The 121,896-nt window shown below is 43.2% G+C and overlaps 5 protein-coding genes across 8 annotated transcripts; 2 read left to right on the forward strand and 3 right to left on the reverse strand.

The window, feature by feature from the left end:
* The first annotated feature begins 7,230 nt into the window (after window positions 1–7,230).
* On the forward strand, window positions 7,231–10,545 carry NFKBIA (NFKB inhibitor alpha). Its single transcript, XM_069950373.1, has 6 exons — window positions 7,231–7,741; window positions 8,599–8,707; window positions 8,830–9,037; window positions 9,139–9,227; window positions 9,352–9,612; window positions 9,950–10,545. The coding sequence occupies exons 1-6, from the start codon at window positions 7,497–7,499 to the stop codon at window positions 9,995–9,997; spliced, it is 960 nt and encodes a 319-aa protein (XP_069806474.1). The 5' UTR covers window positions 7,231–7,496; the 3' UTR covers window positions 9,998–10,545.
* Window positions 10,546–22,090: 11,545 nt separating this feature from the next.
* On the reverse strand, window positions 22,091–33,298 carry PSMA6 (proteasome 20S subunit alpha 6). Its single transcript, XM_069949327.1, has 7 exons — window positions 33,161–33,298; window positions 26,232–26,326; window positions 26,028–26,109; window positions 25,358–25,513; window positions 25,047–25,225; window positions 23,949–24,043; window positions 22,091–22,243 (listed from the first exon to the last, which is right to left on the reverse strand). Exons 1-7 carry the CDS (start codon window positions 33,234–33,236, stop codon window positions 22,186–22,188), a joined length of 741 nt encoding a protein of 246 aa, XP_069805428.1. The 5' UTR covers window positions 33,237–33,298; the 3' UTR covers window positions 22,091–22,185.
* Window positions 33,299–43,397: 10,099 nt separating this feature from the next.
* PRORP (protein only RNase P catalytic subunit) lies at window positions 43,398–99,468 on the reverse strand. 2 transcript variants are annotated; one of them, XM_069949955.1, is made up of 8 exons: window positions 98,382–99,468; window positions 97,664–97,708; window positions 96,370–96,417; window positions 86,076–86,208; window positions 64,936–65,043; window positions 46,951–47,099; window positions 44,737–44,929; window positions 43,398–43,611 (listed from the first exon to the last, which is right to left on the reverse strand). In XM_069949955.1, exons 1-8 carry the CDS (start codon window positions 99,344–99,346, stop codon window positions 43,480–43,482), a joined length of 1,773 nt encoding a protein of 590 aa, XP_069806056.1. In that variant the 5' UTR covers window positions 99,347–99,468; the 3' UTR covers window positions 43,398–43,479. The 2 variants fall into 2 exon arrangements, with proteins under 2 accessions (XP_069806056.1, XP_069806057.1); XM_069949956.1 differs by lacking the exon at window positions 97,664–97,708.
* A 217-nt stretch (window positions 99,469–99,685) lies between these two features.
* PPP2R3C (protein phosphatase 2 regulatory subunit B''gamma) lies at window positions 99,686–112,220 on the forward strand. 2 transcript variants are annotated; one of them, XM_069949217.1, is made up of 14 exons: window positions 99,686–99,858; window positions 101,782–101,850; window positions 102,142–102,263; window positions 102,980–103,084; window positions 104,088–104,200; window positions 104,318–104,415; window positions 105,815–105,885; window positions 106,664–106,796; window positions 107,190–107,245; window positions 107,372–107,447; window positions 107,684–107,820; window positions 109,098–109,235; window positions 110,220–110,279; window positions 110,480–112,220. In XM_069949217.1, the coding sequence occupies exons 2-14, from the start codon at window positions 101,802–101,804 to the stop codon at window positions 110,666–110,668; spliced, it is 1,347 nt and encodes a 448-aa protein (XP_069805318.1). In that variant the 5' UTR covers window positions 99,686–99,858; window positions 101,782–101,801; the 3' UTR covers window positions 110,669–112,220. The 2 variants fall into 2 exon arrangements, with proteins under 2 accessions (XP_069805318.1, XP_069805321.1); XM_069949220.1 differs by having other exon boundaries at window positions 101,785–101,850.
* A 2,229-nt stretch (window positions 112,221–114,449) lies between these two features.
* Window positions 114,450–121,665, reverse strand: FAM177A1 (family with sequence similarity 177 member A1). 2 transcript variants are annotated; one of them, XM_069951158.1, is made up of 5 exons: window positions 121,313–121,665; window positions 119,670–119,846; window positions 118,579–118,654; window positions 116,237–116,334; window positions 114,450–115,191 (listed from the first exon to the last, which is right to left on the reverse strand). In XM_069951158.1, the coding sequence occupies exons 1-5, from the start codon at window positions 121,325–121,327 to the stop codon at window positions 114,988–114,990; spliced, it is 570 nt and encodes a 189-aa protein (XP_069807259.1). In that variant the 5' UTR covers window positions 121,328–121,665; the 3' UTR covers window positions 114,450–114,987. The 2 variants fall into 2 exon arrangements, with proteins under 2 accessions (XP_069807259.1, XP_069807260.1); XM_069951159.1 differs by having other exon boundaries at window positions 118,579–118,645; window positions 121,313–121,660.
* Between the last annotated feature and the right edge of the window lie 231 nt (window positions 121,666–121,896).

A 121,896-nucleotide genomic window follows, 5' to 3' on the forward strand; every position in this document is an offset into this window, starting at 1 on the left:
TCTGGGGGCATTATTAGTTCATAGGGGGCACCTCTGGGGGCATTATTAGTATATGGGGGCACCTCTGGGGGCATTATTAGCTCATGGGGGGCACCTCTGGGGGGCATTATTAGTATATGGGGGCACCTCTGGGGGCATTATTAGTTCATGGGGGCACCTCTGGGGGCATTATTAGTTCATGGGGGCACCTCTGGGGGCATTATTAGTATATGGGGGCACCTCTGGGGGCATTATTAGTATATGGGGGCACCTCTGGGGGCATTATTAGTATATGGGGGAACCTCTGGGGGCATTATTAGTATATGGGGGCACCTCTGGGGGCATTATTAGTATATGGGGGCACCTCTGGGGGCATTATTAGTTCCTAGGGGGCACCTCTGGGGGCATTATTAGTTCATGGGGGCACCTCTGGGGGCATTATTAGCTCATGTGGGCAACTCTGGGGGCATTATTAGTATATGTGGGCACCTCTGGGGGCATTATTAGTTCATGGAGGCACCTCTGGGGGCATTATTAGTTCATGGAGGCACCTCTGGGGGCATTATTAGTATATGGGGGCACCTTTTGGGGCATTATTAGCTCATGGGGGCACCTCTGGGGGCATTATTAGTATATGGGGGCACCTCTGGGGGCATTATAAGCTCATGAGGGCACCTCTGGAGGCATTATTAGCTCATGGGGCACCTCTGGAGGCATTATTAGTTCATGGGGGGCACCTCTGGGGCATTATTAGTTCATAGGGGAACCTCTGGGGGCTTTATTAGCTCATGGGGGCATTATTAGTTCATGGGGGCACCTCTGGGGGCATTATTAGCTCATGGGGGAACCTCTGGGGCCATTATTAGCTCATGGGGGCACCTCTGGGGGCATTATTAGTTTATGGGGGAACCTCTGGGGGCATTATTAGTTCATGGGGGGCACCTCTGGGGGCATTAGTTTATGGGGGAACCTCTGGGGGCATTATTAGTTCATGGGGGCACCTCTGGGGGCATTATTAGCTCATGGGGGCACAGCAGGGGATCCTACATACAGGGGGCATCCCACATTCCTACTCGCTTTACTGCACATAACACCAAACAGCGCAGTTATTTTGGGAGCCTACAGGAGGGAGAAAGGAAAGGAAGTTGCTAGAAATGTGCGGAGCCTAAATTGTTTGTCTTGCAGGTTCTGAAGAGATGAAACGTATCTGGAAAGAATCATCATGGAGGACTGGACTGGATGGAGAGGAAAAGGGAAAGTGACGCCTCAGATCAAAGAAGACGTCACCTGTGAGTCACTGTATGACGGTTTTCTTATTTTGTAGAACATTATTTAGTAGGGTGCCCCGAGGTAATTTTTTTTTCCAAGGGGTGCCCCGAGGTGGAAAAGGTTGGGAAGCACTGCCTTAGACAGACTCTTGTAGTAAAAGGTAGTAGTAGAAGGAACTTGTTTGCAAGGGTAGTGTAGTGGACTGATATAGGCTCTTGTCTAATTAATAGAAGTAGCCTGGAAAGTTTATAACCTTGTACAACTTCTTGTACTCACATTGAGATATGTTCTGGATATCTGACCACCTTTTGCCTATGCAGTATCGGTACCACCCTGTGTTGTAGTACGAGTCCTAGGCCTTTGTCTCTAGATTGAGCTAACTAGTGAAGGTTCTCCCACGTAGTCGATCGTAGTGTCCGTACAGTAGTTCAGCTTAGCGCACTTTTGCTTTACTGGGGATCAGTCTCTCTTCCTCTCCTTAGTGGGTGACTATCCTGACTGGAAAAATCCATGGCACAGACAAAGGTTGTCCTGTTTCTCTGGTGCACATAACTCCTGTTGTCGCTCTAGGAAACAGGTGCTGTCTCTTCCATGTCTGGAACTAGACAACAACTGAACTAAAGCAGGAAACCCCTACCTTCCCTATAGGTAGTGACTAAATCCCATACCGCAAAGGGACCTTGCTGGGGGCGGGCACAAGGCTCCCAGGCAAGCCCCGCCACGGCCAGATTTAATTGGCTGCTCCACTCCGGGCTTCCTAGCAGTCAAAATCAGACCCTGCCAGACCCCTGACCCTAATCAGAACGTTTAGTACTAGGGTTAGGGGTGGGGGTCAGATTAGTATTACGTCCCGCTGATTTCTTATGTCTAACCCTCTCCACAGCCCCAACCCTAACCCTCCTGATTAACACCAACCCGGAGGGTTAGGGTTGTTGTGTGGGCAGGGGATAGTTAAATGTTTGTAGTAACCCTAAGCCGACCCCAACCCTAAACCTAAACGTTGGGATTAGGGTCGGGGTTCGGCAGGGTCTGATTTTGACTGCTAGGAAGCCCGGAGTGGAGCAGCCAATGAAATCTGGCCGGGGCGGGGCTTGCCTGGGAGCTGTGTGCCCACCCCCATCAAGGTCCCTTTGCTATATGGGATTTAGTCACTACCTTTCCCTATATCTAGGAGACAGGAAGTGTAGGTGAGAGAGTGCAGTGGTGTACAGAGTGTAGACACAGACAGATAGATAATAATACTTACCTAAACCTTTACACATATCCTGCAGCTGTGCACAGGGGGAATGAGACACCTAGTGGCTGGAGTGGAAATCACAGCTTGGTGTGACACGAGTTATTTTACCTAGGTGGTCTAATAACTTAGGGAACATCCTGTGGTGGGAAGCTACAATTGTCTCTGAGAGAAAATTCCTTTAATTACATGGTTTCCATTAAATAATAGAGGCAAACCTGCAGTTTACATAAAAAACATCTGTTTTATATATTTTTTTCCTAGAAAATGCAGAAACAGCTCATCCGTTATTTATTTTACAGCCATACAAACAACATTGGCACTTTCTTAGCAGGTTTTTGCCACACTTCTTCTGCATAAATGCTTCATAACATAAAAATTCTCAGTAAAGACCTGATTTATTAAAAAAACAAGAAAAACACTTAGAAGCATTTAGAAAAAAAAGCTCCAATTATGCTCTGTATAGTTTGCATAAAATGGCCAAAAAATGCTAAAATAGCTTTAGAAATGTTCTGTAAAACAGAGATGCATAAAATGCAACAATAAAAAACAGGCTTAAAATTTGAGACTTAATTTGCCTATAAAACAAATGTATTTTCCATCCTCGTAATGCATTGTGTGTTCCTCAACCATTAACTTTCCAGCTGTGGCAGAACTACAACCCCCAGCAAACCTTGACAGGTTGTCTGAAGCAATGATGAGAAGACAAGCGTGGGGTTAATGATAAGCAGAAAGGGATCTGCTGCACATCCTGTACGTGTAAACGCACCTAGAAAAGGTTTTATCAACCTTCTTAGCAACAAGACTGCAAAAGATAGGAAGTGAGTATAGCCCTGTGCTTTGTGTGGTAAAATGGGTATTTTTAACCTCAGCAATTCTATATACGTCCAGCAGGGAGTTTTATTTGGGGATGTTACACCCGGGGATCTCCAGCTATCGCAAATCTGCCAAAAGTCTGGGTTATCTCCGGGATTTTTCACAGTGGATTAGTTATATTCACATTCCCATGAATCATTAGACACCTAGTAACTCAGCTCATTAGATATTCATGTAGCAATGCATTTATATGGTTGGATTGTGTTTCCTATGAAAAACCTAAATAATGGGTGGTCTGCACAAGTCTGCAGGAAGGACATTCAAGTGTGAACAAAAACTCATAGCAATCAATGCCTGGCACGTCGCTTGCTCTATGCATCTATAGGATTTCACTTATAGGATTTTTCCTTCCAACAAAACGTTGTCCTTCAGTCCAGCAACTGCGAATGTCTTATAAGCTGCACGAATACTGCAGCCTAGTGCATTCTTAAAGGGGTAGTCTGGAGAGAAGAAATTGTTTTCCAATCAACTATTGCCAGAAAATTATACAGATTTGTAAATGACGTTATTTTAAAATCTCAAACCTTCCAATACTTACCAGCTGCTGTATGTCATGCAGGAAGCCACCTCTGTCAATGTCAGGAACGGTCCAGAGCAGTAGCAAATCCCTCCTTTGCTCTGTACAGTTCCTGACAGGGACAGAGGTGGCAGCAGAGAGCAGTGTGTCAGACTGGAAAGAATACACCACTTCCTGCAGGACATACAGCAGCTGATAAGTACTGGAAGACTTGAGATTTTTAAATAGAAGTAATTTACAAATCTGTATAACCTTTTGACACAAGTTGATTTAAAAACTATTTTGATTTAGGTTTTGAAAGTTATAATGTCAGGTACACAGAGACATGCCAAAAGTTTTGATCGGTCCGGGTCTGAGTGCTGAGTGCTGAGTGCAGCTGTTTAAAAAAAAGTTTTTTTTTTAAAAGTCGGGCCCATTAGAAGTCAGACTTTTTTTTTTTTTAAATGCAGAGTGGAGGCGCTGCAGCACATCTTCTCCCTGCTCTATCTCCTGATCGTTACAATCACATGGACGATGGGTAACCCTCTCTTCCTCAGGTGCATCAATTGACTTTGATTTCTATAGCAGTGATCCCCAAACCATAGTTGTTGCAAAACTACTACTCCCAGCATGCTTAACCACCCATAGACTGTGGGCAGAGGCAATGGATTGCATGTGACTACAAACAGAACCTGTGTAGACTGATCTGCAGTCTGTAACCAAAGAGACCCACCGGTCTGCAGAGAAAATATGTAAGCTCACTAGTCCTGAAATCCTTGGCCTCAAAGAAAAATCCCCAGCTATAAATAGTGACTGTCAAGAGATCTAAATAAACAGCGCCCCTAGTGGTCACCCTGTCACAACAATTATACCTGATGTGATGAGGCTACAATCTGAGGCACCTGTATCTACTGCAAGCTGTTATATATGTGGGTACATGGATAAGACTCTTTTCATATCAAATTTTTGCCAGTCCAACACAGGATGAGGTTTTTTATTTGCAGGATCATGATCAAGGCACAATCCCTATACTTTGGATAGATTTTTTTGTTGTTTTTTTTCTGGATTCAGATGAACAGAGAGGTTTACAGTTTTTAGCTGGACAGTAGAAATGAGCAAATTTACAGTAATAAGAAGGAAAGCGCTTCGTTATCTCGGCAATCCGCTTATCAGCCTGCTGCCTTGTAAGTCACTGCCGCTCCTCCCCCTCTCCCCGAAGTCAGGGAGTTCCCCCATCGATACCTTTGATGAACATCACGCACATTTGCATGCATTTTAAACTAGGAACCTTTGTAGCAGTTAAAGGGGTACTCCAGCTATTTTTTTTTTCTTTCAAATCAACTGGTGTCAGAAAGTTTGTAAAATTGATTTGTAAACTACTTCTATTTGAAAATCTCAAGTCTTCCAGTACCTATCAGCTGCTGTAAGCCCTGAAGGAAGTATGTATTCTATTGTACGTATTCTTTCCAGTCTAACACAGTGCTCTCTGCTGCCACCTCTGTCCATGACAGGAATTGTCTAAAGCAGGAAAGGTTTTCTATGGGGGTTTGCTGCTGCTCTGGACAGTTCTTGACATGGACAGAGGTGGCAGCTGAGAGCGAGGTGGCAGCTGAGAGCAATGTGTCAGACTGGAAAGAAAACACCACTTCCTGCAGGACATACAGCAGCTGATAAGTACCGTAAGACTTGAGATTTTTTTTTTATAGAATTGATTTAAAATCTGTATAATTTTCTGACACTTGTTCATCAGCAGCCACGCAATGTTATCAGCAACATTGTGCAGATATTGGTTCAGAAATGTGGATATGGCTTTGGTTGCATCCACAAGATATTCTGAACTCAAATGTGGAAACCCGGCAAAATAGGCCCAGAGATCAGACAACACAAGCTGATCGCAGAGTCTGGACAGGTTGAAAAATCGTTATTCCTTAGCTGCACGCAATGTGTAATGGGGTAATCCAGTGATTATTCATGTGGCCCTGGCTCAGGGTTGGTATTAGGGTGCATGGCGCCCTGTGCAAAACTTTTTTCAGCAACCCCTCTAGGGCCTCTGCTGAGACCCTTTAACGGTGACATACAACTCCTACAAATCCTACAGCCTCCCACCCCTCCAGACGACATCCAACACCCAAGCACCTGACCCCCTCCACCCAAACAACTCCCCGATACTCCCCCAAACCGCCAACCATACCAAAAAACTACCCAACCCCCCCTGCCGTACAAACAACTACCTGCCCCCCCTCAGCCATACAAACAACTACCTGCCCCCCCCCCAGCCATACAAACAACTACCGGCGACCCCCCCCCCCCCCCCCCCCAAGCCATACAATCAAATACTTGTCCCCCCCCCCAGCCATACATACAACTGTGGTTGTGCTGTAGGGTCCTCCTTAGGAACCAAGACACATGTACCGGATACCGGGGCATACATATGTGTGCAGAATGGTGGAGAAACTAATGGGTTATGGGGGCCCAAACACATTTTTTGCACAGAGAACCTCTGCAGTCTGTGTCTGCCCCTGGTAGCAGCTAAAGACAAATCTATGAATTATGACAATTTGATTTTGGGGCAAAATTTTGCTGAAGAAATGCTTGAGATTTGGTGCAGATTTTAGCTTTCCCATTGATTTCAATAAGGAAATTTTCAACATAAATTGACTAGCTGCAGAATTTAAAATCCATGTCGCAGGTTAATTATGTATCTGGAAAATTTCCACTGTGTTTAGACAAAAGGTCAGAAATCACATGTACTTTGCTGGTGATAATCTGCTGTAGATTTACTAATTTACAAATTTCCAGACTGGACCTTTGGAGCCACCATCATGATTAATTATCATGTCGGGAGCTCCGATACTGTTTGAAAGTTTGCACTAGTGTCTTCTGGATAAAGCCCAAGGTAGGTTAACTTTTTTTTTTTTTTTTGCATACAGTGCATGAATATGGTGTTAATGCATTTTATAGTTGCAGAATTATTCCTACTGGCTAAATATATAATGCAATAAAAGTATAAATTGTAAAAGCATAACCTTATTACCACTACAAGGAAAGATCTAATGTATAGTCCCCGGTATGTTGTAGATTCTGTGGGATTGTACTGGGCATTTATATAAGAACACATTGTTATGCGTTTGAGAAATAAAGAACATTCCACACAAAAGGGAATTTCTCTTCTCTGTGTAACCGGTCTGGAAGTTTTCTGGTTTTAAATTTTTGTCTTATTTTTCAAACCCCAGAACAGGATAAGTCTGGTTGAGTGTGTGCTACACTTGCAGTGTGAGTGCCTGGAATTTCCCAGCCCTGAGCACACAGTGCATAGATTACAGGAGGAAAGCGTATGCCCCGCCTACCAAAAATCCCCATATGTGCAATCATGTATTGAAAAAGCCCAGCACACAGAAACAGCTCTCACATCTCTCACACCGCTCAGCCAAACACTTGGGTGCTGGCTGAAGATCACACTTTTAGGGATTATTTTGTCCTACAAAACCAGACTAAGACATCCGACTTCTCACTACGCTTTGCAGGAGGAATAATTTAATCCTTTTTGGAACCAGGAAGCTTCTTTAAAAAAAAAAAAGGAATTTTTTAAAGATTTTCTTCAACTTTTTTAAATTGCTAATTCGCCAAGGAACCTTGTTCAAGATGAATACGAGACATATGGATTATTCTGGGAATATGATGATGGATGGTGATATCAGGATGGCTGGGAAAGACAAGCTGTTGCAGGCCAACGAAGATAGAACTGACAGCGGACTGGACTCCCTGAAAGAGGAGGACTATAATAATATGGTGAAAGACATGGAAAATCTCTCTATCCCTATAGAACAAAACAATCAGGACTCTGAAGTGGATGCATGGAAAATGCAGGCGAACGAAGACGGAGATACGTAAGTGATCATGAACTGCTTATGTGTATTTTTTTTTTATATATAGCTTTAACGTTTGCATTCCTTTTATGCCAAGTATTCTATCACGTCGGCAGTCATCAGAAATATACATAGATGCAGATATGTGCACATATTAGGTAATGGCGGTTACACAACTGACTAGAAGCTGCATCGGAAAGACAATATAATACCATAAATAGTGTATAATAATGCAATGCTCAGCACCGCTTCCTGCAAGGTTTAGTTCCTTTTCACATTTCAATGGTATAAAGATAAAAGTGTAATTTTGTAAATGAGGTGTTTATGTTACTAGCTGATCTTTTTGCTGTGCCAATGCATCAAAAAGGAAAGAAAAATGTTGTATAGCAACTACATAAGTGTTTTTTTTTATGGCGTTGATACATCTTGTCTGGGTTTTCCCTTCCTCTCTTTGTAAGCTTGAGAGGGGTGGAGGAGGGGAGGAAGGACATGGGGGAGGGTAGGCCAGGCCACCATGTTCTGCGATGTGACTTGCTGGCTGGGAGAGGTGGAGCTCTGTAGCTATTCGGAAAGTCCCTGGCTTATGGCCAGGAACACAACTGCATACATGAGAAAGCGGAAAACAACAGACATATCTAGAGAGACAACACATAGAAAAAAACCCAACTTACACAATCCTGGACTTACTGCAGGGGGAGGGGAAATAACTTAGAGTTGACACAGTATAATGACTACCTATATTACTAGCTGCTAAAGGAAGGTGATGAAATTGTGACACATTATTTCCTTTACGTTGTTTTTTAGTACTTCCTTTTAAGTTTAGTACTTCCTTTTAAGTATTACATTATTCTAAAAAAAATAATTTTTTTATTTTACAGACTTCTTCACTTAGCGATAATTCATGAAGAAAAAGAACTGGTAGCAGAGGCCATCAAGAGATCCTACCGAGATTCCTTCTACCTGAACCGACAGAATAACCTTCACCAGGTAAAAAGCCATTCTTCCTTTGAATAATATTTTGAGACTTTTTTTTTCAATTTTACAAAAAAACAAATGAAAACTAAAAACTGTACGGAGGGAATTTTAATAAAATTTTTATTTCTTTACAGACACCGCTTCATCTGGCCGTCATAACAGATCAGCCTGAAATTGCGGCAAAGCTCTTTGAAGCTGGTTGTGACCCAGAAATCAGAGACTATCGGGGAAACACAGCTCTACACATTGCCTGTGAAAAGGGGTCACTGCATGGGGTTGGAGTTCATGTCCAGAATTGTAAAACCCGGCTATCACCACTTCTACAGTACACAAACTATGATGGTAGGTATTGTAAAATCTGTTTTCATAGTTAAAACATGAAGAAAATGTTTTAAAAAATGTAAAATTGCAGAACACTCATGATGTTTTTTTGTTTCCTATAGGTCACACATGTCTACACTTGGCATCCAGTAATGGCTTCCTTGCTATTGTGGAGGACCTCATTAAACTGGGAGCAGATATTGATGCACAAGTGAGTTTCTCTCTCTTTGCATTAGCTAATCCTTTGCATTAGCCTTATAGTAATCGTCACTATAATGGAAGCTTTCACTGTTTGGTTTAGTAACTTAACATCCTTTTTTGACTTTTTTTTTAAGGAACCATGTAATGGCCGCACAGCTCTGCACATGGCTGTGGACAAACAGAATGTTGAGCTCATGCATTTGCTGCTGAAGTATGGAGCAGATGTGAATAGAGTCACCTACCAAGGGTACTCACCATGCCAGCTCACCTGGGGCAGAAGTAACCTCCAAATTCAACAGCACCTCCTAGCTGTGACAGAGAAGAGCCTGCAATATCTGCCGGAAAGTGAAGATGAAGATAGTTCAGAGTCAGAATCAGAACATTCAGATGATGAGGTAAATAGTATTACTTGTATAATTGTTAATTATATCATTGGACTGATATGCATAAAATATCACAGAGTAACAAGTTAAGTCCAAGGCTGTAGAAGCAGAATTTACAGATATTCTAAGTCCTATGAAGACTATAGAGAGGACCATGCCATACACTTTCTCCAGTGGGCTCCATTTTGGCAAAAGAGGCCAAAGAGCCTCCGGGCTATAAGGCACTTTACTTTTTTAACAAATTAGTTAGTGAAGGGGGGATAAGTATGAGGGTCCAAATCACATCTCTATATTGTCATATATTACATCACTTTTAATTTACTTAAAATTCTTCCTTTTTCCCCTACAGTATATGTATGATGACGTTTGCATATCTGCCTGCCCAAGGATGCTGTAGGCCTATGCAAGAGTGATCGACAAGACACAAATATATGGACAGAGTCTTGCCAAGTACAAGAGTTGACAGCACTCGGACCAAAGGCCGTACGTGGATGTGCCTCCATGACAGGGTTTGCGAGCCTGAGGTGCTTGTTCTGTTCTGAAGCATCAGATGTGCTACACGAGGTGGAGAAGAGCCTAAAACTGACACGTGGGCTCAGAATTCAAGAATCCGACCGTAAAAGAGGAGATGAGAGCACAAGAACCTGTCACCAGAATGACTACTTCCCATGACAAGCATCTTTATAGCTGAACTAGTGATGAGAAACAGATGATTGACAATATTTTAATATGTATGGGGTAGCTGGTAAATAAAACTAGTGGTGATGTCACAGTCGTGAACGGTTGTTATACTGCTAAGAAGACTCTTACACATAGATATTAGACCTCTTAAAAATCTTAAAGTGGTCAGAAGAATAAACTACAGATTGTATAAATTGTAAATAATGTATATGGTCTATTTTTATATATAAAAGTGATATATTTATTAAAAAAAAATCAAACTCAGATTGTACTTGTGAGCTCAATAATACATCCTCATGCTTGTTATAGAAGATTCAGAAAGATGCTTCCATGATCTATTCCCTGGACCAGAGCGTTCACACCTGTCCATTTCTCTACAAGGCTATGTTCCCACACAGTATTTTTGCTCAGGATTTTAGTCAGTATTTTTTTTTAACCAAAACAGGAACGGATTGAAAACACACAAAGGCTATGTTCTCACACTGGTGGATGGCCGTCATTTAATGACAATTAATTGCAGTTCTTTTATAACAACAGCCGTTGTTTTGAAATAATGGCCGCTATTTGCCATTAAATAGTGACCAGTGTGTGAACAAATATTAAAATAATGTGCAGAAATACTGTGTGGGAACATAGAACAAAACATAGCAAACTGAATATAAAAAATAAGTGCTGGCAGGTCCATAAAAGACAGACATAGTAGAGCCACACAGTCAATGGCTGATGTGAATTGACATTTCAAACTTCCAATTTAGGTGTGTTCAAAGGGAAAACATAACCTTCCTTGTGAACCTGGTCTTTAAAATTTTAAAAGGTCCAACTTCATTTAAAGGGGTTATCCAGCGCTACAAAAACATGGCCACTTTTCCCCCTACTGTTGTCTCCAGTTCAGGTGCAGTTTGCAATTAAGCTCCATTTACTTCAATGGAACTGAGTTTCAAAACCCCACCCAAACTGGAGACAACAGTAGGGGGAAAGTGGCCATGTTTTTGTAGCGCTGGATAACCCCTTTAAAGGGAATCTGTCACTAAGTTTATGCTGCCTTAAATGACGGCAGCATAAACTAGTGACAGAATTGCTGAACAGATCGGTGTATTACTTCCATCATTTTGTTCAGCTGTTCTCCTATTGTGCAGGAGAATAGGATTCTTGCCACACCCTTCCCCCCACCCTCCAGCTGCTGATTGACAGTTGACTGCCTATACACAGTATGGATAGATAACTACCAATCAGCAGCTAGTGGGCGGAGTTTTCTGCTTCTCATGAATATTGAGGAGTACTCGGCTCATGGTCCATGTTATTAGGGAGATTACAGGGGTCCAATGGCTACCCCCTACTATGTTCTCTTGAAACAAGGTCCAGCTCCTTTGTTTTGAATGGAGCAGGTTGTCACAGGCGCCACCACTCCATTTAGTGTCTGAGGGTGCAAGCATACTACGGAATCCAGGGGCGGATTACCCGCTGCGGATTCCGCCGCTCGCGTCCACGTGCATCTCCATCTGTGCCATACACTTCATCCTATGCACAGGCGGATTCCGCCATCCACCCAAAGAATTTACTTGCCAATCCTTTGGGTGGACGGCGGAATCCATCTTTGCATAAAATGAAGTCTATGGCATGGGTGGAGATGCGAGTAGGAGCGCACAGGGGCGAGCGGCGGAATCCGTGGGATGTTCTCTATGTTAATTCCTGAGTGTGAAAGCACCCTATGGAGCTGCTAGCACAACGCTTGTTACCTTTAGTAGCTCCCAAAAAGAATAAATGGCACCCAACTCCATGTAATTCTTGGAAATCGTGGCTGCGGACAACAATCAGACCCCCCACCTTTTGATCTCACACTTATCCCTAGGGGATAAGTTTAAGTTGGAATCTAAAAAAAATTAAACATGCAGTGTGCTGTCTACAAATGCTTACATCTTACATTTTGCATATAGTGACACAAACTGCAAACACTGCGCTTTTTAGTAACAGTACTTTATGATTTAGCCATTTTTTATAGTAATTTATCTGGTAACCAGGCTAAGTTTACATGGGAACAGTAGATAGAAGTTTCTCTAATAGGCTGGTTTTGCACTAAACCTGTTTGTCATTGCCGACCTGCAACTACAGACAGATGTTATGGTAGCTGTCTGCCGGCGCATTGACTGAAATGGGCAGATTACTAGATTTTTTTACGGATCTGTAGCTATTACAGATTTGTAAAAGAGTCCGTTGAAATCACTAGGTACTATACTGTCGGCAATTATGGATCTGTAAAAAGGAGCCTAAAGCCCCTATTACACGGGCGACTAGATGGAGCAAGCAAGCAAGCGCAGACCTGTCACCTGAGAGGATGATGGCAGAGGGATGATGAGCGTCCCTCCAGTGCCCTGTGTCCCTCAGTGTCATCATCCCCAAGCTTAGCTGCTGCACATTCAATATATACCTGTATAACACTTGTCTATGTGTTCTTTATGCTCTAAAATCATTTCAGCGGTGGACAGTGTCACATTAGGTGGGGCAGTTGGGCTCCATCTCCCGGGTGGGTAGAGAGCCTAACTGCTGTGAAGCCCCATCTAGGTACCACTGTCCACCTATAAAATGAAGTGATTTTAGAACAAAAAGGAGACACAGACAAGTGTTAGGTACATATTGAATGTGCAGCACCTAAGCTTGTGGATAGTGCAGAGAACCGCACCTACAGTAAGTAGGGGTGGGGTGACAATATCACTTTACAGAGGATGAGTAAGAGGTCGTGGGGGGTCTGACCTCTGTACCCCCTGGAGATCGACACCTGACTTCTTTGTTATGAATACGGCTACGGTAGCAACACGTAACCTGTGGCTCTATTCATTCCTATGGAGAGGTCAGAAAGAATAGAGTGCTGTACTTGGCTCTCTCCGGCATCTTCATAGAGAATGAATGGAGCAGTCGGAGAGAGCAGAGTACAGCCCTTAATTCTTTCTGGCGGCTCCATAGAATGAATAGAGCTGCGGGTCACATGCCATACGCGTGGCGGCATTCATAACAAAGAAGCCAGGGGCCAAAGTGGAGATCATCAGGGGGTACAGAGGTCATACCCCTGCGATCTTACTTGTCCTCTATACTGTGAATAGGGGACAAGTTAGTTTTGGGTGGACAACCTCTTTAAAGCGAATGTACCATCAGGTACATCGTTTTAAGTTTTTTACATGAATGGATTGCCGCCAAAGCGGGCATGCCAATGGCACAGTCCTTTTTTTGAACCGCCTCCCAGTTAACGTCTATCACTTTCAAACAATGGCCGTTATTTTGCCTTAACCCTTTCCCGCACAAGGACTTAACTGACGTCCTCGCACGGGTGCGGGCGTTCAGAGCGGGGCCGCGCTACGACCCCGCTCTGAACTGCCACGCTCCCGAGTGCCTCATGTAGCATGTAGTTTTTTATAACAAAATGACATTCTACTGTAACCATACAATTGCATACAGTATAGTTATATCGGACTACTCATGTACAGGGGAATTTCCTTAGAACTACCGCTGCCAGATTAGAAGAGGCAGTGTAAGAAGGCTGTACTGCGGAGCACTTAGGTGGCATACAGTCCTAGTGTCCGATATAAAGCCTACTTTCCTGTTATATTTAGCACATATATTGTTGCTTCCTCCAGAAAGTAGATTTTGGGTAAATCCCTTTTCTTTATTTCCTGTGGCCCTTAGATGGGGAAGTTCAGAGTACATTTAGACTTATGAAGCACAACAGTATACCTACACTCACCGGCCACTTTATTAGGTACTCCTGTCCAACTGCACGTTACCACTTAATTTCTAATCAGCTAATCACATGGCAGCAACTAAGTGCATTTAGGCATGTAGACATGGTCAAGACAATCTCCTGCAGTTCAAACCGAGCATCAGTATGGGGAAGAAAGGTGATTTGAGGGCCTTTGAACGTGGCATGGTTGTTGGTGCCAGAAGGGCTGGTCTGAGTATTTTAGAAACTGCTGATCTACTGGGATTTTCACGCACAACCATCGCTAGGGTTTACAGAGAATGGTCTGAAAAAGAAAAAACATCCAGTGAGCGGCTGGTGGTGGTGGTGTCATGGTGTGGGGAATATTTTCTTGCCACTCTTTGGGCCCCTTGGTACCAATTGAGCATCGTTGCAACGCCACAGCCTACCTGAGTATTGTTGCTGACCATGTCCATCCCTTTATGACCACAATGTACCCAACATCTGATGGCTACTTTCAGCAAGATAATGCGCCATGTCATAAAGCTAGAATCATCTCAGACTAGTTTCTTGAACATGACAATGAGTTCACTGTACTTCAATGGACTCCACAGTCACCAGATCTCAATCCAATAGAGCATTTTTGGGATGTGGTGGAACGGGAGATTCGCATCATGGATGTGCAGCCGACAATTCTGCGGCAACTGTGTGATGCAATCATGTCAATATGGACCAAAATCTCTGAGGAATGCTTCCAGCACCTTGTTGAATCTATGCCACGAAGAATTGAGGCAGTTCTGAAGGCAAAAGGGGGTCCAACCCGTTACTAGCATGGTGTACCTAATAAAGTGGCCGGTGAGTGTATTTGCACGTTAAATATAAAAAATGCCCACTTGATTCCAATAACTCCATTGAAGCTAAAGCCACCATTGTTTTTATTACCCTGGATTAATGTTTGATCAGACAGTGGCGCTAGCTTATGGTTTATATAAACTGATCAGCCATAATAGTATAACTACCTACCACACCAAGACAGCTGTAACCTGCTGATACCACAGAAATATAATAAATAGAATATAGAATACCCAACATTTTCTTTTTACCATTTGTGCTACAGTAGCTGCTCCATGGAGATGGGCAAGCCTCCACTTTCCCAGTGCATCAGTGTGTCTCAGTGCACCCAATTCTAAGATACTTACATTTCCTAATTTTTCTTCTTTCAACATAGGAACTTGAAGAACTGGTTGTTGGCTTGCCAGGTTCACACTATGTAAAAACAACGGACGTATTTCATAACAACGGCTGCAGTTGTGCAAACAATGGCCGTTATTTCACAAATAACGGCTGTTGTTTGCACAACTACGGCTGTTATGAAATACGGCCGTTGTTTTTACATAGTGTGAACCTGGCCTAAGGGGGTTACGTAAGAAAATGAAATGCATCTGTCTGGGCTCAGGCTAGGCTAAAAAATTTATAAAAGTATGGGGGGGGGGGGGGGGAAAGCAGCCTGTCACCCCGGCATGAGGGTGAAAGGTTTTCTTTAACTGCAAACCACACCTGACCTGGAGACAACAGTAGGGGGAAAAGTGGCCATGTTTTTGTAGCGCTGCATAACCCCTTTTAGAGATGCTTCTTGCTTTCATTTTGACATATAATAAGCAAGCCACCGCTACAATCAGTGATTGGTTGAGGGGGCGCTTCCTGGATGACAAAACCAAGGCAGGAAATGCTGGTTAGCAGGGACTGGGAACTGTGAGGTGGACATAGCAGTGGATCAGAGGAGTACACATACTTTTATCATTTTTTTAGCCTAGCCTGAGCCCAGACAGATGCATTTCATTTTCTTACGTAACCCCCTTAGTCCAGATTCACACTATGTAAAAACAACGGACGTATTTCGTGCAATCAGGTAAGTATAGGGGGCTCTAGCGGGGGGTTGGGAGCCTTTCACCTCGGCACGGAGGGTGACAGCTGCTCTTTAAAGAGGATGTACCACCAGGTACATCTTCTTTAAGCTGAACCCACGGATCGAACGGCGCTGTCACGGGGAATTCCCTCCCCTGTATGACGCGGCTCCATTCATTCTAAGGGAGCCGCGTCATACAGGGGAGGAAATTCCCTCCCACTGGGGGCGGGCCGGTCCGCCTCCAGTGCTTGAGCACCGGCCGGTTCAGATGCACAGTACGGTGCCGTGCACGGGAACCGGGCCGCAGTCCGAAAACGGACCGCGGCACCGGCTTCCCCATGACAGCGCCGTTACATCCTCTTTAAGCTCCATTTACTTCAATGGAACTGAGTTTCAAAACCCCACCCAGACTGGAGACAACAGTAGGGGGAAAGTGGCCACGTTTTTGTAGTGCTGGACAACCCCTTTAACCAGGACTGGGCACTCCGGAGCAGACACAGCTGGGGATGAGGTCAGGTGAGTATAAGTTGTTTTTTTTTATTTATTTATTTTTTAAGTTTTTAGTCTAGTCTGTGCCCAGACACATACATTTTATTTGCCTGGACAACACTTGTAAGCGCACAGAACCTGCAGAAAGAAAGCAATAAACAAAATGTTAAACTTTTCTTTTTTTTACAAGGCAACACGTTTATGTGCCCCCATACAATGATCTATCAGGTGCCTCAAATCCAAGATATTCTCCCAAGAAAGAAACCTTTAAAGGCGTTCCTGTCTTTTAGCATGTCTTACTATGAATGTTCTGGAGAATTCCCCAGCGTTAACTGAACACAGACCTAGTGCCCCAGCTTTCTGTTTTGTTATGCATGTGCTGGGGAATTTCCCTTCCATAGAAAACTTTATCCACATTGTTTTCGAGCACAGGATAACATAGGTGCAGTCCATGGGTGTGTCTGCCTGTGTCCCAGCACTTATACATTCCCAATCTTCAAGCGTGAATCACTATGACAGTAAGAAACCAGCAATTATCAGCTGCCTAGCACAGGACAAATAAGGATTTCAGTGTGGACACGTGAAGGAATACCTCACTGGCATTCCCCTACCACCAGCTTCACTTGGATTGGCAGGGTGACATTTGTTATTTGTCATAGGTCTACAAAATAGTCTCATAGTAACATAGATCTAGTGGTGTCGCATAAGCCCTTATGTCCCCGGGGGTCAACAGACTATTCATAGGCCACAAAATAACCATTAAAGGGAATGCCTCAAGTCCCAAGTCTTAAGGGTGGTCCCAGGTGGCTTCTGGATACCCAAACAGGGAGGATCTATCAGTCAAGACTAGAGCAGTTGCTGGGACCACCCTAATGACTTATGCTTCAGGCAGCATGAAATCGATGCCAGGTTTTCTTTAAATGGAGCATAACAACCTATCATGCTAGTTAAAGAATCAGGGCTAGAAATGACAACACAGTCCTTTTCAAATATCTGAAGACTCCTTTAGGTCCCGTTCACACTACAGAATCAGCGCAGAAATTCCGTGCGGTGACCTTGTCGTATATGTACATGAGGGCCCATACAGCCCCAGTACTTGAGCAGCTTAAAATGTAATGCCATACACTAAATTTTTAACACATTGCCTTTGACAGAAGTAGGAATAAGGGTACGTGCACACTACGGAATCCCAACAGGAAACCAGTTGCGGATTCTGCAGCTTGCACCCGCTCGCGGACCCACGCAATTCCGCCCATGCCATAGACTCCATTCTGTAAAAAATGAATAGGTTCACTCTTTGGACGGATGCCGGAATCCGCCCATGCATAGAATGGAGTCTATGGTGCAGGCAGAAATGCGGCCGACAGAGTCTCCGAGTGGGTGCGAGCTGCGGAATCCGCAATGGGTTTTCTGTCGGGACCCTAATAGTGTAAAACTTAATGGAAACTCCGAGATATAGAAAAGATATCCTTTGTGCGGACATGTCTCATAAACCTTTCTGCATTTGATCCCTGAACTATTACAGATTACTATTCCTATTATATGATGAGGTTTGGGGTGGGAAACTACCACTGAGGACCACATGAGAATGTTTCTGAGGGGCTGCTGGGCCTTGTGCTACAACCTCCACAAGCATCTGGATAGCAGCATTGATCAGCTATTCATATATACAGAGTTGGTTGCAATGAATTAAAGCAAACACCTGTAAAGTTCCTCTTATTGGCTGAATGAGCTCCGTCCCTGGTGCCAGGCCCCTGTAAAAGGACAGCGGTCAACCAACAAGAGAGAAAACCTTTGTTCACATCTTTTGTGCGGCCATTTAAGTTATTATTACTGGCCACACACTACTCTGTGTAAACAAATGATGTATGGTTGATAATGAATTTAGGTGGTCACATGAACAATCCTGCGATTCATTGGGCCTTGTGAAGGCTCAGCAAATGAGCCAAAATGAGAGTTATCTGCAGCCGATCATTATGACTAAAAGGGGTTATTCAGAATTAGAAAAACCACAGCTACTTTCTTTTAAGAACAGCACCGCCCCTGTCCTCAGGTTGTGTGTGGTATTACAATTGACCTCAATGGAACAGGGCTGCAAAAACCACACCAAAACTGAGGACCGGAGAGGTGCTGTTTCAGGTAGAAAGTGTCCATGTTTTTCTAAGCCTGGATAACCCCTTTAACAGATACTATAAAATAATAGCAGTGTACCATAAATGGAGTTTGAAGGAAGAAAGCAGTAAGGGCAGCATTAGAAGCTAGTATGGTTCAAGCATAGCATCATGCCCATCTCAATGCATTTTCTGCATGGAATACAGGCAAATATTCATTGACATAAGGCATACTCCATTTCACAAAATTAAAATGCTTACAGATTGAAAATTGACGTTTATGTAACATTGGGATTGTGGCTTTCAAGATGCAAAGTCTGAACCCTGCCAACGTGACCTTCACAATGCGAACTGGAATTCCCCGTTCTAGGTGCATTGTAGGGAGTGTCCCTTAGCTAATCCCTTGTACAAACACTTGACATACAAGTTCTGGAAAAGTGAGGGAAATAGAATTTACAGGGAGACTTTACCAGATGTTCTAGGGTATCTTAGCAAATAATATAGCCCCCTGAGAACAACAGGGCAGTAGCAAAGCTGCCGGCTATGAAGTACAGCAGGATCTTCTCACAGCAGCAAAGATACCATAAATATAGCTCCTTCCCCTGCATGCTGATGACCCATGACTTGTAATCATAATACCTACAGCAGCTGTCTAATAGATTTAAAAGACAACAAAATAATTGCTTTACATATTCCTATCCACACCAGACACTTTCTGAAAAGAACTGCACATCGGCATCAGTGCTGCACATGTGAAAGCATCCAAGGCCTTAGACCACATGGACGCAGTATGTAATTTGTAAAAGTGCTGTACATACACTCAACGGCCACTTTATTAGGTACACCTGTCCAACTGCATGTTACCACTTAATTTCTAATCAGCCAATCACATGGCGGCATGGCGTGCATTTAAGCATGTAGACATGGTCAAGACAATCTCCTGCAGTTCAAACCGAACATCAGTATGGGGAAGAAAGGTGATTTGAGTGCCTTTGAACGTGGCATGGTTGTTGGTGCCAGAAGGGCTGGTCTGAGTATTTCAGAAACTGCTGATCTACAGGGATTTTCACGCACAACCATCTCAAGGGTTTACAGAGAATGGTCCGAAAAAGAAAAAACATCCAGAGAACGGCAGTTCTGTGGGCGGAAATGCCTTGTTGATGCCAGAGGTCAGAGGAGAATGGGCAGACTGGTTCGAGCTGATAGAAAGCAACAGTGACTCAAATAGCCAACCGTTACAACCAAGGTAGGCAGAAGAGCATCTCTGAACGCACAGTACATCGAACTTTGAGGCAGATGGGCTACAGCAGCAGAAGACCACACCGGGTGCCACTCCTTTCAGCTAAGAACAGGAAACTGAGGCTACAATTTGCACAAGCTCATCGAAATTGGACAGTAGAAGATTGGAAAAATGTTGCCTGGTCTGATGAGTCTCGATTTCTGCTGCGACATTCGGATGGTAGGGTCAGAATTTGGCGTCAACAACATGAAAGCATGGATCCATCCTGTCTTGTATCAACGGTTCAGGCTGGTGGTGGTGGTGTCATGCTGTGGGGAATATTTTCTTGCCACTCTTTGGGCCCCTTGGTACCAATTGAGCATCGTTGCAACGTCACAGCCTATCTGAGTATTGTTGCTGACCATGTCCATCCCTTTATGACCACAATGTACCCAGCATCTGATGGCTACTTTCAGCAGGATAATGCGCTATGTCATAAAGCTAGAATCATCTCAGACTGGTTTCTTGAACATGACAATGAGTTCACTGTACTCAAATGGCCTCCACAGTCACCAGATCTCAATCCAATAGAGTATCTTTGGGATGTGGTGGAACGGGAGATTCGCATCATGGATGTGCAGCCGACAAATCTGCGGCAACTGTGTGATGCCATCATGTCAATATGGACCAAAATCTCTGAGGAATGCTTCCAGCACCTTGTTGAATCTATGCCACGAAGAATTGAGGCAGTTCTGAAGGCAAAAGGGGGTCCAACCCGTTACTAGCATGGTGTACCTAATAAAGTGGCCGGTGAGTGTAGGTGACACTTGAGAAAGAAGCTGTCCGGCTTTAAAACGCATTGTCTCTTATGCATTTTTATTGAATTTTTTTGTACATTTATAACTGATATGTATAATTTGTCTGGACCTGCTGCCGTTAACCCTGAGACTATGTGGATCCGTGGAGGATCCTTGCGAGTGGAGTCCGAACACGTTGTGGAGTGTTGTGCATCAAACTTTGCATAACCTATTCAGGTGAGAGTTTTCATATTGGGTAGGAACCCATTAACTTTCACCATATGATCTACACTATGGAGCGCTGCCCTTTTTTCAACCACAGGTCTGACCACCTCAATTAAAGGGGTCATTGGTAACACAGTGCAACTATTGGACCTTATGTGTGAGCGATGTTTCACCCTTATGCGATAATCAGGATCCGCCCCCCTCCATGTCTTGGAAGCCTTACTTCTGAAGTGGGAAGCACAAGGCTTCTACTTCTGGACAAGCCCTTTAGGGACGTGTTTTGTGTGTAGGTCATTAGATCCATAGCCAGGATATGCAACTAATAACATGGGTGCAGAAACATAGCTAAGGTATCATATGCAGCCGCATTAGCTCGATTGCAGAGTGGTGTGTGAGCCTGTGCAGACTCAGCTCTGACAACCAAGCTGCGCAGGACCTTGCTGGGCTGGGACCTACATGAATACTAATGAGGCACATCAGAGATAGGAGGAGAAATCGGTGTATTTGGGGGAGCTGGGCCTGCCTTCTGTGCACCAGACCTGCTAATTTACATATACAGAGAAACATATTGGGAACAGGACAGTGGATTTGCTTTATAGGGATTATCCAGCCTTATAAAATTGATGATGTGCACAGCTGTTACAAAGAGCCTGAGTACTCCTAAAGCCTCTATTAAACGGAGGGACGGAGAGGAGCAAACAAGTGATGTCGGCGCTTGCTTGCTCCTCGTTCCCCTGCTCGCTGCTGATGCTATTACACGCGTACAACTGCAACGATCAGCCAACATCATACATGTCGGCTGATTGTTGTCTTCTATTACACAAGACAATTATCGGCGGTAACGTCCGATATCGGCCGATAATCATTTTGTGTAATAGGGCCTTTAGTCATCTGTGTTCATATCTGTATACCCAGTGGTGCAAGGTAATGTAGCTTCTAGGGAATAGGGCGACAACTGCAGTGCCGTGCATTACTACTAAAAGTACAACTAAGTAGGTACAAGCACCGCCATGAACCCTTCAATCTGTTGACTGGCTGAATAACCCTTTTAAATCCAGATTTAAGAGCCAACAAGGCCATGAATTCCACACATTGCACTGCAATGGTTGAAACTTGCAGCATGTCTAGAAGATTCTTTATGGTTTGTGAAAAACAAAAAAGTCACAACAAATACACAATCTGTGAACATGGCCTCATGGGTAACTGTATCTAAATGTGGAATAGATAAAATCATGCACAAGGCCAGACAAAAACCAAAGTTCCTCGCATTTCTATAAAACGGATCTCAGTCCAATATTGATTTGATGCATAGACATCAACAATGTCACATTCCCAGCAGGACAAAGCCTGCTAGTAACAAAATAACATAGAAACGATATTCAAAAATCTCTTTATTCATACAGAGAAAATGATACATAGAACAACAGCAGGCAAAAGGTTTGTGGTCACTTGTCAGATCTGGCGATATGCTAGTCACGCTCTGCTAATGCTACCAGGTGAGTATCAATCTCTGCTTCTGTGAGAATTCTGGAAGACAGAAAGTATTACATGATTATAGACTGAATTTATGTATATGTGAAGCACAAGATATGACCAAGGCTTTAAGTATCACAATGTGAACCATGCACAAAAAATAGCCATAGCTACTTCCTATGAGGAATATTACTCTCATGTAACCCAATCTAGGCTGAAATGTAATACAGGCCCAGAGGAAGCATCAGGTGGCATGAGATGGCCACAGGCCAGAATGCAGTGTTGTCTTCTCCCTGTGTGGACCCGCTATGAAGATATGAACAGTTTTAACACATCGGTGAGTGCTGTGCATCTGTTCTGTTTTAGATATTACCATTTAACAGATATACTTGTTTAGGTTTTATTGTTTCAAACAAGAGATACACCAGCAATATTCTTCCATGACTTTTTAATACAGAGGCAGCTGGCAGTGAGTAGGGTAGAGAAGACGCTTCAATACCCACCTCATGAATAGAGCAGACACAAGAACGAGTCCAGAGGATTTCTTCTGGTTTGAACCTGAACAGTTAAACATTCTTCGCATTTGGTGCACGCATATATTTTAGGTGTCAGATTCGTTTTTACAGGCAAACCAGCATATGCCCAGCATCTTACAAACTAAGGCCAGTTTTGGACAGACTACTAACGCTAGCCTGACCCAGAGTTTGATGACCCGAACTGTAAGCATCCAAGGGTTCTAAGACAATTTTAGTTGGGGGTCACTGCACCCATGACTAGGCCAGGATTTGTCTATATTACAGTCATCTGACTCTGTCCTTACAGGGGTACTCTGGAGAGAAAAACAATATTTTTTATAGATTGCTTTAATAAAGTTATGGTTCTTTGTAAAATAACTTTATTTAATAAAAAAAATATATATTTTTATTTTATTTCTTTATGTACAGTCCTTCTGCTGCCAGCAATGTTTGTGTTAAGAACTGCAGGGTGCTAGTCCCCATATTTTTATATACAGTACACAGGGGGGGGGGGGGAAGAAGCTGCCTGAAATTATCCCGGTGTCCTCACTGAGGCTGATGGACACCGGGATTGTGTTGAGCTGCCTCTTTCCCTGGTGTACTAAATATAAAAATAAACAATACATGAAGGGAACAGCAACCTGCTCTGTTTAGCGATGTGCAGCAACACTAGAACATAGCTGGAGATCGGGAACTGCAGGGCTGCAGTTTCCAAAATAAACAGTGGTGGCAGCAGAGGGGTCGTCTTGTCCCTTGCTTCTCCGAGTTACAAAAAGAACATATAGAAATTTAAATAAATAAGATAAAATTTATATATATATATATATATATATATATATATATATATATATATATATATATTTTTTTTTTCCCTTTTTAATAAAAAAAATTGCTTTAATAAAGTTTTAACAGTCTCCAGAGTTCCCCTTTAATCATAATATGGACCAGGATCTGCAGCAGATTTGATGCCGCAGATTTGAAGCTGCAGATTCAAAGTCAATCAATTCTAAGCCATCAGATCTGCTGCGGATCTGCAGATCTGCTGCGGATCTCCTGCAGATTTGCTGCACATTCAAATCTGCGCCATCAAATCTTCTGCAGATCTGCTGCACATTCAAATCTGCGCCATCAAATCTGCTGCAGATCTGCGCCATCAAATCTGCTGCAGATCCTGTACCCGTGAACGCACCCTAAATCCTTGCAATCACATCTTTACAAGGACAGGTATCGTGGACTAAACAAACCTGAATTTTGGATCCTGCACGGTCACTACTCCGACCTCGAGCTCCGATGGTTTGAAATCAATTGACAAAACAGTGGAGAGACAAGAGATGGCAGTCTAAGGTTGAAGAAAACAAAGTGCAATGGTTAAGACAGACATGTGCAATGCACATAAGCTGATAGTTAGTTTACCTCTATTTAAAACAAGCTGATGGGAGGTGGGCTGAGCAACATTCATTTCTGGCCCATACAACAGGAGACCTTCTACCCCTTATGGCATCTATTTGCCATGTTAGGGCATATGGTATGAGATTATCTAATCAGATCTGGCTCCTTTCCACAGAAGGTCTGCTGTATAATCCTTGGAGTTCTGCCTTAGAGAGTGGGGGGATGTTCACATTGAGAAATAGGCGAGGAATTGAAGAGGAAGTTTTCCTGCTTGAAATTTCATCTTCTTCAGCTACGGCAAAACTGGTGCGGAATTCGAGCGGAAATTTAAGCCTAGATTACTTCTATGGGATATCGCTAGCCAAATCTGCCCAAAGAACTGACGTGTCAATTCTTTGGGCGGAAAGCAGATCCGCATGCAAATTTTGCTGTGTGACCAACGGAGTGGAAACCCCATTAAACACAATGGGACATTGCTCTGTACATATTTTACAGGCGGAATACAGGTAAAATTAAGCGCAGATTCAGCGCGAAATTCCTTACCTATTCCTCAGTGTGAACATACCCTTATTTCAAACTCAGACAATCATGGATGCAATATGGCAGCAAAAATCAGTAACTTCTCTTCTGACAGGGGACCCTATTCACAGGTGTGGGTACTTCACAGGGGTGATTAAATTACTGAATTGTAATACACTACCATCAGCTGCAGTAAATTCATATGGTCATGAGCAGGGCATGGCGTAAGTGCATCATCAGGGTAAGTAAACACAGGCACCAGAGTGGAACAGCTCAGACACTGGACCAGACAAGGATAGTATACTGGACTCTATTTTACATCCCTAGAAAGCTGCAGTTTGTTTCTCCTAAGCCTATATTGCACAGTAAATGTATGTGTGCTCCTAATGCCTATTGTGTGACAATCTTTTTTTATATTATATACCAACACCCACCTCAATGCTCTGCTCAAATGTCCAGTCAAATTTCTTCTTGACTTTCTTCTCTAAAAAGCTGGTCGCTTCAGTCTGTTTTACACCTGCTGTGGTAGCTTTAAAGCCACAATAATATCCCGCGGGATCACACTTATAAACCTGAGGCCCATTTTCTTCATCTACTCCAATTAGGATCATACCTGAATAAAAACAGAAAACACGTAAAGAAAAAAAAATACAAAAACACAAGAAAGGGCACAGCATCCTAGATTTATGGGTATAAAACATATTAGTGTCCTCACAATCGCACTGGTAATCCATGCAATACTTACAGCAGCCCAGTGGCCTCATTTCTGCATTCTGCGTGTACACCTGAGAAATGTCAGCAATTCTTTTGCAAAGCATATCGACTGGAATCTCATAACTGTACTTGTACTTCCAGTTGGCGGCTTCATATCGTGCTCTCTGCACCTGAGACCTGCTGTCCGCTAAGGGCAAAGGCAAAACAGAAATTAATAGGTAAAAAATTTACAGCGGTCATTAAATTTTTATTTTATTTTTTTTACACAGAAAATCTTTTCTTGTCCATTCTCTGACCTCAAACTTTCAGTAATTTTGCCAAATCATGACAGACTGTCTGGGGAGCAGAGCTGTACCCTGTCAGCAGGGGCTCTGTATAATACACTGACCACAGCAAGGACCTGCGGACTGCTTGGTAAAGCATTGTGTGTGCAGTGCATGCAGACATTTCTCAGGGAGATGCCTTCCTCTTACAGTCACACCACACGAGCAGCTGGCATATTAGGATAACCTGGATTTGTGGGAACATTGGTGGTGGAGGAGATTAATCTGGCTTACACTTGCTAACACGGCTTGTGCTTGGCTAGTAAACACGCTGAGGTAATCCTGCAAAACTTTACAGTCTAAAAATAATGCACTCTAACAACAGAAGTGCTATGGCATATGGTAATAGATACATCCAGAGAATATTCTATGTATTACCTGTCATTCCTGTCATCACACACCCAATGTTCTCTGTGATCTGGAATAAATGGGTCACCGTGTTGCTGTCCAGCAACTTGTCCTGTACATTTAGAAAAAGAATAGGAGTTATGTAGAAGCAGACACAGTAATACCAGGTGCCCCCCAGACTGAAACAATGAAGTCAGTCAGGTGTATTCTGTATTCTACATTCACATTACTTACAGGAACTTTCTTTTGTGTGACAATAACAGCACAGTCTTTGCCCCGCACTGCCACTGAGGTGAGGCCTCCTTGGTTGATGGCTTTGAAAGCATATTCTAGAGAAAATAGAAATTATTACTTTATAGGAGCTGGAGACAAGCAGGGCAGAAGCATGGCGGGTTATAGTTGGTGGAAATAAAAATTATTAAATGTTATTGACATTGAATATTTATTACATGCACAGCTTGTGGAGGATTTACTTTCACAGGTGATAAACTACTATGGTACAATGTTATTACTACTTTTTACACATGAAAGCTGCAGTTTACCCTATTAAAGGGGTTGTCCAGCGAAAATCTTTTTTTTTTTTTTTTTTTATCAACTGGTGTCAGAAAGTTATATAGATTTGTAATTTACTTCTATTAAAAAATCTCAAGTCTTCCCATACTTATTAGCTGCTGTATGTCCTGCAGGAAGTGTTTTATTTTCAGTCTGAGAAACCGCTCTCTGCTGACATCTCTGGTGGAGACCATAGAAAACCTCTCCTGCTCTGGACAGTTCCTGTCTCGGCCAGAGATGGCAGCAGAGAGCACTATTTTTTTATAGAAGTAAATTACAAATCTATATAACTTTCTGACACCAGTTGATTTGAAAGAAAAAGATTTTTGCTGGACAACCCCTTTAAGTTTACAGCTGGGAAATAATAACCGTTCAGAGATATATTGACTGTTGCTTGTGTTACTATGAGCAGTCTCCATGGCCTAACCATGCTACCATGGCCTGCAGCATCTCCGGACTTGTATCCCATCTGGGACATCATTGGGCAATTGCAGAGGGAGCTGCCAGCAGGGGATCTGGATGATTTCTACGTCAAAGTGCATTCAGCATGGCAGCCTATAAGAACCTCATCACTAACGTGTATCAGTCCTGTGATTTCCACAATTCTATGACTTTTCCTTCTTTGTGATGCAATTTCAAAGCTGAGGAGTGTATTCTGATAATACAAGAGCGGGGATCCATTTTACTACCATAGCAATTGTCTAATACATATGTAGACATGGTGGTCACCAACAGAGATCATAAGGAATAGGATGTGAGGAACAAACACTGGTTTGGAAAGTGTCAGTGGTTACCTTGTCACAACAGGGACATTCTGTACTTCCTGTACTGCCATAAAGTGCTGCTACCAGTTATCATTGGCATTTTACCGGGGAAATTTCCACAACCCTTGTAAAGCATCCACTTATAGTGCAGGTGATAAAACACAATGATATTTAAAGCGAACCTGTCAATGTATTGTGGGGCACTAAACCACCAGCATGTCTTTATGCAGCAAGGGTTAAGTGTCTGAAAACTGTCTCTATGAATTCATTTTAGAGGCTCACTACTGCCCGCTAATTGTCCTTAATGTAGACGCAGACCCTTAAAGGGGAACTCTAGGGAAAATGTTTTTCTTTAAAATCAACTAGTGTCAGGAAGTAATACAGATTTGTAAATGAATTCTATTAAAAAATCCAAAGTCTTCTTGTACTTATCAGCTGCTGTATGCACTGCAGGAAATCGTGTATTCTTTCCAGCCTGACACAACATGTTATACTTACCTCTCCGCACTCCCTCTGTGTCCCCCGCAAACTGCATAGTCTCCACTTACAAGAACAACATGTCTAAGGAGTGACAGCTTGCTCAGCCAATAACTGACTGAGACAGGACAGCCCAGCGGCTATTGATTGGCTGTCACTCCTAAGACAAGTTCCTCTCGGAAGTGGAGGCTTTGCAGTCAGCGGTGGAAACCGGCAACACCGGAGAAGGACACCAAGGGAGCGCGGACAGGTAAGGATAAGACGTTTATTCTTTTATATGCACCTGCAGGAATAAATATAAAAAAAAGTTCAACAGCTGGACAACCCCTTCAATGTCTATAGGGCACACAGTATTGCCTACAGTATTATATATAAGAGTCAGCTCTAGTAGCTGTGGGTGGATTTTTGATTCATCTCAACATATATTACTGGCAGAGAGAAGACGCAGACTATAAATAACACGCTTGGAATGAAAAGGAAAAAGAAAGAAAACTTGTAACAAAGTGAAAGAAATAAGGCTCACAGTTTACAGTTCATCAAGATGGGGAAACTTTTACCAGCGTCATTTCTCATCAAAGTCAAATGGGAAAGTGATAAGAGAAGGAAGGAAGAAGAAATAACAGAGCTTACAAATACTTTCCAAAAAGCCTTACTAGTGAAGAGACACAAGGGGTTGGTGCAATGAGAACTTTACTACTGGGACCCAACTTTATAGGCCAATATCTATCAAGTTTCACATTCCTGGGCAAAAATCCCCTAATATAAAGGCTTTGCTGAGCATGTGGAGGTGTATAATGTACATAAGGCTGGGTGCGCCTGAGCCCACTTTCACTTCTACACAGCTTCATTTTTTTTTTATAGGATTTTCCCTAACTAACCATCACCAGGCTGTTTCCCTGACTCCTACAGAATAAATACAGCCAAACACATGCAAGACCACCTACAGGTCTCACATAAAGCAGAAAGTGGACCTTCACACAAACTACAAGGGGACAATATTGTTCCACATCAAACATGCCTGGCGTTCCTGTCTACAAAGAGGGAGAGGGCTCCTGGGGGTCTGGGCTTGAATACAGTGGACCATTTCCTATGAGCAATCATTGTCTGATATGGCATAGACACAGTAGTGTATAGTATGAAGGCCAGAATACATCATCATTCTGCCCGTCACTGTGCCCCATCATAGCAGTGACAAAGACAACACAGTACTCAGTGATACAAGGCTTTTATACCAGATACCTGCAGGATGCAGAAAGGCTATAGCGCTATGATGGTGGATGCAATGGTTTAGGGAGATTTTAGTAGTGTCTTTACTATATAACTTGGGTTGTAACAACGTCCACAATGCTAATGTTGTAGCTCTGGCTGTCCAGGCATGATGAGATGTGTAGTTTTGCCACAGCTAGGGGCCATAGGTTCCCCACCCCTGCTCCAGAGGACAATACAATGTGATTTGCGGATAGCTTGAATAATGTTTTCGTTTACTCTGTATACCTCTGGCATGCCAACCATGGGCACCCACAATTGCCCCAGAGATAATAGAGGGAGCCCACTCTCTGTCAAAGCACTTACATGCTATGGTCGCTACTGCCCAGAATGCACAGAGTGGACTTGTGACTGGCCCTGGCAGCCATGGCCCCCCTGCTGACTGGGGGGGATACAGCAAGTGCATACAGTCGGGAGGAGGTCGGATTGTCCTAACCTGTATTGACTTTTATTATGCTGCGTTTACACGAAACGATAATCGGCCCGATCGTACGATTAACAATGTCAGAGTAACGATTTTTTTTTTCACAACGGTCAGCGTTTAGACAGTACGATATATCGTACGGAAATTCGCTCTGCAATCGTTCTGCGATTGCTTAAGCCTATCTAACACATCGGTTAAATCGGCGAATGACTGTTTACACGGAACGATCTGCGAATTTTTTGCGAACGACGATTTTGGAACATGTTGTAAGATCAAAATGAACGATTTCTCGTTCGTCGTCTGATCGTTCGCAGTGTTTACACGTACGATTATCGTTCGAATTCGATCGTTATCGTGCGAATTCGCAAAATAATTGTTTCGTGTAAACGCAGCATAAGTCAGACAAACAAGGTTCATTCAAATTAGTTTTATGGTTACAGCTATGTTCTCACAATGTAAAAATAAGGCCAAATTATAGGCGTTGTTGCGAAATGGCCGTTATTAAAGGCTGTAAATGACCAATATACACTTATTACAGGAAATGCTTATAAAGTGCTTTTTTTTTCCTGCACTTACTGCTGCATCAAGGCTTCACTTTCTGGATAAAATGGTGATGTCACGGCCCGACTCCCAAAGCTGTGCGGGCTGTGGCTGCTGAGGGACACAGGGTACTGGATGGACACTGAGCATCCATCTACCATCATCCTCTCCAGCAGTCACAGCCCGCACAGCTCTGGGAGTCGGGTCGTGACATCACCATTTTATCCAGGAAATGAAGCCTTGATGCAGTAGTAATTGCAGGGAAAAAGGCACTTTATGTGCATTTCCTGTAATAAGTGTATATTGGTGATTTGTATACCTTTTGTGGGGCAATACAATACTTGAATAAAAGAATGAAAGGTGTTTTAGGGACTGAACATACAAGTGGTGCCTTGGATTACGAGCATAAATCGTTCCAGGACTGTGCTTGTAATCCCTCCCCTGCTCCCCCTCCCACCCAGTACAGGGAGCTCTTAAACCAAGTTACAATTTAAAAAAACTGTAAGCTCTTCTAGCAAATTGCTCTGAAACCAAGTTACTCTTAAACCAAGGTACCACTGTATATTAGGAATAGGCCATGAATATCTAACCGTTTGGGCCCCAATACCTTTCACCCCTAAACAATCAGATGACTATAGGAGCTACAGTGCTCCAAAGAGTGTTGTGTCCTCTTCACCGTTTACCAGGCATGGTGTAACACATTTGATTACAGTTCTGCCCGGTAATGAGCAAAACACAGCTTCTTTACTACCAGGCACAGCCAATACAATATAGTAAACAATGAAGAGTGGAGTATTAGTTGGTGTTTTAACCCCTTCAGTCTGCTGATCAATAACAGCGGCAAAAAAAAAAAATCAGGCCCCCATGATTTGGGAATGAAGGTGGTCAGCCATTATTTCAGGGGAAAAAAAGGGTGCGTTCACACGTACAGGATGTGCAGCAAATTTAATACTTTGTTCAGTTATTTAGATCAAATATGCTGTGGATTAGCACCATCAAATCCGCTGTGATACTGTACGTGTAAAGGTACCCTAAATTTTATAAAGTGTTTGCACACATATTCACCCCCTCACACACACACACTCTACAACCTGAGCTATGTTGTGAAGAGTGGCACTCACTTTGGAGGCCAGCTGTAATTGGTGACACATGAAGAACGATTTCACTAAGAGCCATGGTGATTGGATACTACCGTAAGCTACAGAATCAGCCAATACCTTCTAGTTGTAAGAGAACCTGCTTAACAGCTATGGCCCAGATTTATCACATTTGTAGACGTGTAAATTACGGGACCTGAGGACGGGGAAGGCCTGTATTGGGATGTTTCCCCGCCTGACATGATATACCGCCCCACCTCTGCCTGCCAGGCGCACAGGTAATAAAACTACTTTTTCTGCCATATAAAGCTTCTACTGCAGCTGGTACATGCCACGGGCTGCTCAGGAGCTTTATACAGTGCTCCAGGGAAACATATCAGCCCAACTGGGCTGATTGGTTTCCTTTATAAGGATACTCTGGAGAATGTTTTCTATACATCCGTTTATCAGCAAGCAGTTAAAAAAGGAAAACTACTAACTCTCCTCACTCCCAACACTGTCTCAGTGCCAAGGTCCTGCTATCAAGCACTTCACTTAGTGTCAGCACAAGGACCTTCCCAGTTAGTGGCTGAGGTGGGACACTGCTGCAGCCCCTGATTGGCTGGTGGGGAGGTTTTTGTGCTACTAAGGAAGGGCTTAAATAAAATTTTAAAAAAATGTAAAGTGTTTTTTTTTTGTTTTTCATTTTGGCAGAAATCAATAGTACAGGTGATTTTAAGAAACTTTGTAATTCGGTTTATTAGCTGAAAAATGCATTTTTTATCATAAAAAAAGCAGTTTAAAGCTCTCCCCCCTGTCTTCATGGTTCTCCTATGGAGAAGGGAGGGAGATGAGGCACCAAAACAACAAACAAAGTTAATTTACAGCTACATCACCGGACTCTCTCCTCTGAAATGAGCACTGACCTCTCTGACCTCTGAATAGGGGCTTTCACACAGGTACCTCTGTGTAATCCTTTGTTCTCTGCTGCTGACTAATCTCCCTCCTCCATTGAACAGACAGGGCCCGACTGATGTAAAAGAGTCGAGACTTCCTGATAATTAGCAGTGGATGAAAGAGAGGAGGAGGGGGGGGGGGGCTGGGAAAAGTAGATTTGAATGCAGATAATGGCATATTTGCCTAATAAACCCAATTACAAAGTTTCTTAAAATCGCCTGTACTATTGATTTCTGCAAAAAAAATTAAGAAATACGACAGTGACACTTTAAGGGATACCCCTCTAGTCTGTCAACTAGTTAATGTATACCAATCTCTTAAAGTGACTGTACCACCAGGCCCAGGCTAAAGCACTGGAGGCGGGCCGACCCACCCTCAGTGGGAGGAAACCCTAGCCCCTCTCTGATAGGGTTCCATTGATTCTAATGGAGTGGCTGGAGTTTCCTCCCACTAAGGGTGGGTCGGGCCGCCTCCAGTGCTTCAGCCTGGGCCTGGTGGTACAGTCACTTAAAAAAAAAAAAGAAAAAAAAATCTGACATGTCAGAAGGTTTGATCAGTGGGGTCTGCATGCCCCATAAACCCTAAACCATGAATTGGGGAATACTCATCTGTACCTTCCTGAGGTCACCGCTCACCTCTGCTCGGAGCGCCTACAGATTCCAGCACAGTCTTAGCAGGGCCGGCTGCCCATCCATTCTATGGACTACTGGGGGTCCCAGCACCCACCTGTCCTTATGATGTGTAAAAAGTTTTTTTTTTTTTTTAAAGGATTTTTAAAGAATTTTGATGATTCTAAAATACTTATAGAGTAAGGATAAGAGAAACCGTCCCAGGGAGGAGAGCCTGGCCTAGGAGCATGTTCACACAGGGTGAGTGTACAGTTCTATATCACTCACATGTATGGCTCAAGCCTTTCAGCTACTTTTTTATAGCAATAAAGAAGATGTATAATCTATATAATGCTTCTGATCTCCCTATATACAATCACTTGGAGGCAGATACTGACGCCTGCTGCCATGACACAGCCCACAGGCCGGCGTGACACAGCAGCTACCGGGTGCCGGAGCTTTAACGACAGAAAGGAGGGAGCAGCTGCTGGATACTCACCAACTTGATAGAGTCTCCCCTCAGGAGAAAATATGGTGATGTGCCGGTCAAACCCTGCGCTCGACCCCCGTGACATGACTAGACAAAGATGCCGCTACTTCCCAGTCCCTCAATGGATCGTGCGGCGCCGTCAGATTAGCGTAGGCTACGCGTCATCATTCTACGCTGCCTATACACCAATCAGAAGCCGAAATCCCCGTCACGTGACCTACGGAGCGTCACCCGTCGCCATGTTTGTGTCGGGAAGAGTGCCCAATTTCTGCTCAAATCGAAAGTGAAAAATTAGCTTTAGTGTTATCTATGTAGATGGCGATATAGTTGTTTGGGCATGTTGGGGGATATAGGTGTCACATCTTTGGCTGGGTCTTCTTCTTTGGTGTTAGCGCTTGAAAAAGTGTATTGGGTATGAGTACTGGAAATTAATGTATGGGGAGATTTATCAAGCATATGGTATTCTTATGGTAAGAGTCTCTTTATTGCCAATAGAAAGTAGTCAGAGTGTTAGTTTTACTGAAGCAATATGAGAACTAAAAGCTGAGTTGTGGTTGGTTGGTATCTATAAGACAATAAATCTTTCCCCAAAAAGAATATAGCCGGCATATGGGAAACAAATGGCCAATTCTTCCTTCCTGGAAAGCAGGAGAGCCAAACACCAGCTATGGACCTACAGATGTATCCGCTGGTACCACATTCTAACATCTGACCTCTAGATTTACATCGCCTTAGTGAAAACTTTTCACACATAACACAAAGATCGGACGATGCTGCGATATGGCTATTTTTATTTCTAATAGTCAAGTCTGAACTGCAATCAAGTCACATGACAGCAATGGCACACATTATTTTTGTTATATAGTTCCATCAGATTTTGCCCTTAGGCTCTCAGTACACATCAGCAAATAAGGTTATCATGAAAGGTTGCTAATGTGTAGTGCAGTGTACTCCTGATAGGTGTGGGGCTTCACTTTTGTGCCCTGCAAAGTAATGTGTACTTTTAGAAAATACACCAAAAATGGTCACTCGTTGACTATGTTAGTTCATTAAATTCAATCGGCCCATCAGGAGTACGCCACTGTATATGTCAGCAACCTTTTTGACAGGTTGCTTGCATATACTTTGAGCATAATTGGAGCATAGCCTTAAACTGAGCTAATAAATGTGTATTGTCACATCCGACAATGTAAAGGTATGTTCACACTATGGAATCGGCGTAGAATTTCAAGCAGAGCTCGCGCCATGGACTGTGCTTGAAGTTCCGCCTGCCCTATTGATTCAATAGGGTGTCTCACGCGCACTCCATCTGCCCAAAGAATTGACATGTCAATTCTTTTGGTGGCTAGTGGTGCGCGTGTGACTCCTATTGAATCAATGGGACAGATGGAACTTCAAGCGGAGTCCACAGTTTAACTCTTGTCAAGATGCAACCCAATGCACTGAAAAATGTGTTAAAATCCAGGCGCAGTTTAGGGCAACTAATGGTTTATCTAAACTGGGACTAGACAGTCTAATGGCTGCAATACATGGCCTGAGGTTGCTTAGCTGAGATGTCTCAGGCCAGTGTTATAACTATGTATAACTATGTATTCTCTATAATTCTACAGTGCCTTATTGTAAAACATAAATCGTGATGATGAAGCATGCTGTTTGTTACGTGACATTACGCCTTGCGTAGTAACAGTTGGAGTGGGTATTTTTTATGCTTAGTTGGTCCTGAGGTCTCTGATTTACTACACATTGTGCTTTTGAACAATAAGTCGGAATATTATGTAATCCCTCTTGTCCCCTGAAAAAGCTGACAAGAACGCCTTAGGATCAGAATGTTCTTTATGTTCTCAAAATAATTACAGGATGCTATCAGTCAGTACAATGGGCAGGATAAGCACAATTTACAGGAAAGAACTGTGTATTAGAACTGACTATGGTTTGTCATGATTAGTATTTCTGAAACACAATCTTTTTACAACATAACTTCTTGTATTCTCTCCCTCTAACCGAGTGCTTCTCAAACTGTGAGGCGGGCCTCACCAGTGAGGCGCCCCCTAGTTGTTGGTGAGGCCCAGCTGGGGAGCCAGTTTGCACAAAAGTTACTATGATCTGCACAGTCCTTTTGCTGTTTGCAACTTTCTCCATTTTAGCAACATTATTATTAGTTTATTTCATACTTTATTAGAATCTAGAGCTTGGGAGCCAGGTGAAAGGTAGTCCTAGCATTATTTTCAGCTTTTAAATGGACTTTCACCACATGTAGTGAGGCCCAGGCATCCTCTTGATCAGTCTGGTGAGGCCCAGGCATTGCTTTGGTCTGTTGGGTGAGGCTCCAGTAGAAAAAGTTTGAGAAGCACTGCGCTAACCAACCTAAACCTGATATCTTACTCTCAGTCTGTGGTCCTAGTATCAGGGCTGCATTTACCACTAGGCAGTGGTCTGGTGCCTGGGGCAGCACCAGGGAGCAGGGGGAAGGAAACAACTTTTTTTTGTTTTTATTTTTTGTAGTCTCCCACCTCCAGTTCAGACTTGCCAGTAAATCTGTTGTCTTTTGAGGCCGGGGGGGGGGGGGGGGGGGGGGGGTGTAAGACTGGTATGATGGTATTATCATCCGGTCACAGTATGGTAGTGTTATCCAGTCACAATCTGGTGGTATTGGTCAGGTCTGGTATGGTGGTGTTAAATGTGAAGTCTGGAGCTATTACCTACCAACCCTGCGCTGGGGCGTCTTCAAGTTTAGTGCCTAAGGCAGCAGCAGCTGTTAATACGGCCATGACTAGCATAACTCCTGAGCATCAAGCTTCATTTCTTGATGTTATGCTAGACTCTGATTTATCAGACTCTGATTTATAAACGTACACCCCAAAAACATCTCCAGAATCCGCCCATTTCTTACCATTGACACAGCTCAGACTCTCACTGTCGCCCCGATTCATCCTTGCCTGGACTACTGTAACTCCCTACTAATCAGTTTTCATTTCTCTAAACTCTCCCCTCTCCAGTCTATCCTGAATACAGCAGCCAGACTTATCTTCCTTTCCAGCCGTTACACTGATGTCTCCCCTCTGTGTCAGCCGCTGCACTGGTTGCCCTTTAGATCCAGAATTCAGTTCAAACTCCTCACCCATAAAGCTCTCCACAACTCTGCTCCCTCATTTGCACCTACCATCCTACCAGTGCTCTACATTCTGCTAATGATCTTATACTAACATCTTCCATAATCAGAACCTCTCACTTCCACCTCCAAGACTTCTCTCGTGCTGCACCGTTTTTTTCGAATGCTTTACCCAAAAAAACATTTGACTCATTCCCCTCTCTCTCACAGTTTTAGGTGTGCCTTAAAAACTAATTTCTTCAAGCACACTTAAAGGGAATCTGTCAGGTCCGTACCAGGTACAGAGCTGCAGACACAGGCAGATAGGTGGTGGGGAGATAAAACAAGTGATGCTTTTGTCTTTGCTGATGGCCATTTGCAAAGTATGTTTACACTGAGTAAAACAGGTGGAATTCCGCCGCGGAATCCCGCCTGTCTTAGTGTCTCAAAGCCCGTCTATGGGAGATCGCACGCTTCTCCACAGCCGTCGCTCTCCGCTTATAGAAGTGACATGTCACTTCTTTGAGAGGAGAGGGGTGGCATTGGGGGAGCGCCTGTTTTACTCAGTGGAAACATACCCTTATAAAACAGCATTTTCCTTAGAAGCTGAAGTGCCACAGCTATCATTTTGTAGTATTTTCCTTGGAAGCTAAACTGCCATACCTATCTGCAGATCCAGCTGGTGGGCACCTGACAGATTCCCTTTAAAACATTCCCCTCATTCTGCTGTCTCCTTACCTTTTACTCTATACTACTCAACTATACTCAGATATTGGGAGGTGACTGGGTCACCCAACACATATAGGCACTTTTCTGTTTCTATGCATAATAGCTGGACCATCTGCAAATAAAGCACTTACTGCCTCTTGTGTCACAGGTCCCTCATTCCTTTGGTATTTCTATTAATTTCAAAGTGTCACTGTTGTTCTAAATTTCAAAATCTAAATCAGATGTAGATGTAATATAAAGCAAGTTTGCAATTTACATTCATTATTTTTTTTTTTTATTATCATGGAAAACACAGCACTTCCTGATTTTTTTTTTCCTAAAAAACAAACAAAACAAACAGGAAACAGTCAGAAAACAGGAAGTCCTGTGTATCCCAGGCCATCTGAACGCTTACAGAGAGAAGGCAGTCATGTGACTGATGGAGACATTTACTCTCTGTACTGGCCGCAATTCCTGATTTTAGTCTGTTTTTTTTTTTTTTTTTTTTTCCAACCAGCACAAGTCAGAAAAGCTGTCTTCAGGAGACTGGACCTGTTTTTTTTTGTAAGTTTAGCTTTATTTTACACCATGATAACAACAACAAAAAAATTATGAATGTTTATTGCAAACTTGCTTTATATCACATTTAGGCTGGGTTTACATATATAAGTTTGCATCAGTTGCGTTTTTTTTCCCCAAAAACTAACCACAACTGATGTCACAACTGATGCCAAAAATGCATCAGTTGTCATCAGTTTTTCTATCCTTCTTTTCATTAAAAACCATCATTTTCCATCAGTTGCCATCAGTTGTCGCAAGTTGCTCTCATCAGTTGACATTTTTTCCCCTATATGTTTTCTTGTCATTTTCAATGGGGGTAGCTCACAGGGGGGCTATATGGGAGGGAGAGAGGACACCGGGGGGCTATATACTACTGGGGGAGACCGCACAGGTGGGCTATATACTACTGGAGAGAGCGCACAGGGAGGCTATATACTACAGGGGGAGAGCGCACAGGGGGCTCTATACTACTGGGGGAGCAACAGGGGGGCTATATACTACTGGGGAAGCAACAGAGGGCTATATATTACTGGGGGAGCAACAGGGGGGCTATATATTACTGGGGGAGCAACAGGCAGATAGGGATTTATTGCTGTATAGGGGGGCAGATAGGGGTGCATTACTATACAGGGAGGTGCATGCTGGGACCTGTAGTGCCCTCAGTAGTACAGTGCTGTAACATAGGAGGAATGGATGTTCTGCAGCAGGCAATACCTTATCCTGCCTGCTGCAGCACATCCATTCCTCCTATGTTACAGCACTGTGGACTACAGGTCAGCTGCTCCTCCAGCTGTGACATGCCAGCGTCCCTGCACACACAGTACATAACATGTGCAGCGCTTGCCGGCCGGGTGTTTGGGGGGCGCTCGAACAGGACTGGTGCCGGGGAGGGGGACAGGCACCAGTCCCATCCGAGCGCCCCCCCCCCCCCCACTCAGCCGGCGAGCGCTGCACATGTCAATGTGCTGTGTGTGCAGGGACCGGAATTGACGGCTGGACAGGGCCTCGGACCGGACTGGGGTGAAGGGAAGGGGTGAGACCAGGGAGGGGGGGGGGGGGCGACTGGACGGCTGCGGGGGAGCATTCCCCCTGGGCGCTGCAGGGCACTCCTCCTCAGCTGAGCGCCGGATGCCAGAGCCGAACGGCATGCGTCCTGCCCGGCCAGGCATCCGGCGCTCTATTTGTTTCAATGAGTGCGGCGCCGCATCGCCGGAGCGGCGGTCCGCCAGGACGCTGCAAGATGCGTCCTGACGCACAGACGGTCCGGCAATGCGGCGGCCACTACTTTCCGCCGCATGTTTTGAACGATCCCATTGAAAACAATGGGATCAGTTCAATGATGTGTTTCCCTCCGGCGCTTTTCTCCTGCGCCGGAGGGAAAGGCCGCCGAACCGCCGGACATATGTAAACCCGGACTTACTGTTGACTTTGAAAGTTATAACGACAGTGACACTTTCATTTTTGTTTGACAGTGTAAATGTAACCCCTGTATTGTGTAAAAAAAACTAAAGCGCTGCAGAATCTGTTATATAGCGCTATACAAAAAAAATATTAATATTATTTCCACTCCTAGACAGAAAGAAGTTTATTGTTTTTTTCTTACTCGTTCTTCTGCCGCAGCATAAGTCTTACCTAAAATTCTTCAGTGCGTCAAATACAGCTACTGTGCAGCTCGTGGAACAGACCAGCAGTGGCTTTATTATGCCGCACGAGGCAGGGAGATGGGAGGCAACTAGTCCCCGCCCAGATGACTAGTTGCCGCCCTCTCCTGACTATAGAGAATAAAACTTCTCTATAAAGCTACTGCTACAGCCAAGGCTGATATGCTCCATGAGCTGAACAGTAGCTCTATATCTTTCTGATTGATTCCCTTTAAGTTAAGAGACAGATATTATTTGTTTTATCTCCACATCAGCAATCTGTTCATGGTATAGAACTGACCTTCCCACTCCAGTGCGTACCAGTACATCCTTGCTGCAACGTAGTTAAAGGGGTTATGCAGCGCTACAAAAACATGGCCACTGTTCCACCTCTCTTGTCTCCAGTTCAGGTGTGGTTTGCAATTAAGCTCCATTTACTTCAATTGAACGGAGTTTGAAACCCCACCTAATCTGGAGAGAAGAGAAGGGGAAAAGTGGCCATGTTTTTGTAGCGCTGGATAACCACTTTAACACTTCAGGTCAAACTGGTATGTCCTGGTGATCACATGGCCTTAGAAGTGACTACCCAGTCGGCAATGGGAGCGAACTGTGAAACACATACATACATGATACAACTGCAGAGACTAGCACCAAGGCAACTGCCGACGATTCACAAGTCCCATCCATCCGGTTTTATTGCAGAATGGCCTTTAATCACAGAAGTATATGAGGATTTGAAAACATATTTATCTATATAATAAAAATAAATGTTGGTCCATCCGTCCGTCTGAATGTCATCTATAGACTTCTGAATGCCTGAACCAGTTTGACCCCAAATTTGGCAAACAGATACATTGGGTCCCCGGGAAGGTTAGAGCAAAGATCCCGTCCTTGCCAAATGTACAGGATGTAGGGGGGATGGGAAAGACTCCCCCATAGAAATGAATGTAGACAAAATTTAGTCAACCTGAACCTGGCCCACGAACGAGTTCCCCAAAACAAAAGGCACTACCAGCTCATAGAAGTCAAAAATGTTAAAAACGTATCCACAAACGCTAGATATTATTAAGTGGAAGATGCATAGATGTGATAAAACCAACAATATTTGCTAAAAAAAAAAAAAAAAAGGTAAAAACGCGTTTCGGCTCCTGCTTTTTCGTTGTGGAGGTATGAGGCTGAACTCTCGGCTTCTGACTGACACTGTCTGCCCGCTCCGTGGAGAGGGTTGATACAGCTGGAGGACCGCCTGGAAAACTGGGAGCAGACAGCGGCAGTCAGAAGCCGAGAGTTCAGGTTTATACAAACCCGAACCTCGGCAGGTTTGCTCATCTCTAGTTTTTACCTGATGAAGGCTCCACAACGAAAAACATGAGCCGAAACGCTGTTTTTTTTTTTTTGTTGTTTTTTTTAGCAATAAATATTGGTGGTTTAATCACATCTATGCATCTTCTGCTTAATCATATGCAGCGGTTGTGGATGTGTTTTAAACATTTTTGACTACTGTTTGGATGAACCTGTTCGTGGGCCAGGTCCAGGCTGACTAAATTTTGTCATCATTTACTGCACACTCTGGATATACTCCGGTAGTGGTTCTCTGTGAGCTGCACGGTCTCATGACAAGCGTGATATAGAATTGTGCCTATACTGTAGCACAACTTGGATAGGTAAGTGGTTCTTTTCGTGTATTATATAAGACCCAGGGACCACTGACAAACTACATGAGGAAAGCGCCTCCCTCCCTTTTCTCCCCCTTCCTTTCCACAGAAATGAATGGGAGAATCTCCACACTGCACAAACAGGTGGAATCACTAGAGCTGCATGTCTCCCCTGCAATGCACAGGTGAGGGAATTAGCCTCAGCCAGAGCTGTAGAGACAATAATGTACAGATCTAAAGAATCACAATCACAAATATGACAGCCAGGACTGTTGGCAGCTTATGAGGAGAGGCTTGGGGAAAAACAGACAGACCCATAGAAATAAGGCTTCGTTCACATGGAGTAAAACTGGCGGAAATCTGCCAGCCTCTGTGTCATACTGGCTGTCTATGGGAGGCTCATGCGCCTCCTCTCTCTCCCGAAAGCCTCCTATAGACTGCCAGTGTAACATGGAGGCTGGCGGGATTCTACTAGTTTTACTCCGTGTGAACGGAGCCTAAGGCCCCGTTAACACTGAGCAAATATGGCGGAATTCCGCACTCCGCTTCCTACCCTTTCCGCTCAAAGAATTGACATGTCAATTCTTTGAGCGGAGATCGACGGCAGCAGAGGTGCGCGCACACTTCCCTAGAGATGCTGCAGGACACTGAGCACGGCGGGATTTCGCGGCAGAGAGCTCCGCCACAGAATTCCGCCATTTCTGCTTAGCGTAAACTGGGCCTATATGGTAATATGGTAGAATGTTCTGGAAATCAGATTTTACCTGACAAAGATGATGTCAGTGTCTGACCAAACTCCCTACACACACACAAACTAACACAAATTGAGGACACAGACTGGCCTTCTGGACACTCTTGGAACAAATCTAGTGATTGGAACATTTTCTAGTGCTACATATGTATACATTAGGGACATAGGGCAGAGGAAATCTCTTGATGTTGCTCTGCATGTAGGGTTCCCAACATCTGTCTGTTAACAAAAAGTATGCTGCACCATTTTTGTGCCTTTGCAAGGAGTTGAAAGCACCCATTATGATTTTACAAATCTTCTTATGTATCATAGTGACTGTGATAAGTTTTGCTTCACCGATTCTTAGAAACATTAGGTTGTACAGTCCAGTTTAATAATGCAGCTCAGGTTGTTAGGATTATTGGTATAGCTATATACTGGTAGGGTTTTATCAATGAAAACCGCTTTAGCTTGTGACATATAATTTATGTGTGGTGTAGAAATATTTATTTTTTTAAGATTAGGCCCCAAAGTATAAAAGACAGAGCGGACACACAGAAGCAGTACAGGTAGAATTTTAGTTTCAATATGACCCTTTTACTTCTCTGAACAATTCCACAATTACAAGCAAAGAAGTGAGAAGTGGAAGGGCCCCTTACGGTAAATGGGTACCGCCATGTAAGGGTAAATGTGTAGAACATCTGCAATTTGACTATTTTACTAAGAATCCACCAGCCTTAACAGGGCAAGCCGGTATAATTTTGAGTCACTTTTTTTTTTTTTTTTTTTTTTTTTTTTACAAAACAGGTATTTTAACTAATTCTTGCTAAAACATGACCTGAATATACAAGTCATGTAAATTTCCTGCATGGCACTGGTGCATAGATTCATTCATTATGCATGTTTGCATACAGCCACATAGCCACACAATTATTTAGTTCTGAATAAAACAAGACAGCAAGAAAATGTGCATTGTCCCCCTGATATCTCTCATCTGCATATAAGCAAAAAGACAATAAGATTGAATCTTAACTTTCCCCTTAATTTAAATGCATGAAAGACTTGCCTTCTGCTAACATTTAATGAAAAAAAAAAAGATGCAATTGTGTGCTTCTGTTTGAATCTGTTTTTCTATTTACTTCCATTATTTAAAAAAAGGATCAAAATGCATCCGTTAAAAAACAAAACAAAAAACAACAACCCATAGTTGACTATGTCATAAAAAGTAACTCTATGTTGATGAAAATGTAAAAACAATAGCAGCAGCTCTTGGGATCTGCCAAGAAAAAAATAAGCCAAAATTGGCCTAAAAAATTGGTTATCCAGCATTAGAAAAAAACAAAATTCAGCTTCTTTCTTACAAAAACAGCACCACCCCTTTTCTCAGGTTCCAGTGTGGTATTACATATCAGCTCTTTTCACTTTAATAAAATTAAGCAGCAAAACCCGGACCCAAACCAAGGACAGGGAGGTAGGCTCTGGGGGTATGATTGCTAGGCTGAAGGAGTGGGAATCATGTTTGATTATGAAGCGCCTATTCACACCCCCTGAGCCTAACCTCAATAAAGTTTCCACCAATCTGGATATTTAGTGAAAAGTGCAGATAGCCAACCAGGGTGTAAAGAGTAAGATTTAGGGTACCCAGGGCCACAAAGTGATATTAAAAAAGGACTCAACTTTTTTTTTCATTGATCACAAGTCCTATTTAAAACATTCCATTTTGAGTTTCTGAATGAGGTGGGGGTCCTTGTTCACAAGCCTCATATAGGAAGCAGAATGGGAAGCAACAACATTACACAGACAAGTAGAGAGATCTATAATGTCCTAAGTAATAAACCCTGTAAAAAAAAATCAAACACTAAAATAAGGAATGATTTAATAAAAATTTATTTAAACACAAAAATTGTTCAAAAATAATGAACATGAAGATGGAACTGGCAGTAGTGCTAGGCTATCTTCTTCAGGCACAGCCAGGTCTTGGGCACCTCATAGCTAGCTCTTTGTACCCCTGCTTCATCGTATGGTATGTGCCAAGAAACTTGGGTATTCTGTAGGATGGTATCATATGTTAGGATTGGCTGTGGGAAGAAGAAGAGGAGATATTGGAAGTTTTTTCAGGATATGTCTTTAGGTTGCTGTTCACACGGTTGGATTATTTCCACATATTGTGAAACCTCTATGAGAGGACCACCCACAATTGCACTGAAAAGGTCAATACTGAGACCCCCACCAATTGCTAGATATAGCTGGGAGAAGTGTGTGCTTAGCATGGTTTCTCCCAGCTCTGTTTCACATGATACAGAGGCACTTCTATAGGATGTCTGTTAGTCCTCTCAATGCGCACAGGGTGGGGACAGGCAGGCGCTTTTGCCCCTTATTCTATTGATCAGCGTGGTCTGAACACCCAGACGCCACCTGATCAAAACTTTTGACACATCTCTACGACATAAAAAAAAAAGATGCAACTTGCAAGTGCTAAGACTTACCGTATACAATCCCCCCGTCGTATACATGATATAGATGTTTGAAATAGAAAAACTGCACTAAAATAGAGTGTATCATGTCACTACGTTAAGGTGACTTCAGAGACATGCTTCCTACACTAACAGTGGGCTCTCTAGGGCTAATACACAGCCTACTAAACTGGGCATGCAAGACCCAACTAATCTCCATTTCTCTAATCTCTATATGAAAAAACCACAGGTCAAAATTTTTTGAAGTGGCAGTAAAATTTTAAAGGATACTGTCAACTCTATATCAATCTTAGAGCTCAAGTATCAAGAAGGTGTTGCTAAACTGCAGTATGCATGCTTGATATACAGAGTTTGGCTTCCAGCACTCAGCCCTGTATGTCAATCAGTCAAGACAAGGAGGGAGGAGGTATATATGCTGCAGTTCAGTAACGCCTTCTTGATATTGAGGTGTTCCCGGAGCTGCAGTGGTGACCTCCCTATTACATGCGCACAATAGTGTTGTGCCTATTGTTTAGCACAACCATCCAAGGTAAGTGGGTACTTGCTTGCCCACCCTGTGTCCCCGTGCCATTCTTATAATACTACACCAGAAGGCGCACCGGTGTCTTTTATTCTTGATATTGTGATATATTCCCTAAATTTCCTGTTTAGCAGGAAATTATGGAAGACTGGATATTACTGTAAAACAAACAAACAAAAAAGAATAACTGGTAGTTTTGTGTTTTTTACCAGCAAATGAACATTGCCAGAGGAATAGAAGGGAAGCACTAGCTGGTGTCCCCGCTGCCATTTAAAGAAGAGACGCTGTGTTTCCATACTGGGCAGACATGCTTTGTGGTCCCTTAAAAGATCACCGGTTATAAAGCAACAGTGACTTCCAGAACTTAGACAGGCATAAAGCAGGAAAGGGTCATCTAGTGATCTGCATGAAAAGAATAAATAACCGTAAAAAGCATGACAACTCAAAACTTAAAATAATGTAAAAAAACTAAACAATAAAACATATATAGCATGCAATAGCAACACCCTTTAGCCTGTCTCTGCATTAAAGCGGTATTCTACTCTAAAATAAGTTTTGATATGTTGCTGTCCTGCCTTGACCAGTGATTAGCTAAGCAGGCTTTCACCCTGGTGACCCGAAGATGATGTAGGGGGACACTGAAGTAGCGCAGATTTGTTATATTGGAAATTTATTTAATATTTTTGTATATTATTATAGGGACTGCCATCTTGCCTCGGCTGCATTTTAAAGAATTTAGAGATATGCTTTACAGTAGACTCCATAAACACAAGCACAATAGACTGGCCCAGACCCTATTTATGTAAATGGGAGCTTTTCTAGGCATGCTCTGTGACCTGTGTAGAGATCCTTTAACAGGGAGGTGGAGGATGAACTATTCACAATAGGTGATATTTAGAGATGTTTTATCTAGATACTGGGGTCTGTCACCTCAGTGGTCTGTACAGAACAGAAAGTCTTGTACAAAAATGAAGACGTAATATAAATTACACTGGTACTTTGGTTTAAGAGTAACTTGGATTGAGAGCATTTTGCAAGAAGAGCTCACAGTTTTTCACAATTGTAACTTGGTTTAAGAGCATTGCTTTGGTTTAAGAGCTCTCTGTACTGGGTGGGAGGGGGAGCGGGGGAGCGGCATTGTCTTCATAGCATGGTCTACAGGACTGTACTCAAGACCCAGGAAGTCTCCCTCACCTTTCAAATCATGGCAGATAGACTTCAGGCTGGGACCTGCATCAGGGGAAAGGACTGTGGAGGTAATCTCTTCATAGCTGTAACCCCTCTCTCCCCGGACAGAGCGTGCTGCATGTATGTGTCCACAGATGTCCTGCTCGTTCCTTCATGCTCCCTGCAGTCTCTGTCAGCCCTTGTGTTTCCCATTCTCTCCATTCCTGCTATAATGTGCCTGCACTCACACTCAGCTATACACACTGCTGCTATAATGTGCCTGCACTCACACTCCTGTATAGAAAAGTCCTCCTGCACAGCTCTGCGATTCTCACTTCCTGATTGGTCCATGCTGAACACCACCCCTTCCCCATTGTGATCATGTGACCACACAGACCTGTGACAGCAGCCCTGCTTCTCTATTCTAGCCTGTTGTACTACGCTACTGCATTATGGGGATCTGCAGTTCCATCCTCTATCTACAAACTGCTGCTTTTTTTTTTTATTCTTATGCACTTACTACACATTATACTCCATATACTGTTCAGCTATACTCTACAGTAACTTTGTAATGTTTGCTTTACCTGTTATTCAGAATAAAAAAATCTTGGGTGTGCAATAGAGATGAGCGAACCAGGTTCGGGTCCATCTGAACCCGAACGATCGGCATTTGATTAGCGGTGGCTGCTGACCTTGAATAAAGCCTTAAGGCTATGTGGAAAACATGGATATAGTCATTGGCTGTATCCATGTTTTCCAGACAACTTTAGAGCTTTATCCAAGTTCCGCAGCCCCCGCTAATCAAATGCCAAACGTTCGGGTTCGGATGGACTCGAACCCGAACCCGGTTCGCTCATCTCTAGTGTGCAACCATTTGTCTGCATTTCAATGATTCCTTATGGAAACATTTGCTTTGATTTAACAGTGATTTGGATTACAAGCACAGTCCCGGAATGAATTATGCTCGTAATCCAAGGCACCATGTATGTCCTAATGAAAATTTCCTATTGTATTGTTCCTGCAGACCTTGGTAACAGACTGCAAGTTAACTGAATGTAGTCTGATTCTGCAAACACACTCCTATTTATCTGTCCCCTACATCTTGCCAACCTACCAAATGTTTGCAGGGGGAGGTCACCTTTTATAAAAACATGCAGATTGTCATAGGAAATAACGTGCCTTAATGTGTCTAGTACACAGATTACAACTACTTACTACAACTAGGTGCTTAGGTGTGACAAACAAACTATACTCACATGTTGTCAAGGAAAAAACAATCTGCACATTGTTGCAAACGTTTAATGTCCTCCTTCATCCAGTTCCTTGAAGGGATTAACATGTGCTTCCTCCCAAGCACCAGGATCCTCTTTCCCCTTGCTGCTAGACAAGACACCACAGTCAGGAGCTGGAAGACAAGATACAGTCAGTAAGCAGCTACAATACATTAATCACACCAGATTTAGGTTTTCTGCATATTTTGTTTACCTCCAACAACAGAGCCAAATCAGGGTTTGTTTTTTGGCGGGTACTTTATAAGAGCATCCTTCATTTCCCTATTGTCTGAACTTTAATCTCAGAGTCTGTATAATGACAATAACACCCAACTTCTATATCTTTGTCATATCTTACTACTAATAATTGTAAAGATGGCCCCTTAGCCATCTCCACCGAAATCATCTGTCAGTGGAGAACAGTTTTTTCTATTTCACTGTCTGTATTATAAAATAATCTAGCAGTTTTCAGTTTCACCACTAGGTCTAAAACTAAGCTGAGACTTCCTGTTCTGTCTGCAGTGATAAGTAGGGGCTGCTGTAAAGTGATCTGTACAGAATTACAGCATCAGGTGACACCAGTAGATAGATAGCACCAGTATTACACAATAGCAGCTCCCTGTGGAATGACGTAAATATGCTCTGTAATTTTTCACTTTCATCTCAGGTCCTGTCTATTGTCATCTATGTCCATGAGGTTTGCTGTAAAGCATGTCACTAAATGTTGTTAAAAAAAGCTCAAACCAGATGGCAGCCCCCATAACAATGTATAAAAAAAATTGTACTTTACATTGTGTGCACAGGCTATTTTGTGCGACCGCACAAAAAAAGACGTGAGTTTTTTTTGTGCGGACGCAGTTTATACAGAGTATACACATTGCGGATGTTTTTCCATAGAAGACAATGATATTTCACACTTTCAATAAATCGCGGCCGGTGTTGGAATCTGCAACAACGGCCTTTATCTATTCAAAAAATACAGTGTGTGAACATGGACTTAGGGTACAAACACACATTGCAAATTTTCTACGAAATCCGCTGCGGATCCCTTGCCTTTTACATTCTGTTACATTGACATCCCAATGCGAGTATGTAAATGTTGCCCCCTTAACCCCCTGCCGTCCGGAGCATACACTACCTGCTCTGTGCTTGGGCTTGCTTCGGGGGTTGCCCCGCCACAACCACTGATTGGATGAGCAGGACAACCAGACGCCGGGAGCTCCTGAAGCAAGCAGGATTGTGGAGAAGGTACAGTATGCTCTTGCTGTGGTTTATCTCCCCGAAACATAGGGGCCCGGCAGTAATTTTCCATCATGTCGGACTACATGCCCTACATCCACCAACATCATCTGTCGGTGGTTGTTTGGGAGAGCCCCATACACCTTAGATTTACCACCAAATATGCTGCGTGTGACAGTTACAAACGAGTAAAGTCTATGTATTTAGACCTTTAGATAGATGTTAGGTCAATGAGACAGATGGTACCTTTTATATCTCCAGCTGTTCTTCCAGAATGTAGTAATATTCATTTATTCTCCAGTGTAAAGTGTCAGGGAGGCTACCCAAGCTCCTGCTCCCATCCCTATCCCTCCTTGATTGATAGTCAAATGGTACCATGAATCTCCTTGACCTAGGGGGTGCCTTTACACAGAGAGATTTATCTGACAGCTTTTTGAAGCCAAAGCCAGGAACAGACAATAAACAGGGAAGAAGTCATAAAGAAAATACAGATTTCTCCTCTTTTCAAATATATTTCTGCTTTGGCTTCAAAAATCTGTCGGATCAATCTCTCTGTAAACACACCATACACACCATTACAGCTGTCTAAGAGTGTCAGCAGTTTGGAAGGTGAATTGCAGCTGAAAGAATCACTTTAATATTTGCAGTCAAAATATATCGGGCAATGAGCCTAAAGGGAAGTTCCACAGGATTTCCTTTGTAAAAACCTAGAAATGTGGTCTCCTTCAGTACATCAGAATGATGGTCGTCCACATCCGTAACTTTTTTCTAAAATTATACTAAACACTTTGCACTATTATTATAATGAAATAAATGTGAAAATTACCAAATTTGCCAAAACTTGATTTATAAGAGAAACAGATCGATGATCTCAGGGAGACCAGCCAAAGATAACACTGCCGGCTGCTGGTTAAAGCGTTCAATGCAGTAAAAATCCTAGGTGCATTGCTGCCTGGGACCCTTTGGCTGGTCAACCTGAGATCAGTGATCTGTTTCTCTTATGGCTCTACTAGGCATTGCTCCCACCTAGCCATAATCCTGCTCCACACTGAAGAGGGGCAACACCCCGCAACAGCTGTCCGTGGATGTATACCTGGCCTTGGTTTTTTTCTTGTCATTACATAGACTTATAGGGCCACTTAACGCGACTCTGTACCCACAATCCCAAAACCACTTGTACCTTCGGATAGCTGCTTTTAATCCAAGATCTGTCCTGGGGTCCGTTTGTCAGGTGATGCAGTTATTGTCCTAAAAAACAACTTTTAAACTTGCAGCCCCGTGCCCAACGGGAGTATCCGTGCCCTAACTTTGCACGACCCCTCCGTCCCTCCTCCCCACCCTCTTCATCATTAGGAATGCCACTGGAACATTTTCTCCTGTCTGAACATTGCACAGGTGCCTTAACGATCCAGCCCATGTTCAGTATTCACACAGCTGATGAATAGGAGACAATCTGCCTGGAGCATTCCTTATGATGAGGAGGGAGGGGAGGAGGGACAGAGAGGGTGTGCCAGCCTACTGCATACGCAATCTAAGCCCCGGCTGTTTGGCACGGGGCTGCCAGTTTAAAAGTTGTTTTTTAGGACAATAGCTGCATCACCTGCCAAACGGACCCCAGGACAGATCTTGGATTAAAAGCAGCTATCCGACGGTACAAGTGGTTGGGGGGGGGGGGGGGTCAGATTGTGGGTACTGAGTCACTTAAAGGTGGTTTTGGTGGTTTTCCTACAAGAGCCACCACTTGGCTGGGTCTTTCCCGGTGGGATATCTGGCTAGTCCTGTGTTTCGAGACTCTTAAATGAGGCTCCACGGGTTCTTCCTTACACATACAGGATCAGCAGCAGATTTGATGCTGTGTTCAATCATTTAGTTACATTGATATCTGCAGGTGTGAATGGACCCTTAAAGCGTAACTGTCATTTGAGGGCCATTTTTTTTAAAACATTAAATATCAACAGTTCAAGCGATTTAAAAAAACTTTGTAATAGGTTTTATAAACCAAAAGAGTTTCCTTCTGGACTGAAAAAGCAATCTCCCAGCCTCCCCCCTCACTGCAGAAGCAGCAGGATTTCTGTGTCCATTACGTGGCTATGGAGAGGGGAGGGGCTGTTAGGAGTGACTGAGCACGGAGCAGTCCTGCAAAGCACAACACCCTTCAATCTTTTCTCAGTAAGTTCATAGATAAGCACTGACCTTTCTGACCCCAGAATCCTGCGGTTTAGGTGCCCAGAGAGTCTACAAACAGCTGAGCTTCATGTCACCTCTTACTGCTCCCTCATCTCCCTCGGCCCCTCCCCCCTCCATAAGGATAGAATGGAGAGAGCAGAGCCCGTCTTCACTGGCTTCTCTGTAATGAAGACGTGTTTGCCTGATAATGCACAGATAAGAAGTCAGGGGGGGGAGGCTGGGAGATTGCTTCTTGAGTACAGAAGGAGGCTTTTTTGGCTGATAAAACCTATTACAGAGTTTCTTAAAATGGCTTATACTACTGATTTCTGCAATAAAAAAAAATATGACAGTTACACTTTAAATAGCATTTTCACCCCAAACCTGGAGTTGACTGGTAGATCAGATGCTAGAATGGGTAATTATGTAGCTGCAGAACCATGCCAGGAAACATATACAGTAACCTATAAGACTGAGCACACTATTTGCAGCATTTATTTTTTCATGCCATAAAGAGATAAACAGATATGATTTTCTTATGCCATAAAGAGAAATCTGCCTGGGTAGGAGGTTCTCAACCACCACAAACAACGTCAATGCCTCCAGACAACTGGGAACATAAGCAGTAGGATTTGTTACAATGGAGACACAGACATGTCTATAGGTCTGTAAGCTCTCCATATACGGTGGTACCTTGGTTTAAGAGTAACTTGGTTTAAGAGCTCACAGTTTTTCACAATTGTGACTTGGTTTAAGAGCACTGCTTTGGTTTAAGAGCTCCTTGTACTGGGTGGGAGGGGGAGTGGGGGAGGGGCATGGTCTGAATAGCGGGGTCTACAGCACTGTACTCTGACCCAGGAAGTCTTTCTCACCTTCCAAATCATAGCAGATCCACTTCAGGCTGGGGCTTGCATCAGGGGACAGGACTGCGGAGGTAATCTCTTCATAGCTGTAACCCCTCTCTCACCAGACAGAGAGTGCTGCTATACTGTGCCCACATCTGCCCTGCTCATTCCTTCATACTCCCTGCAGTCTCTGTCAGCCCTTGTGTTTCCCATCCTCTCCATTACTGTACAGTAACTTATAATATCACATTCTGCTGTTTCTGAATGTTTGTTTCATTTGTTTTACATGTTATTCAGAATAATAAATCATTATTTTTGGGGTGTGGAACCAATTGTCTGCATATCAGTGATTTCTTATGGGAAAATTTGCTTTGGTTTAAGAGTGGATTTGGATTACAAGCACGGTCTCGGAATGAATTATAATCGTAATCCAAGGCACCACTGTATTTTTGCACACATTTATTACTGTGCATTTTCCACACTTTGGTTGTGGTTTGGGTGTGGCTAAAAGGGAAAAAGCAACATACTGTGCCAAGATACCCCAAGATACTGCCAAATTTTTGTTTAGATTTTTTATGCCAGCCTTAAGGCCCCATTCACACGTCCGTGTCAGTTTTTACTGTCAGGAAATCCTGATCAGGAGACCTCAAAAGTCATCAGGAAAGTATCAGGATTTCCTGACAGTAATCCGTTTTTACCATCAGGAAAAACCTTCAGGATTTCCTGATGAGTAAAAAGTGTTCCCACATTGTTGTACTTCTGCAACCTGGATGGCCACAGGCTGCAGAAGTACAACTCCCATCATGGCATGTTAGAAGGACATGGTGGGAGTTTTAGTATTGGGGGCGAGGGGTGGAGGGGGCTGTGTATCTCACCTGTCGGCGGAAGAACAGCGGAAGAGCAGCTGGTGGGAGTTGCGGGCGGGTGCAACCTGCTGCGGTCTCGGGGGGGGGGGCTCGCGGGGGCAACAGAGGTCAGGAGTGGCGGCGGGGTGATGCGATGCGGCGGGGTCATCGGGCGGTGGCGGCGGGGTGATGCGATGCGGCGTGGCGGGGTGATGCGATGCGGTGGGCAGCTGATGTCCTTTCCGATCCCTTGGGGTGGTGGCGGCGTGGCGATGCGGTGCTCCAGGGTCATCGGGCGGCGGCGGGGTGATGCGATGCGGTGGGGTCATCGGGCGGCGGCGGGGTGATGCGATGCGGCGGGCAGCTGATGTCCTTTCCGATCCCTTGGGGTGGTGGCGGCGCGGCGTTCGGGCAGCAAGGGGTGCTGGCGGGCTGTCAATCATTGGGAATCACGGGCACTTTCCTGATGTACATCAGGAAAGTGCCGTGATTCCGGCGCTCCCATAGACTTCTATGGGGGCGTCCGGGACGGAATTCCGGACAAAAATAGGACATGTCCTATTTTTTCCGGATATATTTTCCGGAAGGGTGTCCGTGACCAATTAAAGTCTATGGGTCCGGAAATCCGGATGGTTTTTCCGGACATGTGAAGGGGGCCTTACTGTCATTAGAAAAAAAACACCTAAAAACACACTTAACACAATCTTTGGTTTTCTTCACATATTAAACTAAAAGGATAAATGCAGAATTGTAGCAACCTGGGAATCTTTTGCTGCACAGAGATCTACAAAAGGGACATCCCCTGTATGGGACTGTTCAACGGTACTACTGTCTGGGCTCAGACGCACAACTCTAGCCTTATGTGGAGTGTGGGAAACCACCTAATAATCTATAGGGGTGAAAGTGTGTAAGGTGGCAAGAGCGAGATATAAAAATAGGTCACGTCTGCTGGGTGGCAGGAAGCAGAAAGCTCGTGTCAGTCAGATGACTGTCTATCATACCACCCATCATTACGAAACACATACCAGTCTGCCATAGCAGTAAAACCAATCAGAGGTAAAGTAAGTATTGATGGTACTAAGCTGAGTGAGGCTGAGTTTCCACATGGAAACCGGGCCAGCCATGTGACTCTTCAGAGAGAAATGGGGGCATATGTCGAAACACAGCCTAGGGCCATGTCAAACAATGGCCGCTCTCTTACATGATGATGGACATCACTTTATTTTAATTGTAACGTCGGCACATTCGGGTGTGCCTGCACTCCAATTCACCATAGCCTGCAATGTAAAGTACGGCCAGGAGCCGTGTATTATGTCCCCAGTCAAATTCACAAATTCTACCCTCATAAGTCTCCTACTTGCTTTCGCGGATGCTCAGATATTGGCTCTACCTAACATACTTGGTAGACTTGTGCTGTAGTTGCAAATTAATTTCTGGGACTCTATATTGGCCATACTATCCTCTCTGCTCCAAAAGACCCTGCCTAAAAGGCCCTCTGCTATTCTATTGGGGGACATGTTTTCCTCCACTAATTTAAAGCTGCATAAATGTCTCCAACATGTGCTTATGACCGCCAGAATTCATATCGCTGTGAAATGGAGATCCTATACGCTATACAAACAAGCGTTATGGACGGGGTAAATCTAGTAGTGCTCTATGGTCCTTCTTCCCAGCTCACTGCCATCGATAGTACACGCGGCGGCAGCAAGCGGGTAAGTCCAGTAAGCTGCGCAGGTGACCGCTAGATCATCCGGGCAGCCCATAGCATATAGCAGCGGTCTGCTGACGCTGCTCCTATTCCACAGAGCGATGGCAGATCGTTGCTATATGAGTCGTTTGTCTTTCAACATGTTGAAAGACAAACAACTCCAACGATTAGCCGACATTGTTCATATTGGCTAATCATTGCCTTCTATTACACACAGTGGCCGCAGAAAACTGACATGTCAGTTGTTTGCAGCGCCGCTAGGGATCCCGGCCGGAGCGTATACCATGTGTATTCGCTCCATCCGGGATCCCACAGGCGGCAAGGTAACGTATTTATTTGTAATAATCACGCAATGTACAACAACGGCCGTAGTTTTCTGAAAAAATACGTAGTGTGAACATAGCCTTAGATTGTATGTCTTTATTGTACTGATATTTTCACAGCTACTTACGGTGTCACTGTGGTGTTTTTTTTTTACAGGCAATGTTAGGAAACTTTGTAATTGGGTTTATTAGGCAGATATGCCATTATCTGCATTCAAAAAGACTTTTCCCAGGTCCCCCTCCCTCCCTCCTCTCTCTTATTCACTGCTCATTATCAGGAAATCTCGACTAGTTTACAGTTTATCAGTTGAGCCCTGTGTAACCTATGGAGAGGGGAGGGGGAGGAGGGAGATTAGTTGCCAGCAGAGAACAGAGAACAAAGGATTACTCAGTTGGAGCTGTGTGAAAGCCGGTATTCAGAGGTAAGAGAGGTCAGTGCTTACTTCAGAGGAGATGGCCCGGTGATGTAGCTATAAATTAACTCTTTGTTGTTCTGTTTTGGTGCCTAATCTCCCTCCACGGAGCGGGCAGACAGCGGGAATCTGCTGCCGAGCGTTCGGGTTCATACGAACCCGAACCAAACTCAGTTCGGACCATCCCTAATAATAATTTAAGCGACAGTGACACTTTAACATTCTCCTTCAAAGAACTATCTAAGGTTCTGTTTCAGGAATCAGATGTTTGTATTCTGTATACTTTGTCCCCCTGCGTGGGGTTTCATTATACAGTTGTTCCTTTTTCCTTATGTTGTACTACCACTTCTTAATAAAAACACTTTGACACTAAAAACTATTTCATTGTGTATGTAAACTACTTTCCAATATTTATACAGATGATATAAAGGACGAAGTGTTTTTGTAGGGAAAAAAATTGGCAATTAAAATGTCAGGATTTACAGGATCCACAGCAGATTTGCCTAAATAACTGAACACAGCATCAAATCTGCTGCAGATCCTGTACATGTGAACGCACTCTAATGTTGTCTGTAATCCGGGCAGACAAGTTTTGGAGTGTTGGATGCTTTCACAAAGCACTGTTGTATATATTATATATATATCACTGTAAAGGTGGCTAATCTACACAGCATAGTCAGTAAAATGGAATGTCACAACACATGACACAGCTGGGATATGGTCAATGACTGCTCACTGTCAGGACAATGCTGAAGTAGGGTTTCTGCGGGCTCGTGTTTTGCTGATCAGATTCTTTGTCAGTAGGGGAATTTCATTGTGGCAAACCAAAACCAAAGTGATCTGGCTGCTGTTATTCAAGGGGCTTTCTGATCTTAACAGTATCATTTAATACCACGATTATAAGAATAATTACTGGTTTCTAACAAGGGCCAGTTAGGTGGCACATCATTTCTTTTTATCAGTTTATTAGGCTCTGTATATATACAAACAAAATCTCCTATAATAACACACCCTGTGTATTACCTGGTATCAGCGTTTCTTCACACACCTTTTTTTTTTCTTACTGTCTGCAAATCAATAGAAAAAAGCTAGACACCAACAATACCTAACGAATCCCTATTGATTTTACTGGACGCCATTGAGTTTCTGGCATTTCACCAAATAAAATGACCTTCTGATTTATCTGGTATTTTAGATGGAAGCAGCAAAGGAGGCTCTAACACCGGTGTAAATCTAACCTAAGAAAGAATTTCTTACAACTTGTCTTCATGTAGGCAACACGGTGTATAATCTGTAATAGGGCATATAGATGTCACAGACTGGCTCTTCAGTTCAGGAAACCTGTATAAACCAGGAAGGAATAAATCTAAATGTCACCATGTGATCCCACATAAATAACTGGCTGCTGTGATCTCCACTGACAAAGTAAGCTGGTTGGTGGGTGAGCCAGGTGGTTACTTGCTCTTTATTTAGATTGATTTACATATAATGTAAGGGGCATTTACGGTCCGTGCATGGACTGTATACTGCAGATCGTGGAAATCCTGAAATTATCATTCATAATCATAACGGAAGCTCCAAAACTGTTTTAAACTGTTTGCGATTACTGTACTGGCATGCGGTGTCGGAAAAGTAGCATAAAGATTTAATCAGTTTTAGAGCAACAAGGTCCGGTCCATAGTGCAGTGCAGGGACCATATATTACTGACATGTAAACGTGTGTGAACATACCCTAATGGTATGTTTGCATGCTGCAGAAAATCTGCAATGTGTGAACATACCCTAAAAGAGATCTAACAGCTGTTGGCAGGGCACTGTTGGAAACAATAATTCGTTCTATATACGGTAGGATCATGAGTGATTTATAGTGCAAACAAAAAAAAAACACAGAGTAAGCTATAATAAAAAAAAATAAGAAAAGCTGAATAAAGCTAATTAAGTGGTAGAAGAGCTTGACTTGAACATTTTTGTTCAAAAGTGTTAAGAAGAGTGATAAAGAAGTCCAGTTCTCAGTAGTAACATTGTAAGGCTAAGTTCACACTACGTTTGTGTGCTGTGGGAGGTTCTGATGCGGGCACGGGCTGATGTGCCCGCATCAGAACCCTGCGGCCAAAAGATCATCTGGCTGGTACTGCAGTCAGGGGTCACGGAACAATGTACATTGGTAACATGACACAAAAAATGTACAGGTAATAGGCCTGAAATTCAGGAAATGAACAAAGCAGCAAGGGCCAGGGTGGGGGAATCACATCACTATTGTGCCCTAGGAAAAAAAACACATACTGCAAAAGAAGGAAGCGTCTGATGGATATATCTGTGAAAAACACAGTTGACATCAGTTTGATATATTTTGTCTTTAGTGATGCTGTTGAAAGAAAGAACATTTGACATATTGCACAGACATACAAAAAGTTTTGATCGGTTGGGGTCTGACTGTAAAGATCCCCACCAATCTCTAGAATGAGCGTCACTCCCCAAGCTCCTTGTGACAGAAAAGACAGCAAGCCAAAAAAGAAGCACATGACTGCTGATTCTAGAGACCAGTGGGGATCATAAAACTCAGATCCCAATCGAACATATTTCACACCTGGCAGAATGTGAAGAATAACACATTTCACACTGTTATGGTCTGTTTACATGAAGTGATAATTCTCCCAATCGATCATTTAACGATTTTGAAGCAAGGATTTGGGTTTTATAACAATCAGCGTTTAGCTGAAGAAAGTGCTAGAAAAACGTTATTGCAATCGTTTTTAAGATCACTTAAGCCCATCTCATACATAGGGTGAATCTTTGAAAGACTGTTTACACAAAGCGATCTGCAAATTTTTTGCATACGACCACCGACCATTTGAGAACATGTTGAAAGATCACAATGAACGATTTCTCGCTCGTCGCTTGATCGTTCGCTGTGTTTACACAAGCCGATTATCGCTCAAATGCGATCGCTATTGCGAAAATTTGTACGATAATCATTCTATGTAAATGCATCATAAGACTGAACAGGCCAACACTGTCTTGGGGGTAGATTTACAGTTACTACTATAGCAAGGCATGCTGGAGGAGAAAGAAGATACAGTCACAGAATCATCAGAGTCATAACCAGCTTACCCCCTCCACCGAGCTTCACAGCACGGGCTCACACTCCAACAGGTGTCCTTGGTAGATACAGAAAATGAACGAGTCCAGCTCCCGGCAAGGTGGAATCAAGTGCGTTGTTTATTGTGTCTCCGTCACCGTACACACATGCGGCATGCCCCCAACAGAAGCCTACGCGTTTCGGCTGCTAAACCGCAGCCTTAATCATGGCTGCGGTTTAGCAGCCAAAACATGTAGGCTTCTGTTGGGGGCATGCCGCATGTGTGTACGGTGACGGAGACACAATAAACAACGCACTTGATTCCACCTTGCCGGGAGCTGGACTCGTTCATTTTCTGTATCTACCACAGAATCATCAGGCAGTAACATAAAAGTGAAGCCCTATACTAATCTAGGCAGTAATGCACTGATGATGACAAACTACCAGACTAAGGCCTTATTCACACGGCAAGTGATTTTTAAGGTCTGCACATCAGGTCAGCTATGTATCCCCGCAATCCATCAAAAATCGTCCATAATTGCATCTATAGAGAAATCCGCATCCGTTTTTATTTGTGGATCTGCTAAAATAATGCAGTGCTAAGTATAATGAAGTTAACATCACCTAGCTGACATTACATCTGTGTTTTTCATGGATTCACGGACGTTACATCCAGAAAAACCCAGATCCAATAGACTTCTATGGAGAATTTGTGCCGCAATCACACTCCGCACCATGATATGTCCTATTAATTTTTTAAATGGATTGTAGATCCACTAAAAAGAGGATTGTGTGAATGGCCCAGTAGAAATCAGTGATCCGTAAAATTGCCAGTGATCGCAGATCAGCAATCAAAGGCAACTTAGCCTAAGGTCAGAGTCACACTTCTGTGATATACGTCCGTGAGCTCGTTGTATATCACAGACTTAACTCTATGGGACTTAATTATAAACTATGATACACGGAATTCCGGAACAATTAAATCGCTACTCTATTGAGCTAACACAGCCGGTTCTGCAGCGTAATGCTCTAGCTGTTCCGGAGCTCACTGCATCATAATGAATTAGAATGCAGGGAGATCTGTTAGAGACAGAGCTCAGTCTGTGATACACAGCCAGCTTATGGGCCGTATATCACAGCTGTGTGAAACTCGCCTAAAGAGAGGGGAAGCAGGGGACTGCACTTAGGAGCTACACACAGTGTACACTGCAGGAATATTAGTATTTTCACAAGGGACAGTTACCCTGAACCTTATCATTAGTAAGATGATGGCCTTGATTGACCTTTTTGGTGCAAAATGGACCTCCTGGAGGAAGCCGATATAAGATGCATGCGGACGGAATTCCCCTAACCATAACCACAGTCATTGGACAGTAGTTTGCAGGGAAGTGTGACACCTAGTGGTCAAATCTTTAAGACTGTTTCAAACAACAGTGATCATTTAAGTGAACTCTAATGCAGAAATAAAAGACATCTACTGTATGTTATACCTCACCTGGGCCTGGCAAAATATCCACACAGCTTCTGCACAACCACAGAATGGTTCTAATATTTAACATGTACCTATCATTAGAAAAAAACTTTTGACATGTTGCTGAGACATATCCAAAGTTTTGATTGGTCGGGGTTTAAATGTGCAGACTGCGACCGATAATGACAATGTTAGTCTTTAGAGCTGTCCAGCTCACATAGACACAGAGCGGAGAGAGGGATGCATGGTAGCACAGTTGTCTACCCACTGGTTCTTCTGATCAGTCGTGGTATGAACACTCAGACCTCAACAATCAAAACTTTTGACAGGTCTCCGTGACATGTCAAAAGTTTTTTTTTAAATGATGGGTGCTCTTTAATACTAAATCTTTAGTTACTATAACAGGATAAAAACTAGCAACCCACGAATGTCATACTATTTAAAAGAGCGGATGGATTAAAGTGTCACTGTCGTGAATTTTATTTTTGCAGAAATCAATAGTCCAGGCGATTTAAAAAAAACTTTGTAATTGGCTTTTTTTTAGCCGAAAAATGCATTTTTATTATGAAAAAGCAGTTTGAAGCTCTCCCCCCAGTCTTCATTGTTCTCCTATGGAGAGAGCTAAATAAAAGACCAAAACAGGACAACAAAGAGTTAATCTACAAATATATCACCCTTTATCTCCTCTGACAGTCAGCACTGACCTCTCTGAGCTCTGATTACAGCGTTCACCCAGCTCCATTCCTGTAATCCTCTGTTATCTGCTTTCTGCTGTCGGCTAACTCCCTCCTCCCCTCTCCCTAGAACAGACTGGGTACGTCTGATGCAACAAGTCACAATTTCCTGATTTTTTGCAGTGGATGGAAAAAGAGGAGAGAAGGGGGACCTGGGAAAAGGCTTTTTAAATGCAGATAATGGCTTATTTGGCTAATAAACCCAATTACAAAGTTTCTTAAAATCGCCTGTAGTATTGATTTCTGGAAAAAAAAAAATACGACAGTGACTCTTTAAGCACAAAATGAACTATAAAGAGAGGAGGGGAGAGGAAATCAGAGACCACTCTCTCAGAGGTAAACACAAAATATGTGCCAGGGTACCAAAGGGTGTTCTCTGATTCTCTTATCAGGGTTGGTAATATGCTGGCATGTACTATAGAAGAAACCACTCCGCTGCCCATAGACCAGGGGGATGAAGCACATGGTACGCAGTTATGGTGTGTTTACACAAGATTTTTGAAGCCAAAGCCAGGAATAGATTTGAAAAGAGGAGAAATCTCAGTTTTTCCTTTTTGACCTGTTCTCTATATACAGTCTTTTCCTGTCTTTGGCTTCAAAAATATGTCAGATAAATCTCTCTGTGTAAACACACCCTTACTGAGCATGTGTGACCACTAGCATTGGACACATCAGGTATAAAAAGGAATTAGACCACTTGGTAACATCATGACTAACGTTCCCAAAACCTTCAGTTTTAAACCTTTACCCTTAGGGCCCTATTCCACCGGACGATTATCGTTTGCATAATAGTTAACGATTAACAATCTCAAACGACCACTATTGTGAAAGACCTGAAAACGTTCATTTCCATGGAACGATAATCGTTACTTATGATCGTATTTGCGATAGTTTTTTCTTTGCTATTTATTCGCTATTGCGTTCGTATCTACTGCGAACGACCGAGCGACATCTTATTTAATGCGAATGTTTTGCGAACGAGCAACAATAAAAATAGGTCTCGGTCTTATAAAGCGATCAACGATTTCTCGTTCGGTCGTTAATCGTTAACTGCATTTCAACCGAACGATTATCGTTTAGATTTGAACGATATAACGATAATCTGAACGATAATCGTCTGGTCGAATAGGGCCCTTAGACTCTGACATGTGACATGTCTGGTTACTCTGGTAGAAAACTGACCGAACCTCATTTATCACTCACACAAATACTTAGCCCAGAATGAGCACACATTTTCCACAAAACTATATAATCAATCAATCTACATACTCAATTATAGTTTCCCAGTAATATTTAATTGTACGATAAATGTATATAAAAATATCCTGTGATTGGTTAATACAAAGTAGAGCTCATAAATTGAAATGCTGCAAATCACTAAAAAGTAAAGTGTCACTTTTCTACAGTTGCCATAGTGATATTGAAAATATACAAAAACTATCAGTTTCCTTTTCCCATTCTCTTAGATAGTGAACAGACCACATGTTGCAAAAGCTGAATCATCATACAGTTTCATAATCCTGGATTTTTTTCTTATAATTATGAGTCATCTATATACACTAAACCCATCCACACAGATACGGACATTAGAATTTGGGTACACTATAAACAGTTTCTTTCTCTACAGATTATGAAGAGGACATTTTTTTTTTTGCAGATTAGGGACATATATCCTTTGCTACTAGTGCTACATAGGACTGAATGAAACATTGATCCTTTTTTGCACCGTGAATCTTTGTTTAATGACTAATATGGATGGTAAGCGACCAGTTTCATTAGTATAGTTGCATAATGGTGAGATGCGTGACTAACTGCGTGAAGGGATTCCCTCGGCTGACTTTTACGTCAATGGTTTAGTAACATGGGATGGTCTTTTTTGTACAGAGCTGTCTCGCCTATGACGCGTGTCATGCAGTGCACATGACTGAAAGACGTACCTGTGGAATGTTGTTCCACCACTGTCTGTTACTACGGCAACACAACCTTCTCATGCACAAAGCAGTACTGCACACCTGTCCGAGCAGTGCCCGTACTTCCGTCCGTTACATTACTATTACATGCTGACCCCTCACAAGCTCATTAGTTGGTATCCTAGATGAAGCCGTAGGGCAGGGGTGAGGAACCTGAGCTCTCCAGCTGTTGCAAAACTATCATCATGCCTGGACAGCCAACGCTTAAGTTTTAGCTGTCCATGCATGATGGGAGTTGTAGTTTTGCAATAGCTGGAGAGCCAAGGTTCCCTACCCCTGCTCTAGGGAGTCCTAAAAAACATGGACACAGTCATGCTCATCTCTAATAAAAAGCCTTTAAGGTTGTGTGCTCAGCTGCTCACCTTTAAAATACAGTGGAACCTTGGTTTAAGAGTAACTTGGTTTAAGAGCTCCCTGTACTGGGTGGGAGGGTGAGTGGAGGAGGTGCATGTTCTGCATAGCGGGGTCTACAGCCCTGTACTCTAACCCAGAAAGTCTCCCTCACCTTCCAAATCATAGCAGATCCACTTCAGGCTGGGGCTTACATCAGGGGACAGGACTGTGGAGGAAATCTCTTCATAGCTGTAACCCCTCTCTTCCCGGACAGAGAGTGCTGCATTTATGTGCCCACATCTGCCCTGCTCATTCCTTCATGCTCCCTGCAGGCTCTGTCAGCCCTTGTGTTTCCCATTCTCGCCATTCCTGTACAGTAACTTATAATATGACATATTCTGCTATTTCAGAATGTTTCATCTGTTTTACCTGTTATTCAGAATAATAAATCATTATTTTTGGGGTGTGGAACCAATTGTCTGCATTTCCATGATTTCTTATGGGAAACTTTGCTTTGGTTTAAGAGTGGATTTGAAGCGCGGTCCTGGAACGAATTATGCTCATAATCCAAGGCACCAATGTACTGAACATGGTAGTTTGGCATCGTACAGGTCATTAAATCTCACTGGTAGCTCTTTTGACAAAGTTTAAAGGGAAAAATATGAATTTTGGTCACTTTTACTATAGTCTACATAATTATTCATGAAGAGTGTCAGATCTCAGGAAGTCCAGCAACAGGGGCCCCCGGTGATCTCCAGAATGGGGCTGTGACTCCCCTTGTCATTTTTTGTCTCAGAATATTCTTTAAAGTGACTCTGTACCCACAATCTGCCCCCCCCCCCCAAACCACTTGTACCTTCGGATAGCTGCTTCAAATCTAAGATCTGTCCTGCGGTCCGATGCAATTATTGTTCTTAAAAACAACTTTAAAACTGGCAGCCCGTGCCCTACGGGAGTGGCCTAGATTGTGTATGCATTAGGCTGGCAACGCTCTCTGTCCCTCCTACCCGCCCTCATCATCATTAGGAATGCTCCAGGCAGATTGTCTATTATTCGTCAGCTGTGTCAGCACGGCACATGGGCTGGATCGTTAAGACACCTGTGCAATGTTCAGCATGGAGAAAATGTTCCAGTGGCATTCCTAATGATGAAGAGGGTGGGGAGGAGGGACGGAGGGGTGGTGCAAAGTTAGGGCACAGATATTCTAAGCCACGCCCGTAGGGCACGGGCTGTAAGTTTAAAAGTTGTTTTTCTAAGACAATAACTACATCACCTGCCAAACGGACCCCAGGACAGATTTTGGATTAAAAGCAGCTATCCGAAGTTACAAGTGTTTTTTTGGGGGGAAGGGTGTCAGATTGTGGGTACAGAGTCGCTTTAAAGGCGCTTTGTATATACAGCTACTAGACTTAAATCCTCACCTCACTGACCCTAGCTAATGATTTACCACTTTGCTTATAGAGTGCCTATCACTAGAAACAAATTTTGACATGTTATCAGACACGTCAAACTTTATTGATAACGGTGGGTCTCAATGCTGACACCCACTCTGATCAGAAGATATAGCTGTAGAGAGATTACGGCAGCACATTTCACTCCCTGGCCGCCAATCATTTTGTTGTTATTTTTTATTCTATTAGAAAATATTGACGGAATGAGTGGCTGGCCGGGGAGTGGATAACGCTGCCGTGATCTCTCCTCGGCTAGATCTCCTGATCAGAGTGGGTCTCAGCTGACAAGACCTGCTAAGACATATCATAAGTTATTTCTAGTGACAGCGCCCATTAAATGTAACAATGCTATGATTAGCATAAAAGTATTAATAATTCAAATGTGTTTCTGGGAATATCGAAGAGGAAGCATATAAATAGAAAACTAAAAACCCTTTTACTTTAAACATTAATATACTCAGCATTGTCTTTTTCAATAATACAATACAATAATTGCTGAGCATGGATCCTAGATTTTCATATCTTATGCAATGATGAATTGTTTATATCATATCACCATGCTGGTCTATCAACACTGCTTCAGGAATACAAAAAGACACACTAAGTACATTGAAAAATGTGAGAAACCACAAGAGCTGTAGATTTGAACAGACATCATCTTCTTATTGAGTAAGAACAGCCCCTATTACAAGGGGCAATGTCAGCGCTCATTTGCTCCTCATTCCCCGCTTGCTGCTGGCATTATTACACGCGTGCGGGGTGTTTGCGGGGAGCTGGTGATCACTTGATCGTCTGGGCAGCCCACCATAGCATATAGCAGCGGTCTGCTGCTGCCGCTCCTATTCCACAGAGGAACGGCAGAAGATCATTGCTATCTAAAGGCCCTATTCCACAAAACGATTATCGACCGTATTCAGATGATATCGGCCATTACAGCCGATAATCTTCCCGTGGGATAGAGGGCAACAATCAGCCGACATCGTTCATGTCGGCTGATCGTTCCATCGCTTGTTTTTCAAACATGTTGAAATAGAAGCGACTGATATAGCAGAGATCTGCTGCCATCGCTCCGCGGAATAGGAGCGGCGGCAGCAGACAGCCTCCATCCTCCATGGGCTGCCCGGACGGTCTAGTGATCATCCGGGCGGCCCCTCTCGCAGTCACCCACTCGCTGCCGACACGTGTAATAGCGGCAAGAGCGAGCGGGGAACAAGGAGCAAACGAGTGCTGAAAGCGCTCGTTTGCTCCTCTGCATCGCCCCATGGAAATAGGGGCTTAAGACAACTATCAGCCAACATCGTTCATGTCAGCTGATCGTTGTCGTCTATTACATGTGGCCGATAATCGCTTCGTGTAATAGGGCCTATAAGTCAGTAATGTATTCAATACTCACAGGAGTTGAAAATGGACTCTTTCTGGAGAGATAGGCAACGTTTAGGCCATCCACCACGATATCATAGGGCGGTCGAGAATCCACAAATTTTAGAAATGTCTGCAGTTCCTACAATGACAAAACATAATAAAATACAGCAATGTCACCCATTGTATTTTCTCCAATCACATGTATAGTATTGACACATACTTATTATACTTCCCATGCTAATTCATAGAAATGGATAAATTGGTTGCACTTGAGTGACTTCTGTGTTTAGTTATGTAACACATTGGCACTTTGACCCTTTAGGAGAATGATGCCAGCACAGGTGATGCTTCCCAAAATATAACAAAGGTCAACGCAAAGACATTATCATCTCAAGAACATGGTGTGTAAAGCCAATCTTTACACCAGTTAAGTTGTTTAAGATGAAAGTTAGAAACACGGATTTGTGCGATAGATGTAAGGGGGATAGGGGGGATGTAATTCACCTGATGTGGAGATGTCCCAAACTACGAAGATACTGGGAAGATATATTTGGTCAAATCAAAATTAGACTCAGGGTGGAGTTGAAGTTCTGCCCGGAAACTGCACTGCTCGGGGATATGGGAGGGATAGTGGTCACGAGGGTGGAAAAATGTATAGTTAGTAGAGTATTGTTCGCTGCTAGGCTCTGTATATTAAAGAAGTGGATATCCCCGAATTTACCAACATTGGAGGATTGGAATAGAGAGATAAAGAGTTTAAAATTGATGGATTATGTAAAAGCCCTACAACTTATGAAGATGGATGAATATGAAAGCCTATGGTCAAAATGGTAGGATGGAATAGGGAGATAATATAGCCAGGCAGAGGGGGGGGGGGGGGTGGGGGGGTGGGAGGGTTGTCTGTTTTTGTTTTTCTTTGTTTTCGGGGTAGGATGGGGGGGGGGGGGGGATAATAGTTTGGTAAAATTTAGGATACGTTTAGAAGTTGGGGTGGATCTAGAAGGAGTTTAATTTGGAGATGGTGTAAGGAGGGGCAGACCTGGCGGGGCTGGCAGTAGGACAGCACAAGAAGAAGGGTGTGTGTTAAGGGGTGGGACGCCTTCCCTCTTAGTAATAGAATGAAGTAGGTGGGATGGGTCGGGTTTGGGGCGTGGGGTGGCGACGGCCGCGGCGGATGGTGGTCGAGAGTTGGTGGAAAAAAGGTGTGACTGAGAGTAAAGGAGACGCCATAGAGAGAATAATGTGCAATAATTGATTTTGCGTAGTAGGGATAAGTAAATAAAGGAAAATGCTAATAGCATAATAATAAATATATATATGGTAGAGCGTTGGGATGACTTCTGGGGGTCGCCGTACGGGGGGATGGCCCTTACATGGGGTCATTGACCATCGGGGGCGACCCAGGTGTCACCAGCACACGTAAGGGGACCTGTGGAGGGCAACATTCCCGAGGGGGTCCTTCTGAGAGGAGGGAGCCAAGTTGGGGATGGTCTTTACGGGTTCCTTGCAATAGTAAGAGGGAGTAAAAGTGATGGTAGCTCCGTGAATGAAAGCTGGTGTTTTGTGATCGGCCTGGTCTGTGGGCGGTCGTCGTCCTCTGCGCCCTGGACGTGGTCCGTAGGGGTAGGGGGAATAATAGGAAAGGAGGGGGAGGTGTATATGGTAGTTTAACCATGGTGTTTAGAGAAGTGTAGGGCGAGGGGGGGTTGGCGTCCCAAGGCGTTGAGAGAGGATAACGGGGGGTTGGGAGGGGAAGGGTAAGGGTGATGGTATTAATAATAGTAGTGTTTATAAATAGGAGGATATGGAGTGCCGCGCCATGCTGTGCCAGGTCTGCCCTTCTCTAGGTGTACATTGTGGAAATAGGGATTATTTGGGGTAGGGTTGGGGGGGGGTGTGCTGATTTCATTTGATGTGCTAAGGTTTTTGTTGGGTCTGTTATTTTGTTATGGGGAGGATAAGAGGGGTAATTCGAAATTGGGTTGTGATAGATCCGCTGGGTAAGGACCAATTTGTGGGTAGTACAAACTTGATGTTAAAAGACTACCTTTTGTGAAAGGGTCTGTAAGTCCTTTTGTACGTGGTTTTCCCCTTTTTTTTATGATGTTTTGTCATATGGTGTAACATTTAATAAAAATGTTTAAAATTTAAAAAAAAAAAAAAAAAAAAAAGCCAATCGACAGATATCAGTCTATGGCTATATAAGGTAATAATCTATAATACTTGGATATAAACTGTAATGATACAACATGGCTTCTTCCCATAGGCTGATTTTACTGGACCTGCTGCTCACAGTCTGTATACTGTAATATTAAAATTTTCTAAAACAATTAAAATGAAGATTGACTTTCAAACATTCTTTCCTATACTTGTTCAAATACAGTAGGTGTCACGTTTGGCCCTGATGTTTGTACAGGGAATAATTAATTACAATGAACGCCATAAACTAATTTAGACGCACGAGCAGATGTCAAGGCCAAAGCATCTATAGGTGAGATTAACAGGTCTGACCCTTGGCACCAAATGAATGCAGGGTTTATATAACAACACATCAACATGGGTCTGAAGTTTCATTTCACCACACCCGTACCTTTCATCGCTGTGAACACCAGCATGACCCCACAGAAAATGACTGTGTTTAATGTGTCAGATGATGTGGACTGTGCTGGGTAAGCTGTTTAATTACAGTTATTGACCCCTCCTCACCCAGTTCTGTGTGTATTTAGCTGCTGTTGTGAATTAGCATTAATGCACCAATTTTGCAGCAATTTTGGAAATATCGCAGCAAAAACAGTAAAAAAAAATGCAATAATTATGCAATGCCAGAACAAAGTGGAAAGCTTAAAATCTTCATAAAATACCAAAGTATAAATAATGTCCATGTGGAAATCAGCTAAAACAGTTAAGCACAAAGCATACACCAGAACCTCTAATAAAAGCCTATGCTGTGCTGTATAAGCAACAAACAATTCTGGAGTGCTTCTGTACACAAAGGGCATCACCTTGTAAACTTAAAGGGGTACTTTGGAGAATTTATGTTTTCTTCAAATCAACAGGTGACAGAAAGTTATATAAAAATCTCAACTATCACTTATCAGCTGCTGTATGCCCTGCAGGGAAAGATGTATTCTTTCCAGTATGAAATGGTGCTTTCTCCTGCCACCTGTGTCCATGACAAGAACTGTCCAATGCGGAAGAGGTTTTCTATGGGGATCTGCACTTCCACTTCCTGCAGGACATACGGCAGCTGATAAGTACTGAAATACTTGAGATTTTTTAATACAAGTAATTTACATATTTGTATAATTTTCTGACACCAACTGTTTTAAAAAATAATTTCCCCCTCCAGAGTACTCCTTTAAGGCTACAAGGTGATGCCCTTTGTGTACAGCATTGACAGACTACCAGTCCCCATATCACTGTTGCTATGTATTAACATTGTAATCTATCACACAGCTGACATTGTATCCTATACCTGTTCATTTGCTTTTCCCTAATATCTGTTTTTTATCAGTTCAGATGTTTTCTGGTTCTATATGGGGGGAATGATTAAAGAGTAAGGTCCGATAACAAGGACACAAACAAACCGCTTAAGGCCCTAATACACAGGCTGATAATAACTAACAAGGATTCTAGAAATCCTCATTCAGCCAATAATCTTTCCATGTAAAAGTGTTAGCATTAAGCTGATTAGCGGGATCTTTTTACTCCATGTAGAACAGGACGTGACATTTCTTGGTGCCACTTAGTTATGGAGGGATGGGGAAAAATCAGGGAATAAGAGAACTGGCAGCAATTAAGCAGTAGCGTCCTAGGATATGATAGGAATGGATATGAGAGCTATCTGAGGGGTGTGTGACAAGAATATCAAGGTATATCAAGAATTTTAATTCCCCAAAGGGCTTAATCTTACTGCAATTCCAATAAATATGTAACAGAGTCAGTACCACTGTGACATCTTCGACAAACTTACAAAAACTGAGGGGAAAACAGTGTACAACAGGAAGGGGCAAGGGTGTCCTTGCCCCTTCTCTATTTTCCCGTCACTGCCAATCTAATGAACACTGGTCCAACTGTGCAGTACTTTATGGTGCCTGCACAACCATTCGCCTCCTCAGCCAATCCCTGGCTAAGATGGGGCACTGCTAATGCCCGTGATTCGCTGAGCAGGCAACTCCTAATGCCAACTCCAGGAACTGCTGTATAGTGGGGCCGGGGTCCATCAGATTCGTAGTGGAGCAGAGAAGGCAAGTATATATGTGTGTGTGTTTCTTTTATTTATTTTTTACACTAGTCTATCTAGAATTATCTATTTTAAAATAATCCCCTTTCTTCCCGTATTGTTACTTCTGCAGCAAAACCAGAGGCTTTGGTTTTGACATCTGCAGATTACAAAATACACATGACAAAACTGAAAAAATAAACATTAATTATGACTACTTACTAATATGAAAAAAGCAAAGGTCTTAAAAACCTAAAAATTTCATATAAAAGTAGAAAGAAGCATTTGGAAAAAACCTATTTAAGAATCTTCCTTGTTAAACAGACCAGGTACAATGAAAGTAACCATACAAGTTCCCTGTACCTACAGGGAAGAGTGTGGGGATTCCCCAGTATCTGGGCTCAGGTCTGATAGGGTGCGGCTGTACAAGGAACATGTCCTGGACGTTCTGGTATTCCCCCAAATTGCTCAGCAACCAGAGTAATAAACAAGCTGCTGACAATACAAGTAAGCCAGTAATTGTATAAAGATAAAGGGCACATGTCTGCACACAGGAAGCATGTATACACTGGTACATGTGACGCTTTCCCCATCACAGCTTGTACAACCATGACGTATTAATATGATTATTCACATCTTTGGAAAAAGTTCTAAGATCACTTGTTATTTATTCATGCAGATCTCTGCTTGTTTTATTAATCCGAGTTGTCAATCAATGCGTAGGACCGCCCACTTGACTACGTAGCCCAATACGAGCAGAGGTTTACATGAAGACGTGACAAGTTAAAATATTTCCCTGTAGACATAATTTAAAGGGGTTGTCCAAACTGGAGGGCCACAGGGATGGGACCCGTCAAAATATTCAGATTTTGCCACTTGTACTGTGGTATGAGGCTGCACTATGTGGATACGAACAGAATATGTAATACATGCAGTGGTATTATCTGAGTCATAATTTTGGCACAAGAGGACACATAACCATGGGACTCAAGTACCAGATTGTTCAATTTTTAACCAAAGCTTCCAAGAAGAGGAGAGGCAGAAAGAAATGTAAAAAAGAACATATTGTTCAGATTAGATCAAGTAGTATTCAACTGAATAACAACTCCTAGCATGCTCCTGCTTGACCCATTCTGTACCTGCAAAAGGTATTCTTCATTGTCACCTTCCTAGATAAAACCTGGTGAAGATCGCTAGAAGCCATTAAGTGTATATAGTTATCCATGCACTACAAGCTCAAAAAATATATAAAAAAATATATATTGTAGATATTACAGCCCTACAAGCTCAAAAAAATAAAAAAAATATATACTGTAGATATTAGGGTGAAGCTGGCGAACATCATATAGCTAGGTCACAGTCTTGTCAGACAAACCAACAGGAAAATGGGTTTTGCCACCAGCACCTTTTACATTTAGTTCATGGGTCCTTGCTCTGCTAAATATACATGGGGTGAATGCTGTCAATGATACCTTCTAAATATTAGAGATGTCAACCTTGTAAAGCCCCATCCCGACCACTGACTGGTTAAGCAGACCTGCTCGGAAATTGTGTGTAAAGTGGAGAGCGGAGAGGGTAATGGAAGCTGTGGGGGACTGGGATGGGTATCTTTTTTATTTCTTACAACAGCCTCAGCAACATATGAAAAAATATGAAGCAATTCATATATGGAATTTTATATATGATAGAATTCAACCAATCAGTGGCTGAAACTGGACAATGCCGCAGCTTCTGACTGGCTGAACAGGTGATTGCTTGTGCTGATCCAGGCTCCGGAAGTGTCTTGTAGTTTTATGCACGTTTCTTCGCTTCACCTGTTTCACAAGTCAGGTTTTCAGGGCTGGGAAATACCCAGTTCTCATATACACATATTCAGAATACTTGTAAAATTAGAAGGTCAGAGAAGAATGTGACAACACTTGAACAGACTAAAGTAGTACATTCTATTATGTTGACTATTGGGAATACACAGAGATTAGGTTCCTGAATGTAGACACATGAACAGGACAAATAATATTAATAAATATATAGCGCATACAGAGGGATACAATATTACATTTTTGGTCCTGTCTGGAATAATGTTTGCGGAATCTGGTCATTAAATTGTTCCTCCTAGGTTACGCTCATGTCTGATCTTCACATCAGGTGTGTAGTATCACAATTCTACACATGCCGACACAACCGTATGACACACAGCAGGATTTGTGCACAGGTCCTATTCTAATTATCAGGACCCAGGCACAAAACCTGCTGGGAATCGCAAGGTTCATTGGCAACTTGAACACCAGTATAGAGTTGTGTCTTCCCACACCCAATCTAAGGGTACTATTACATTGAGCGATTTTTAACGATTAACGACTAACAATTGCAAACGAGATTGTTAATCGTTAACCTGAAATCGTTCACAATATTACACAGAACGATAATCGTTAGTTATGATCGTTACTATGATTGTTTACTCCTTCTGATCTCAGCAAAACAATGAACAATGTGCAATTACACTGAACGATTAGTGAAAAAATGCGGAACTTGAGCGAATGAATGTGGAATTACATCGAACGATTAACAATAATTTTGGGTTCAGATCTAAATCAACGACATACGAACGATTTTTCAAAAGTTGGCTGCAATTCCACAGAACTATTATCGTTTAAATTGAAACGCTATAACGATTTTTCACACGATAATCATCCCGTGTAATAGGACCCTAAAGATTGCTTGAGAAAAACCCAGACCCCTACGCAATATGAGCTTAGCAGCATTGTAACAGCGGGGGTACAGACAATCGGAGCGTTCCACTAAGGCAACAGCTGTTACATGCAGGTGCGCTTCCTCAGGGCTAGTATTATTAGGAGCCTGTATTCTAGATCTACTGTGCAGCAGGGATGTGGAACCTTCATCCCTTTAGCTGTTGCAAAACAACAATTCCCATCATGTCTGGACAGCCAACAGCGGGGAGGAGGGGGGGCTGAAGGTTCCACATCCCTGATCTAGATTGTAGTCTGACAACTTCTCACTGCACATGTAACAATGCTATATGGGTTATCTGATTACCAATTTACTGCCATTTTATCACTGCTCATTTAAAACTTTTATGCTGGGTTTACACGTAGCAATAATTCGCCCGATCGTACAATTAACGATTTTAAAGTAACGATTTTTTTTTTTTATAACGAGCAGCGTTTAAACGGAACGATATATCGCATGGAAAAATCGCTTCGCGATCGCTTAAGTCTATCTCGCACATAGGTTAAATTGGTGAACGACTGTTTACACGGAACGATCTGCGAATTTTGTGCGAACGACCGACGATTTAAGGACATGTTTAAAAATCAAAATGAATGATTTCTCGCTCGTCGCTTGATCGGTCGCTGCGTTTACACGTACGATTATCGTTCAAATTAGATCATTATCGTGCAAATTCGCACAATAATCGTTCCGTGTAAATGCAGCATTACTTGAAATCATTAAAAAGTATGGCACAGATTAATTGTAGTGTACTCACTGTATGGGAGTAGGGAAATACATATACAATAGGATAAGGAAAAAAACAGGAGGGTATATACACACAATATGCCCCCATGTCACCAGCACTCTCTTGATAAGATAACTTACCCTGTGTCCTATGAATCAAAGGATCCCACAAATCAAAAAGACACTCTTGGGTCCCTGATGAACAAGCTATTCCTATTGGCTAAGGTGTTAATATCAAGGACAGTGTACAGAAGCTCCCTCCTTGAAGGAACGGAAGGCCTTAGCGGGTAAATTCAGATATATAAGAGATATCAGCAAAGAAAAAAATCAAACAAAATTCTTCAGAAGCATATGAGAATATGGGACAACTGGAGATGCTGAGTGTAAGAATACATAAGGGAGTTTTTTTTTTGTCATCTTCGCGGACTGGGGTTGTGTTAGTTTTAGGGGGGGGGATAGGGTGCTTTGGAATATTGACGTGTGGTTATAATCTAAGAAGAGCACTTTTCCTTTTTTAATTATGATTGACAAAAAGGGCCTGTTTTAACTGAGTAAAATTGGCGGAATTCTGCAGCAGAGAATTCCACCTGTGTCAGTGTCAAACAGTGTTTCTATGGGAGGGCTCTCTCCTCAAAGAATTGACCTGTCGTCCCGGCCGATAATCGTTTTGTGTAATAGGTCATGATTTTAAATCAACATCGACATGTTGGCTGATCGTTGATGACCTAAAATCCTGATAACGCTAGTGATGGTCTGCTGGCCGCTGCTCTCTCCAACGGGCCACCGGGACGATTTGATTTAAGGATGATCCAGACAGCCCCTCCCACTGCTGTGTAATAGCACAGACAGCAAGCGAGGAATAAGGAGCAACTGAGCTCTGACCTGACAGGTTGGCACTCGCTTGCTCCTAAATATCGAGCTGTCTAATACAGCCCATAGTGCTGAAACCCCCAATGATCTCTAAATATGGTCTGAATAAGCTAGTGGTTGTGCACTTGACTACCAGTTTGGTAACATAATGGTGCTGACCTGTACCACAAACCTGCATCTTTACAAGCCTGGCTGGTACTGCTCAAAGGCTTATGGCTGGAATCTGCAGTGGGGCATAGATAAATCATATAAATCACATACATTAGGAATCCATTGTTCCTTTCCATTCAGTTAGTAATCCTTTTATGCACAGATGTGACTGTAAGAATGAAAACTGAAGGCACTCTGCTAGTAGTCCACACACCACATTGTGCCCCCGGCCGAATGCTTCAGAATCTGAAACCTGAGTGATGCTCGCTAATGTGTAATTATCAACCTGACATATACAGTACATTACAGGCTTGGATTTTCCCATTCTTATTTTATTTTTTATTATTTTGCTTTATGTTCAGGAAGTAAAATAAGAAAAAAAAATTCTCAGTCAGAAGCCACTGCTGACATACTCCTATCACCTTCCGGACATAATGCCTTGTCACATTTTTTGCTGTTACTCAATGTGACTGAAGTTGTCATAAAGGTCACTGAGAGGCAGGTTACAATGGACTATCGATATAACCTCAATGGGTATTCTCCTTTAGTGTGTCACAGTGCTCTAAATCTGTAGCGTAGAGGTCTCTCCTCCTGGCTGAAATTAGCAAGTGGATCAGGCCATGTTCACATAGAGATATATGGTGCAGGTTTGTAGACAGAGAAATGAGGGCTCTCTAATGCTATGAGCGTCCCAATGCCGAAAGGTAGTCAGCAGGTAGTAGTCAGTAAAGAAATTATGGAATAACAACACATTATTCTGCATGCCAGTAAAGGACACCTTTGAAAGCCATTTGGTGTTTCCGTCTTATTTTGTTATTTATGATGGTAAAACAATTTTTTCCATAGAGTTCTAATAAAAATTTTGCCCAGTTTACTTTCTACATCCTTGACAGGTTTGCTATATGAACTCTTCTGCCTCTGTCTTTGTACCCAATCTACACGATTCTTCCCCTGCACACTGCCTTATCTTTCCAACATCAACTTTTTATGGATTCTGCACAGTTTTGCTGGTTTTTAGCTGCACTCATCCCCTCTGGCTGCATAAAATCATCAAAACTAGGTCCACTTCGACAATGCTCCCAGCTCCTGGCCCCCACCCTCTGTGTTGGGGATCACGTGTCCTCCGTCTCTTCAATTGGCTGGGTTTGTAACCCTGCCCACTGAAGTGACTGAGGATAGGTGACGGCTGCCAATGATGACCACTGTATGGCACTGTCACCCTCTCTGACAGCAGCCACCCCCCGACTGCCCTCTTGGAGCTCACCCGCTGCTTTGATTGCAGACAATCCCCCCCCCCACCACCACCACCAAGCTCACCCACAAACCCCCCCCCCGACTGCCCCCCGGAGCTCACCCACTCTTTTAATTGCAGCCCATCCTCCCGCAGACTGCCCCCCCCCCGAGCTCCCCTGCAGCGCTCCTTTGATTTCAGCACCGCCCAGCCCCCTAACCCGGAGCTCATCTGCAGCCCACCCACTGCACGGAGCTCACTGGCAGTGCTTCTTAGGTTGCACCCCCCCACACCCGCCCGGAGCTCACCCACAGACTGCCCCAGCCCCTCCCCCCCAAGTACAGCCGCAGCGACCCCCAACGTAGCTCAAACCCCTCTATCTCAACTCTGCTATTTCACTACCTCAACTCAGCAACTTCGATACTTCGACTCAGCTACTTCACTACCACTACCTCACCTCTGCTATATCTTGTGGATATCAGCTCTGCTACATCATGGACCAATCAGGCATAAGCATTGCATAATGGGAAATGTAGTTTCCTTGGCAGCGCCATCTTGAATATAGACCTTCTATAAACGTGGAATTTAGGAAAGGTGTCAGCTAGAAAGAAGGGGGATGGCTCAAAATACTGAGGGGGATCTGGTGAATAAGACCCGCCAGGTTTGGGAGCATTTAATTTTTTAGCTTTTGTTGGAAAAACCCTGTAAGAAATACTATTTTTATAAATTTGCTTAAAGGGGCTAGCCGGTTAAAACATATATATTGATTGAAATATATGTTGAATCCTGGAGACTAACAATACATTCTATACATGTCATTACCTTTTCTGTCTCCTTCCCCCAGTTCTGAGCTGTTGCTTTCTGCTAAAGACATAGCCTTTCGGCTTCATACAGTGTATAAACAGCCAGCCAGGGATGTTGTTTACATGAGTCACCCTGGAAGGGGTGGGGGGGTCGGGAATTGAGAACAGGGACTGAGAGAACAGCTCAGATATACTTTTCTGTGTCTTTAGCAGAAAGAAGCTGCTTAGGAATGAAGGAATGAGACTGAAAAGGTAATGACATGTATGGAATGAATTATTAATATCCAGGAGGGGTAATTCAACATATATTTACCTAACTGGATAACCCCTTTAATTTTGCAGTAAGGGGGAAAAATAGGGAAAAAAATCTGTAAAAAGTATCCAAAGCCTTTAGCCTAAAATAGATTAATACATAAGCATGTAAATATTTTCTAGCTATGAATATCACATTAATGTAGTATACAAGAATTGGTGAAGAACTGTGTATTATTTATGTTGTAGCAAGAGCTCCATCTGCAGCCAGCAAGGATGTACTACAACAACTTATACAATGAATTGTAGACAGATAGTCAACTTCTTTACACACGATTAAACATTCACACACACACACACACACACATACACACACACTCACACACACTTACTTTTATATCTATCTATCTATCTATATACATATATATTTACTTATATTTATATTAATGCTGGTAATGCTCTAGTAAAATAAAAGCTAAGCTGTTGTGGGCAGTTTATACCAGTTTATGTTTTACACAGTTTCATAAATCCACAGTCCACTCACTGATGTGAATTTAAACACAAACAATTTACTACACATTAAGGGCACAAACCCACTTGACATATTTACTGCGTGAATCAGTCTTAAAAATAAGCAGGCAAAACGCAGGTTGGCTTTATACAATTGTTCTGCGTTAAAATACGCAATTGCGTATTTTTGAAGCGTGAAGCTACATGCGTTTTTTACACAGGTTGTTAACAACTGATGCTTTGCTAACAACAAGCTTCACGCTTCAAAAATACGCAATTGCGTATTTTAATGCAGAACAATCGGATAAAGCCAACCTACGTTTTGCCTGCTTATTTTTAAGACTGATTCACACAGCAAATACGTCAAGTGGGTTTGTACCTTAACACTATGAAATAAGGTCAACTGCCTTCCTCATCAGGTCCATGCATGAGATCTGGTATAAGTAATGGCGGGAACCAGGACCTGATAATGAAGACAGATGACCTTTAAAATGAGTCACTCCTTTTGTTTTTTGCTCTTCGGGTGTATGTAATATTTTGTGCTCAAATCCAAACTGGTGTATGGACCATTTATGCTATCTTTAAGGCTATGTAAACACTACGTAAAAGTACGTCTTGAACATTGCCTCTTATTCTATGGGATCCCGGCCAGAGCGTAAACACATTGTATACGCTCCGGCCGGGATCCCATGTGGACCTGCAAATAACTCATATGTCAGTTTTCTGTGGCCACAATTCAGTGATTTGCACCCGCAGAAAGACCTGTCAGTTCACACAATGAAGCGAGTGGCTCCAGGCGCTTGCTTTATTGTGTGCTATGTGAAGTTCTGTTGCGGGCGCGCGCTTAAGCACCAGCATCAGAACACTGCGGCCGGAAAGATCATCCGGCCGGTACTTAAGTACCGGCCGGGATGATCTGGGCAGAGACCGGCCATTCTGTGACCCGGCCGGGTCACGGAACGGCCGATCTCTTTACGTAGTGTGAACATAGCCTTAGGGTCCTATTCCACGGGCTGAGCAGGGCCCGATCAATGATGTTAACGATTACTGGGCCTATTCCACAGCCTGACAATAGTTAGTGAGGGCTGCAGGGACATTGTTACCGATGTCCTTGCAGCCCTTGTTTCATACATTACCTGCCCTGGTCAGTGATTGGCTGAGCGGTCTGTCAGCTCAGACAGGCCGCTCCGAAGCTGATGCTGCCGCTCGGGACCGGGAGAAGGAGAAGACTTGTGCCAGGACAGGTAATGTATGAAACAAGGGCTGCAAGGACATCGGTAACAATGTCCCTGCAGCCCTCACTAACGATTGTCGGGCCGTGGAATAGGCCCAGTAAATGAGCGCCGATCTAGCAGATCGGCGCTCGTTTACATCATTGATCGGGCCCTGCTCAGCCCGTGGAATAGGACCCTAAGGCTATGTTCACACTACGTAAAGAGATCGGCCGTTCCGTGACCCGGCCGGGTCACGGAATGGCCGGTCTCTGCCCAGTTCATCCCGGCCGATACCTAAGTACCGGCCGGATGATCTTTCCGGCCGCAGTGTTCTGATGCTGGTGCATAAGCGCGCGCCCGCATCAGAACTTCACATAACGCCTGGACAGGTAATGTATGATGTTTGTGAAATCATTGGTCACCCGCCGTGCCCGCTATTCTACTTAGCGATGCTTTTAGGTTTTATGGTTCAATATATTTTTATTAAAGAATTTACAGAATAAACAGAGTAAACAGACATATAAAGGGTATACACCCATCAAGTGCATTTCGGCAAGGATGCCTACAGAATGATATAAAAACTGGAGTTGGTAAAGAACTCATAACACAGTACCCGCCAGAATGTGAAGGGTCAAGTCGTTCTGCCTATATCACCTGAAGATAGCCACAACATATATAACTATGTAGGCAGTCGGTGAATCTTCATGAATTAGCACACACAAAACAATAACGAGAAATAGGGTTGGTACTAGGACAACATACGCCGACAAACACTGAACACTGAAGGAGGAGGGGGATGAGTTGGGGGGGGGGGGGGGAGGGCAGGAGTGGGAGCACCAAAAGAGAGAAAGAAAAAAGAAGTAGTTGTGCTGTCCATTGGTATGTTATCTAAGAGTCCAATGAGGACTGGGTAAAATAAGAGAAGAGGAATAGAGGGGGGAGAAAAGAAGTGAACAGAGAAGAGGAGAGAAAAGAGAGGAGAAGGGTCATGGCAGTGGTAGTCCGTCGCCACCTAGCCCCCTAGTGGCCAAGGAATCCAGGTCAGGGATTTACGTACCTCCCAGGGAGTCCATCTCCAGCTAGCCATCTGGCCATCCCAGGGGAAGACTGGAACATAATCCAAATCCTCCATTTTGTGGAGAATTTCTTGCTCATATTATGCTCATCCGCTCTCAACTCTTCCATGTGCATCAGGGCACTAAAGGCCTCGGCCCACATAAGTCTAGAGGGAGGAGTGGTTGTCCGCCAAAGCCTAGGAATAATTTGCCGAGCAGCCAGAAGGAAGAAGCCCAGTAGGCCCTTCTTAATCGTAGGCAAAGAGCCAGGCAAAATAGAAAGAAGAGCCATTTCTGGCGTCAGGGTTAGGTTGCGGGATGTGACCGCGTTGCTTGTAGGTTTTAATCGTATCATCGGCTGATCATTTTGTCTATTCCGATTCGGACGATTATCGCTCCGTGGAATAGGCCCCTTATACTGGATGAACAGGAGCCCATGCCTGCTGTATGCACAGAGCCTGTCCTACCTGGGCAGGAATATTGCCTTGAACTGGGACTGCAAGATATGGTAATACTGAATATGATTAAAACCTTTAAATGAATAACCAGTGCAACTTGTGAAATCGTTTCCCTGGAAATCCATGTTTTCAGATCATTGCCAGGAATTTCTAAGTCACTTACATACTTGGATCAGTTCATTAATCTCTGTTCATGCAACTCTATGTTTAAATATATAGATACTATAGATAGATAGATAGATAGATAGACAGACAGACAGACAGACAGACAGACAGACAGACAGATAGATAGATAGACAGACAGATAGATATATAGATATGCCCTGAGCACTATTCAGTTGAGTATATTCTTACAGAATACAGATAAGAATACACTAGCCACTTGTCAGCACTTTAGGCAAATCAGTATGTCAATATCATATGATTTAGTTACACCATCATATCACCATCCACCATTTACATAAAAAAAAAACTAAAAAGGCTTTTATTGTGTTTTGGAAATCCCCCATTCTATGGAGATAAAGACAAGCAGAAATAGCACCGCCACCCCCATGATCTGACTTCCTAAATGCCATCTATTCTCTGCACTCTCTACACCACTGACTTTGTGTATACCCTTTTGGAAAAAGTGAAGCATTAACTTTGGCTCTGAAAAGCACCTATCTGCACAGATACAAATATCCCGGAGGGATTTTCTGTAGGGAATTTTGTGGTTAACCAACAGTCATAAACGGTCTATTTTAAGGCTTCTTCATGGTTTACCACTTAAGTCTACCAAAGGCGCTTCCTCCAAGGACTATAAAAGAAATGTATTTTCTCTTGTGAGGCATGCCATCCCTTTACACCAACACAGTGGATTCCCAAAATCTAGGTTCAGAAATAGAGAAAAAAAAAATAATAATAAAATTTTCTCCATGGACTTCAAATCAAAAATAACACAGATTTTACACCTTTATAATACAAACCCCAGAAGTAACCCCTCTGTGAGCCAGAGATGGCAGGTGATGCTTTATTTTCCCTGTAAAGGTTATAGAGCAAATGAGTAGTCAGAGCTAATAGCAGATTGCTGGAGTAAGACCTGCAGTAGCTGCCCCCTCCCCCCCCCCCCCCCCAAAAAAAGTTCAAATAATAGTTTGAGGCTTGGGAATACATCACAACAACAAGCGGCCCTGCTGGTGGGTGACGAACAGACTCTGTGGAAACATCAGATAGAGAAATTCCCTTAACCCTTTCCCGCACGAGGACGTAACTGTACATCCTCGCGCAGGTGCGCGGAGACCCCGCTCTGAACCGCTGCGGTCCCGGGTGCCTCATGTAGCCTGTGCCCACTAATAAGGTAATCAGATGCAGCTGTCAAAGATGACAGTTGCATCCGATTACCGGATCCAGCGCTTCCCTGGTGTCTAGTGGCGGAGATCGCTCCCCCGGGACGTTGTCCCGGAGGAGCGATCTCCGTCTGTGGTGCCGGCCGGGGTCTCCGCCAAGATGGTGCTGATCCCGGCTCGGTAGCCGCAGCAGCCGAAAGCAAACGAGTGCCTATCTCATCGATCTTTGCTGTATAAGTATATACAGCATAGATCAATGAGTGATGGCATGCCCAGGGGGGCTTCTAGTATAAGTGTAAAAGTTTAAAAAAAAAGTGTTGTTAACAATAAAAAAAAAAAACTCCCCTAATAAAAGTCAGAATCACGTGACAGATGTATTGTTTCACAAGATCTGTGGTATTTACACACTTTATTGTGCTTTTCAAATATAAATAGAATACTGATTCTACAAAATGATACTATACAGTCATACATACAGAGAGAGAGAGAGAGAGAGAGAGAAAGAAAGAAAGAAAGAAAGAGAGAAAAAGAAAAGAGAAAGAAAAAAAGAGAGAATGAAAAAAGAGAGATAGAGAGAGAGAAAGAAAGAAAAAACAGAAAGAGAGAAAGAAAAAAGAAAGAAATAGAAAGAAAAAGAAAGAGTGAGAAAGAAAGAAAAAGATAAATAAAGAAAGAAAAATAAAGAAAGAGGAAGAAAGAGAAAGAAAAAGAAAGAGGGAAAGAGGAAGAAAAAGAAAGAGGGAAAGAGAAAGAAAGAAAGAAAGATTCCCACTAACAATCTTTTTTGTGATATAAAGTGATATAGGAACAGGGGCTTAAATTTTTTTTCTCACTGTTTAAGTTCTGACTAAAGATGAACCTATTCGAAACATGCTGGAATCAAAGTAATGTATATTTTAGGAATCACTAAATAAACCCCATGAACTAATAATGCCCCCAGAGGTGCCCCCATATACTAATAATGCCCCCAGAGGTGCCCCCATATACTAATAATGCCCCCAGAGGTGCCCTCATATACTAATAATGCCCCCAGAGGTGCCCTCATATACTAATAATGCCCCCAGAGGTGCCCCATGAACTAATAATGCCCCCAATGAACTAATAATGCCCCCAGAGGTGGCCCCCATGAACTAATAATGCGCCCAGAGGTGCCCCCATATACTAATAATGCCCCCAGAGGTGCCCCCATATACTAATAATGCCCCCAGAGGTGCCCTCATATACTAATAATGCCCCCAGAGGTGCCCCCATATACTAATAATGCCCCCAGAGGTGCCCCCATATACTAATAATGCCCCCAGAGGTGCCCCCATATACTAATAATGCCCCCAGAGGTGCCCCCATGAGCTAATAATTTCTCCACAGGTGCCCCCATGAGCTAATAATGCCCCCAGAGGGGCCCCCATGAACTAATAATGCCCCCAGAGGTGCCCCCCATGAACTAATAATGCCCCCTGCTCTGCCCCTAAAAAAAACAAACATCCTACTCACCTAATCCGCGCTGTGGCTGCAGGCAGAAGCTCTCCTCCTCCTCTTCGGGCTCCATCTTGCGAGCCACGGGGACGGGACCTCCGGCAGGCGTGAGGACGCTTCATGCCAGCAGCCTATGGGAGTGAATGTAGGAGCAGGATTATGACACTTCCTGCTCCTACATTATGCTCACTTTAATGTTCTGCCCGCTCACAGTGTGGGCGGAACATCAAAGTGATCTGTGCATCCTGAGAAGCTGCGCGGCCGCAGCTTTTCGGGTGCTTAAAGTGACAGCGCACATTTCCCACCGGGATCCTGCGGCACCCCTGGCGGGTTTTCCCGGCACACCAGTGTGCCACGGCACCCCGGTTGGGAAACGCTGATCTACAGTATAAACCTGATGGACAAACTGTGGAACTGCAGGCATCTATTACAGGGGGCATGTCTGGGGAGCAGAAGACAAGTGAAGCCTTCTGCTCCCCAGCAATTGGACATCACTTATGGTCATAGGGGGAGATTTATCAAAGGGTGTAAAATATAGACTGGAGTAAACTGCTCACAGCAACTAATCACAGCTCAGCTTTCAGCTCTGGTGAAAGGAAAGGGGAGCTGTGATTGGTTGCTGTGGGCAGTTTTCACCAGTCTAAATTTTATACCTGTTGATAAATCTCTCCCATAGTTTCACTTGCACATGATGATCAGGATATATGCCGGTCTCCTCCACGCCTCGGAAGACTTACTTCTGAGACATGGATTCACAGAAAGTGACTGTCACTTCGACTTTGCTTATTCACAATAGAAAAAAAAAACATTTTATAATTATGGGCACTAGGGGTCACACTTTATCCAGTCTCGGTATCTGATTTACATAGGGGAAGAATTATCTATTGGAAAAAGGATCAGGTTTGCTCAAAAATTTGCACGTTTACATACTGTGTGCGATTACATTGTAGTGTATAGAACACGGGTCGGAGAGTATACACTGACATTTCTATTTTGTGCAGCCGTACAAAATAGCCTGTGCACACAATGTAAAGTACGACTCCCGGACGTACTTCACATTGTGCTCTATGGCTAATTGGAGCACGGGCACACCAAAAAATTTTTCTTAAATTGATGCTCCATCAGTGACTGTTGGGCACAGCGTTGGAGAACTGTTCGCAGCAGCTATAACTGGAGCCGGTTCACATTCCCTTCAGGTAATCACTTCCTTTGGATAACTGCAGCCCTGGACCACTACAATAAAGGTATAGTCTCACCTCTTAGCTATATAGACAGGTAAGCACCCTGAGTTGTCTTTTCTAACTGACAGTTTCCCTTTCCTTGTCATTTCGCTTTAGGTTACAGAAAAAACGTCTACATCTATTTCATTTATGAATATATTATATTAACAAGGCGGGTAAAGCCAGAGAAAATCTGTGGGTTCTTTCAGTATGCAAAGATTAGTCATACACTGAAAAACAGATAAGAGAATTGGTGTCCTTCCTTCCACCTACGTACGTACTATACTACAGAGGGGAATTACACACTAGGTTTATTTTATTTGGTCCCAGGGGTAAAAATGAGAATGCAAAATGTCCATACTTGGTCATTTAAAGAAGTATTAAATTAAGACTTTATTATATATTTATTTTAATTTCATTTTTCCTGCTTATAAAAACGTCAGATAGATAGATAGATAGAGCAATATAATAGATTTATTTTGAAAATAACCCAATTTACCCAATTTAAGTCCACAAAGTGGTCCCAGTATTGTTTATCTGGTAAGAGGAGCTCAGTAGATTACATTCTTCTTGAAGGTCAGGGTAGTATAAACTATGATGGAATAGGATCATAATGCCAGTGTTACTAGCCCTTACCTGCAGCGCTTCATATTCTGTATTTATTTCTTTGTATTTTTATTGCTGTGATAGACACATAGGGAGGTATTGTTTATTTTAAGAGGGTCTTATATATACCCATACATGATTAGGTATTGGTAATATTCTGATGGTGACAGTGACACTAGAATAGATACATGTAAATGTAAATATCAATGTACACAATGTACAATGTTCACACAACGTACAAGTACGGCCGTTGTTGCAATCAGCAACAACGGCCGTACTTTGTACCCCGAGACACCCTGCATATTCTTCTATGGGATCCTGGCTCTGGCTTCAGAACTCTGCGGCCGGAATGGACTGTAGTACCGGCCGGGATGATCTTTGCAGACACCGGCCGTTCCGTGACACGGCCGGGTCACGGAACGGCCGGTCTATTCAGGCGTGTGAACATGGCCTAATATTGTTTTCCATGTAATTCTGTAACAGGCCTTTAAAGCATATCTGTATTTTCAGGTGTCTTAGGTGACACTGTGTTTGTATATGCCGAGTCACAGATCAGTGAGTTTCAGCTGTCGGACTGGGTCCTATGAATGGGGTCTCAGTCAATATCAGGAGCAAAAGTAGCAAGGACAACAGGCAGACCTCTAAAGCGCTGCCAGCACTCTAAACTCCACAGACGTTTCATATTGCTGCAGCCCTGTCTCCATGTCTCTCAGCCTCTGCCTCCCTCCTCCACCTCCCCTCTTCATAGACTTCAATGGGCAGGCCTTTGCTGCAGCCCTGTCTCTGCACGTCTCAGCCTCTGTCTCCCTCCAACCCCTCCTCTCTTCATAGATTTCGAGGAAGCGCTGTAATCTGATTTCTTAATTAAGCTAACAATTTGTCTTGTCTCTCCAAACAGATTTTGCTGTTAGGTGAGAATGAATGTGTTTAGAAGGGTGAGGGGGGAGAAATTACAAAGGGATTTACCTCTGAAAAGATATACTACACAGTCATTTCCTTCAATGTACTTGTACTACTCAGTTTAAAGGGGTAGCCTGGCGGGGGGGAACGACGTCCACTCACCTCCCCGGTTCCTGGTGTCTGATGCGGGCCCAGGAAGTGAGGTCTCAGGTCCGCTCAGCCAGTGAGTGAAGGAGGCGGGATCCGTTTCAAGTCCACTTAGATCCTGCCTCTGTCACTGACTGGCTGAGCGGACCTGAGACGTATCATCTCGGGCCCGCGTCAGACACCAGGAACCGGGGAGGTGAGTGGACGTCGTTCCCCCCCGCCGGACTACCCCTTTAAAATGAGTAGTACAAGTTCATTGAAGGAAATGACCGGAGCGCCGCAATGCGGGACCCCGCCGCTGGAACCGGGGAGGTGACTGGACGTCGTTTCCCTCAGCCACCTCCTCCCTGGTCCCAGGAAAAAAATGCCCCCCCGGAGTACCCCTTTAAGTGTTGTTCAAAAGGCAATGTAATGGTAACTAAATAGTTATACGTCTCATGTTGATAAGATGTCATCACTTTACAGGTGTACCACCTGACCACTGGGACTGCCACTATTACTTGGGATTATATTCTAAACCAGAATATCTCTCCCAGTGGTAACTGTTCGTGTTGAACACAGTTTGAAGGAATGATATCTCCAATAGGTGGCAGTAAGGAGCAAGCATTTTACCATTTAGAGGATATATTGCATAGAATACATTTGCATATAACATTCTAAAAGATAGAATCAAGACAAACTATTATCAGGTCTCATATGTTGGTATTTTTAGTTACAATGGGGAGATTTATCAAGCATTCCTATAATAAGATTCTCTTGGAGTGTGGGCACACCTGAATGCGTCCGCATTGCAATTAAAATCAAATGATGTTCATCTGGCTGATGCTGTGATCAATGGCCGATGTTTTTACAGAAACATGCGGGCCCCATGATAATGTAAGCAATGGTGGTTCCACCCTTATACATTTTTATTTGTGCTTTTGAATTATGGTATTAGACACTTGATAGAGAGACTGGACCGGTTTCAAAAACGCATTGTGTCGCTGGCATAATTCTTTAAAAAAATGTTATGATATTTTATATCACTTGGACCTGCGCCTGGAGGTCCAGTCTCCTGAAGGCAGCTTTTTAGTCTTGGGCTGATCAAATAAAAAAAAAAAAAAAAGACTAAACACTAAATCTCCCAAAATAATATATTTATCTTGATACATATATAAATGTATCTCTATATATCTGCATTTATGACTCTGATCTAAAGTGATGGATAATAATTAGAATAAGGAAAGGTGACAACTGTGATAAACAGATGAGATTCACTCACCTCTGGGGTGGTCTTACGAAATATATCTTCCCCTTTGATGACATTGTCAATGACTGAATTTTTCAATGTGTTGTATTCCTCTGTTGTCAGGTGAATGGACTCCAGCTGTTCTTTACAAGCCTGACAGTGACCACTGTAAGGAGTATGGAAACATTAAATGTTACTTAACCTCTTAAGGACGGAGCTCAAAATGGCCTTAAAGAGAAGCAATCATGGATGATAATCAAAAAAATTTTTTTCCCCTAATTAGATGTATTTCATTATTTTATTAATATTTGTAAATATAATTGATTATTTTTTTGGTTGCGTTTTTTAAATATTTACTTTTTACTTTCCTGTCTCGTGCCGGCTCTTTTTAAAAGAGCCGGCGCGAGACAGGAAGCTCCCGTCATGCAGAGCGGCAAGGCCGGGCGCCGCCATCTTAATGACGTCACTTGCGTTCCACCGCTGGAACGCAAGAGACTAAATCAAGATGGCGGCGCCCGACCATGCTACAGCGGACCAGAGGATCAGGTTAAGTATAAGATACAGACTGCAAAGGCAGTCTGTGTCTTCATAAATAGACAAAATGAAGATACAGACTGCCTTTGCAGTCTGTATCTTATACTTTACCTGATCCTCTTGTTCGGTGGAGGAAGGCCGGGCGCCGCCATCTTGATTACGTCACTTGCGTTCCAGCGGTGGAACGCAAGTAGCGTAATCAAGATGGCGGCGCCGGCCTTACTGCACCGAACAAGAGGATCAGGTAAAGTATAAGATGCAGACTGCAAAGGCAGTCTGTATCTTTATAAATAGACAAAATGAAGATACAGACTGCTTTTGCAGTCTGTATCTAATACTTTACCTGCTCCTTTGTTCCGGTGCAGTAATGGCGGCCGCCGCCATCTTTTTGACATCACGCTGGAACGCACCGCTGGAACGCACGTGACGTCATCAAGATGGCGGCGGCCGGCATTACTGCACCGGAACAAAGGAGCAGGTAAAGTATTAGATACAGACTGCAAATGCAGTCTGTATCTTCATAAATAGACTTCGTAAAGATACAGACTGCCTTTGCAGTCTGTATCTTATACTTTACCTGCTCCTTTGTTCCGGTGCATTAATGCTGGCCGCCTTCTTGATGACGTCAATTGCGTTCCAGTGGTGCGTTCCAGCGTGACGTCATCAAGATGGCGGCGCCCGGCATTACTTCACAGAAGAGGAAGAATTAGGTAAAGAATAAGATACAGACTGCAAAGGCAGTCTGTATCTTCATAGATAGACTTAGGGAGAGAGGACCTTTGATAATTAGGATAGTGAATTTTAGGTGATTGGTTCTCTTTAAGGACCGGACCAAATTTCAGGAATATGACGTGTGTCACTTTATCCATTAATAACTTCGGGATGCTTTTACCTATCTGGCTGATTCTGAGATTGTTTTCTCGTGACACATTATACTTTATATTTCTGGTAAATTTGAGTCGATACTTGCAGCCTATCTTTATGAAAACCCCAAAATAATGTGAAAAATTGAGAAAAATTGCATTTTTCTAGCTGAAATGTTGTGCTTGTAAGGAAAATGGTTATGCCACATAAATTAGATATTAAATAGCATTAGCAATATGTTTATGTTTATAACTTTATGTTGGCAGCATTTATTAAACTTGCGATTAATTGTTTAAGACAATAGAAAGCTTCAAAGTTTAGAAGCATTTTTCCAAATTTTCACAAGAATTTCAAAATCAGATTTTTCAAGGAACCAGTTCACGTCATAAGTGTATTTGAGGGGGCTGTAACTTATGAAGCCCCACAAAGCACCCCATTTCTGAAACTGCACCCCCTAAACAGTTCAAAATCAATTCCAGAAAGTTTTTTAACCCCTTAGGTGAGGCACAGAAATAAAAGCTAAGTGTGTGAGAAAATTGAAAATTTTAATTTTCTTTGCAGAAATTATATTGTGATCTAATATCTCTCATAATAGAAAACCTATGTCCAGAGAAATGCACCACAATTTTTATTGCCCCATGTCTGCAGTTTATAGAAATGTATAATATTTGGCCCTATTGCGCTATTTGACGCAACCACAAGCCTCAGATGTAAAGGAGCGCCTAGTGAATTTTGAAGCCTCCTTAAAATTGGCCAATTTTCAAAGTACCACTTCTGGTTGGCAGAGGCTCAGGGGTGCCAAAACCTAACAAACACCACTAAAGGGACACCATTTAGGAAACTACACCCCTCGAGGAATGTAACAAGGGTTATAGTGGGCATATGGACCCCACTGGTGACAGGCACAATGAGCTGTGAAATTGAAAAATTTAATTTTTTGTACACTAAAACTTGGTCTAGCTTTAAATTTTTCAGGTTGACAAGGGGTTAAAAGGAAAAGAAAAAAAACATACAACTTGTAGAGAAGTACAAAAATACCCCACATAGGGACATAATGTATCATGAGGGCGCAGGACATGCCTCAAAAAAGAAGGAGCACCATTTGCCTTTTGGAAGCTGGATTTGGCCAGAATGGAGGAAGAAAGGCCATGTCTGGTTCGCAGAGCCCCCGTGCTGCCAAAACAGCGGATATCCCCCACAAGTGACCCACAAGATTATGGAAACTACACCCCTCAAAGAATGTAACAAGAAGTATAGTGAGCATATGGACCCCACTGGTGACAGACAGAAATGTGGAACAATGTGCCGTGAAAATGAAAAAGTACATTTTTTTACACTAAAACGTTGGTGTAACTTAGAATTTTTCATGTTCACAAGTGGTTAAAAGAAAAAACAAACCATTAATCATGTAGAGCAATTTCCCCCGATTACAGGAGTACCCCACATGTGGACACAAAGTGCAAAGCCGGCGCACGGAAAACCTCCAAAGGGAAGGAGCGCAATTTGGATTTTGAAAGCTGGATTTGGCCAGAATGGAGGACAAAGGGTTCGCAGAGCCCCCGTGCTGCAAAAACATTAGAAACCCCCCACAAGTGACCCCAACCAACTCAGGAATCTGTGGTTCATACGGGGCGGGGTCACTTGAGGGCGTTTGTGGGGCTTCCTGGGGCGGCGCCTTGGGGGCTTATCACTACTAAATGATGATGACAATGAGGAAGAAGAGGAAGGAAGAAGGAACGAGGGATCTTCCTCTTCTCCCTCACTGGTTGTGTCAGTATCGGAGGCAATCCAGATGTATGCTTCCTCAGCCGTGAACAACCTGTGGGCCATTTTTTTGTTTTTTTCTTCAGGATGCCTTCACACACACCGGATCCGCTGCGGATTTCACGTTGCGGATTCGCAGCGAAATCCACTGTGGATCCAGCGTCAGTGCATCCCTATGAGAATACATACTTGCAGCCGGAATGACATCCCGCTGTGTGTAGCATACATCACCTGCTCCCCACCCCAGCTTGCTTCAGGGCTGCCGGTGTCTGCTCATCCCGCGCAGCCAATCAGTGCGCTGCCCCGCCGCAGCCACTGATTGGCTGAGCGGGACGTCCTGCCGAGAACCCATGAAGCAAGCCGGAGCAAGAAGGAGGTGATGTATGTTCAGACCAGCGGGGGGTTAACTTACATACATGCAGCGGGATTTTAGTAAGTGTAAGTGTTAGTGTGTTAGTGTTTTATGTACTGTTTTTACATTTTATTTGTGTTTGTTTTTTACTTTTTTTTTTTAACTTGGGAGCACACGGGGGGGGGGGAGGGGTGGCAGGAGAGGGTGGCAGGACGGAGGGGAGAGGGTGATAGGAGATGGGAAAGGGTAAGAGGAGAAAGGAGAGGGTAAGAGAAGAGGGTAAGAGGAGAGGATGGCAGCGGAGAGGGGAAAAGGTGGCAGGAGAGGGGCGGCAGGACGGAGTGTAGAGGGTGACAGGAGAGGGTGGCAGCAGAGAGGGAAGAGGGTGGCAGGACAGGGGGTAAGAGGAGAGAGGATAGGGTGGCAGGAGAGGGGCGGCAGGACAGAGGGGAGAGGGTAAGAGTAGAGTGGAGAGGGTGGCAGGAGAGAGTAAGAGGAGACAGGAGAGGATCAGAGGAGAGGGTGGCAGCGGAGAGGGTGGCAGGACGGAGGAGAGAGGGTGACAGGAGAGGGGAGAGGATAAGAGGAGAGGGTGGCAGCAGAGAGGGGAGAGGGTGGCAGGGGAGGGTAAGAGGAGAGGGTGGCAGGACGGAGGGGAGAGGGTAAGATAAGAGAGGGTGGCAGCAGAGAGGGGAGAGGGTGGCAGGACAGGGTAAGAGGAGAGAGTGGCAGGATGGAGGGAAGAGGGTAAGAGAAGAAAGAGGGCAAGAGGGAGGGTGGGTGTCAGGAGATAGAGTGGCAGGAGGGAGGGTGGCTGGCAGGAGATAGGGTGGCAGGAGGGAGGGTGGGTGGCAGGAGATAGGGTTGCAGCACGGAGGGTGGGTGACAGGAGATAGGGTGGCAGGGAGGGTGGGTGACAGGAGATAGGGTGGCAGCACGGAGGGTGGGTGACAGGAGATAGGGTGGCAGCACGGAGGGTGGGTGCAGATAGGGTGGTAAGGAGGGTGGGTGGCAGCAGATACGGTGGCAGGAGATAGGGTTGCAGAACAGAGGGTGGGTGATAGGGTGGCAGGGAGGGTGGGTAGCAGATAGGGTGGCAGCAGATAGGGTGGCAGGGAGTGTGGGTGGCAGCAGATAGGGTGGCAGGCAGGGAGGGAGGGTGGCAGGCAGGGAGGTGGGTGGCAGCAGATAGGGCGGCAGAAGGTTGTAGCAGGGTGAGAGGGAGGAGGGGGGGCAGCACGGGAAGCAGCGGCAGCAGCACAGGGGGAAGCACAGGAAGCGGCGGCGGCAGCAGCACCGGGGGAAGCACACGAGGCGGCGGCAGCAGCACAGAGGGTGGCACTAAAGGCAGCGTAGCGGAGGAAACACAGAGAGGAGGCCGGTGGTTACCGGCCAATCACGGGCGATCGGGGGGGGGGGGGAGGGTGCCACGGGCACATGACGCCCGGGCACCGCAGTGATTGGTGCTGTCTCAGACAGCACCAATCACCGTTGAATTCTGGTATACCAACGTAGTATATGAGAATATTGCTGTGATTGGCCGGTATGAATTCAACGCCCAATCACAATGATCGCCGTCACGGGGCGGCGTGATGATGCCCCCTACGTGACACAGGAAGATGGCTGCTATAGTACACAGCAGCCATCTTCCTGCGATCGCGACCTGGTGGCGGCCCCTTAAAAGACCGGCGTACAGGTACGTCATGGGTCCTTAAGTGACAGTGATCCATGACGTACCTGTATGTCATGGTCCCCAAGAGGTTACAGTGTCACTGTCATTAAAATGTTTTTTTGCAGAAATCAATAGTACAGGCGATTTTAAAAAACTTTTTAATTAGGTTTATTACCCGAAAAATGCATTTTTATCATGAAAAAGCAGTTTGAAGCTCTCCCCCGTATTCATTGTTCTCTATGGAGAGGGGAGAGATGAGGCACCAAGACAGGACAATAAAGAGTTAATTTACAGCTACATCACCAGGCTCTCTCCTCTGACATCAGCACTGACCTCTCTGACCTCTGAATAGGGGCTTTCATCGGCTCCCTGCTGTGTAATCCTTTGTTCTCTGCTCTCTGCTGCCCACTAATCTCCCCCCTCCCTCCTCCCCCTCCCCTCTCCATAGCTCAGATAGGATCCGACTGATGTAAAACAGCCGAGATTTCCTGATTCTGAGCAGTGGATGACAGAAAGGAGAGGAGGGGGGACCTGGGAAAAGTCTTTTTAAATGCAGATAATGGCTTGTTTGCCTAATCAACCCAATTACAAAGTTTCTTAAAATCACCTGGACTATTGATTTCTGCACAAAAAAATTTAAACGACAGTGACACTTTAAGACATAGACCATAGCAAACAGCTATTTACAGTGCAAAAAGACGACAAGTAGATCACTGGACCAGATTTCTTCATATTTTTAGCTCAACCATACACACCCATGGACAAAAAAGTAACCCACCAAGAAGGTTTTGTTAAAAATGTAATGCTATATAATGATATAAGTAACTGATTACTATATTACAGAGGGATTCATTTATTGGGGAAAATTGTACAACTGAAAGGAGGATGCTGGCATAATTGCAAGATTTGCCAGAAAGTGCTACAATCTGCCATATCTTTGTAAGCCTTGCTGTGTGGGTAAGTATTATCCTGTTGAACAATACAGTGGGAAGCCCTGAGAGACAACACATATGGCTGCAGGATGTCCTGTACAGATCGCTACTAGGGCTGACTGCCGGTCATATGTGATGGCTCCATAGATCAGTAGTCAGGGCAGTATGTCACACCACAGCAAAGTCAGGATTGAAGTGCTCACCGTAAGGCTTCCATACTCGAACCTAACAGCCATCGGATCCCTAACAGAACCTGGGTTCATCAATCTGTAAGAGTTTAGGTTTCCCATCCATGATACCACTGCAAACGAAAGCAATGCCAGTGATGCCAAATTTCCTACTGCCAAGTGCCTGGACATGGTCCAGGAAGAAAAAGGGGATGTAATGAAGGTGCTACCTGTGTCTGGATCATGGACAAGGAAACTGTGGGAGCTGCTTGTGCTTCTCAGCAGATCAAATGATCCTTGCTACAGGTGGTCTGTCTGGACCATCCAAAGCCTGGTTGCCATGTGTGTGTGCCCTTATGTAACAACTACTTCCAACACCTCCCGAGGCAAGACCCAATGTCTAATCAGACCTACCTGGAATCATTTAAAGGGGCATTCCACTCAAACATAACTTTTCATATGTTCCATATGAAGAAGTATGGAAGGAATTTTTATTCTCACTATAGGCAACAACATATCAAAAGTTACGTTTGAGTGGAATACCCCTTTAAATATCTACCAGAGACATAACTGCAAGATGAATTCTGCAGGAACCCGACATTTCTGTCTTTCTGCATTTTTTTTCTCATTGAGGGTAGTATACATACTTATTCTCATTGATAAGACCACCCCGAAGACTGCTTTTCTATGCAATTTAGTTTGATGGTCTCAAATGGGTTTCACTGTATATAGACAAAATAACAATTCTGTAGATTGGCATTGGTTGTACAAATATAGAAAGACCAGAAAGGCAGGTCATGGGACTGTAGATGTCCCATAACAAATTGTTAAACAGATGAACAACGCGAAACACATAACTATATAAGTGTAAAATTCATGTGTCTCTCTGCTCCTGCTGCTAATAGCAGCCACAAAGTGAGGCAATGTATGCTGCTCACAAATGGGACAATAGATTTGTGACACTATACATTATATAATGTCATTGCAAAGACTGAGGACTGAACTTACATGGAACTATATCTTATATCACCAAGAACACTGTCAGCAGAAATACCTGTTACACTAAAGTTATGATGTGGCTCGCCTCTAAAATAATGTGGACAATTCTGACATGCAGAAAGCTCCCCCTACTGGAAATGTATTTGTAAGACATGCATAAAGGCTTGAGAATGTGGGGGAAACAACATTTATTTTTGTGTCTTTTATTCTAAACTAGATTTGCATTTCCAGGAAAATACATAGTGCTTGAAAAGAGCGCCCCTTTACCAGTGACTTCCCTTTAAGAGAAACTTGGATCCCATTCCTTTAAGAGCGACATGGCTCCCGTCCCTATAAGAGTGACTTGGGTCCCATCCCTTTAAGAGCTACATGGATCCCTTTAAGAGCTACATGGATCCCTTTAAGAGCTACATGGATCCCTTTAAGAGCGACTTGGATCCCTTTAAGAGCGACCTGGGTCCCTTGAAGGGACCCAGGTCGCTCTTTAAAGGGACCCAAATCGCTCTTAAAGGGACCTATTTCGCTCTTAAAGGGACCCAGGTCGCTCTTAAAGGGACCCAGGTCGCTCTTAAAGGGACCCAGGTCGCTCTTAAAGGGACCCAGGTCGCTCTTAAAGGGACCCAGGTCGCTCTTAAAGGGACCCAGGTCGCTCTTAAAGGGACCCAGGTCGCTCTTAAAGGGACCCAGGTCGCTCTTAAAGGGACCCAGGTCGCTCTTAAAGGGACCCAGGTCGCTCTTAAAGGGACCCAGGTCGCTCTTAAAGGGACCCAGGTCGCTCTTAAAGGGACCCAGGTCGCTCTTAAAGGGACCCAGGTCGCTCTTAAAGGGACCCAGGTCGCTCTTAAAGGGACCCAGGTCGCTCTTAAAGGGACCCAGGTCGCTCTTAAAGGGACCCAGGTCGCTCTTAAAGGGACCCAGGTCGCTCTTAAAGGGGCCCAGGTCGCTCTTAAAGGCACCCATTTTGCTCTTAAAGAGACACATTTCGCTCTTAAAGGGACCCATTTTGCTCTTAAAGGGACACATTTCGCTCTTAAAGGGACATATTTCGCTCTTAAACGGACCAAGGTCGCTCTTAAAGGGACCAAGGTCGCTCTTAAAGGGACATATTTCGCTCTTAAAGGGACCCAGGTTGCTCTTAAAGGGACATATTTTGCTCTTAAAGGGACCTATTTTGCTCTTAAAGGGACCCAGGTTGCTCTTAAAGGGACCCATTTTGCCCTTAAAGGGACATATTTTGCTCTTAAAGGGACCAAGGTCGCTCTTAAAGGGACCGATTTTGCTCTTAAAGGGACATATTTCGCTCTTAAAGGGACCCATTTTGCTCTTAAACGGACCCAGGTCGCTCTTAAAGGGACCCAGGTTGCTCTTAAAGGGACCCATTTTTCTCTTAAAGGGACATATTTCGCTCTTAAAGGGACCCAGGTCGCTCTTAAAGGGACCAAGGTCGCTCTTAAAGGGACCCATTTTGCTCCTAAAGGGACATATTTCGCTCTTAAAGGGACATATTTCGCTCTTAAAGGGACCAAGGTCGCTCTTAAAGGGACCGATTTTTGCTCTTAAAGGGACATATTTCTCTCTTAAAGGGACCCAGGTTGCTTTTAAAGGGACCCAGGTTGCTCTTAAAGGGACATATTTCGCTCTTAAAGGGACCCATTTTGCCCTTAAAGGGAAAAATTTCGCTCTTAAAGGGACCAAGGTCGCTCTTAAAGGGACATATTTCGCTCTTATAGGGACCCAGGTCGCTCTTAAAGGGACCCAGGTCGCTCTTTAAAAGCGAAATGGGTCTCTTTAAGAGTGAAATATTTCCTTTAAAGGGACCCAGATCACTCTTAAAGGGACCCATTTCGCTTTTAAAGGGACCCAGGTCGCTCTTAAAGGGACATATTTCGCTCTTAAAGGGACCCATTTCCCCCCTCAAGGGACCCAGGACGCTCTTAAAGGGACCAAGGTCGCTCTTAAAGGGACCAAGGTCACTCTTAAAGGGACCAATTTATCTCTTAAAGGGACATATTTTGCTCCTAAAGGGACATATTTCGCTCTTAAATGGACCCAGGTCGGTCTTAAAGGGACCCATTTTGCTCTTAAAGGGACATATTTCGCTCTTAAAGGGACCCAGGTCGCTCTTAAAGGGACCCAGGTCGCTCTTTAAGGGACATATTTCTCTCTTAAAGGGACCCAGTTCGAGCGAAACGGGTCTCTTTAAGAGCGAAATATTTCCTTTAAAGGGACCCAGATCACTCTTAAAGGGACCCATTTCGCTCTTAAAGGGACCCAGGTCGCTCTTAAAGGGACATATTTCGCTCTTAAAGGGACCCATTTACCTCCTCAAGGGACCCAGGTCGCTCTTAAAGGGACCCGGGTCGCTCTTACAGGTACTTGGTTCGCTCTTAAAGGGATCCATTTAGAGCGGCTTGGGTCCCTTTAAGAGCGACTTGGGTACCGTTCCTTTAAGAGCGGCTTGGGTACCGTCCCTTTAAGAGCAGGTTGGATCCCGTACCTGCTACATGGCTGCCTCAGCTCTGCGATTTTACTGACTGACCTCTGCTACTTATAATGGTAAAGACCATTGCTCGGTTACCATGACAATCTTACTCATGTCAGGGAGACAAAATGGTTAAGGACCTTCCATATATTACATCTTCTATTGGCCAATAGTGGACATGTGACTGTGGATGGTGTGATACAATGCATGACGAGACCTTAGAGTTCCTATTGGCTGCTATATTTCAGCTATTTGCATATGTGCTGTGATTGGCTGTCAGCGGTTAGAGTGTGGCCATTATTTGCAATGGGCCATTATTTTCTATGGGAAATTTGGGGTCTTTAAACGTACATTTCTTAAAAACGACAAATCCGATCGAAACGAAAAATAGATAGCACACCACACACCGCCGAGGGCTTCGAAACGCAGTTCGAACGGAGTCTGTGCGCAAAGCGGTTCGGGCTGTATTATGCGCAGAAAAATGGCTGGAAGAAGAAACGGAAGAAGAAGAATACGGATTACAATATAGGGATTTTCAAGCACTATAATTAGAACACTTACTTGTCTGTTACTTTGGTAAGTTGTCCTTTCCATGTTTCGTTGGGAATTCTGAAAGATAAATCACCATATTATGCCAATGGTTATCTTCTGTCAGCTACTGACTTCTTTCTAATGAAATAAAATAACAAAAACTGGAAAAAACTGAGTGATTATTTCACTTCATTTCATATTTATATTTTAAATTATATGAATCTTAAGTACTGCACAGTGTGATAAGAAAAAGACAAGATGGCATGTTACTGCAATGGAGGCACATCACCCATTTACCTGGTTCAGGGAAGCTGGCCTAAAGGGGTACTGCGGGGGGAAAAGAAACGTAGACATTTTGAAAGCGAAGGTACCACTTCCCTTATAAAAAAAATTTATTTATATGATCTGTTCGTTGCTGGTGAGTAGATTATAGTGGCGCCAACCATTTTTCAAACTGCTGCTCCCTTGGGTGACGCACTGAGGCAGAGTCAGACTTGATTCAGAAGTCTGCGCATCACCCAGGGGAGGAGATATTGTTACTCTGGGGTGCTGGGCTCCAGTACACCTGATGATCCTGTTTGCATATAGAGAAACCGGCAGAAATCTTGGAAACTGGGAAGCAGTTTGAAAAATTGACAGCAATACCAGGATTGGTTCCAAGCAGGTATTTTGTTTTTATATTCGGAGAGGAACATTCGCTTTAAATCATCTGGTGTCAGAAGGTTATACAGATTTGTAATTTGTACTTATCAGCTGCCATATGCGCTACAGGAAATGGTGTTTTCTTTCCAGTCTGACCCGTTGCTCTCTGGTGCCACCTCTGTCCATGTCAGGAACTGTCCAGAGTAGTAGCAAATCCCCATAGGAAACCTCTCCTGCTCTGGACAGTTCTGGCAGATAGTACTGTATCAGACTGGAAAGAATACACAACTTCCTGCAGGACATACAGCAGCTGATAAGTAGTGGTTTATAATACAATAGGGATGTAAGCTGCTATTTAAAAGGAAATCTGTCAGCACTTGGGCCCTACCTGTGGTGGTGACAATGTGCTGTAGCTGGCAGTCCCCTACTGAGCATGGTGCCTTTTGGCAATTTGTCCGTGTAGTGGATTATGCACAATCTCATGTCTTCTACTGTAATGAAGACTCAATGAGAAGTTGTGCCTCACTCTAGCACTCCTCACCCCTCCTTCCTCTTCTTCATAAATAATCAATGCTGCCTGGCCTCCTGCTTGCTCAGCTGTCAGCCAGTGTCTGCTAACAGAGGACTGATATGCAATCAGATATAGTTAAATCTCTTAGGAGCTGTGGTAGTGGTAACTCACCTGTCTAGAGACCAGCACCAGTTTGTTTTCTTTGGTTCGATTCCCCTGATGGAAATGAAATATAGTTTTATAATTGTCCCTGTGGCAGCACAACAGAGTTTACTCATAGACCTCACGTTTCTGAACACCTTTCTTGTGAAAAAGCACTTCAAAATTGAATCATGTATCATGTGCAAAGAAGTCCCAATATATTTATTTTTTTCTTACCGCTGTATTAAAATATTAAAAGGAAAACTTTTTTAAAAACTAATTTGAACCTGATTGGGAATTCTTTGCGCTTTTAAAAATGATAAAATAATAAGGGAAAAAAGAAAACTATATTTAATTTCTGTCAGGAGATCCAAACCAAAGAAAACAAACTGGTGATTGTCACTAGACACTAGATAATAATAATGCTTTTATTTGTATAGAGGGCCGGGTGCTAACAAATTCCATTGAATATGAGAAAACCGAGGGAGCCAGAGACTTAACGATTAGAGATGAGCGAATCGGGTTCGAGTCGATCCGAACCCAAACGATCGGCATTTGATTAGCGGTGGCTGCTGACCTTGAATAAAGCCCTAAGGCTATGTGGAAAACATGGATATAGTCATTGGCTGCATCCATGTTTTCCAGACAACCTTAGAGCTTTATCCAACTTCAGCAGCCCCAGCTAATCAAATGCCGAACGTTCGGGTTCGCTCATATCTATTAACGATGCTTCACCCAACAACATTACCTTTCAAACCAGGATTTAATGGTTTTCATCAGAGGCTGTCCAGGGTAGATCTGATTTTGTCTGAAAATTGTGAGGATACCAATAAGCTTCCTCCTGAAAGCCTCATTCTGCAAGTCCTGATCAGCATTAAACAGACTCTGAATGGAATCTTCAGGGGGTTGGAAGTGTCTCTGTAGCATTTCATCATAGAGCGTCCAGGCCAGCTTGTCCTCGCGGTGATCGATCGCGGCTTTTATACACTCCCCATAATTCCTGGCTGACGGTGTGCCGGCTTTCTTGATGCTCTCTAAAGAGGCTATGGCTTCCCTCCAGCGATCAGTGTCACTTAGACCCTTAATAAGGAGGCTGTGGGCCCCTGTATCCAATGTGTCAAATTTACTTTTCATGATATCGCACACATCATAGATCTCCTGGGTCTGCTTCTGCTGGACACATAACACTAGATACTTTAGGAGTAACTTGTAAGTCACATCTCCCTCCTTCACAGCCACATAAGACAGCAAGGACTTGGCGATGTCTAGATTGGTGTTTTTTCTAAGCATTTGGTCCATTGCAAGATTCTCAAAATTTACCAACTCTTCGTGTTCCGATTTTAGGTGTCTCCATCCATCGAGACTCAGCGGCTCAGAGGGTAAAGCTATTCTGCTCTCTGCTCTACTGGTGGAGGAGTCCTCAGCTCCTGTCACTGCTTTATTCTTGTCAGACCTTATTTTGGCAGCACCGGCATTAAACACGGACGAGCCTCTCATGTATTCCTTCCTTTCTGACTTCCTCGGATATTTTATGTAGGATCCATCTTTATCTACATGAGCATTTACACTACATGTTGCACTTATAGTCTGAACAGGGTTGTAAACTGGCACCCAGCTAATGCAGGGCATAAAAGCTGCAGTGATCTGACCTCCTGGCACTTTGCTGGTACATACTGTCCTATACCATGCCCTGCACAGCAGGAGGGATGACATGCTGATCTGCCACAAATCAATGTAGTAGCGACTATAGGAATAAGGGCGACTGAATCATTATGAGACGTAAAGTAAAACTATTACAATTACAACCACCAGACACTACACTCACTGCTCTTCTCCTTGCACTCACATGTCTATGTCAACGCGCAATCACTTCCGGGTTCACCAGGAGCCAATCAAAGCTATGCTAGAGTTCAAACACCGCTAGAGCGCTTCATCTAATAGCTGTTGTCTTCAGCGATGGCGCCATTTTGGCATAGAACACGCGGCTCTGTAAATGGAACATGTCTACGGAAAAATGTCTTCCCTGTCTACAGTCTATGCACGAAACTAGAGACGTCGAATAAAACTCACAGAGACCATAGTAATTGTGGGCAGAAACGACAACGAACTGTGGAAGTGACGCTGTGAGCGGTCGGGGAGATTGGGCTGTGTTGTGCTATGGTAACGATTACACAGCAGCAGGTGATGTGGGAAATCTTGTAGGACGTCTCATCAGTCATAAATAGGTATTTATCAATGTGCTATCTGCATGACATGACTGTGGCTGAGTAGAGGGACCTGTGTCCTACCAGCTAGGAGAGTACAACTCTTGTTCCTTCAAGTAAATTCATTTATTATGGCTCCTTTCACAGTGTACATCAGGCTGTGGGGGTGCCTGTAGGATATACATATGTGGAATTGGAGGACCCCTTTAAATAGTTACTGTGACTGAAAAACATTCTTTGACGTGAAAAGTTTTGATTGGTCAGGGTCCCTTTGGCCCCCACCAATTGCTAGAACAAACCAGGAGAAGCGCTCAGCTAGGAACTTCTCTCCTTAGGTCTCCAGCTCATGAAGATGTTCTATGAACTTTCTATAGAATCTGTCTCCTGCAGCTGGGAGAGGGACTTGCACTCTTTCTGGCATATGGTAGGGTCTTAGCATCAGGACCACACCATTCAATACTTGTGACATGTCAGAAGTTTTTCTTTAAAGTGGCGCTTTAAAAATCTTTTGACCTGTCATAGAAAGATATTGGCCTAGATTTATCAATGCTGTGCCAGGCGAATACTAGAAAACTGTCTCAAATTTTTGCACAAAGCATCCTCTCTGTGAGTTTATTTTTTAAAGTGACTGTACCACCAGGCCCAGGCTGAAGCACTGGAGGCGGGCCGACCCACCCTTAGTGGGAAGAAACTCCAGCCCCTCCATGACGTGACTCCAGTAGAATCAATGGAACCCTATCATAGAGGGGCTAGGGTTTCCTCCCACTAAGGGTGGGTCGGCCCGCCTCCAGTGCTTCAGCCTGGGCCTGGTGGTACAGTCACTTTAAAGGACAACTCCGGTGGAAACTTTTTCTAGCAATTAGAAAACTTTACAAAGTTATATAACTTTGTAATGTGTTTAAATTACCTTTCTCCAACCAGCAAATGGCTGGAAATGAAAATTAAGATGGGCCCAAGAGTGAGTGTAAGTATAAAAACTGTGTTTGGCGCAAAATGCAAATTATAGAGTGAAAATCTACATCTGCTCTGGGGAAGGTGTAGATTTTTGCGCCCGCCTCAGGCCAGATGGATTTACCAAGAGCCTCAGTAAATCTGTTGCAGCGCACGGGAGCAGGGATTTTATTAGACGGGTGATGGTTTGATAAATCTCGGCTATGGTGCTTCACCTCCTGGATGTTTGTGATCTCCAGAAGATGGGCTCCATAAATGTAAATTAGGGACTATCTCCAGCAGCAAGACAGAAAAGACAGCAAGATGGGGAGACAATTGCTTAAGGTTAGGGTCACACTACGTTTATTGCAATCCATTTTTTTAATCTGTTTTTACAATAAACGGATACACTTGCGTGCATCTGTTTTGATCCATTTTTTCATTGACTTCCATTAAAAAAAAAACGGATCAAAACACATCAGTTTCACATACACATACACATTAACATACACAAAAACGTAGACGATCGTTAAAAAAAAAAAAAAGACCGATGTATTTAGATTTTTTTTTTTTACAAGGGAATTCAATGTAAAAATGGATCAAAACGGATGCACACAAATGTATCAGTTTTTTAAATCTGTTTTTTCATCAGTTTTTTGTAAAAACGGATTGCTAAAATGTAGTGTAAACCCAGTCTAAGAGCATTTCTCTTAGCTGGATCTAATAATCAGTGGGGGTCAGAACACCCAGACTCCAATTGATTAAAAGTCAAAACACGTCAAAAGTTTTTAACTTAACAATTCCCATTTCATTGCCAGTAACTCTTTAAGGGCAGGGCTATCCTTGAGTTGCTTGATCTCTTTAATGTGAATTACATTCCTATAGAAGCATTTTTTGCACAATAGGCATGCACCTGAAGTTGTTGTGCAGCCTGTGATGAATGGGTACGGTGGACAATATTTGTTTGTTATGTAACGTTTGGTTGCCTATGTATATATTTTCTTATTTTTTAAGAAGAATCACATTGCAGGAGAATGGACTGGAAGAAAAGTCTCAAAGAAAAGCTGGAAAAAGATAATAAAGGTATAATCTTTATAATATGGAACTGTATTTACTATGGGAAATAGCAAGTCAGCTATTGTGGGAGCTGCTCTTCTCAGTGCCACCCTGGGCAATAAAGTCTGTAGGGAGGAATGCCACCCACCCTCTATGATGCCCAGACATCTGGTGAGGCATACAGATAGGGTTGTTACTATCATGTGTCCTGTATACAAGCCACATAAACATTTTATTTTGCCTCATTTTGCTTTCCGGAGCATTCTTCTGTCAGTGTATAGCTATATGTTTATAAAAAGCAATCCATCTGTTTATCAGCCAGAAAAAGTGAGGAAGAGATGAAAGATGAGGAAATGGCAATGTTCACCAAGTTTTATGCAGAATGGAAAGGCAACCAGAAGGACTCGAATTCTCGATGCATCCCGCGATTCTACTACAGGGTGAGTACAAGGTCACGGAAACATCTGTCAACTGTGAGACATTAGAGGACTTCAAGGAAGCTATAAGGAGATTGATTCTGCTATTGGCATTATAAAAATACAGAGTTACACATAACTAAAAAGCCTCAGGTTCTGTATTCACACATTTCTCACTCTAATCCACTAAACCCTTGATTATATTATCCTTCCCAACACACATTAAACTAGTTGTAACACTGGATTGGTGCCATACCTGAAAATCCTGCACCCGTATTATTAATTTGATGAAATAAAAAACCTTCTAATTAGAAATATCAAGTCTTCCACTACTTATCAGCTGCTGTATGTCCTGCATGAAGTGGTGTATTCTTTCCAGTCTGACACAGTCTGTCCAAAGCAGGAGATGTTTTCTATGGGTATTTGCTACTACTCTGGACAGTTCCTGACATAGATAGAGGTGGTAGTACAGATCACTGTGTCAGACTGGAAAGAATACACCACTTCCTGCAGGACAGGACTGCTCTCCCATTGTAACTGATAGAAGGCAGGAGTCGGCACTGTGTCTGCGCAGAGGGGTTACCGGCGCCGATTCCGTAGTGTGAATGGGGCCTTACACTGAGGTACAGACAACATACAGGGCATGTATACCCTATTTTTTTAGACCTAGAACTATTGTTATACATCACTGCCATTGTGGAAGTAATTTTATAAAAGCTTTACTTATTTGTTCCGCACAGTTACCTGCAGAGGATGAGGTGTTACAGCAGAAGCTGAGAGAAGAGTCACGAGCCGTCTTTCTACAGCGGAAGAGCCGAGAATTACTAGACAATGAGGAACTGCAGGTGGGATGAGACTGATTCCACAATAGTAGCAGTTCTATTGAGCTGCATGAATATTACCATTATAGCTGGATTCACTTTCCTTGACTTTATTATACACTTTAAAAATGTGTCAAAATTTAGAACTGGCAAAATGTTTATGTATTAGCCTATAAGTCTGAATGGATTTTGTGCCATATGGGGTCAGCGTACAACATGACAGGGACACTTTAACAAAAGTGAGCTGACCCTAATGATATTGGTGGGATGTCCTCAGTTTGGGTGTGAGTTTTGCAGTTCCTTTCTATTGGAGTGAATGGAGCTGAATTGTAACCTGATGACAGGTGTGGGGCTGTTTTTGTAAAAAGGTAGCTGTGTTTTTTTCCCTTAAGGCTGGATAACTCCTTTAAAGGGAACCTGTCACCCCCCGTGCCGGGGTGACAGGCTCCCGACCCCCCGTTAGAGCCCCCTTTACTCACCTAATCCCGCCGGGTCCCGCTTCTGGAGGGGGTCGGGTGATGAAGATCTCAGCCGCTGCAGCCCGGCGCGCGCGCTGAGAGATGAGTCCAACACCCATAGAGAAGGACAGGAGAGTCCAGCACTCCGTCATTCTCTATGAGCGTTGGACTCATCTCTCAGCACGCGCGCCGGGCTGCAGCGGCTGAGATCTCCATCACCCGACCACCTCCAGAAGCGGGACCCGGCGGGATTAGGTGAGTATAGGGGGCCCTAACGGGGGGTCGGGAGCCTGTCACCCCGGCACGGGGGGAGACAGGTTCCCTTTAAGGGTATAAACACACACACCGTATACTCAGCGTATTTACTGCCGCGATACGCAGCAAATACGCAACAAATACGCAGCAGATTAGATCTAAATAACTGAACACAGCATCAAATCTTCTGCAGATCTGCTGCGTATACGGTGTGTGTGTTTGTACCCTAACTGAGTATAACCTGCTGTGTTTGCTCTTTTCTGCTCCATTTATTCCTTCCTAAATGAGCTACATTTTTCTTTATATGGTTCTAGAACTTATGGTTCCTTCTGGACAAGCACCAGTCACCTCCCATGATTGGGGAGGAAGCCATGATCAACTATACTAACTTCCAGATTGTTGGTGAAAAGGCAGGGCCAAAATGCAGGTAAGTCTATGTCCAGCAAATCTACTAGTCCTTAACTGGTAATAAACCAGTAGTATGCATGATATGAGAATCATAACTGATAGCTTTTTTTTTGCTTTTCTTTATGTCACATTCTAGGCCATTTTTCACAGCTAAAGTCTTCAGCAAACTTATTCACAATGATCCCTATGGCAGGATATCAATTATGCAGTTTTTCAACTATGTTATGAGAAAAGGTAAGACAGAGGTCCTGGGCTCTATTGACATTGATATTTTGCAAAAAAAAACATATTATAGAAGGACTTAAAGGGGTCTAGAAGAACTTCATGTGTTTCCCTATTTTTTGTTTTTACGTTTATATCACATTTCCTCTTCATCAGATTACCCAGTAACAGGATGAAAAAAACTTTTCTGGCCCCTTTCTGTGCAGCTATTAACCTGTCTGTATTCTCCTTTCCATTTCTGCACTCCTGGAGTGCTTAATTTGCATCTAAGCCACTATGTATCTGAAAACTCTCTTCTTGACTTTTTTTTTTTTTAACTTTCAACATTCAACAAAAACTCCCCTAACTAAAGTCTCTAATGATCCTTCTGATGGCCAAATCTCAAGGAACTCCTCTCTGTTGATCCTCCTGGATCTGTCTAGGGAATTTGACACTGTAGACCACACCCTTGTCCTCTGTGTGCTCCTTCTCTGACCGCTCCTTCAGTGTATGATTTGCGGACTCTCCTCTTTCCGTTACCGTTTGGTTTCCTCAGGGATCAGTTCTGTGTCCTCTCCTCTTTTCTCTCTCTGCAAATCCCTTATGGGACACGGTATGAGCATGTTTGTCTTTCTAGCTATATACCTCTTCCTGTGACTGTCCTATAATATCACCTTCTCCCCACAGCAGTGTCTTCCTCCTGTACATACTAAAACTGGTGACTGACTTATCCACCTTTATGTGCACAACAGATTATTATCCTTACATGTGCCCCTAGGAATATTTAGTGCTGCAGCATATGTTGAGATACATGTAGATACATACGTGACTTCCAGTGTGGTGACCAGTGACTTTTTTTTTTAGGCTAGTCACAAAAACGTCTTTTCACGCCAGTGACTAATGTAGGGACTTTAAGACTATAAAGGAATTACTCCACCTGTTTCTTTTCTTTCTTCTAGGGTTGATCATTCACTTTAGTTCTAATTTTAGATTTTTTATGACTGCTTGATTAACCCTTTCATGCTTCTGGTGTCCAAGGGAAGTAATGTTATGTGAAGAGAATAGGTCACATGTGGTGCTTAGAGATTACAGTAGGCAATGGGGCCATCTTTTTCTATACTACTACATGAGAGCAGTTTTATCTGTGGAAGCAGACCCTGTTGGTCATGGATATAGGTGCTACACCTGTTTTACATTGATGAGGAATATCACACATAGATACCAATGTATGTATTCCTAGTCCATGGAGTGTTCTTTTTCTGTAATCATTATTCCCAAATATATCTCTTAGGAATTGGATCGTTTTGTCATTTGTTTTAAAAACCATCTCATGAAAATCTGCCTACAGTGATGTATTAAGACATTTCCACCGGTTGTACCCTAGGGACTTAACACTTTTTGTGGTACTAATGGCTGTATCCTTTTCTTCCAGTATGGCTCCACCAAACAAGGATAGGTTTAAGCTTGTATGATGTGGCGGGACAAGGCTACCTGAGAGAGTCGGTATGTTGCTGTCTCCATACTATACTATTTCATATGTCTGTGCAGTTTTACAATATATTATTTGTCTATATATTTTTGACACCTGGCAGTCCCAGTCACATACAGACGTAATATGGATGCACAAATGCACCCATTTACAGCAGCGTGAAACCAGCCCATGCCCAAGTGCCATAAATGTCATAAACAGCTACTTCTCATGTTAGGTCTTAAATCTGTGATGTCTAAAAAGATATGATCACTATTTTCTGATCGGTTGCTATTGGTTGACGGGCTGTTACAGTGAACCAATAGACCTAAATGACAAACAGCCAGTGCTAACGGCACTAAAGGAAAAGAAGCCCTGTGTGTTTACAGCAGGCAGACAGGTAAGCTCTGGCCCCACCTTATAAAAGGAAAAGGATGAAAAATAGCTGTGCTCCATAGAGGTCACTCTAGTGGGTTAAAGGGCAGTGGCGTAGCTACCATAATGGTAGGGTAGTCAGCTGCTATAGGGGCCCTTGCAGGGGGGGCCCGGCGAAGAAGGTAAGAGACGCTCTCTTTCTCTCTCTCTCTATGCACAGTGCAAAAACTCCATACTTTCTAATAGTTGAAAATATGGTTATCTATTAAAGAAAGATTAAAAGTTTGTTTGACTCTTTAATGCACATACAGTTGCAGGTTAGTTTGTCTTTTAGTTTACTGTATTGTATGCAAAGTGGGAACAAATCTTCAGTGAGAATGTCAGTGATTAATAGATGCAATTCTGAATTTGACAGATGATTTCATTGTTCTTATACAGGACTTAGAGAATTATATCCTTGAGCTTATTCCAACCCTGCCTCAACTGGACGGTTTAGAGAAGTCCTTCTATTCTTTCTATGTCTGCACTGCTGTCAGGAAATTCTTTTTCTTCCTTGATCCTCTAAGGACAGGTAATATAAAAACTGCTCATCCAATTAAAGGTCTTTAAAGGGTTTTTTAAACGTTTGCGGGGGATGCCCGTGCTGTCATACCACAGAGATGGAAATCTACATTTACTAACTGGTTTCAGCAAATCTTACATGTCTATCATATGGAAGAATGTATGGCTGAATTCAAATCAGTTGTCTAAATTAGTTGAATGGCTGTCCACGTAATCTGTCTGAATGGCAGCTGCTGTCATAGAGTAGCTCTGTTTTTGCCGAAACATCCTACAAGCTATGTAGTCCATATACACCACTAGGACTTATAGGCAGGACTGTATTTATGAGACAACTCCTTTAGTCAGATGAGTTATATGAGCATATAACATAACATCTATGCTAATAGATTTTTTCTTTTTTCAGGAAAGATAAAGATACAGGATATCTTAGCTTGTAGCTTTTTGGATGATTTATTGGAGGTAAGTTTTTCAGAATGTATTCAGTATATTTTTAAAGCCTAAAACTGACTTTAAAGGAATTCCACACGTCCTGCAAATTTCATTGCATTAAAAACTAAAGCTGTGTGATTTGTTTTGCTTTCACAGCTACGAGATGAAGAACTTTCTAAAGAGAGCCAAGAATCTAACTGGTTTTCTGCCCCTTCTGCACTGAGGGTTTATGGTAAGTTCACTTCACTTTACTGGGGTCACAAATGAGCAAATTGCAAAACCAATTTACCTGCCATTACACTTCCACAACATTGGAATCATCTTCTTAGTTTATTCAGTGATAAAATGTTAGGTGTGCCTCACCTTTTAGAAGTCTGGGAAAGCAAGAAATGGCTGACTTTTTTCAGAACCTAGGAATGAAAGGTCCAGTTTATTTACACTTTTGCATGTTGTACTATGAATATCCAGGTCAGTATCTGAACCTTGATAAGGACCACAATGGGATGCTAAGCAAAGAGGAGCTGTCCCGGTACGGAACTGGTACCTTGACCAGCGTCTTCTTAGATCGGGTTTTCCAGGAATGCTTGACCTATGATGGTGAAATGGTAAGTGCCTTATGACATCAGAGTTTTGGAGATCTGTAATAATAGATTCTTAAGTGTAATTATGTTCAAAGATTAAATGGGCACTGTCACTATAAAAAAAACTTTTGACATGTCCCAAAGTTAGCCCCTGTAGTTAGGCCCTGACTGATCACTAAAACAAGTTGGGAGAAGTGTGCACTAAGCAAGTTCTCCCCTAGCTTTGTGCCAGACTCCCAGTATAAATCTATAGGATCCTCTCCATCATGGACGGAGAGAACGGCGAGAGAAGCCCTCAGCTATGCACTTCTCTCCCTGCTTGATCTAGCAATCATGGTCTAAGCACCCAGACACCGATTGAAAATATTTCATATATCTCTATCACATCTCAAACGTTTTTAACTGACAGTAACGCTTTAATGGTACAAACACACTGACCGGATTTGCAGCAGATTTCACACATTTCATTGCTGGTTATTTTCAATGAGAAGACATACTCACAGCAGGATTGTAGTGACAGCCCCCTTAACCCCCCACCGGCCAGAGCAAGCTCCAGCTTGCTTCGGGGGCTTCCGGCGTCTGTACGACCCGCTAAGCCAATCATTGGCTGTGGCAAGGCAGCACACTGATTGGCTGAGTTGGACGTCCAGCAGGGAACCCTCGAAGCAAGCTGGAGGCTGGAGCAGGTAAAGTAGGTACTGGCCGGTGGGGGCTTACTGGGCTGTCACTTACATTGACATCCTGCTGCGAGTATGTATTCTCATTGAAAATGACAGGCAAGGGATCCAGCTGCAAATTCTCCATTACAGGCCTTCCACATCCTTGTTCCTTGTGTCCCTGGACTATGGAGGTGAGGGATGACTTGGCCTACACTTTGTGTCTCACCGCTGGAGTGGCTTCTTCCCTGGAGCTGTGCTTTATTTAAAGAGGTTATCCAGGATTAGAAAAAGTACAGCTACAGCAAAAATAGCACCACTCATGTCTCAGGTTGTGTGCGGTATTACAATTCAGCTTCATTGAAACTGAGCTGCAAAATCCACACATCCACAAGTGCACGTTTATCTAAGCCTGGATAAAGCCACTGGACCACATATATGATAAAAAATTGACCTGAGTTTACACATTAAGGGCCTCTATTTATGAGCCTTCCTTGGCTTTGTATTAATAATTATAATTAAACAACCTGTACTTGTGAACACACCCTAAAGAATAGGTGGAATAGGCCCTTGCAAAACTAGTTTTAAAGTTATCAAAAAGAACTGAAGTCACTCACTGATCCGTCTTTTTTCACTTACTTTCAGGACTACAAGACATATTTAGACTTTGTCTTAGCCCTGGAGAACAGGAAAGAACCAGCCGCCCTGCAGTACATATTCAAGCTTCTGGACATTGAAAACAAAGGCAGCCTGAATGTATTTTCTCTGAATTACTTCTTCAGGGTATGTTAATAGCTGTAGCTGGTCTAAAGGCCCTGGTACATGTCAGGGTATGTCCACACTCCATAATCCCGGCGGATCACCTGCCGTGGATTCCGCAGCTTGCCCCCACTCGTGGTTGCGCGCATCTCTGCTGGTCCCATAGGCTTCATTCTATGGTTTGGCATATTCCGCCATCCACCTTAAGAATTTGCGGGTTCATTTTTTGGGCGGATGGCGGAATCTGCCAAACCATAGAATAAAGCCTATGGGACCAGCAGAGATGCGCGGGGGCGAGCTGGGTGATCCATCAGGATTCCTTAGTGTGGACATACGCCTAGAGAGAAATCAGCAGAACTGGATGACTATGTAATGTGTGTGGTGGCCTCCCTACTCCCCAAACAGATGATGTTGGGGTATGCTAAATTCCAACACACAATCATTTATTTTTATTTTGTTTCATAGGGATAAGCTGCCGGCAGTGGCAGTGACTTTTGTCTCTCCCCATTAAAGACATAGGGGGACATTTACTAAGCAGTCTAATGTGTGTGACTATTCTAATGAGGATTGGTGTATATTTTGTTACAAAATCTTGTGGCTGATTTATTAAAATGTAGCATAATGAATGTATCTAAATAAAAAGCTGCAAAAATTGCACAAGCAAATTTACCTGCTACTGACCAGACGTAAGCTCTGTTTGTGCGACTTTTTAAAAAGTTACAAATGATAAATTGGGCGCAAATCCCGGATTATGGGACCTTTTGGGTGAATACTCAAAACAGGCAGATTAAAAAAAAAAAAAGTTGCATCTAAAATATATTCACCTGTTGAATACTGGTTCATAAATAGAACTTAGGTGAAAAATCCAATAATTCTCCTAAAAATAGGCGCAAAGCCATAATTGTTCAGCCGACTACAAATGAATGAAAAAAGAAATTATGACTGTTTTGTAAAAGAAAAAAAATACATTGTATTTTTATATTCACTAATTCTGTCTATACTTAACAGGCCATTCAGGAACAAATGAAGATTCATGGACAAGATCCTGTCTCCTTTCAAGATGTAAAGGTGAATCCATATAAATGTTGAAATATCTACTGCCATTAACCTGTAGACCTGTTTGCAGCTAGCATTACATGCAGATTCATATTGGTTTCAGTGGAACAGTGTGTGCTGACATATACGTCTATAGAACAGAGAGATTTCTCCTTTATAGTATGTAATAAGCAACACCTATTTCGTTATTAACTTTTTGTTTCAATCTCTAGGATGAAATCTTTGACATGGTAAAACCAAAAGATCCCTTCCGCATAACACTTCAGGATCTTATACAAAGCAGCCAAGGGGACACTGTTTGCAGTATTCTTATAGACCTTAATGGGTTCTGGACATATGAAAATCGAGAAGTTCTGGTAGCGACAGATGGAGAAAGCCCTGCTGACATTGAAGATACATAAGCATCCACCAAAGAGACTACTTCAGCCCAAACTTAGTGCTAACCCTTGTCTATTTCATATTTATGGGATGTTATGTGAATACTACTAGACCATGTGGATGAACTTTTTCTGTTAAGATGCATGGTTTGCCATGTCCAGAGTTAATTTTTATAGGTTCCTGAATGGCAGATTGTAAGGATGATGCAGTCTTGATCCTATTTATTTTGCATTTTTTTAAAATATATACATGTATATTATTTTTAGTATTTTCCAAGTCTACCAGGTCAGTTTTTGGTGAAAAATACTAAGATATTTTCAAAAAGTGTAAAAAGGTGATACTTATGGCAAAATGTGGTAACATATGGCAACACTCCTGCATTGTGGTCAACGCATACATCCGAAAGCACGCCAATAGCCCACTCGATGTTGCCGATATGTCCCTATTAGTGTCTTGTGCTGCTTGTGCATTGTGCAGCATGATACTTGAGACAGGTTCCGTTAAAGCTTTGGTCTTAGTCCACAGGCATATGACAGAATCTAAACCCATCTGACAGCAGGTACATACAACCTGATGAACTAAAAATCACACAGTCAGCAGGTTTTAGAATGCCACAGTATCCACTTTATTAGCGATGCAATAAATACATATAAAACCTAGAAGACCTAGAAGTTCCCTGTGTCACAGCATACAAATACATGAAATAAGCAGATAGGAACATTCAGTGTAAAAAGTTTACCAATTCTGATAAACAAATCTGCCTATATTTTGGAAGGTATTATACCTTAAGCCACATGGATTAAAGGGTATTGCCACCTGGAGTAGTTATGCCCTATCATGTGGTTACAGCGCAATCCAGATAGAAACACCCCCCTTTAAAGAGACTGAAGATTGAGAACCTCCACAATATGTTGCTCCAGAGGAGACTTCAAATATTCTCGAACTACACTTGTCAATGTCTCCAGCAGCTGAATGTTGCCCATCCCTGAGCTATGTACTTCACACTGTACTTCAGTACTTCCTTGTATATAAAAGATAACATATAGATTCTTATTTCCTGTTTCCCAATTTAAAAGTAACCTAGTCTGGATGTTCAGCTGCTAATGGCTGTTAACGGGCCCCAGTTTCATCAGTGAAGGGAAGTAATGGTTTAAGGTCCCTATAGCTTACACTCTAGTACCATACATTAATTTATATTACTTACATTATATTCTAAGAGAATTGGAAGGTTTTCATACAACTATTTGGTGATTATTATGAGCTGAGAATCTTAAAGGGAATGTATCATCAGAAAATTAGTTGGTGTTTAAATTAGGTTATATGTTAAACATATTTTTAAAAATTTCAAGTGATATTTTTTCTAATTTTAAGTTTTTTTCTATTATCTTTGTAAATAATCTTGGTATCCTGCAGTTTTTATTCCCACTACTGGGGTAAAACAAGGCTGAGACTTCCTGTTTTGTCTGTAGTTATAAGAGGAGACATGTGACACCAGTAGATAAAGAAGACAATAGCAGCTCCCTATTCGAAGGTCACAGAGTATGCTCCGTAATGTTTCAGATTCATCTCAAAGAGATAGAGTATGTCTATTTTTGTCTATGTCCATGAGGTTTGCTGTAAAGCATGTCACTAAATGTTGTTAAAAGCAGCTTAGGCAAGATTGCAACCCCAAATACCAATGTAATAAAAGTTAGATTTAATAAAAATAAAAATACAGTCAGAAAATAGAAACATATTGATGAGATGAGCTGCAGACTAGAACAGAAAGACAATGACACCTTTTTATGTTCGGCTTGAGGTGTCAACGGTAGTGCCAAGAACTCGAGTGTCCCGACTGGCACTCACTAATTCCCAGCTCCCTGACTGATGTGCAGAGCCTAAGGCCTCATTCACATGTCAGCAAAACGTATCTGCAATTGCCGACAAATTTTATATCCCTTTGGTTTCTATGTGCCTATTCACATATCTGCTAGTTTTGCGGATGTGTAATCATTGTTGCAAAGAAGAGGGCCTGTCCTAGTGTGGGCCGTAATTGCGGCACACACAAAGCAACAGAAGTCTACGATATCTACTTTTTTTTTTTGCAGACGTTACATCCATAACATTTGCAAATACAGATCTGCAAAATTAAAACTGACGTGTGAATAAAGCCGTGTGGACTGCATTCAACTAAAGCATTGGGTCTTTATCATGCATATTTGTATCTACGGTGCAGGTGCAAAGTTTAGACATTAGGCTAGATAATTAGGGTTGCTATTCTTAGTTGTACACTTCTTTGGGCCCTTTAATAGAGGCAGTGTTTAGCAGTGGAACAGGGCCTACACGGATCAAGAGATTTCCCATAACTTACACCACTAATTTACATAAATTATGGCAGAAATCTACAGCATATCCACACGACCGTACATACGGTAAACTTTACACTTTTTTTTCTCCAGTGTTCTTTCAATTAAGGGTACGTGCACGCTACGGAATTACTGTTAAGACTTCAAGCGGATTCTGCCGGGCAGCCTCCGCTGAAATGTTTTGCCCATTCCATAGATTCAGCGATATTTGCTGGCAAATTCCAGATGGTCTACGGAAGTTCAAGTGGAACCCACCCAGCAGAATCCGCTTGAAGCCTCCTCGAAAATTTCGTAGTGTGCACATAACCTAAGACTGGCATAGAATGTGTTTGTTCAAGCAAATTACCCCTGAAGTCTTTTAAAAAATTTAAAATAAAAATCTAAGTGTTAATTCTTCTTTATGACTGCATTTCCATTCATTATTTTATGAAAGTAGATATATATTAAATGGTTCTAAATAAACCTTAGTGGCAAAAGATATGGTAGAGCTCATGGTTAATGGGACAGTTTGAGAAGCTTAAAGAGGCTGGCCACTTTATAGTAAAATTGTTCAGTGTACAGTATTAGTAAGTGTAGTCACTGTACCTACTGATAGCAGCTCCCAGCGAACCTCATAGAGCTAAACTCAGACTCCCCTCCTCCAGGCTGTGCTCCCCTGCTCTGTGGTAAATCTGTCCATAAGATAGCCGACATGGAGGAGCATGTGACCGTGCCCCCCCCCCCCCCAGTTTCCACCATAGGCATATACAGGCTCAGTGGTGGACACTGAGGGCGGGACATGGTCACATGATCCTCCATAAGGCAGGACATGGTCACATGCTCATCCATGTCGACTATCTTATGGACAGATTTACCACAGAGAAGGGCAGCCCAGCCTGGAGGAGCCAGCTGCTATCTTCAGCTAACCGTTGCCAGTAATTATTCTGATACTGATCATTTAACTATTTAAATGCCACAGTCAAGAGATCACAGTATTTAAACTCTATTGCGTCACCAATCTGGTAGTCTAGTGACCTGGTCAGCACCCCTGCTATTTGAATATGGGGCACGACTAGCTGGCAGCCCAAAGATTTTTATTAGGCTATGACTCAGCTACTGGGTCTCCTACAAAAGGGAGAAAAAAGAAAAATATATATATATATTTTTTAATTAACCCCTTACCCCCATTAATAAAAATTGTGGTATTACAACCAAATGACAAAATTGCAAATTTGTGGTGATCTCACATCCCAGAAGAAATAGAATAAAATGCATAAAAAAAAAAAAATGGTACTTCTAAAAACTACAGATCATAATGCAAACAAATTACTTTTTTTAAGTTTTTTTTATTTTTTAAAAGTAGTAAAACATAAAAACTGTACAAATTGGATACTGTGCTGACCTAAAAAAAAAAAAAAAAAAAGAAAAGAAACAACAACCTGTTAGGTTTAACAAAACCTTCTCAAAAAGGTGCAAATTTTAAATTTATTTTTCAATATCACCCCACTAAATTATTTTCTTTTGGTTTCACATGGCTTTTTATGATAAAATGAAGGATGCCAAAAACGGTTCAATTGGTTACACAAAAAAAAAAAAAAAAACACCAACTCATATGGCTTTATCAGTAAAAAACTTAAAGTTATGGCTTTAGGTGGGGAGGACAACACAACAATAAACCTTTTCCTAGCTGTTAAAGGGTTAATTTGCACAAGATTGTGCAAAATGGTGTCCAGGGGTGGACATTAAGTTTAGGACATGAAGACATCACATGAAGACATACATGCATGTTTAGTTTGATATTAAATATATTAACATATTTTATACACTGGATTTTTACAAACTGACCACATTTCAGAAACAGTAAGCAAGTAGCAACAACCCGTGGTAAATGCGGATGCTCCCTGGGTGCTGAGTTATAAGCGCTGTATGTTATTACCATACACCTGGGACTCAAGTAACATAGAAAGGCACAGTTGTCATTTTGGCAGGTGTTGCTTTTCTCTCGTCTCCTCTTTCTTCTAAGTGGGGACAGCAGACAGTTCCTGCTTCTGCGCCAGGTTTACAGAGTCCTCTCCTTCCATTACAAAACTGATATTGACAAAGGAGCTGGCGGCCTCGGGCTGCTCTGACTGCGGGCTGGCTTCACGCTGCACGGCCTGCTGCTCCTGGTACTGCTTCTCTGCCTGCTCCGACATTTCATTCTCTTCTTCCTCCTCGTCAACCTACAAAAAGAAGAGCAGCAAAGACACTACTTTATCAAGAGGCGGCCTGTACACACAGGGTGAGATTTAACAGGGTGTAAAGTGAAACTGGCTCAGTTGCCCCTAGCTACCAATCAGATTTCACCTTTTATTCCTCACTCTTTTGAAAAAGAAAGGTGGAATTTGATTGGTTGCTAGGGGCAACTGAGCCAGTTTCACTTTACACCATGTTTGATAAATCTCCCCCAGAGTACCAAGACTGATTTCCACTAGCATTTTTTTTTGCATAAGTCACAATGTAGTCAATGTCTAGAAATCAGTCTCACTTTTGTGAGGTAGACTCTGCTTTAATGCAGGTTGATCTCTCCAAGCCACAGGTATACAGGTTATTAAAGAGCTATCAAAAACTATGAAAACATGGCTGCTTTCTTTAAGAAACAGCCCCACTTTCATCCTCAGACTGCTATTGCACCTCCGCTCTATTCACCTCAATGGAACCAAGCTGCAATACCACACATAACCTGGGGACAAGAGTGGCGATGTTTTTTCTAATCCTGGATAAACACCTGGGTACACATTCACCAATTATAACAATAAAGCCACCTGCTTAATATTGTTATGATGCAGAAACACTGCGGAAAGTGAAAATCTGCAACAAAGCAGCAGCATTTCAGTCCTATGTGAACACACCCTGAGGACTGCCATAAGACAGTAACCACATGGGGAGAACAATGCGAGTTGGAATTATAGTCTATTGCTGTTAAACATGAACAATGTGACATTCATGTGCCTGGCTGCATGTGATGGCTATAATGGCTTATTCATTGCTAGAATCATAATGCCATTCATATCCACAATCTGCAGCCAAATATTCATTCATTATTGCTTTTTTCCAGTTAATGTCTCATTGTCCAATTTTACATACAGTCTGGGGTAGTATATTAATATTCATATATTATATTCATTCAAGCAGTGGTTCGTGGTCACAGTATCCCTGGTAACAGGACGGACCTCAGCTCACTATTACCGTTCCCAGAATAGATAGATAATCTATGCCAGCACATACCTCCTTCTGCATCCTGTAATATTCATCAATGGCATACTGGTACTTCGGGGTGCTGACCCCCAGGACTGATGCAATTTTTTCTCCTAGGAAGTCGCAGACTGAGAGACGAAACGAGAACATATGTATTAAAAGGTAGAAAACACCCCAACTTCTACTCATCTCCATGTCACCGATAGGAATAAAACAGCTGAATAACAAGCAGTAAGGAATAATATAAATCTAACCAATAATATGTGGTTCTCTCCTAAACGTATTCAGATAAACTGCTGTGGGAAGTCATACATTTATGTAGTGTATTGTTAGACTAAAGCTTAGGTAGGTTCTTAATGGTAATTAAAATGTAAGACTATACAGTGATGCCGTCACCCACAGCACAGGAGGATCAGTGCCATACTCCCATTACCCCAGACACAGTGTATGGCTGAATGAGCAGGGATGTGCACCTACTATTAAAGATCATATGATATAGGCCATACTATATAGTCCATACAGGACAATTCACCAGAAACCCTTTGGCTAATGTTTATTGGGTTACCATGCACACTGAGCAGATGAAGTTATAGACAATGGACTAAGTTGTGAACTTTGCAAATGCACCTGAAACATGAGAAGTAACAGGAAGAGTTCGAGGGATTTTCCGCAAGCGACATATTGATGGCAAATCCTTAAGAGTCAATGTGCTGCTATACAAGTTCTAGGACACGGCTCTCCTGTATGCATTACTGTTGGTGAGCTTATCAAAATAGAACATTTAATAGACTGAATAATAATAATTAAAAAACAAAAAAACACTTAACCCCTTATTGCCCAAATCATTTTGTTATTTTTTACATTCTTTGTCCAAATAGCAGCAGTTATCTCATAATGGCAGACGTGATTGAGCAAACAACAGTGGTCACTATAAAATAATGGCTCTCAAATGGCCCAAAAGAGGCAGTGTGTGAACATATCGTCAATTTTTTTTTTTTACTTTGCCGTATGAGGGTTTGTTTTTAATGGTGCAATTTTGGGGTTCATAAAATTTAGTCACTATAATTTTTCCGTTTTGAATATTTGCTATTCACAGTGAACTAAAAATATGTTTTACTAGTTTGGCACAATAAAAAAGCCACTGATTAAAAATTGCGTCGCCATAATCCAAGCCTAGTAACTTTTTTATTTTTATTTTTTTCTTGATAGAGATGTTTTTTTTTTTTTTTATTTGTTTTTTTAGAGAAAGTAGTTGTTCTCTTGGTATCATTTTCTGTTAAATACAACTTTTTGACTGTTCTTATCTGTTTTTGGGAGGTTAATTACAAAATAACACCATTCTCGCATTTTGGTAGTCCGGCAAAGACTTAAAGGGGAAGTCCAGGCAAAATAATTTTTAGATCTGTTATTGCCCAACAAAAGTTATAAAAATTACTAATAGACACTTATTATGGGAGATGCACCCATAGTGCATTTTCCCTGCACTTACTACAGCATGGCCTGTTCAGGTCTCTGTAAAGTTGGTGATGTCACGCCACATTAACTGCTGACACCTGGCAGTTTATGTGATGTGACATCACCAACTTTACAGAGACCTGAACACGCCATGCTGTAGTAAGTGCAGGGAAAATGCACTATGGGTGCATTTCCCATAATAAGTGTCTATTAGTAATTTTCATAACTTTTGTTAGGCAATAACATATCTTAAAATTATTTTGCCCGGACTTCCCCTTTAACCACTTTCATTTCTCCAAGCATCATATTGATACATGAGGACTGGGAGAGCTGCGAGTCCACTGCGCAGCTTCAGACTCCATAGTGTCCGTGGATTACGAAGTGTGAGAATAAGTCTTAGTAACCATATAAAAACAAGTAGGGTCACTAAGGAGGTATCAGGCTATTATGAATGAGGGCCTATCCTCAAGATAGACTTTCAATTACTAACGGTTAGTAAGCCCATGAGCGGCACCCCAGCGTTCAGCTGTTTAGTGCCTACAGTTGGCTCCAATCACTGTGTAGAGATGGCGTTACTTTTCTGCAGCCGCACCAAACAGCAGCAGGGGTGGAAAGGCCATCACTTATATTAGAACCCCTTTAAAGCCCATGATAGAAATGATGGAACTACCACATCTGGCGAATGTTCACCCAGCCATAATATAAAGCTATAAAACATGTTTTTTTTTTTATTATATCTGTGATTTGGGTATTTGCTATGGGTGACCATCCTTAGTGTGGGGTCCCACCATATCTGCAATGCTTGTCGTATGAACTTGAAATAAACAAACTGTGGGCTAAATTAACTATTATATGTAACCACAGGAGAATAGATGAAAGTTTTATTCTCATCTAGTGCAAAGGGGTGCAAGACATACCTGAAAGTGTGGAGGTTGCAACTCTCAGCATGTAGAACCAGAGATACGGTCCCCATGTTAACTTTGTCTGTAAGAACCATATAAAGAAAAAATAAAAGTTATTAGCTCATTGTTAATAGTATATAATCTGGTGGGTGCATGTTAACGTAAGACACATTCACAAGAGCAGAACCCAATCCTGCTTTTACTCATCATTATTATAAGCAGCAGTAGTTCACTGCTTGAACCAGGGCTGCCTTTCCTTGCTTACAGCTTCATTAACAGAAAAATAAAAGAGTTATGGCACTTAGAAAGCAAAGCAGAACAAAGTCAAAACTAAGGGCCCTATTACACGGGACGATTATCGTGCGAAAAATCGTTAAATTGTTCGAATTTAAACTATAATCGTTCTGTGCAATTGCAGGCACTGATCGAAAAAAACCTTTCGTATGTCGTTGATTGTTTATTTAGATCTGAACCTAAAATTATCGTTAATCGTTTGCTGTAATTCCACGTTTTTTCACTAATCGTTCAGTGTAATAGCACATTGTTCATTGTTTTTCTGGGATCAGAAGGAGTAAACGATCATAGTAACGATCACAATAATGATCATAGTAACGATCGTAACTAACGATTATCGTTCTGTGTAATATGGTGGACGATTTCAGGTTAACGGTAGACAATCTTGTTTGCGATCGTTTATCATTAGTCGTTAATCGTTAAAAATCGCTCAGTGTAATAGGACCATAAGGGCCCTATTCCACGGGCCGAGCAACAATGTAAATGAGCGCCGATCTGCTAGATCGGCGCTCGTTTACTGGGCCCATTCCACGGCCCCGATGATCGTTTAGCGAGGGCTGCAGGGACATAGTTACCAATGTCCTTTCAGCATACTTTACCTAGCAGGGCTTCTCCTGCGCTCCATCTTCCTCCCCGGGTCGCGCGGCACATCAGCTTCGATTTTAGGTTTGGACCTAAATGAATGATCAGCCGATGACACGATCATCAGCTGATCATTCTCTCTATTCCACCGAGCGATAATCCGATTCGGCCATTTATCGCTCCTGTGGAATAGGCCCCTAAAAGTGGCTGCATCAGATCTGGGCACTTACTGGGTCAACACTCGGCAAAAGATCCCTCTTCTCCTGCAACTCTTCTTCCTCGTCTGTACTATATTCCTCCATGGTTTCACCGCTGGCAAAGTGGATGATTCTTCGAGGAATTTTTTTCTTCTTCCTGACATCTCCAAGCTCCACACTTTCAAACTCTCGATCACCATTAATCACAACCTGTGTCAACAAAAGGAGCGGTGAATATGTCACTTATTAAACAGCACATTACAATACAGTTACCAGAAGATGGCATTCCTGCTCAAAAGATTGGCCCATAAACCATTCCATAACCTTCTAAAAGTCAGGGGGCCATAACAGAAGAGGTCTGTAGATTTCTTCAAATGGGCAAGTCATTAAACGAATATATATAGGTCAGAGAGACAAGGGAAAAGTTTTCGCTTGGGTTTCACCCACTGATAAGGGCAATCACCTGTACAGGTATGCTTAACAGTCTATGGGCCAGATGGATTTAAGTGGAACTATGAGCAGGTTATACGAATCTACCCTGCTGATAGCCCCCTATAGTGCCGGAGACGCTGAGGGGGCAGGTATGCGTCTTACCCTCCTCCTCAGCGCCAGTCCCACACTGTTAGTTGGCGTAATCTTTAGAAAGTGTTAGAAGCACTGCCGAACCAGCTGTATTGATAATAATTAATAATGTTAGGGTGCGGCAGTGCTCCTAACAGTTTCTAAAGATTACGCCAACTAACAGTGAGGGACTGGCGCTGAGGGTGAGGAGGAGACACATATATACATAGTGACCCTAGTGCTATAGTGGCTATCAGCAGGTTAGATTCCTTTAACCTGCTGAAAGTTCCCCTTTAAGGTTGCCTCTAAGGCAGGACCAGACTGCACAGACATGGTGTGAAAAGCTGCTACCTACAGCTGATCACCAGGGGTTATAGAAGCTGGAGTGATGGCGATCAGCTGATCACTGGGGCATTTCTGTTCTTAGATGAAGTTCCCCAACTGAGACACAATATATAAAGAATTGCATGTGCAGTGAACACCAGGTGTGGCTGTCACTCTGGGGGGCACTAAGTGCCCAGTTACCCTTCTCAGACCTGTTCCCCTCCATATTGTTCTACAGGATGCCAAGTGTCAGGACAGAGCAGAGCGCGGTGGCAGAGCAGGGCGCGGTGGCAGAGCATGGTGGCAAAGCAGGGCACGGTGGCAGAGCAGGGCACGGTGGCAGAGCAGGGCATGGTGGCAGAGCAGGGCGCGGTGGCAGAGCATGGTGGCAAAGCAGGGCACGGTGGCAGAGCAGGGCACGGTGGCAGAGCAGGGCACGGTGGCAGAGCAGGGCACGGTGGCAGAGCAGGGCATGGTGGCAGAGCAGGGCGCGGTGGCAGAGCAGGGCGCAGTGGCAGAGCATGGTGGCAAAGCAGGGCATGGTGGCAGAGCAGGGCATGTGGCAGAGCAGGTCATGGTGGCAGAGCAGGGCATGGTGGCAGAGCGGAGGATGTTAGCCTCCTGATGTCTGTGCATTATGACTGTGCAGATACTTCTATATCCAGACCCCTATTTATATAATAACCATACAGAATAACGCAGTCACATCACCTGTACACAGTAACCACCACTCAGGGACACGAGTGATGGGACGAGAAAACACGTCTACAAGTTACCGTACATCCACTCACCTCTCCAGCAGCCATAGCACCGGATGCCAAGTTCAACTGCGCGGTCCCTGCTCCGAGCTTACCGGGCAACAACACGGAGATGAAGCTAACGGCCCCTCCCAACTCTAGTGCGTTCCACGCCTCGGTCTGTAAGCTCAGACACTTCCGTGCGTTTCACGCCGCCCACTCTATACAAGCGCATAGCCCAAGGTTTCACCTGTGAGCTTCCGTACGTTTGTATAAGCAGATCTCTAGGTGGCGCTAGTGAAGATGCGGCCGCAATAATAGACGCTAAGTGGCGCGAGAGGGTCGGATTACTAGTGATGCGGCCATAGCACAGAGAAACCAATCCATATACAGTAGGTGGCGCTGGAGAGTCAGATGACTGTCAGGTGATTTAGGGAGTTTACAGCTTCTGGTTAAACGATAGGTGGCGCTAGCGAATCACATGACGTCACGCGCTTGTAGCTTCTAGTTACATGAAGCAACGAAAGGACATCGCCGGGCGCGGTGGCGTGCGTCTGTAATCCCAGCTACTTGGGAGGCTGAGGCTGGCGGATCGCTTGAGTCCAGGAGTTCTGGTCTGCTCTGCGCTATGTCGATCG

This window comes from Dendropsophus ebraccatus, chromosome 13 (genome assembly GCF_027789765.1).
Source record: "Dendropsophus ebraccatus isolate aDenEbr1 chromosome 13, aDenEbr1.pat, whole genome shotgun sequence".
In the NCBI taxonomy this organism is placed as follows: domain Eukaryota; kingdom Metazoa; phylum Chordata; class Amphibia; order Anura; family Hylidae; genus Dendropsophus; species Dendropsophus ebraccatus.

What these genes read in the sequence shown, in the direction of transcription:
- PSMA6 (XM_069949327.1), bottom strand. Translation starts at nt 33,236, where the DNA reads ATGTCACGGGGGTCGAGCGCAGGGTTTGACCGGCACATCACCATATTT. An exon ending in TCACACAAAAGAAAGTTCCT is followed by an intron (nt 26,110 to 26,231) that starts GTAAGTAATGTG and finishes CTAAATGTACAG; the next exon opens with GACAAGTTGCTGGACAGCAA. An exon ending in TGTGATGACAGGAATGACAG is followed by an intron (nt 25,514 to 26,027) that starts GTAATACATAGA and finishes CTTTGCCCTTAG; the next exon opens with CGGACAGCAGGTCTCAGGTG.
- PRORP (XM_069949955.1), bottom strand. Translation starts at nt 99,346, where the DNA reads ATGTCATCCCTCCTGCTGTGCAGGGCATGGTATAGGACAGTATGTACC. An exon ending in TGGTGCTGGTCTCTAGACAG is followed by an intron (nt 96,418 to 97,663) that starts GTGAGTTACCAC and finishes TTTATCTTTCAG; the next exon opens with AATTCCCAACGAAACATGGA. An exon ending in TGTTTTTTCCTTGACAACAT is followed by an intron (nt 44,930 to 46,950) that starts GTGAGTATAGTT and finishes CTTTTCATGCAG; the next exon opens with ATCACTAGATGACCCTTTCC.
- FAM177A1 (XM_069951158.1), bottom strand. An exon ending in TGCAACCTCCACACTTTCAG is followed by an intron (nt 116,335 to 118,578) that starts GTATGTCTTGCA and finishes TTCGTCTCTCAG; the next exon opens with TCTGCGACTTCCTAGGAGAA. An exon ending in ATTACAGGATGCAGAAGGAG is followed by an intron (nt 115,192 to 116,236) that starts GTATGTGCTGGC and finishes TTCTTTTTGTAG; the next exon opens with GTTGACGAGGAGGAAGAAGA.
- NFKBIA (XM_069950373.1), top strand. Translation starts at nt 7,497, where the DNA reads ATGAATACGAGACATATGGATTATTCTGGGAATATGATGATGGATGGT. An exon ending in GAGCAGATATTGATGCACAA is followed by an intron (nt 9,228 to 9,351) that starts GTGAGTTTCTCT and finishes TTTTTTTTTAAG; the next exon opens with GAACCATGTAATGGCCGCAC. An exon ending in CAGAACATTCAGATGATGAG is followed by an intron (nt 9,613 to 9,949) that starts GTAAATAGTATT and finishes TTTCCCCTACAG; the next exon opens with TATATGTATGATGACGTTTG.
- PPP2R3C (XM_069949217.1), top strand. Translation starts at nt 101,802, where the DNA reads ATGGACTGGAAGAAAAGTCTCAAAGAAAAGCTGGAAAAAGATAATAAA. An exon ending in GCTGGAAAAAGATAATAAAG is followed by an intron (nt 101,851 to 102,141) that starts GTATAATCTTTA and finishes TCTGTTTATCAG; the next exon opens with CCAGAAAAAGTGAGGAAGAG. An exon ending in AAGGCTACCTGAGAGAGTCG is followed by an intron (nt 105,886 to 106,663) that starts GTATGTTGCTGT and finishes GTTCTTATACAG; the next exon opens with GACTTAGAGAATTATATCCT.